This window comes from Nannobrachium achirus (assembly GCF_963921795.1).
Source record: "Nannobrachium achirus genome assembly, chromosome: 16".
Lineage (NCBI taxonomy): Eukaryota > Metazoa > Chordata > Actinopteri > Myctophiformes > Myctophidae > Nannobrachium > Nannobrachium achirus.
Genome location: NC_137823.1, coordinates 11,441,684 through 11,558,906, shown reverse-complemented (window position 1 = coordinate 11,558,906; position 117,223 = coordinate 11,441,684). Strand labels below are relative to the sequence as shown.

Genomic DNA, 117,223 nt, shown 5'->3' with positions numbered 1-117,223 from the left:
CTTCAACTGCGATGCTCTATAAATGACATGGTTAGAACAGTTTTAGTGGAAATGTAGTGATTCCGACCATTCATGATATGAATGTGATCAATTACAAGGAATTATTTCACTTTGTCACTTATCTTTTATGGGACCACTCACGTTAACATCCTGATAGCATCATTGTAATAGTTTCTTTAGAGTGTTTGTTCAGTAACAGGGGTCTTTCCAAATCTTTTATAAACAGAAAATACAGACATTTCAGGCCAGGATGCGAATTGTATCCAATCAGGAGAGAGAATTCAAACAGGATATTTAACAAGTGGAAATTGCAGAGATGAAACAAATCAATGAGGAGACAGACTTGGAACTAGAACACAAGCTTAATATGAATGATGAAATAAATTAGTGTCCAACCTGAATATGTATTGTATTGTTTAATAAAGAGCTGGAGGCCCTGTTACTTAAACAAGAGATGGTTCCCAGACAGACCACTACATATTGTGTACAACTTTATCAAGCAGTATTGCAAAAAAAAAAAAAAAAAAAAAAAAGTTATATAGCCTATAGGCTACATAATGGTTTAAAAATAGTTCTACTGTGAATAATAAATACTATGAACAGCGGTGTCAGACCGCCATTCCGAAACACCTCCATTCCGAAACAGGGTTAGGGTTAGGGTTGGGGTTAGGGTTAGGGGTAGGGTTAGGGTTAGGGTTAGGTTTCTTGAATCTTCCGGAACTAATAGTGTTGTGTCGCGTTTTTAGTGGGACATTTTTAGTGGCTGCACTACGAACGTTCTTCCTCCATTATTTGAACAACAGATGCGGGAGTCAGAGGTTTGTTTGTGTCTTAAGTTCATAAGAGAATATAGTGTTATTTGTTAATATGGACATTTGATTCACTAAGTAATTTCTTTACAGTCTGTACGCGGCTGTCTTTGTACATGGCCACGTTAGTAGATGGATTTAATCGAGTCTGACTTTTACTTTAGTTTCTATGATAGTCTTGGTCTCTTGACGTCAACAGTCACTGGACATCCTTGCGGAAAGCCCTAGCTAGGAAAGCCCTTACTTCTCCGTACAAATAAACCATATAAAGTGCTGAGCCTTTAGCTATGGATGTTACCTCTACATTAGGAACATGTGTGCACTGTATTAGCCCGTGTTTTTCAATAGATGTGTTTTAATCCCGTTCTGTGTGGGATACGTAGGAAGTTCCCTGTATTCCTCAATGGGCGGTGTGACGGGGCGCATCAGGTGAACGCCGGTATTACACTCAATGTAAACAGGGAAAACAATGGCGTCTAGGAACAGATGGGATTAAAACACAAATCTATTGAAACATACGGACTAACACACAGAACAAAGATCCCGAATGCTGAGTTAACATCCGGGGGATACCGAGTAAGCACCTTATGTTTAGCATGTATATATATTCGGAGAAATACGGACATAATAGGCGGATTTCCAGTGTCAATTGGGGTAAAACCCAAGACGACTATTGTTTCACGTTTTGAGAGTGAACCAAGAACAATTCCTATCAACTATGTTGACATGGCAATACAGTTATTGAATCTTGATCATTCTACGATATTGCTGTTCCCAAGTGTACATTTGGTTACCAACTCCATCATTTAGCTGGGGACCACCTGGAACCCATGCTAGCCCACTATGACTCTTGAGTGTACAAATGGAACCAAATGGACCCTTACAGGTCCAGTGTACAAATGGAACCACAAGGACCCTTGGGTCCATTTGGTTCCATTTGTACACTCAGTGTTACAGACATAGACATAAAAAGGTAGCCTCTGGAATTCTGAAGGACGCTTCCTTGTGCGTCACAGAATGAGGTGCTCGGTAGGCCAATCAGATGTGGGACTCCCTCTTTCCCACTGCAGGGGGCCTCTATGCAGGGGGCAGAGTGCCTTCCGCACTTCCGCCAGTCCTGTTTTAACAGTCCTGCCAATGAACTGCAGGGGCGGAGGAGGTATCTAGCTTTTTATATCTGTGGTTACAGACCAGACCAGTAAGGGTCTGTAAGGGAACCCCCGCCCTTAATTAACCCAGAGGTGTGCAATACTGTATGTATGATTATATTTGTTTATACATTTCTTTAATGAAGGCTTTTTTATTGATTTATTTTCAAATATAGGAGGCGTTAAGGAATCAGAGCGTTGAGAGGGAACAGTTAAAATCCTCCAGGATCACAACCCTACCTGAGACAACACAGTAAACACACAGGTTGGTATTTACACTCCTCACTTGACAAATACACCTTACCAGTGATGTTAATAGGTTTTTAATGTAATGAGTCCCGGGACCCAAGAAGGGTCTTTCGGATGAGTCCCAGGGATATTTTATGGGTCCCACAAAAATTCAACGCCGCGTAGGGATGGGTATCGTTCACCTCTGAATCGATACGATACCTTTTTCGATACCTGGGAATCGATACGATACCTTTTTCGATACGGTTTTCGATACTTTTTTATGTATTATTATTATTATTATTACCCCTATCGTTAAATCGGTCCACGAAGCCGAGGTCCTAGGGCTGGTGTACACGACAAATTTCCAAACCCCGCTGTGTGTTCCCTGGGGGCGTGAAAAATAAGGGGGTGGGCTCTACATGTCCTCTGGGACCCCATCTACGTATGGACACCACTTGTTCGCCCATCCGTCTTACGGATGCTTTTTTATTCCATTTTATTTGTTTTAGGGTCCTATCTTGCAGTTCAAGCCTATTTCCACAGGGTGGCAGGCTACTTTCCCAACCTACTGGAGGTGAACATGCAGGGGCGTCAATTGGGTATGGCAAGCTATGGCAGCTGCCATACCTTGGCTACAGGGGGGAAATAATTAAATATACTTTTCATCGTGCCTGTTGCTAAGGTATGGCAACATGATTGGTGTCTTGCAAGACACCAGTCATGTTGCCATACCTTAGCCTTTCCTGAACTGACGCCGCTGTGAACATGTGTACACAGCCAGCATATTACTCAATGCCAAACTTTGCACACACACTCCTTGCCTGCCAATCCACAACCTCCACCCCTCCAGGGACCCCCAGGGCTTATCTCCCGATTAGGACACTTTCCAGCATAGTGACATGCAGAACAAACTGTCCATATAGTATGGTTTACATAAAAGTCAGTTGTCTTTCACACACACACACACACACACACACACACACACACACACACATACATATATATATATATATATATATATATATATATATATATATATATATATATATATATATATATATATATATATATATATATTCATTTATTTATTTCATAAATATTTTTCATCACAATTGGGTTTGTGGGGAGCCATCCCTGCTTCAAGCTGTCACAGCACGGCACCAACACTTCAAACTAGTTAAAAAAACCAATACAGCAGATCTACAAGCACCTCACAGATCTACAAGCACCTCGCACATGCCAGGGACAGAGTAGGTTGGCCTGCATAAGCCTTGCTGTCAACACACTATACTACACCACTCAGGCCACCAAGCCAGGTGTGGTCAATTAGTGCCTTCTTTTGATCAGTGGCTTCTGCTTGATGAGTGGCACCAGTCTGTCTTTGTTCCCTGGTCAGTCAAGTTCACTGGGAGAGAATGTTTCAGATCAGTGCAAGTGTATTTGTTTTCCATTTGGACTTACTGTGTTTTGTTGGTACAGTATGCGTGCGACTAACTAATATTTCTGATAATTCCAATTTGTTTGTTGTTTAATTAGCCGGATTGTGAATGCCCTGCATTTTTCTTTCATCTTTAGAACCACACGTGTGTAACAAAACAGAGTGGTGATCATTTGGTGTGGGTGAAGAGAAGAAAAACATTTCATTAAAGGAGTAGTTCACCCCCAAAGTGACTTTTTTTCTATTGAACTCAAGTCTCCATGGCGTGAGTAATACATTGAAAAAATAAGTCATTTTGGGGGTGAACTACTCCTTGAATGTCAGTTTTGTGGTGTTTTGACTGGACACCCTGAGGATATTGCCAGATAGACAGACAGACAGACAGACAGACAGACAGACAGAGAATTGTAGGCCTTGCATTTATTTGACTTGGTTCCAACAGATGGCGAAAATAGCTAATCTTCAAGCTCACAATGCCTCACTGTTTGGACAAAGAGTTGAGGCGTTACATTTTGTAAAACACGGCCTTGTGAAAATAGCAGATCTACATGCTCACAACACCTCATAACGCAGGGCGGCGTGAGCATGTAGATCTGATATTTTCACAATTTCTGCCCCTAATATTTAATTTATCATTTTAAAAGTATTAAAAAGTCCTTAAATTGTCTCTTTAGAAATGTGCAGATAGCCTCTGTATACTGTTGAGTGGAAAAACAATGTTTCACATTAAGCTAAACATTTGGGACCACCCAAGATCATTTGGAGACCCCTCTAGGGGTCCCATAGTTGAACCACTGACTTATAAGGGGAGTATGGAGACCCCTCTAGGGGTCCCATAGTTGAACCACTGACTTATAAGGGGAGTATATGAGGCTGGATCCGTCTGGAACACTGCACTAGGCTCTCGCCAGCTCTGTAGCTCTCCACAATTGAACAGTTGTGTCCTTAAATTCAATTATAATAATTAACCCCTGTATATACGGGCAATAGTTTTACATGACTTTGTGTACACAGCCAATAGTTTTACATGAACATGTCTAGGCTTTAGTACTGTACTGCCTCGTATAGCCCAACAGAGCCCAGCACAGAACAGCACAGCCCACCAGAGCCCAATACAGCCCCCCAGAGCCCAACAGAGTCCAGCAAACCTAAGTCCAGCCCAGTCCTGCCGAGTAGGAGTATAGACCGGGGAAAGGGGGTAGTTAGATGACTCCACCAGGCCATTACTGTCCAGATCTGGCTTGAATAGGCCAGACCAGGGTAGACAGGACTGCACCAGACTCCACCAGGCTGCTCCAGCCAGCTCTGTAGATCCTTGCACATGCGATTAACCACTGTGTACACGGGCAATAGTTTTAAGTTTTACATGAACCCTCAGAGGGACACTGTGGGCTTATCAAGTGGTCCATGGCCGGTTCTCAAAGTGAGGTCGGGGGGCCCACAGTGTCCCTCTGAGGGGACACGGCACAGACCGTGTACACGAAGGGCAGGAGCAAGTGTTCAAGTCCCATAGAATCTATGGGAAATGTACACAGGCGTGTACAAAGTCACCAGTAGTTTTACATGAACCCTCAGAGGGACACTGTGGGCTTATCAAGTGGTCCATGGTCGGTTCTCAAAGTGAGGTCGGGGACCCTCAGAGGGACACTGTGGGTTTATCAAGTGGTCCATGGTCGGTCCTCAAAGTGAGGTCGGGGGACCCTCAGAGGGACACTGTGGGCTTATCAAGTGGTCCATGGTCGGTTCTCAAAGTGAGGTCAGGGGCCCACAGTGTCCCTCTGAGGGGACACGGCACAGACCGTGTACACGAAGGGCAGGAGCAAGTGTTCAAGTCCCATAGAATCTATGGGAAATGTACACAGGCGTGTACAAAGTCACCAGTAGTTTTACATGAACCCTCAGAGGGACACTGTGGGCTTATCAAGTGGTCCATGGTCGGTTCTCAAAGTGAGGTCGGGGGACCCTCAGAGGGACACTGTGGGCTTATCAAGTGGTCCATGGCCGGTTCTCAAAGTGAGGTCGGGGGGCCCACAATGTCCCTCTGAGGGGACACGGCACAGATTGTGTACACGAAGGGCAGGAGCAAGTGTTCAAGTCCCATAGAATCTATGGGAAATGTACACAGGCGTGTACAAAGTCACCAGTAGTTTTACATGAACCCTCGGAGGGACACTGTGGGCTTATCAAGTGGTCCATGGTCGGTTCTCAAAGTGAGGTCGGGGACCCTCAGAGGGACACTGTGGGCTTATCAAGTGGTCCATGGTCGGTTCTCAAAGTGAGGTCAGGGGACCCTCAGAGGGACACTGTCGGCTTATCAAGTGGTCCATGGTCGGTTCTCAAAGTGAGGTCGGGGGACCCTCAGAGGGACACTGTGGGCTTATCAAGTGGTCCATGGTCGGTTCTCAAAGTGAGGTCGAGGGACCCTCAGAGGGACACCGTGGGCTTATCAAGTGGTCCATGGTCGGTTCTCAAAGTGAGATCGGGGGACCCTCAGAGGGACACTGTGGGCTTATCAAGTGGTCCATGGTCGGTTCTCAAAGTGAGGTACATCCTCAAAGTCCCTCCTTCCCAAACAAAGACGAACCAACCAAGGGTGCACAAGGCAGCGGTGTGCGATGGACTAGAAATATCCATTTAAAACTATTGGTCATGTACACACAAACTAAGGCTCCTGTACACAGTGTTTGGTCTCAATTGTGTGAGCAGCTAAAGGGCAGACAACGGCCTAGAACAACCTAATGGTGCCTATTAAGACTCTAGTACACCCTTTGGCCTCGACAAGCCTGATCATCCTACTATAGCTAGTACCCCCCTCACCAACTTTGTGCTCCCACTTGATAAGCCCAGTGTCCCTCTGAGGGTCCCCCGACCTCACTTTGAGAACCGACCATGGACCACTTGATAAGCCCACGGTGTCCCTCTGAGGGTCCCTCGACCTCACTTTGAGAACCGACCATGGACCACTTGATAAGCCCACAGTGTCCCTCTGAGGGTTCATGTAAAACTACTGGTGACTTTGTACACGCCTGTGTACATTTCCCATAGATTCTATGGGACTTGAACACTTGCTCCTGCCCTTCGTGTACACGGTCTGTGCCGTGTCCCCTCAGAGGGACACTGTGGGCCCCCCGACCTCACTTTGAGAACCGGCCATGGACCACTTGATAAGCCCACAGTGTCCCTCTGAGGGTTCATGTAAAACTTAAAACTATTGCCCGTGTACACAGTGGTTAATCGCATGTGCAAGGATCTACAGAGCTGGCTGGAGCAGCCTGGTGGAGTCTGGTGCAGTCCTGTCTACCCTGGTCTGGCCTATTCAAGCCAGATCTGGACAGTAATGGCCTGGTGGAGTCATCTAACTACCCCCTTTCCCCGGTCTATACTCCTACTCGGCAGGACTGGGCTGGACTTAGGTTTGCTGGACTCTGTTGGGCTCTGGGGGGCTGTATTGGGCTCTGGTGGGCTGTGCTGTTCTGGGCTCTGTTGGGCTATACGATGCAGTACAGTACTAAAGCCTAGACATGTTCATGTAAAACTATTGGCCGTGTACACAAAGTCATGTAAAACCATTGCCTGTGTACACAGTGGCTTTTTCCTTGACCTTTCGAGTTAGGAGTGTCGTAGAGACACGAGACCGGGTTTGTTGGATTCAGCGTCAAAAAGTAAGTCAGAATAAGTGTCTTTTATCCGAATGAATGTGTAATCGTGTTGGTGGCGTGCAAATTTCGTGTCTTTTTCGCAATCATAAAGGGTTCAAAGTGTCGGAGAGACACGAAACCCATTCCATCGGATCAGGCATCCTTCAAATATGAAAAGTGTTTCCTGCGTAAAACAAACAGATTTTTTTAGATTTTTTTATTGATTTTAAGGACAAAAATCCGGGTTTTGGTGTCTTTTTCGCAATCGTAAAGGGTTCAAAGTGTCGGAGAGACACGAAACCCATTCCATCAGATCGGGCATGCTTCAAATATGAAACGTGTGTCCTGCCTGAAACAAAACATATTTTTTTGTTTTTTTTATTCATTTTAAGGACAAAGGGCCTGTTTTGACGCCTAAAACGACCCTTTTCCTTGACCTTTCGAGTTAGGAGTGCCGTGTACACAGGATCTACAGAGCTGGCTGGAGCATGGAGCAGCCTGGTGGAGTCTGGTGCAGTCATCTAACTACCCCCCTTCCCTGGTCTATACTCCTATTGGGCAGGACTGGGCTGGACTTAGGTTTGCTGGAGTCTATTGGGCTCTGGTAGGCTGTATTGGGCTCTGGTGGGCCGTGTTGTGCTGTGATGGGCTCTGTTGGGCTACACGAGACAGTACAGTACTAAAGCCTGAACATGTTCATGTAAAACTATTGGCTGTGTACACAAAGTCATGTAAAACTATTGCCCGTATATACAGGGGTTAATTATTATAATTGAATTTAAGGACACAACTGTTCAAGTGTGGAGAGCTACAGAGCTGGCGAGAGCCTAGTGCAGTGTTCCAGACGGATCCAGCCTCATATACTCCCCTTATAAGTCAGTGGTTCAACTATGGGACCCCTAGAGGGGTCTCCATACTCCCCTTATAAGTCAGTGGTTCAACTATGGGACCCCTAGAGGGGTCTCCAAATGATCTTGGGTGGTCCCAAATGTTTAGCTTAATGTGAAACATTGTTTTTCCACTCAACAGTATACAGAGGCTATCTGCACATTTCTAAAGAGACAATTTAAGGACTTTTTAATACTTTTAAAATGATAAATTAAATATTAGGGGCAGAAATTGTGAAAATATCAGATCTACATGCTCACGCCGCCCTGCGTTGTGAGGTGTTGTGAGCATGTAGATCTGCTATTTTCACAAGGCCGTGTTTTACAAAATGTAACGCCTCAACTCTTTGTCCAAACAGTGAGGCATTGTGAGCTTGAAGATTAGCTATTTTCGCCATCTGTTGGAACCAAGTCAAATAAATGCAAGGCCTACAATTCTCTGTCTGTCTGTCTGTCTGTCTGTCTGTCTGTCTGTCTGTCTGTCTGTCTATCTATCTGGCAATATCCTCAGGGTGTCCAGTCAAAACACCACAAAACTGACATTCAAGGAGTAGTTCACCCCCAAAATGACGTATTTTTTCAATGTATTACTCACGCCATGAATAGAAAAAAAGTAACTTTGGGGGTGAACTACTCCTTTAATGAAATGTTTTTCTTCTCTTCACCCACACCAAATGATCACCACTCTGTTTTGTTACACACGTGTGGTTCTAAAGATGAAAGAAAAATGCAGGGCATTCACAATCCGGCTAATTAAACAACAAACAAATTGGAATTATCAGAAATATTAGTTAGTCGCACGCATACTGTACCAACAAAACACAGTAAGTCCAAATGGAAAACAAATACACTTGCACTGATCTGAAACATTCTCTCCCAGTGAACTTGACTGACCAGGGAACAAAGACAGACTGGTGCCACTCATCAAGCAGAAGCCACTGATCAAAAGAAGGCACTAATTGACCACACCTGGCTTGGTGGCCTGAGTGGTGTAGTATAGTGTGTTGACAGCAAGGCTTATGCAGGCCAACCTACTCTGTCCCTGGCATGTGCGAGGTGCTTGTAGATCTGTGAGGTGCTTGTAGATCTGCTGTATTGGGTTTTTTAACTAGTTTGAAGTGTTGGTGCCGTGCTGTGACAGCTTGAAGCAGGGATGGCTCCCCACAAACCCAATTGTGATGAAAAATATTTATGAAATAAATAAATGAAATATATATATATATATATATATATATATATATATATATATATATATATATGTATATATATATATATATGTATATATATATATATATATATATATATATATATATATATATATGTATGTGTGTGTGTGTGTGTGTGTGTGTGTGTGTGTGTGTGTGTGTGTGTGTGTGTGTGTGTGTGTGTGTGTGTGTGTGTGTGTGAAAGACAACTGACTTTTATGTAAACCATACTATATGGACAGTTTGTTCTGCATGTCACTATGCTGGAAAGTGTCCTAATCGGGAGATAAGCCCTGGGGGTCCCTGGAGGGGTGGAGGTTGTGGATTGGCAGGCAAGGAGTGTGTGTGCAAAGTTTGGCATTGAGTAATATGCTGGCTGTGTACACATGTTCACAGCGGCGTCAGTTCAGGAAAGGCTAAGGTATGGCAACATGACTGGTGTCTTGCAAGACACCAATCATGTTGCCATACCTTAGCAACAGGCACGATGAAAAGTACATTTAATTATTTTCCCCCTGTAGCCAACGTATGGATAAGCCCACAGTGTCCCTCTGAGGGTCCCCCGACCTCACTTTGAGAACCACCACGGACCACTTGATAAGCCCACAGTGTCCCTCTGAGGGTTCATGTAAAACTACTGGTCGTGGACACCACCTAGGGCCTGTGTACATATGGCTCTCTGCTGCCCCCCATTAAGAAACTATAGACGGCACAGACCGTGTACACGAAGGGCAGGAGCAAGTGGTCAAGTCCCATAGAATCTATGGGAAATGTACGAAGTCGTGTACAAAGTCACCGGTTGGTCCACGAGCCATAGTTTTTTCCATTGTAGCTCCCTACAGTGTACACGACTTTGATTATTACTACCCTTATTATTACCATTATTATTATTACCCTTAACTTTTTTCTATAGGCTATTTTACACACCACAATAGGTTATTAAGGCCGTCTAAAGACAGTGGTTCAGCTATTGTCATGTCAAGTAGTAGGCTTACTGTAGTTGATACTATTACTGTTACTATGGCTGCTATTTTATATACATATATACATATGTCTGCAATAGAACACATTCTTTATACAGCTATTCTATGGCTATACTGTTGACGTTTCTATTTTATTTTATTATTATTGTTATTATTATTATCATCATCATCATCATCATCCCTTATCTTAGTTTTTCTTATTATTATTATCACCTCGATCACAACATTGCATTTTGCTTCTTGTCCCTGTAGAGTAGTGACAATAAGACCTTGCTTCTCTTTATTCTTAAACCTCACATCAACAATTTGCGCTGTTGAATGCAACTACAGTGAACGTGAATGCGCGTTCGCGTCTACTGCATACATGAACGCGCAGCATGGCGTTACAGACAGACACAGAGGCAGGGTGGCTGTGCTGGCGAAACAAACTCAAACACGCTTATAAAGTTTCTTTCAACCGATCAATTACCTTTTCTAAGCGGTCGGAACTAAAGACACATGTACCATACTACACATCTCTCCCGGGACTGTATTCTTTTTTTAATACGACACAGAAAAAGGCTTTCACGGAAAGGGTGACAGTCCTTTTGCTGCCTGCAGACAGAGCAGCGAGCGGAGCGGGGGAGAGGCTATGGGGAAGAGTAGCTCTGGTCCACAGCGTAGCGTGGGGACTGGGGTGGGGAGAGGAGAGGTGACGACGATCAATGCTCACGCTGTCACAAGTTCCAACCGGAGATCATAGCCGTTGGATCATCATAATAACATCATTGGCTATTGTCGGATGTTTTCAGTTGTGGGACATTTTCACAGTAACGCAACTACGCAAGTTTACTAAAGCAATTCTTTTCGGAGACCGCTCGCTGCCAATGCGCATGTCGCTCCAGTGTAGAGACGTCACGTTTCTGCGCCGTGCCTTGTTCTGTGGGGGAACCCTTTTTGGTGTATCACCTTAACACGCTGTGCCACTATGGTTAGACAGCGGCCCGGTGCTACGCTAAAACTCAGGCACCCATTGAATTCTGTGACCATGCATGGGCGCACAAAATGGCGTCGGTGGATTTAAAACACACTGTCGTTAGTTCTATCGTCTGTTTTAAGACTTTCTACGCGGATTTCATTTGTGTTAACATAGGGTAAAGTAGCATGCCTTCACCCATGAACAATGGTGGCGTCTGTGGACTTTTTAAAATATTTTTTTTTCGCGATGTGGTAAATTATTTTAACGTGGACTCCAATGGAGGCGATGCGTCAGTGGGACCCCAGGACAATGACGTGAATGCGTCTCTAGGCAACGTGAATGCGTCAGAGACGCGGGACGCGCACGTAATGACGTCACTGAGCCTTACCATGAAAATTAAATATTCTCCACTTAGAGTGACACCATCTGTGTCCATTCCTGATGCAGGACAGTGGATAGTTAGCGTGGTTAATGCAAGGTACATTTTTCCCCTTGGTGATCAATAAAACTAATCAATATCAGATAGTGGCTTTCTACTGTCCTCATTCACTTCATATCAAACCACTTTTTTTCTTTTCCTTTTTCCCTTTTTCCCTCAGAAATGGTGTCCTGAAGAACAATATACAGTATAATAATTATGTCTACAGACAAAACACGTGGAGTAAAGCTTTTCACTTATTACACTTAGGGCTGTCACAATTATTACATAATCGTCTAATCGTGATTATTTGACATTATCGCAATTATTTTGTCATAATCGTCATAATCGTGAATGTTGAAAAATGGCCGAAATAGTGGAAATAGCAGATCTACAAGTTCACAACGCATCGCATCGCGGCGCGTTGTGAGCTTGTAGATCGGCTATTTCCACTATCAAAGTTATTTTTAAGTAGTAAGTTGTCAAATATGTCAGTAATTTCTTTGTATATTTAGGTTATGCGTCACATCTACCATGTATAACTTCAAAGCCTAAAAGCCAAACAGAAACTTAATTATCAACGTCAAAAACACAATTAAATCGTCAATCGCCAATTATTTGAGTCACAATTAATCGTCATGTAAAATGTCATATCGTGACAGCCCTAATTACACTGACAACATGTTCAGGTTTCACTACTCTGGGTTTATGCATGGGTTAAGTAGCCTCTGTCTCCATGCTCTATTGTTGCCTTTCTATACAAATTATTTAGGAAATAAAAGACTGTCCTGACACATTTCATTACACTAATTCAATATGTTTGAGGCATACGTTATGTATACAAATACATTTTGTGTATGTGTGTACTTTGCAACAGGTGGTGTGTCAAAGCTCCGCCCCCTGCCAGACTCATCTGAGACGATAAGATTGACCTTCAGATCAAACACAACTTCCAGTGAGGAGGACAGACTGTCTTTCCACAGCTACAGGAGGGAATACTGACCCAGACCACTGGAACCTGCTGCTGAATGGACTGTAACAACAACCACCATTCACACTGAGAGTAAACTTCAGGGAACATTCTAGAGGAGGAAGTGTTACCACCACTGACTGACTTCCTGTATTGAGCAGAGTGTTTGTAGCTTCACTCAGAGACTAAATGGCTTCCACGTCGTCTCTTCCAGTAGAGGATTATTCTTGTCCTGTGTGTCATGACATCTTCAAAGATCCTGTTCTCCTGTCATGCAGCCACAGCTTCTGTAATGCTTGTCTGCAGCAATGGTGGAGACAGAAGGGAATAAAGCACCCGCTTCGACTGGTATCTTCGCATTCAACCGGACTTTATCACCCTTTTTCAGACGTTTGAACGCAGATAGTATCCACAGTGTATCCACGGAGGAGTATCTACTTTGAAGTACGCATGCGCCGATATCTCTCGCCTTGAATATTAGTCCCCTCAGGGGAATCGAACCCAAACCGTGGGTTTGTTGCATCCGTGCTCTACTGACTGAGCTAATGAACGGATGAAGTGACTCCTTTTTTGTGCATTTATCTATGACGTGGATATCTATGACGTGGATAGTGGGGTAGATGTTGATAGTGAGGGACTGAATATTTACTATTCTGTCCATAACGGCACATAACTCGGTAACGCGGCTGAGTGGGATTGGGCGCCGTTCGCACCGCTCGTCGCGGCAACTCGGCTCGCTAGCGCTCGCCTCGGTGGCGACTCACGGGGCTCATCGGCGCCCAATACCGCGCCGCTCCGTCAGGGTCAGTGGCGTGGAGCATTACACTGGGGAACAGAGCACACTTGGCATCTGGTTCGAGGCTGGGAGTCACCTCAGGTTTTATTTTTGCGCTCCTCTGAGGTTGACCACTAGATGTCGTCATTTTACTACTAATATCTCGGCCTTGGTGAGATACTTCTCTGCATTGGTGAGATACTAGTATGCTGTATCTATGGATACCTCTGCATTGAAGAGTCTGAAAGCACGTGAATATTTCGCATTAAGTGCGTTGATATCATTAGAAGCAGGTGAATAAAGCAATGTCCAGTTTGTATGGAAATACATCCAACAGATCATCTACCCCGTAACCTGGCTCTGAAGAACGTGTGTGAGGCCTTCATACAGGAGAGACGGAGAGCTTCAAAACGTAAGAGAACTTCATCAGGGTCTGAGGATCTCTGCAGTCTGCATGCTGAGAAACTCAAACTGTTCTGTCTGGAATGTCAACAGCCAGTGTGTGTTGTGTGTCGAGATTCTAAAAAACACACCAACCACAGTTTCAGACCCATCGATGAAGCTGCTCTGGATCACAAGGAGGAAGTCCAGAAATTACTGAAGCCTTTACAGGAGAAACTGAAGGTCTTTAATGAAGTTAAAAAGAAAAGTGGCTGCACACTGCGCACAGCGAAACACGTAAAAGTCCAGGCCCGCCACACAGAGACACAGATTAAGGAACAGTTTAGGAAGATGCATCAGTTTCTACAAGAGGAAGAGGAGGCCAGCATCACTGCACTGAGGGAGGAAGAGCAGCAGAAGAGTCAGATGATGAAGGGGAAGATTGAGGGTCTGAACAGAGATGTATTAACCCTTTCAAACAACATCAGAGCCATAGAGGAGGAGCTGAGAGCTGAACACATCTCATTCCTGCAGAACTACAAGACCACAATGGAAAGAGTCCAGCTCACACTGCAGGACCCACAGCCGGTCTCAGGACCACTGATAGACGTGACCAAACACCTGGGAAACCTGACCTTCAGAGTCTGGGACAAGATGAAGGACATTGTCTCCTACTCTCCTGTCATTCTGGACCCCAACACTGTCTGTCCAGTATACACCCTGTCTGATGATCTGACCACTGTGAGACGTGGAGAATGGCAGAAGCTTCCTGACAACCCAGAGAGGTTTGACCACTGGCCCTTTGTTCTGGCTTCTGAGGGCTTTAACTATGGGAGTCACAGCTGGGATGTTGAGGTTGGAGACAATGAAAACTGGGGATTGGGTGTGATGGAAGAGTCTTACCCGAGGAAGGGAAACAGAGGGGGTCAAGAGTGGAGCATGAGGTTAGATGACGTAGATTACTCAGTAACTGACTCATCAGAGTCACTGACTGATGTAGTCGGTCACTGGTCTCTCACTGAAGCAGAAACCTCAGAGGATCAGAGTCCAACTGGACTGGGATGAAGGAAAGCTGTCGTTCTCTGATCCTGATACTAACACACACATACACACCTTTACACACACTTTCACTGACACACTCTTTCCATACATTTACACTTGGTCTCATACTGTTCCTTTGAAGATGTTACCTGGGAAGATCAGTGTAACTGTGGAACAATGCAGTTAGACTTGAGGAGGAGGAGTCAGTTTTTAAAGGATGATATTACTCATTGAATCGTTGTGTTGTGGTCAATGACTGTTTCCTAAAGCAGTAGTTGTCAAACATTTTCACGTCAAGGACCCACAACTTAAAATATGTGGTGCCAGGGAGAGATCCCTGTCCTCTAGAAGAGAATATTTATGTTTAAAGATGTGTGAGCTTTTTCAATATCCAAAATATAAGTGGATGATGTGGTTTAAATGATTGTGTTGCTATATTAACTACTTTTGTTGGGGACCCCCTGGAACCCCCCAAGGACCCCTGGGGGTCCCCTGACCCCACCTTTAGAACACTATATGCACTTGGTGTTAAAGGGTCAGATGGGTGGGCTGTGAAAGAAAGAAGGTTGAGAACCACTGATCTGTGATGTCATCAAAAATGTCCATATTGTGATGTTGTTATGGATCACATCTATTGGTACTAGTGATGGTTATGATACTGTTTGGGGTTCAGGCTATGAATAAACAGAATATTATATTAATGCTGTACTTTTTACTTTCATTTCATCTATCATACAAGGAAAACAACGACACCAACATTTTGTTTTAAACTGACCATTCTTAACCAAATTATTGATTTACATACAGACAGATATTGATAAGGAGAAGGCAGGAAAACAATGATGGAAAACAATATAATCAGCTGAAAGTGTTAATAGATGACAGCGAGTCAAGTTGTTATTTTTGTTTTGTGTTTATAATTTTGAGCTGTGCTGACCTACTAGTATGTTTTGTGTTTTCCATGGGTTTTCCGATTGGATGGTGTAAGTTGGACGTATGTTTTCCAAAGTTTTTCCCATGGTGTTAAAACTACATGACATGATGTTACAGGACATCAGTAGTTGTCCATCAGCACCACTGAATTCACACATGGTGTGATTATTTTTTATTTTTTTACTGTACTATGTTCTTCATACTCTGTCCTGCTGTTTTTCTTTTAAATGATATGTAACTGAAAGAGACTGCATTCCTGATTAAAGTCTGATGATCTGAAGTCATGGTTGTTTTTATAGTGAGGTAGTGGATTGCATGTGTGATTCTAGTCTAGTCTTCTCTTACTGCAGGCAGGGTCTGTTGGCATGACATCTTTGACTGGAACTAGCATGTAGTTATTTTGTATTTGAAGAAATCATTTCATACATAATTATTTTGTTTAATTACAATCATTTCCAAGTGCATCATAATGATGAAAGCATAAAGGGAATAACGTTATGGGCTCTTTTCCGCCCTAAACTAGAACCTTTGTGTGATTTTCTGTGAATAATAGAAACTATTGGATGACAGTTAATTTATCAACTGTTTGCATGCAGTTTTATGGTCTTGCATCAGACTACAGACTACAGCAGATGTTTATTTGAGAGATACATTATGCAGACCTTCCTGATAAACTAAACCCACTTTATTGAAGGACAACACTGACATCTAGAGGGCAGATTCAGCAACTCCTTGGTATTCAAATAAATGTCATGGTTAGAACTATTATTTTAGAAATATATTGAATCCATTCATGATACGAATGTGATAAATTACAAGGAATTATTTCACTTTGTCACTTATCTTTTATGGGACCACTCACTTTGACATCCTGATAGCAATCATTGTAATAGTTTCTTTAGAGTGTTTGTTCAGTAACAGGGGTCTTTCCAACTCTTATAAACAGAAAATACAGACATTTCAGGTCAATATGCCAATTGTATCCAATCAGGAGAGAATTCAAACAGGATACATGAACAAGTGGAAATTAAGATGAAACAAATCAATGGGGAGACAGACTTGGAACTAGAACACAAGCTTAATATGAATGATGAAATAAATTAGTGTCCAACCTGAATATGTATATTGTTTAATAAAGAGCTGGAGACCCTGTTACTTAAACAAGAGATGACTCCCAGTCCCAGACAGGCCACCACATATTGTGTACAACTTTATCTGGCAGTAGGCCTATTGCAATAAAAGAAAAAAATTATATAGGCTACATTAAAAATAGTTTTACTGTGTATAATAAATAATATGAACAGCAGCACCTGGAGCTCATTATGGCCGAGTGAGAACTGGTGATTCCATTGAAAAAATACCATTGGAAAAGGAGAGAATCATTCTGTCCTTGACATAAAAGGCTTAGCAATCCCACTGTACGAATGCTGTACACATGCACACGTGGAGCATCTGAAGTTGGCACCCCATATGTTGAAAACATATATAAAAATGGTCTCATTATTTAGTGCTGGATTTGTGCTGAATTGTGCCGTAAATTTTATAATTTGTGCTGCTATCATTATTGAGATATTGATATTCTAAAGTTATAATCTTGCTGAGGCTTGCACCCCCCAATTTTTTTGCTCCAAATCGGGAAAAAATGGGCTCAATCTTTAGTGCTGGATGTGCTCTAATTTGTGCCGTAAATTGTATAATTTGTGCTGCTATCATTATTGAGATATTCTACAAAACACCACTGTTCTGCTCCTATCTTCTACCATGAAACACTGCTGCTCTACACCGCCCTCTGTAGGTCAATCAGTATACTGCTGCTAAATCTGCTAATTCAACCATATAAATATGTACATATATAAATATATATAAAAGCACCATTGATGATTTCAATGGCACAAATTAGAGCACATCCAGCACTAAAGATTGAGCCCATTTTTTCCCGATTTGGAGCCCAAAAATTGGGGTGCAAGCCTCAGCAAAATTATAACTTTAGAATATCAATATCTCAATAATGATAGCAGCACAAATTATAAAAATTACGGCACAATTCAGCACAAATCCAGCACTAAATAATGACACCATTTTTATATATGTTTTCAACATATGGGGTGCCAACTTCACGGAGGTCTTGGGGACTGTTTTTGTTACGTTTCTTGAATCTGCCCGGAACTAATAGTGTTGTGTCTCGTTTTTAGGACATTTTAGTGGCTGCACTAAACGTTCTTCCTCCATTTGAACAGCAGATGCGGGAGCCAGTCAGCCAGAGGTTTGTTTGTGTCTTAAATTCATACGTTTGAAAGGGATTATGGTGTTATTTATTAATACCAATAATATGGACATTTGATTAACTAAGTAATTTCTTTACCGTCTGTACGCGGCTGTCTTGTATATGGACACGGTAGTATAGAGATGGATTTAATCTAGTCTGATTTTTACTTTCGCTTCTCTTGCGGAAAGCCCTTACTTCTCCGTACATGTACAAATAAACCATATAAAGTGCTGAGCCTGTAGCTATGGATGTTAACTCTACATTAGGAACAGGTGTGCTGTGCGCACTGTATTAGCCCGTGTTTTTCGTGATGTGTTTTTCGTTTTAATCCCGTTCTGTTTGGGATTCTGTAGGTTCCCTGCTGTATTCCTCAATGGGCGGTAGTGGCGGGGCGGGGACCGTACCTATGTTCCCAAGGTTCTATGTTCCCAGGGTTCTATATTCCCCATTTACCACCTAATCCTAACCCTAACCTAAACCTAACCCTAACCCTAACCCTAACCCTTACCCTAACCCTAACCCTAACCCTACCCCTAACCCTAAACCTAACCTGGAAACATAGAACCTTGGGAACATAGGGAGGACCCCGCGGGGCGCGTCAGGTGAAAGCCGGTATTACACTCAATGTAAACAGGGGAAACAATGGCGTCCCAGAACAGACGGGATTCAAACACAAATCTATTGAAACATACGGAATAATAAACTGAACAAAGATTCCGAATGCGGAGTTAACATCCGGGGGATAGCGAGTAAGCACCTTATGTTTAGCATATCCATACTTTATTAACTTTTTAGTCTCAAGGCCCACTATGACTTTTGAGAGTGTCCAAATGGAACCAAAAGGACCCTTATGCTGCATTCTTACTGAGAGAGGCCAAGCTACTGGTTGGCTTGGTAATTCAATGTAATCTCTATGCAAACCAGCATTAAAATTTTCCATGCTTTTTTTCCAGCTTGGCAATTTTAAAAGCTGGTTTTCATAGAGATTACATTGAATTACCATGCCAACCATTAGCTTGGCTTTTCTGTATGTGAATGAGGCATTACAGGTCCAATTGGTTCCATTTGTACTCTCTCAAGAGTTACAGACCTGTAAGGGTCCATTTGGAACCCCCTTAAGTAACCCAGAGGTGTGCTATACCGTATGTGTGAGTGTATTTGTTATACATTTCTTTAATGAATGCTGTTTCTTTTATTTATTTTCAAATATAGGAGGCGTTAAGGAATCAGAGCATTGAGAGGGAACAGTTAAAATCCTCCAGGATCACAACCCTACCTGAGACAACACAGTAAACACACAGGTTGGTATTTAAGGCCTCTCCATACTTCGACCGAAATGTTCGGTGAGTTGTGTTTTCCGACGTGCAAATTTCCGAACTCTCGTTCGGTCCAATGCTTTTCAGAAGTCCAGAGGAATATAATTTTATGGTAGAAAATGACCTTTTGACCGAAAACGGCGGTTTCGGTCGAAGTATGGAAGGGCCTTTACACTCCTCACTTGACAAATACACCAGATGTACAAGCTGACACAACACCTTACCATGAAAATGAAATATTGTCCACTTAGAGTGATACCGTCTGTGTCCATTCCTGATGCAGGACAGTGGATAGTTAGTGTGGTTAATGCAAGAGACATTGTCCCCTTGGTGATCAATAAAACTAATCAATATCAAATAGTGGCTTTCTACGGTCCTCATTCCCTTCATATCAAACCACTTTTTTTCTTTTCCTTTTTCCCTTTTTACCTCAGAAATGGTGTTCTGAAGAACAATATACAGTATAATAATTTCTACAGGCAAAACACATGGACATGTTCAGGTTTCACTACTCTGGGTTTATGCATGGGTTAAGTAGCCTCTGTCTCCATGCTCTATTGTTTCCTGTTTATACTAATTATGTATATAGGAAATGATATACTCTCCTGATACATGTCATTAAACTAATTGTCTCCACCAGCCGAAGGCTGAGGGAGAGTATGTTTTCCCCTCCGTCCGTGTGTCCGTCCGTGCGTGCGTCCGTGCGTCCGTCCGTCCGTCCGTCCGTGCGTCCTCGCAGTTTGTGAGCGCCAAATCTCAGTCACCGTTGGCCCGGTCGCTGCCAAAGTGAGCACACACATTCCCTGGATGCCAATCTAGAACCTCTGCCCTAAATTTTTCAAATGGGCCTTTTCTAGCGCCAACTAGTGGCCAATGTTTGCTAAACACATTTCTGTGCACTACTCTTACAGATTTTGTCCAAAAATCCTACAAATCGGTAGGCAATATCTCGACAGTCATGTGATCGACACGGATCTGTCCGATTTTGCATATTCCATCCTGATTGGCTAAGATTGGCTTCCAAAGTTTGTGGGATTGAGCCGTTTTGAACAAAATGCCTCAAATCACAAACGCAAAGTGCAATTATCATGAAATCGCGCACACACGTTCCCACTAGGCCGAGGAAGAAATGCCACTTAATTTTTTTTTAATCAGCCTCATGGTGGCGCTATAACAGCCCGATTTGTGGTTTTACCTATAACTCCACCGATCAGTTTCAAACTTTGTAAGCGCACTCCCTAGAGGCTAAGGATAAACCTTTGCCCTGCATTTTTCACATCAGCCTTTTATAGCGCCACCTTTGGCCTGACTTATGTAAAACACATTTTTGGATATTACTCCTTGAGATTTTATCCAAAAATCATGCAAATCGGTACACAGTATCTCTATAGTCATGTGATCAAGTCCAATCCGTCTGATATTTCACATTCCATCCTGATTGGCTAATATTAGCTTCCAAAGTTTGCAGGATTGCTCCGTTTTTGAACAAAATGCCTCAAATCATCAACGCAGCTTGCGATTACCGTGACATTTGCCACACATATTCCCACTAGGTCAAGGAACAAATGCTACCTTTTTAACATTGTCCTGTTATAGCGCCACCAGCAGGTAGACTTTAGAAAAACACATTTTTGGAACACAATGCTTGAAATCATGCATGCAGCGTCCGACTGCCATGAAAGATCTAAGGTGAAGAACATATGCCACCCTTTTTACATTGGCCTATTATACAGTAGCACCACCAGGACGCACGGCCTGGTGGAGACCTGTGCTCGGAAGAGCACTGCTTCTAGTTCAATATGTTTCATAATGTTTGAGGAATATGTTATATGTGTATTAGATTAATGACAAATACATTTTGTGTATGTGTGTACTTTGCAACAGGTGGTGTGTCAAAGCTCCGCCCCCTGCCAGACTCATCTGAGATGATAAGATTGACCTTCTGATCAAACCCAACTTCCAGTGAGGAGGACAGACTGTCTTTCCACAGCTACAGGAGGGAATACTGACCCAGACCACTGGAACCTGCTGCTGAATGGACTGTAACAACAACCACCATTCACAGATTTCACACTGAGTAAACTTCAGGGAACATTCTAGAGGAGGAAGTGTTACCACCACTGACTGACTTCCTGTATTGAGCAGAGTGTTTTTAGCTTCACTCAGAGACTAAATGGCTTCCACGTCGTCTCTTCCAGTAGAGGATTATTCCTGTCCTGTGTGTCGTGACATCTTTAAAGATCCTGTTGTCCTGTCATGTAGCCACAGCTTCTGTAATGCTTGTCTGCAGCAATGGTGGAGACAGAAGGGAATAAAGCAATGTCCTGTTTGTAAAGAAATACATCCAACAGATCATCTACCCCGTAACCTGGCTCTGAAGAACGTGTGTGAGGCCTTCATACAGGAGAGACAGAGAGCTTCAAAACGTAAGAGAACTTCATCAGGGTCTGAGGATCTCTGCAGTCTGCATGCTGAGAAACTCAAACTGTTCTGTCTGGAATGTCAACAGCCAGTGTGTGTTGTGTGTCGAGATTCCAAAAAACACACCAACCACAGTTTCAGACCCATCGATGAAGCTGCTCTGGATCACAAGGAGGAAGTCCAGAAATTACTGAAGCCTTTACAGGAGAAACTGAAGGTCTTTAATGAAGTTAAAGAGAAAAGTGACCGAACAGCTAAACACGTTAAGGTCCAGGCCCGCCACACAGAGACACAGATTAAGGAAGAGTTTAAGAAGATGCATCAGTTTCTACAAAAGGAAGAGGAGGCCAGCATCACTGCACTGAGGGAGGAAGAGCAGCAGAAGAGTCAGGTGATGAAGGAGAAGATTGAGGCTCTGAACAGAGACATATTAACCCTTTCAAACAACATCAGAGCCATAGAGGAGGAGCTGAGAGCTGAACACATCTCATTCCTGCAGAACTACAAGACCACAATGGAAAGAGTCCAGTTCACACTGCAGGACCCACAGCCGGTCTCAGGACCACTGATAGACGTGGCCAAACACCTGGGAAACCTGACCTTCAGAGTCTGGAACAAGATGAAGGACATTGTCTCCTACACTCCTGTCATTCTGGACCCCAACACTGCCCATCCAGAATACACCCTATCTGATGATATGACCAGTGCGAGAGGTGGAGAAAGGCAGCAGCTTCCTTACAACCCAGAGAGGTTTGACCACTATGGCTTTGTCCTGGGTTCTGAGGGCTTTAACTCAGGGAGTCACAGCTGGGATGTTGAGGTTGGAGACAATGCATACTGGAGAGTAGGTGTGTTAGCAGAGTCTTTCCAGAGGAAGGGAAACAAAGGGGGTCAACGCTGGGCAATAGCGTTCCTTGAAGGTAAATACATAGCAGACGCCAGACCAGTGTCAGTTTCTTATTTCTCACTGAAGCAGAAACCTCAGAGGATCAGAGTCCAGCTGGACTGGAATGAAGGAAAGCTGTCATTCTCTGATCCTGATACTAACACACACATACACACCTTCACACACACTTTCACTGAAACACTCTTTCCAAACATTTGCACTATTTGCACTAGAGTAACATCTTCTCTGAAGATGTTACCTGGGAAGATCAGTGTAACTGTGGAACAATGCAGTTAAACATGAGGAGGAGGAGACATTGAGAGTCTTTAAAGGAGGATATTACTCAGAATCTCTATATGGTTGTGTTGTTTCTTAAAGCAGTGGTTGTCAAACATTTTCTTGTTAAGGACCCCCAACTGAAAATATGTGGCACCAGGGACCCCCGCCCTCTAGAAGAGAAGATTTATGTTTAAAAAAAAAAATCTAAATGATGTGTGAGCCTTTTCAATATCCAACATGGATAATGTGGTTTATATGATTGTGGTGCTGTATTAAATGATTTTGCTGGGGACCCCCTGGAACCCCCCAAGGACCCCTGGGGGTCCCCTGAACCCACTTTGAGAACCACTGTCCCAAAGCAGTGATTCTCAGCCTTTTTATTGTTTTGTTTTTTCAACCTTGAAATCTTTAGTTGTCTCCATAAACCGCAACGTTGTCATTGATCCTAGCAGGATCAATGGCATCCTAGCAGAACAACGGACTCACTCGCTAGCTTTCGCCGTGGACTGACCTTTTCAGACTCCACCAAAAGCCTTAGCACTACAGAAAATTCAATGACCATACACGAAGCTAGTTAGCATTTGTTTTTGTTTTTAGGTTTTTTAGAACTTTGATTATATTGTGTTTTTTCTAGATAGATATCCATATGCATTTGTTATATTGTTGATGATGTACTGACATATTATCTTGTTTATTATTGTGATGTTATCTGCTTATTGTAAGTCACTTTGGATTAAAAGCGTCTGCTAAATGCCTAAACTGTAAACTGAACACAATGGATTGTTTGAACATTCAAATAAACGGCCCACCCATATGAGCACTTGGTGTTAAAGGGTCAGATGGGTGGGCCGTGAAACAAAGAAGGTTGAGGACCACTGATCTGTGATGTCATCAAAATGTCCTCATTGTGATGTCATGTTGTTATGGTTGTGATGGAAGTATTGGTTCTAGTGACGGTTATGATACTGTTTGGGCTTCAGCCTATGAATAAACAATATACCGGTTATCAGCTGAAAGTGTTAATAGATGACAGTGAGTCAAGTTATTTTTCTTATGTTTATTCTTGACTTTTGAGCTGTGATGACTGCTCCAATACTTGTTTTGTGTTTACCAAGGGTTTTGGATGGTGTAAGTTGGACGTATGTTTTCCAAGGTTTTTTTTCCATGGGGTTTGTCCATCAGCACTGCTGACTTCACATGGGGTGTGAGGTTTTATTTACTGTACTATGTTCATACTCTCTGACTTGTCTTTTAATTGAGATGGGACACCAGCTGTAAAGAGACTGCATTCCTGATTAAAGTCTGACTACAGAAAAATTCATGGTTTTTATAGTGAGGAAGTGGATAGCATGTGTGCTTCTATTCTAGTCTTCTATTACTGCAGGGTCTGTTGGCATGACATCTTTGACTGAAACTTGTTTCATTTATTTGAAGTACCAAGGAGTTGCTGAATCCACCCTCTAGATGTCAGTGTTGCCCTTCAATAATAAATGCCAGAACAGTATTATTTAGTGCAGTGGTTCTCAACCTGTGGGTCCCCAAAAAAAGCTGATAAATGATCTCCTGATTGAAATATTTCAGTGTCCAACCTGAATAATGTATGTATTGTTTACTAAAGGCATGGAGAGCTGAGAGAGATAAATCAGGGACCCCCAGGCCACTGTGTGTGTGTGTGTGTGTGTGTGTGTGTGTGTGTGTGTGTGTGTGTGTGTGTGTGTGTGTGTGTGTGTGTGTGTGTGTACTGTAGCATGGCGGCATACATTTAAAAGTAGGCAACTACGCCACAAATGAATGTTTAGGGAGGCCGGCTATTCCTTCCTTTTTAGCCTGGGTATTGCATATAATACTGGGGCGGCAGTGGCTTAGGGGTAGAGAAACCGTCATTAGAACACAGAGGGCTCCCCAGTTTTATCCCAGGCTCCCCCATGAGTTAGTGTGGAAGAGTCCTTGAGCAAGACTCTGAACCCCTAGTTGCTCCCGGTGAGCAGGTTGGTGCCTTGCATGGATTCCTCTGCCATCGGTGTGTGAATAGGTGAATGTAATGAATGTGTGTGTGAATGGGTGAATGTGTGTGTGAATGGGTGAATGTAATGAATGTGTGTGTGAATGGGTGAATGTGTGTGTAAATGGGTGAATGTAATGAATGTGTGTGTGTGTGTGTGTGTGTGTGTGTGAATGGGTGAATGTGTGTGTAAATGGGTGAATGTAATGAATGTGTGTGTGAATGGGTGAATGTGTGTGTGAATGTAATGAATGTGTGTGTGAATGGGTGAATGTGTGTGTAAATGGGTGAATGTAATGCACAATCTATGTAAAGCGCCTTGGATAAAGGCGCTATATAAATGCACCATTTATCCTACGACCTATGGGGTGTCAGTGGGGAGTGTTTGGCAGGAGGAGTGGGACGAAGGCTCTACGTCCTCCCGGTGGGGGCTCCTCACTGGCAGCTGAGTCAGTAGGACACAACAGTACGTCCTCCCGGTGAGGTCTCCTCATTGGCAGGGGAGTCAGTAGGATACAACAGCAGTGACAATACAGAAATGTGTGAGGGGAGGGATCAACTGGCATAACGGCTAGGGGAGAAAAATGAATTATCTACTCTAAATTAAATACAAAAATAAATAAAAAATGAATGATTAAGCCCTTTGACAAAATAGCAAAGTTAATGACATTTCATGCAAAGGCCTATAAATCCACCCCTGGTACTGTAGGTCTAGAGGACATCTTTATCCTGAAATGGTGGCCAATGCACTGTACAGAAAAGCCATGGTCGAGAACAAGGCTTAGTTAAAATAATGACACTTTATTGGCAACTGTTATTATTACCCCTCTAGGTTTGGCATTGATGATAGATAGCCTTATTACTGCCACATGGTTGGACTGCACCCTTTGCTTTCAAACCATTTCACCAACATCATTATATATTGTGACTGTGAGATTCAATACAAAGGTGTGTTTTTTTTTGTGCGTTTTCTTTTTAACATAAATTCAACCCCAACCCCCTTCTTCAGACATGCGCTGTCCTGCAGTGTACAGTATGTGGTCAGTATATGGCACTGGACCAATCCTTGGTGATTAGGCGGGGGTACGGTACGGTAAGCTGATCCCAAATCTGTCTTGTGGGGTCATCACCACCACAAGCCCCTTCAAGCTACAGCCTTTCTCCTTTTTTTTTTGTTCAAAACCCTGAATGCTTTATTGAAAATATGCATACATAACACTTCTCCTATACACGATACAAAACAGTACAATCACTTTTTTTTGTTGTAAATAACACATTGAACGCAAACCCCCACACATTATCCCCATTACCCACCCACCCAACCCTACCCCGGCCCCTAACCCTCACACATTATCCCTATTAACCCCCCCACCCCTCAGCCCCAAGAAACTCTTTAGATGCTACGTAAAGCCCTTATTACTCCCCTCCCACCCCACCCACCACCACCTCTGAGAGAGAAATAAGACAAATCAGAAAGGACTTCATTAGTAAACGCAAAGACAAAAAGGAACACAGAGAGGACACAGAGTTGCATACAGACATTATCATAATATGCCACCAGTCAAGCGGGGATTCTTTGCTTTTGTGGTCTAGTCTCAAGTCTTCTGAAATGACAGAGAGGGATTTGGGGGAAGAGGAGGGGGTGGTGGGGAGGTATTGTCCATTCAACGGTCCAAGGCTATATGCACATCAGCCATTTTTGGGTGAAGTTGGGTCTCTTCTCACTTCCTTGGCAGGTGTTACTAATGATACTAATGAAGGCTCTGTTCCATTCTGGTCAAACAGAGTCAGGGTGCTGATATTGAGCATGTTGGCTCACTGGGAAACACTCTGCTACACCGGTGGGTCCCAAAGTGTGGTCCAGGGTAACTTGGGGGTTCCAAATGACTCCTTAAAAAGGTGTGTAACTCTGAGAGCATACAAATGGAACCAAATGGACCAAGGGTCCATTTGGTTCCATTTGTATGCTCTCAGAGTTAGGGGAGTCCTTGAAATGAAAGGTTTGATAACCACAGTGCTACATGAAATTCAACAGAGCCTTCATTAGAATCATTGGTAACACCTTTGAAGGAAGTGAGAAGAGACCCAACTTCTCTCCAATATGGCTGCTGCGCGCGCATATAGCCTTAGAGGAAGTTTCTGGAGTGTGAATATTGAGACTTGACGCCCGCAGAAAGCACTTGGATGTGTGCATCAGTCAAATGTTTTCTCTTTTGGTTTTGATAAATGGTTAAGATAGCGCTGGCGACTGTCAAAAAGCAAAACAGTGGCACATTTAAGAGAGAGAGAGAGAGAGAGAAAACTCGGTCAAATTACACAGACATGCGAGAAGCAGATTTTCACATGAAGGTATAACTCTGTTTAAAGGCGAGGGGTGGACAGTTCAGACCTGATTCGATTGGTGTATTAGGTAACACTCTTCCCAACGACTTCTATATCCCACTCATATTGGCATGGGTGTTACTGTGCATAATTCACTTGTTAAAAAGTTGTGGTTGAAAGAAAGAACGAACGAAAAAGAATTTTAAAAGTTTAAAATAATATAAAACAAAAGCGTAATCCAAAAGAGAGATAATAATAATATAAAATGTTAATAAATGAGGACTCCAGTTGACTGGTTATATTTTAATATGATAATACAGGGATAGGAGGTCAACCGAGAAAAAAAAGGGAAAGAAAAAAAAATGATGAGAACAAAAATTAAAGTAACAAAAAAGTTCAATAAAAACAAGACAGAAAAAAGCATTCATTTTTAAACATTTTTTTTTCTTTTCTTTTTGTTATCAGTCTGTAGCAAATAGTCATTACATAACCCTGAAAAAGGGGGGGAGGAAGAAAGCTTTGAACGGTGCACTGACCAGACTGACTGACCGCTGTCTGTACTCAACATGGCTGTGCAAGACTCATGTCTAAGCCCAGGGGGCTTAGTGTGTATGGCCAGTGTGCTTGTGTGGGGGGTGTCGCATGTCCTTGTGTTGTCCTGTAGTACCCAATTTATACTATATACTACACCCAAGTCTGACGCCACTTACCCATCCTACGTGGGTCGCGTCTTATTTTTTCTCCCCCATTCTGAAGCCTTTTTTTATCCAGCCGTTTCCGCGGGACTGTAGTGTTTCTCAACCTTTTTTCTGCATGGGCACACTTTTCATGTCCCAAGAATCCATTGGGCACGCGCACATAATACGGGGTTGTAAATATCGTCACTGTCGGGAAGAAACCTTGTATCTCCAAGTTTCAAATTTGTACGTTTCTTCGCAAAGTAAAGCCCTGCTTCGTCATACAAGGCTGTCGCACAACAGTAGTGAAAACAGCAGATATACAAGCACACAACACCGTTGTGTGCATGTATATCGGCTGTTTTCACTAGTTTAAATAAATTTTTAAAATGATAAATACAATACTGGCTTTTTCAAGGGGCACACCAAAGGTCCCCAGGCAAAGTGGTTGAGAAACACTGGTGTAGAGAACAGCTGAGAACGTGACGCAGATGCGACCGTTCTGAACTTGTAGATCAGGCTCGGCTCGGCTGCGACACCGGGAACTGCCGCCCACTTTCTGTGCAATGCACGATGGGAGTTATGGGACGCGGGAAACTTGTGGATAATATATCGCGTCATATAAGAACCGTGTTCCTAAACGAAACAAATGATGCCGGCGGTTTGACTCGTATGGGTAATAAACGTGATTCTCCACAGAGGAAAACTTTCGCGACCCAGGTGATGGAAGGAGTGACGTCAGTGACTTGGGTATACTCTATAGCCGGTTCTACCAGCTTTGTGGCTGGAGTTCGTAGACCGGCTATAGCGCCGGCGCACGGCCGAACCACCGGCGTCCGACGAGCGATTCAAAGTATAACTACGAACGACCCATAAAAAGATACTCAGTCAAGTGTTTAGGGTGAGATGCATTGTGGGGGCTGAAGTCCTTTAGGAATCTCCTCGTTGTTAGTTCTATGAGCCTTTGCCAAACAAGCCTTTTTATAAAGCGACATGAATCGGCAAGGAGGGATTGGAGTAGGGGGTGGGGGGGAAGGGGGTGCCAGGAGTGTGTTACATGGCCCGGATATGAGATCCTAGTGGAACGGAGCTGGTGCAAGACCGCAAAAGAAAGAGCAGTGAAAGTGCTAAAGGGTGTCTATATATATCATCTCTGTCTGTGGAAACCGCCTATGTCCATTAATCGTGATTTTTCGGGATTCAAATTCAAAGGTCGCAAAAGTAGTACGTTTGATGCTTTTGTGTGACGTTGTGATCAAGTAGGGCTTCGATTTAGGAAAAAGAAAAAACCTTCAAGAATACAGAGATGGTTTCTGCCCGACAGCAACGATATATAGGTTTGTGTGCAAGAAAGAAGGCAAGTTTCTTTGTGTGTGTATCTTAGGATTGAGGGAGCGCTCCTTCTCCAAAGCCCTGTTCGTTTATGCATACTTCAGACGATGTCGCTGGCAGAAAGTTAGACGATCCTACAAGCTCGCAGCGCGTGGCTGAACCCACCCACCTCCAAAAACACTACAATCATTAACTCGTGAAAGCTGTTTAGAATCCACGGTTTCAGATACACCTCATTCAAATTTTCTTTTTTTCCCCCGAAATTTTATTTCACCCCCTTCAAAAACGTATTAAATCCTAAAACCTCAGTGCCACCTGAATGCTATGTAAGGATATATATATATATATAAAAAGAAAAGAAAAAAAAAACTATGCCAATGTAAAATAAAAGCCCCAGATAAAAAAAGCTTTTTTCTTTAATGTTCTTTACAAAATGGCTCTCAAGTATTATTTGTTCCACAGATAGAGGGCGCTATGGGGCTTTGGATAACTTAGTACTGATTTAAAATCCTCTTTACAATTTCACTGGGAGGGGGGGGGGGGGGGGGGGGCATGGGGAGGAAGCAGATATACTTTGCGCCGCGCTGCGAGCTTATATATATATATATATATATATATATATATGCTATTTTTGAATAGCCAGCGCTAAAAATCTAAAATGACAGGGATGCTTTTCCTGGTTTCAACCGGTTAACCCTACGACTCCCGCGGTCCTTCCTCTCATAGGCAGATGAAATGGAATTGTGCGGTAGCTTAGCTTAGCTAGCTTTATCGGGGATGTGTGGGGGGGTGGGGGTATACTCTTTTCGGTTCGGGAAACAAAACAGCAAATGCGTTCCAGTTAGATCGTTTCTTAAATTAGGGATAAAAAAAAAAAAAAAAAAGAAGAAAAAAAAAAAAAAATATTGATTTTATTTCCTAATTCAGAGAAAAAGTATATTCTTCTTCTTCACACTTTAGCTTTCCATGGGCACAACAACTATCCTCGATGCTAAAGATTTGCCTGTTAAATGAGAATAAACGCTATATGGTGACTACAAAAGATCCAACTTTCTTTTTTTTAGCATAGCCATTTTTCGTGTGTGTTCATTGTCAGTCGGTGGGGTCAGTGTTTTCACGGTGGATTTTAAACCGGCCTTCGTTCCGACAACTAGAGCGCGAGGAATAACAACGGAGGAGAGGGAGTGAAGACGTGGCCTGACATCAGCCAGACTGACAGCGTGGATTCACTTTGATTCCGTCTAATGCTATTCAGAAGTCGCGAGTGATGTCATTTTGTAGTCCAACCAGACCTTTTGACAGAAAAAAGTTTGGTTTCGGTCAAAGTATGGACAGGCCTTTAAAGAATTGTATGGGTCCATTTAGACCCCCAGAAAACAAAGGAACCCACAGAGTCCCTGGAATCCACTTTGAGAACGACTGCCGCGGAGGAACGTGTGAGTGAATCCACATTAATTAGGCCTAGAGTTATTGAATGCTTTAACCAGTGAAAAACAGCAGATATACAAGCTCACAGTGCGGCACCGAGTGCCGTGCTGCAAGCTTGTAGATCTGCTATTTTTGAAAAAGTCGTGAAAATGTGTGCAAATCTTTGAATATATGTATTTTTAAAGCTTTTAACTCAAATTTTGCTTCTGGGTGGTCCCTGGAACTAAATATTTTGAGATGAGGGGTCCGTGGCCAAATAAATATCATTTTGGGGGTCCTTCACATGAAAAGGTTTGCGATCCACTGACATAGTAGTCTCTCAAGAACAGGCTAACTGAGCTCCAGTTAAGTGAAAAGGACCTTTTCTTTGACGATGGCTTGCCAGATTGCTGAGATAGAAACAGGGTTTTGTTTTTTTCCAAAAACCTTAGAAGGATTCAAAAGACACTTATAGAACCGGGTCAAAAGTCTAATTTTCACGATTTTTCAAAAATAGCAGATCTACAAGCTTGCAGCGCGGCACTCGGTGTCGCGCAGTGAGCTTGTTTATCTGCTATTTTTCAATAGTTAAAGCATAAAATAATGATACACAATAATGTGTACCCCTTGTATACACTCCTCCCCCTTCCCCAAAACGCCCCCCCCCCCCCCCCCCCCCCCCCCCCCATACCCTGCTCCATGGAAACACACGTCACAGGTATGTTTGGAATATAATAGGCAAGCACGTGGACTGGATCCAGTAGGCAAATCTTAAATGACAACTTTGATTTTGACTTTGAAGGGTTCATATTTTAGATTAATTAATTAGAGAAAAAAAAAGAAAATTTGTGTTAAAATGTTTTCATTTACTGCTTTCTATCGTTTTAGCCAGTTTAGCAAGTTTGATTTCAGTGGGTGGAGGCATGCGTGCAAGTGGCTAAATATGTATTATTAGACACAATAAGCCGACAAATTCTTCTATTACTATTTACAGTAACAGTACCAGCCCCCATAAGTCACACCTAGCCATGAAAGATTGTGGTGCATCTTGTGAATGGCTTTAATGTGTCTAAAAAGACATATTTAGCCACTTGTACACATGCCCCCATAACCACTGAAATAAAACTTGCTAAGATGGCTAAAACAATAGAAAGCAGTAAATGAAAACATTTTAACACTCATCTTTTCTTTTCTAAAATTACAACCTAAACTATGAACCCTCGTTGTAAAAAAGTTGTCCTTTAGGGACTTCTGCACTGGGTGGGACTGGTACTAGGGTGGATGTGAGCCTACGTGTGCCCAGTGGGAGGTGTTGGGTTTTCCTGGAGGGGGATTCTTTAGGGCAGGGGGTCCCTGTCATGGCTGTGGTGGTTGTAGGCCATGCAGAGGGTAGATTGGCGAGGGCAGAGGGGGCCGGGGGGGATGGATGGAGCTAGAACTCAATTGAAGGAGGCGAGGGGACCAAAGGGCAACTGCTGCCATCACGGCTCACAAGGTAAGACCGGGGAAGTGGGACGTTTTTTTTTAGGACCTGGATTTTTTTCCCCAGGGCGTTCATTGTCACCACCCACAGTTTTGTTATTGTTTTCCTTTTCTTATCTTTGTCTAGGTCAGTCACGAGACTCTCTCTCTCACACACACACACACACGCACGCACACTTCGTTTGTTTTCCTCTTTTGTCTCGGTGGCTGAATAAAAAAAGAAATAATTGAAATAATTTGTTGTTGTTATACGTCTTCTTATTCTTCTGTTCTCTTCTCGTCGCTTGGTTGTTGGATTCCTTTCTCCCGGGCTTTTGTTTGTTTGTTTGTTTGTTGGGGTTGTGGACGCGTGGCGCTCGTTGTTGTAGTCGTCATAGAGAGGAGGTTGAGAGGTCTTCTGCTCCGTCATTCACCATCAACTATCCATGTTACTGCAGTTCTCTGGAGTGAAACAAAACAAACGGCCATCAACTATCCATGTTACTGCAGTTCTCTGAGGAGAGACGAAACAAACACCCATCAACTATCCATGTTACTGCAGTTCTCTGGAGAAGAGCAAAACAAACAACCATCAACTATTGGGAGCGTGTCGATATTGCGACGTGACATGTGTTCGATGTCCCAGTAGTTTGACGCGGGTGAATGCTAACCTGGAGAATGCTACTACTAACCCAAACACTAACCTCAGTACAACTTTGCCTAAACCTAACCCCAACCCTTAAGGTCTTTACACACCGGCAAATTAGCGAAGTGTCGCGAAAAGGCGACCTGAAAATGTGAAGTATTCGCCTTACGCCTTTTCCCATACATACCAAGTGGGATGCAAATATGCGTATAAAATTCTGGCAAATTGAATAAAGTGATCTGTAGTGTCGTGTCGCACATTGTTCGGGGCTGGCTCACAAGTCCATCACATCACATCACAGCAGAGAGGACCCCACGGGTTAACCCAGACAGGCAGACCGCAGCAGCAGTAGTGGTGTAAAGTAACTAAAAGTAGGCTACATTTACTTGAGTACCGTCCTTGTAGGTATTTTTTCCAGTACTTTCCTTCTACTCCCCTACATTTCGGATCCTATTGTATTTAATACCCAACTATTTATTTTTTGCAGATATAAAATATCCTATAATAAAACATACACAAACCATACTTTTACCAGTAAAAAAATCTAGTACTTTTTCCACCACTGACGGCAATACGAGCAAGCAGCCCATGTCCTCTCTCTCTCTTTAAATAGGATAGAGTGAGCTTGCTTTGATACAGAGAGAGGAGTTCGCCTGCGAATGTTCGCTAAATTCGAAAAAAGAGCAAATAAATAACAGACTTTTTAAAAAAAAATTGCGGCTGGTGTGGAAGCTTGCATTGACTTTATACGTTTTTTTTTCTTTTTTAAAGCAAATTATTCGCAAATTCGCCCCCGGTGTGTAAAGACCTTAAGTCGACCTAATGGGCTGTTGAAATATGGAGACTTCACCAGTGAACCCACCGTTGAGTGCGTCCGCCTCCTGTGAGTGGAGGAAGGGCGCGGGCCCCCACACGCGCACCGTGCCGTCGTCCGAGGCGGAGGCCATGAGGCCGGGGATGGCCGGGTTCCAGCTCACACAGTTGACAGTGCGCGTGTGTCCCGTCAGCTCCGCGATGGGCAGCTCACTGCGCCGGTGCCAGATGTACACCTTGTGGTCTGTGAGGGGGAACAGGAGGGACATGGTCAAATGATTGATTGAACATTTTATTAGACAAAAAACAGAGAACAGTACAAGTATAGTCAATACTATAATAATAATAAAAAAATGTAGTACAGTTAAACACCCTGCCTAAAAGGACCATCCCAAATAAGTCCTTTTACGGTCTTTTTTACGTTGGAAGTCCTAGGTATTGAATTCATGGACATAAATAGCAAGCAAAGAAAACATTCAATAACGTCACAGTTATAAAAACACTATATGTACGGGATAGGGGAAACAAGGGGGGTGGGGCTAAGGTAAGGGTGTGTGCTCACTTCTCGCCTGTCTATGGGAGAAGTGATAACTACCTCCTTCTCTGGTCTCCTGAAAGGTGAGTTTTCAGGGCAGTTTTGAAGGATGCCAGCGAGCTACATGTTTTAAGGGAGGTAGTCAAGGAATTACACACCTGGGTGGCAGTGTTGTAGAAGGAGAATTTACCCATATTTGACTGGCATCACTGGTACAAGGTCGACTAAAAGGAGATCCTAGTAAGCTTTTCGGGCTTATTTACACAGGAACCACTTGATGTATCTCATATAACATTGAAAGACAGACGGATATAACTTTGCATAGGATAATATCAATCGCAAATGCAGGAAAAAAAAGTGAAAAGAAAAGGAAAATAAAATAAGAAGCAGATATTTACAGTGGAAAAGAGGAGGTGAGTATGGGCGTAGTCCATTTACAAGTCTCGAGTAGCAGCCACCTGAAGGTGACTTTTCAGACCTATTTTGAAGGAGGCTAGGGATTTGCACTCCTTCAAGGCTTGCGGTAGGGAGTTCCAAATGTTAGTGGTATAGCAGGAGAACAAATTAAAGCCTTTTTTAGAGCCAACTCTGGGTTGAACGTGATTAGTGGAGCTGCCTCTGGTGTTGTAGTTGTGGACATCCTTGACGTTTAGGAAGTAGTTAGTGAGGTACATGGGTTTCTTGGAGGTGTAGTGTATCTTGTACACCAGGCCCATTGCAAGATGCTGTACTCTGTCAGCAGTGGTGCTTTGGGATTTTCTTTTCCGGGCGGACGGTCATTTATTGACGTCACGTACACGCGCGTGCACGCGCCTCTAGAGGCTATTTAGATAGAAAGGATGTCAGCAGATCTAATGGTGGGAAAACAATAGTTTTCTAGTCTTAATTACATTTGCATTGTTACTTAAGATTTTATGTTCTACTTTCTTTAAATTCATTTAGAAAATACAGCGCTGCAGTAGGATAGAGAAACAAAGTTTGCCTTGAACGAATCTCAAACACTAAATACCACAGTAATGGATGAGGACACACACACATCGACACATGCACATGCAGACACAGCTGGAAACCTAAGTAGGCTATATATCCATATGAATAGAGGCTTGAGGACGCTCACACATTCACCACTAGAAACCTGTTATGCATAGTAGTAGCCACTGATTAAAGTATTGCTTGTAGTTATCGCGGATTCACGGGGTGGGGGGTTGTCGCGGCTCTCGCGGGGGGGTATGCACGCGTTTACGCGGTCGTGCACCGTTCGGTGCCGTCCGTGCGCTTGCATGTCGGGAAATATTTCCGGCCACACGGCGTCCGGTCGTGTCCGGCCCCCAAAGCACTACTGTCTGTCAGCTACTGTAAGCCACCCCACGCTTATGCAGTGATAAGCGTCAACTTTTGGACATATGACATTTCTACCCGAAAGAGACAAAACTGTGATATGCCCAGCTCGTGCGTGCCCAGTGCACGTGAAAGGCGTGACAAGCTTTTTCAGGGCGTGGAGTATGGATGGAGATTACTCTTGACAAGGTGCAAAGATTTCTAACATGGACGAAGATGGTTTCCATTTTAAAACTCTGTTCTGTACAACAACATGATCTGGTAGATGCTGCAGCCTAAAGGCACCGCCACCCTGAAGATTTGTTTGTTTACATCTTCCCAAAGTCTGAATACTGAGTGATGTTGGCGTTGGCTTTACATCACCGCGGTGGGTTAATAATTCATGGACGACTGGATTTTGTTTAGGAAATCAATAATTTCCTCAGAGACTACATTCGGGTGGACCCCCACATTTCAAATGCAATTAAAACGCAACTTTGACAGAAACGTACACCGCATTGATATTAAGTGTGCTGATGTGTACCTAACTGCACTGAAACGCCAGCGTGCTGCCGTTATACGGATACAGTATGCTTTGGAAAAGGGTCGGCAGTAATGTCAAGTACACCATGAGTCCTAGTCTAAGGGCCAGACCACCTGTATGGACCTTTAAAAACCCTATACGTAGTCGAACAGGGTCCCATGGGGCCTCTGGTCTTTGTCCCCCTCCTTTTCCCCCTCTGCAACAAATCTCTTTACGGAAAACAGCTGATCTATAATAAGCACACAACATAGCACATTGCTACACATTGTGAGCTTGTAGATCTGCTATAAACACAGGGTTCCCACACATTTTTACCAATTGATTTCCAAAACTTTTCTGGAATATTTAACCCAATTTCCAGGACTATATAACAATAATTCAGCTCAATAACAAGTCGCTTACCCCTATGCACAATGCCCAAAGACAGGTAGTGTATGCCAGTGGTTCTCAACCTTTTCAGGCTGTGACCCGGCACCTTGACGAGCACTAAGAGTAGAGGAATTTTGTATAACACGGTTCTATTGTGAAAATAGCTGATCTACATGCTCACAACGCCTCGCAATGCGAGGCGTTGTGAGCATGTAGATCGGCTATTTTCACAATTTCTGCCTCTAATATTTGACAATTTGGCCATGTTTAATTCGTCATTTCAGAGGTATTAACAAAATCAATAGCCAAAGACAATGCATAGCTATTTTTTCCAGGACCTTCCAGGACCCTTGATAAATTCCAAAACTTTTCCAGTACTGGCAAAATATTTTTCTAATTTCAAAATATTTCCAGGAATTTCATGACCGTGGGAACCCTGTATAATCATCAGAGACGACATGTGGCTCCAGCATAAAAGTCATCCTCAGGGACATTTATCACCATCCCAGCCATGATGCCCATGGTCTGTTCAAACCACTGCCAGGCAAACTATACAGGAGCACGGGGAGCGACAACACCAGATTCCTGAACACTTCTACAGAGCAGCAATTAGACTGCTGAATAGGAGCTAAGGCTGTTTGCCACAGCATAGACTCAACTGACCTGTTCAGTTCAAAATCATACATAAAAACTACTATACTCATGTAAAGGAAAATTACAGGTATTTGGCCACGGACCCCCCATCGCAAAATATGTTGTTCCAGGGACCCCCCAAGAAGCAGCCAGAGATTTGAGTTACAAAGGTTTGCTTTGAAAAATATATATTGAAAGATTTGCACACATTTTCACTATTTCTCAAAAAAAATTGCTGATCTACAAGCTCGCAGCGCGGCACTTGTGCCACGCTTTGAGCTTGTAGATCTGCTATTTTTCAATAGCTAAAGTATAAAATAATGGAAAGAGATACTGGGGAAACTGGGAGACTGGTTGGGACTGAGACTACCAGAATACATCTCCACTGATCTGTCTCTGGGGAGATACAGTAGCACACTTTGGCCACAAGGAGGCACTGCAGGACTTGTTACTGCAGCAAGACTCATTGAGAAACTGGAAGAGCTCTTCCACAGCGGGGCTTGGAGACTGGACTCAACTTATGACTGAGGCTGCATCTTATGAATATATGATTGCCAGGAGGAACAATATTTATTTTTGTATATTAAAGGTTTGTTGCACTAAATGTACACATGGCAATTAATCACCATTGGTATATAACGGGGTAGGCAACCTTAGGCACGGGTGCCAACATTTGGCACAGGGCAGGATGATCACTGGCACCCTGGCAGAAGTGTGAGAGAGAGGATTTATATTTTAAAATAAAGTATTGTTTTAAACGTGGTCAATTACATTAAGTCACCCAATTTGCAGCAAATTACTTCCTGCAGATAATTCTACGTTAAAAATTAAAATTCTGAACGTTGACTGGGGAGGGAGTCGGGGAGATCTAATGGTGGGTTATCGCTCTAATGATCGTTAGAACCATGTCCTGACAATCAAAATATGTCAGAATGTTGATGTCATGTCATTAACCCATTTAGAAAAAGTTGTGAAAATGTGTGCAAATCTTTGAATATATATATTTTCAAAGCGAACAATTGTAACTCAAATTTTGCTTCTGGGTGGTCCCTGGAACTAGATATTTTGAGAGCGGGTCCGTGGCCAAATAAATATAATTTTGGGGGTCCTTCACATGAAAAGGTTTGAGAACCACTGACATAGTAGTCTCTCAAGAACAGACTAACTGAGCTCCAGTTAAATGAATAGGACCTTTTCTTTGACGATGGCTGGCCAGATTGCTGACATAGAAACATAGGGTTTTCAAAAAACCTTAGAAGGATTCAAAAGACACTTATAGAATTCAAATTTTCACGATTTTTCAAAAATAGCAGATCTACAAGCTCGCAGCGCGGCACTTGGTGCCGCGCTGTGAGCTTGTATATCTGCTATTTTTCAATAGTTAAAGCATAAAATAATGATACACAATACTGTGTACCCGATACACAATACTGTGTACCCATTCTGAATGGGTTAAAATGTATGTTGACATGGCCCACTGACTATGTAGAAAACAAAAACATGGCACTTCATTTCAAAAAGGTTGCTGACGCCTGATGAAAGGGGTGTTGTCCGGCTAGCTTGGTCTGACTGCCTTTGAGTTTTTTCTCTTTCTTTTGGGGTATTTTTCGTATAGTTTGCCTTGGTTTTATAATAATTTTACAAAAATAATAATAATAATAATTAATTATATCTCCCCTTTATAATACCAAATTGTATTGTGTTTTATATAATTTTTATTGTTGATTTGTCACCTTTACAACGAGGTACAGCTTGTAAGCATCGGGCATTCGAGGCATGAGCTACACAGCCAAAGTGTGGGTAGCGCTGACCAGAATTTTGCCAAAATGGCTTTCAATGCAGAATTTGCCATCATTCGGTCCGTTATATCCCCCCTTTAATTATGCCAAATGGTATTGTGTTTGATATCATTGTTATCGTTGATTTGTCACCTTTACAACAAGGTACAGCTTGTAAGGATCTGGCATTCGTGGAATGAGCAACACAGCCAAACGTGTGGGTAGCGCCCCTCCAAAAATTGTCAAAATGGCCTGGCAGGCCTGCAATACTGTTCTTTTGGTGTTCACCTTTGTTACTTGGGGCATTGAATGATTGCACTCTCCCACAGTAATAAGGAAAAGAAAAAAACAACAAATATTGGCCATTTTTACTCTTTGTTAATGTTAAGCTCAGTGTCATGGAAGCCCAAAAATAGAGTCAATGCCAGCAGACAGCATTGCAAGCCATTTTGGCAAAATTCTGGTCCGCGCTACCCACACGTTTGGCTGTGTAGCTCATGCCTCGAATGCCCGATGCTTACAAGCTGTACCTCGTTGTAAAGGTAACAACACAACGATAAAAATGATATAAAACACAATACAATTTGGTATTATTAAAGGGGAGATATAATTAATTATTAACATGTTTCCTTTCTTTTTGTGCCGAGTTTACTTTAGCAAGATACAGTACCACTCAGCTTGCTCACTCTTCTTCCATTTATTTTATATTGAAATAAAAACGGTGGCAATTGCTATTTTCTGCACAATGTTTGTCGCTCCCGGAATAAGAGACTCTAGTGTTCCTGTGCTCTCAAATACTGTAGCTCCATTCAGGGTTCACACACATTTTTACCAACGAACTTCCAAAACTTTTCCAGAATATTTAACCCAATTTCCAGGACTATATAACAATCATTCAGCGCAATAATGAGTCTCTTACTCCTATGCCCAAAGACAGGCAGTGTAGCAAAAATAAAGGGTGCATGCCGCCAACGGACCGGACACGATGGACACACACATGCCCACGTCAAAAGGTAAGAAAATCGTGGCAGGGAACCTTCAAAGTCGATTTCAGTAAATGAGATAACAAAATCAATAAATGCCTAGCCATTTTTCCAGGACCTTCCAGGACCCTTGATCAATTCCAAAACTTTTCTAGCATTGGAAAAATATTCTTCTAATTTCAAAATATTTCCAGGAATTTCATGACCGTGGGAACCCTGTCCATTAATGAAAAGAGGCAATACGTTTGAGCACCACTCGCTTTAGAAGAAGATATAAACGTGAAACTGTTTGAAGCGTACCTTCGCTGCCGCTTGCGATGAAGTCTTCGTTGTGTCCTCCAAAGCAGGAGTGGATGGTGTAGAAGCCCTGGGTCACTCCCTGGTACTTCCTGACCAGCACTCTGTCCTGCAGGTCCCACAGGTGGACTCCCTGCCAGGGCGGGAGGGATAACAACGGTTAGTCCCAAAGCTTTCAACCTGTGCAGTGCTTGCTTACACATCAACTCTTTAACAGTGAAATCACGCTATTTCTACGTCCCATCATTTAGACCAGGGGTGGGCAACTTTGATGATGGATAGGGCCACTATATTTTAACACGCACTCCAGAGGGCCACATTGCATACTACAGTCAAAAATAGACGATCTACAAGCTCAAAACGTGTCGCAGTGCGACGCGTTTTGAGCCTGTAGATCGTCTATTTTTGCTATTTTTTTAATTGGAATCCTGAATTATTTTCATCTATTTTTTAATTGGAATCCTGGAAAATAACATTTCCATTTAATTTCAAATCCATTTATAAATTCTTATGTCAATTTCATGAACATAAAAAAAAAGAAAACACATTGGACATAAAAAGACTAGTACTAGTCATTAATCTACTAACAGTGAAGTAATTAAAGCGGGTTGTGTTTGCATGTTTAGAATTGTAACAGCTGAAATCAATAATATATCAGTATTCCGATATTAACCTGCGGGCCGCATTAAGCGAAGGTGGGGGCCGCATGTGGCCCCCGGGCGGCCAGTTGCCCATGTATGATTTAGACTAAGGGTTAGGGTTAGGTTTTAGGGTCAGGCATAGTTTTACTGAGGTGGTACCGGAAACGGCCGGAGCGAAACCGTTTTCCTATACTGTTTTTTACTGTTTGCTTACATTGTAAACACTACTGGGGAAAAGTGGAGAACCGCAGCCCGGATTCGCATGCGGTTTTCCGAACGGCGTGCACATGCGTTGTGCAAGATCCATCCGCGATTGTGCACGATGGACACGCATGCGCCCACGTTAAAAGGTAAGATCCTGGTTGTCTCAGGTACAGGCAAGGCCAGCAATGTGTCGATGTGTGTCCCTGAGCAAGACTCTGAACCCCTTATTTCTCCCTGAACGCCACATATGGCTGCTTACTGGTCCTAGAACAACTAGGAGCAGTGTAGAATGCAGAGGACACATTTTCACGTATGTGTGGCGTGGGGCCTATATTATATAAATATTTGTATTATTATTATATTATAGCAGTAAATGAGTTAAACCCAATGCCACACACCTTCGTAGTAGACCCAAAATGAAATGACTCACCTGAGTTGCTACATTTAACAAAGCTAATCTTCCGTTCTTTGAAACAGTGAAAGACATGATAGGGTGGTCCTCTTGAACTCTGTAACACAAAACACCAGCAGAGAACATGGGTCAGTCAGACAGGGATTTACACAACGTCCCCCTGAGATAAGGACAACTTGGTTTTTTACAACAAGGGTTCATATTTTAGATAGTCATTAGAAAAAAGAAAAGATGAGAGTTAAAATGTTTTCATTTACTGGTTTCTATCGTTTTAGTGATTTTATTTTTAATAAATAATAAGCCCATTCCCAAGATGCACCGCAATCATTCATGGGCAGATGTGACTTATGGGGGCTGGTGTAAATAGTAACAAAGAAATTGCCGGCTTATTGTGTCTAAAAAAGACATGTTTAGCCACTCGTACACATGCAAAACAATAGAAAGCAGTAAATGAAAACATTTTAACACTATTTTTTTCTTTAATTACAATCTAAAATATTAACCCTTGTAAAAAAAAAAAAAAAAAGTTGTCCTTTAACCTGGTCAACCACGTGGCGTGTTATTTTGGGGCGTCTTGCTGAAACTAAAAAAGTGAAAAGACCAATCAGGCGGGTCAGGGCCCTGTGATTGACAGTTCTGCAAAACGTCCAATCAGTGCTGGACCAGTCTGCAGAAGACACGTGATAATCAGCCCATTATAAACATGGAACGCATTATTACTTTAACCATTCTTTTATGCTTTAACTATTGAAAAATAGCAGATATACAAGCTCGTAATCGTGATATTTGAGCTAGTCTTTGAATATATTGATTCTATAAAATGTCTTCCAAGTCCTTCTTCTAAATCAATGGTTCTCAAATCTTTTAATGTCAAGGACCCCGAAAATTACATGTATTTGACCGAGGACCCCCATCTCAAAATGTGTTGTTCCAGGGACCCCCAGAAGCAGAGATTTGAGTTACAAAAATATGCTTTAAAAATATATATATTCAAAGATTAGCAAATATCTGTATGATTTTTCAAAAATAGCAGATCTACAAGCTCACAGCGCGACTGTGCGCTTATATCTAATTTTTCAATAGCTAAAGTATAACATAAGCACAGGTCTTAATGGGTTAGGGGCCGTAAATCGCTAGATACCCGATGATTCCATTCAATTCCTATTCAGAGGGTTACGATTCCATTATAAATCGATTACCCATGCATCACGATGTATCTTGATTCCAATACATGATACATTTCCCCACCACTGTGTGACTAACAAACAAGCTTTCTAATGATCCATAATGAAACAAAATAATGTACCTGCATATTTTATTGATAATAAAACAAATGGAATAAAGTCCTTTTAGTAAAGAAATACAGACCTATAACAAAGGCTTCTCAATACTTTTGCTAACCAACCAAAATATGGCTGCTGCTCTGTGCAATTAGCAATATGATAATGCAAGTGCAAAGAGCCTGTTCTAAACAACTACATCATAAGCCCATTTTCGACTGCAGCTTTAGCACCACACTACACCACACCACATAAAAATATCTACATTTTCCATTACACAAAAGTACCCCTATCAGTAAGAAACAAATGCACCCTTTTAACTGTGATTATAATACAATATAAATTTGTATTACAACTATCCCAATTATAATACACTATAATGGATTATAACTGTGATTATAATACACTTTTAAGTATTAAAGTTGTACTATGTAACTTTTTTTATAAAACAAATCTTAAAATTCTCCTAACTATTAAATCACAAAAGTTTTAGAAGATCCGCGCCGTGAATTTCAGCCTGTAAAGCCTTCTCTGTATGTAAACTGAGATCCTTGCCGTGGACCGGATCTCGCGCCAAAATTGCGTCATCACACTACCGGCCAATCACAGCGAGGGTTATACAACTGCCGGCCAATCACAGCGCATCTTGAAGTGGGGTCGCTATGGCAGCCATATTTGTTGTCGCCCGTTTGTACCATCCCTTCTCTAGGTAATTTCGCCTACCAGGCAGGGTGAAGGAGTCCGTATCTCTGGAATTACTGAACGCACAGGAACAAGGGACCCCTTAAAAGATAGATCTCAGCGAGGTGGAGGCAGACGCGGGGGTCTGAAGGTACGAAAAACGTCCGAAAGACGCGGACGCGACCGCGGTTTGCTATAGGGCTAATGACCACTAGTTGGGCATCTTACACAGTATGGCTTTAATGTATTACTATGATATATTATAAGATTATAATAGTGGTTATAACACAATAGAATCTATTATCATGTATTACAACTATATCCTGGTGGTCTAAATGAAAAGTCAGTGAGTTATCAGGCATCATGAAGTGTTTGGCCCCGTTTGGCCTATAGCTCAGACCTACTCTAGATTGGATACTTTTTAGTACCACGTTTAGTACCACTTTCACACCACTCAATCCTTGTAGTGTAAAACCTCACACAAGTGGGCGGTGTGGTGTGGTGTTGGACCATGTCAGTGGAAAAGGGGCTATAGTAGCACAACAAGAGAGGGTGTGTGTGTGTGTGTGATGGGACCACGCACATGTTTCTGTCCGTAAGGTCCTCGAAGTTGTAACCGCGGATGCGTTGGTGTGTGTCTGAGGCCAGCACCGTCCGCCCGTCGTTCAGACACCACAGGCACTGCACCCTGACGCCCTCCCAGGAGTCAAGGAGATTACCGTCTAGGTCCTAAAAGACAATACAACACATAGACATCATTTAACACATTTAGATCTGAGGACCTGACTCTGTAAATGTCTTCTAAATCCAAACAGCTTTCTGAAAAACCCATGTTTCTATGATCAGTGGTGCTCAAACCTTTTCAAGTCAAGGAACTCCAGAATTATATTTATTCGACAGCCAAATACATATAATTGCAAAAAAAAAAGGAAAGCTTGTAGATCTGCTAATTTAGCCAATTTTTTATTTGAATCCTGAAGAGTACCAGTTTTGGCCCCCAAAATAGCCAATCTACAAGCTCACACATGTGTCAAGATGTGAGCTTGTGTATCGGTTCCCCTCCCTGAATATGGATAGGGATGCTACTTTTAGCTTGATATACATTTTACATTACCTACTGCCCCGCTCTAATTCATGCTTTGATTGATTGAATACTTTATTAGTTTGAATGTAAAACAGCATGTGGTGTAAATGACAACCAACCAAAGATTATTGATACTTGTTATACAGTTATAGTTGTCCATCTTTATTGATTGATCGCTGCGTATCTACCATTTCTGTTGCCATGTTTTGAGAATGTTTTGTTTTGTGTATGTGGTTTAAAAAAAAGTTCGCTAGGTGGCAGAGTTTCCCCATTTGTTCTGAGCTTTCAGTCAATACAGAGTCATGTTCTCCTTCTCATGAGAGTTCTAAAAACCAAGATGGTGGTAGCCAGTACTAAACTGACTGTTGTCAGAGATAAATAAGTTATTTGTTAATGTTCTAACACTGCTTGGAAGGTTTGTAAGCTGAACATTTCATAGAGTGCCACGACTGTGTGTTTTTATTCATAGAGTGCTCTAATAACAGGGGTTAAAGCCAAAAAAAATCCCAAGACTGACATTTATTTTCAGACCATGTCCAAATATGTGTCCAATATTTGAGGTGTTTCCCTGAAGTTCTGAACTGCACTTCACTGAATGTGTGTGTGCCAATCCATGCTTCATTTTATAGAAGTATCTTCTGAAGTTCTGTTGTATTCTATTGCTAGTCTGGCCAATTCAAACACTCAGATGTTTAAATTATAACTGCTTTTTAGTTTGGAGATCAATTGACTAACGTTTTGACGAATTTGTCATTCACGCCGCGGCCATCGCTACGCCTCCCCCTTATTTATTATTTTGCGGATCTGCACTGATCTCAGAAATAACCCCAGCCCTACGGAATCCTCAAGACTGAAATCAGTCCCCAGGACTGAGAACTTTAACCCCCGAGATCAGATCATTACATAGCAACATCTAGAATTACAGATGCTTTCCCGGTTTTAAAAGGTACGACAACGTTTGGGCTTTCCCGGTCTTAATGGTTTAAAACTAAAGCACGTCGTTAGATGATTAAATAAATGATGATGATGATTATTAAATAAAGGAACCAGGAGTGTGGGAGTGTGGGAGAAAATAAAATAAGAAATAGATTTTCCCATCAACTGCAAGTTGGCACGAGTCAGACCTGCTACGTTAATCACAACAATTACGTTCTGAGGACATGGATGGCAGCATGCACGACCAAACTGAATGTAGCCGTTGGTTACAGTCAGATATGCTACAATAGAGACACTTGAAGGTTACAAATGTGTTTGAATCTAAAGAGGATAAATAGGATTAAATTCACTTTTTTTTTTATTATTCCTTTTTTAATGAACAGTGGCCCCAAACCTTTTTGCCCGAGACCCAAAAGAGAAATCAGACATTTGCCCGGGACCCAAACAAGTGAAAATAGCCCATCTACAAGCTCACAACACGGTGTGAATACATTTTATTTATGGAATTTCTTAGATGTGTTTGTTTGAAAATGTATATTTTTAAAAAAATCTAAAAATAAAGATTTTTCGAGGGGGAGGGGAAAATCTTTTGAATATATATATAATTTAATTTTAAAACACTGTAGGAAAATAAAATTGGATTTTTACTCAGGTCGCGACTCATAAAAATCGGTCCGTGACCCACAAATGGGTCTCGACCCAGTGATTGGTAAACAGTGTGTTAGACAAAACAATCTTGGTCAATAACACGCAAACGTGCACGCACGCGCACACGCACACGCACACACACACACACACACACACACACACAGTAAACAACATGTCCTTAAAGGTTCACTGGGTTCATTGCAGAGACGCATCAATAGGAGGGAGGAGTCTGGGTCTATTCTTCATCACAACACTGTGTGCGTGCGTGTGTGTGTGTGTGTGTGTGTGTGTGTGTGTGTGTGTGTGTGTGTGTGTGTGTGTGTGTGTGTGTGTGTGTGTGTGTGTGTGTGTGTGTGTGTGTGTGTGTGTGTGTGTGTGTGTGCGTGCACGTGGCGGTGTGCACACAGTCCGTCACATTCCTTGTCCTGAACCACAGCAACATACACAGTCACACACACACTCTCCCCTCCCCCAGCATCTCTCTGTCTCTCACTCTCTCTCTCTCACACACACACACTAGAAGGGACATGAGTCTTTCTTTATACACACCGGGAGGGTAAACAAGCGATGGTGAATATTTCACATCTGAATCTGAAGATATATACAGTAGTTGATGCCACATATACTGTATATACACATAGATTAACGTAAAGACGGAACCTCACAAAAAGGAACATTTCCTTATATGAACAAGTACGTCCTAAACAATTACCACAATATGTAAATTAAATGATAATGCTTTAGTAGCCTAGTGTTATTACCAGCTGTTCTACATGCTGGCAACCAGCTGAGGAAATCACTGACTGAAGGGTGGCCGTAGCTGAGTGGTTAGGGAGCCTGCCTGGGGAGCCAGAGCTCCTGGTTGTCGCAGGTACGATTCCCGGTCAGGCAGCTATGTGTCGATGTGTCCCTGAGCAAGACTCTGAACCCCAAATTACTCCCCGAGCGCCACATATGGCTGCTCACTGCTCCTAATCGTTATGGGTAAAATGCAGAGAATACATTTCACGTATGTGCAAATGTACTGTGACAAACAAGTCCCCAAGGCGTGAGGCCTATATATATTATATTATTACTGAAGCTTTAACCTTTGCTTGTGTTATGGAATATCCAAGACTATCAAGATGTCATGCTTCCATAGTGCTGGGTTTCTGGGTTCTGTAGAGCGCAAATGACTGAAATCTGTCATCAGGACTTTTAAAAAAAAATGTTTTAACTTTTTAGTCTCGGGACACCCCAGTAAATAACCTTGGCACCCCTGAATTAAGGCCCATTCCCACTGGGCCAGATAAACAGATAAAACAATTATCTTTCTCCATTCAAGTGGATGGTAAGATACAGATACAAAAATCGTCCGGGTTTCCCAAATCGATTTTAGCCCATCGTAGCTCACGCATGGTCGTAGAGACCAAGCCCTGGTCGTCATGTTCCCGTGTTACATGGGTTCGGGCAGAGCGACTTATTTAGTCCCCTACAACTACACCAACATTCAGATTTCACAAACAAAGTGCTTAATCAAGTCTCAAACCTGACTAAATATGGTACGGCTTTCTATAATTTTCTTTAATAAGAAGCCTTTTTATCGGATCACTGTTTATCTCAATGGGTTTGTTGCGCATGGGGAACGCCAGGAAATACATGGGAAAACAGAACGCGATTAGATAAAAAGGCTTCTTATTAAAGAACATGGAGGATACAGGTCATTATAGAATGCCGTACTGTATTTAGACAGGAGTTAAGGTGGTCGCACACTGCTGCGTTTTTCGGGCCGAATATCGGAGTGAATTTCGGAGCACGCAAATAAAAAATCAACCTCACGTTATGTCAGTCACGTTTGCACACTGCCGTCCGTTTCGCGCACCACTCGGTCTCTTGCTCTCTCTATCTCTCTCTCTCTCCTAGCCCTGAAAAACGCATTTCGCAACGAAAAACGCAGCAGTGTGCAACCAGCTTTAGACTTTATTAAGCACTTTGTGAAATCTGTAGTTGTAGGGAGCTAAATAAGTCGCTCTGCCCGAACCCATGTAAACACGGGAACATGCCGGTCAGGGCTTGGTCTCTACGACCAAGGTTATTGTAAAAGCTCACGCCCCTAATCACTGAGAGCTTTTGGCTGGTGGAGACAACGGACGTGCCGTCCGAGTAACTATGTCACGGTAGGGACAGAATAGTAAATCTTCATCCCCAACGACTTTCGGCACCTCCGCATGGTCCGAGGGGCTGTGTAGCCAAAAGCTCCCAAGCCGCGAGGGGCGTGAACTTTTACACTAACCTGCTCCGAATCCACTCCTCGTACACGCACTGCAAACACGTGGGTCTCCTATAGACACACCTCTCACACGTTGTGCACCGCTATACCTCCAAGGACAAGCATGGAACATTTTACGACCCTGATTTTATGAATGCCATTTTTCAACCTTATTTTTTAAACCTCAACCCTAACGTTGAAAATAGCAGATCTAAAAGCTCCAGCTGGGGAACGCCATAATGAAGAGGTGGGTTTGGAGAGTGATTTTGAAGGTTTGGAGAGTGGGGGGTTCTCCGAAAGATTTGGGGAGTGCATTCCACAGTATAGCAACAAATACAGACAAACACACACTCGTCCCCATCATCATCGCATTGTTTTTGTTCCCCACGTAATGCGAATCAATTCGTTTATTCCCAGTTCGATCCCGGGCTCCCCCAGAGTTACTGTGGAGTCCTTGAGCAAGACGCACACGCACTCAGCAAATTTCTCAGCAACTTCCTGGTGCTGACGTCAGTTTAGAAGGGTAAAATAACACAGAAATCGCTGGACTTAAAGCCAACAAATCATTATTTCGAGCGGTAAAGTAAATTATAATGCTTTGTGCCTTTTACTATCTTGTGTTCTTTATCATGCTAGCCGTATTTTATACTACTATTCGGAAATTGCATTACATTTGTGATTTCTGTGTTAACTCTATGGGCTTTTAGTAGGGTTTTCCCCTTCAACCATGACGTCAGTACCAGGAAGTTGCGTAACGTGAATTCGGTCAGTTGCTCCTGGTTAGCAGGTTGGTGTCTTGCATTGTTTCCTCCACCATCGGTTTATGAATGTGTGTGTGTGTGTGTGTGTGTGTGTGTGAATGTAATGCACAATCTATGTAAAGCGCCTTGGATAAAGGCGCTATATAAATGCACCATTTACCAAAGGATTATTATACCAAAAGAATCGAAACAAATGCAGTATACCAATTTAAACCAGTTTTAAACTAAGGGGTATCCTATACTTACACACTGGTACAACTGTCACCCCAGTCCCCCTAGTAGTGACAAAGCTACTTACACACTGCAGGCATTGACACTAAGGCTTGCCCACCTGCCCCCGGCAGGTAAATAAAACGTCAGGGCAGGTGAAGTTGGCTTTCAGGTTGCCCGACAGGGCAAGTGCTCATTTGAGAGGGGACACAAATGTCTATAAACATGAGATATCTGTCTAAACACCTGAACGTGGCCAGTGCGCTGTGTCTTCTGGTCTGTGGAATGTAAAATAAGAGCACTATTTACCTATAATGTGCTGTTTTTACTGTTGCTACATTTAAAAATAAAAAATAACAAGTGTGAACCCATAGACATATTCAATCATAGCTAAAGTATTTGGTATTTGGATTTGGAGGTATTGAGGTATGACATTTTATCGCACAGGCCCAGAAAGTAAAGAAATAAGTGTTAAATTGAGCGGTAATTAAAATCGTACCTATCATTTTATAAAGGACGATTTACTTTTCGGGCAAGTGGGCATTACCTTCGGGCAAGTAGAACATGACCTGTACTTGCCCGATGGGCAAGTGCCTCTGAGACCTTAGTGTCAACCCCTGCACTGGTAGAACTGTCCCCGCTGTCCCCCTAGTAGTGACAAAGCTACTTACACACTGGTAGAACTGTCCTCTCTGTCCCCCTAGTAGTGACAAAGCTACTTACACACTGGTAGAACTGTCCCCGCTGTCCCCCTAGTAGTGACAAAGCTACTTACACACTGGTAGAACTGTCCTCTCTGTCCCCCTAGTAGTGACAAAGCTACTTACACACTGGTAGAACTGTCCCCTCTGTCCCTATAGTAGTGACAAAGCTACTTACACACTGGTAGAACTGTACCCTCTGTCCCCCTAGTAGTGACAAAGCTACTTACACACTGGTAGAACTGTCCTCTCTGTCCCCCTAGTAGTGACAAAGCTACTTACACACTGGTAGAACTGTCCTCTCTGTCCCCCTAGTAGTGACAAAGCTACTTACACACTGGTAGAACTGTCCTCTCTGTCCCCCTAGTAGTGACAAAGCTACTTACACACTGGTAGAACTGTCCCCCCAGTCCCCCTAGTAGTGACAAAGCTACTTACACACTGGTAGAACTGTACCCTCTGTCCCTATAGTAGTGACAAAGCTACTTACACACTGGTAGAACTGTCCTCTCTGTCCCCCTAGTAGTGACAAAGCTACTTACACACTGGTAGAACTGTACCCTCTGTCCCCCTAGTAGTGACAAAGCTACTTACACACTGGTAGAACTGTCCTCTCTGTCCCCCTAGTAGTGACAAAGCTACTTACACACTGGTAGAACTGTCCCCCCAGTCCCCCTAGTAGTGACAAAGCTACTTACACACTGGTAGAACTGTCCCCTCTGTCCCTATAGTAGTGACAAAGCTACTTAAACACTGGTAGAACTGTCCCCTCTGTCCCCCTAGTAGTGACAAAGCTACTTACACACTGGTAGAACTGTCCCCTCTGTCCCTCTAGTAGTGACAAAGCTACTTACACACTGGTAGAACTGTCCTCTCTGTCCCCCTAGTAGTGACAAAGCTACTTACACACTGGTAGAACTGTCCCCTCTGTCCCTATAGTAGTGACAAAGCTACTTACACACTGGTAGAACTGTCCCCCCAGTCCCCCTAGTAGTGACAAAGCTACTTACACACTGGTAGAACTGTCCCCTCTGTCCCTATAGTAGTGACAAAGCTACTTACACACTGGTAGAACTGTCCTCTCTGTCCCCCTAGTAGTGACAAAGCTACTTACACACTGGTAGAACTGTCCCCTCTGTCCCCCTAGTAGTGACAAAGCTACTTACACACTGGTAGAACTGTCCTCTCTGTCCCCCTAGTAGTGACAAAGCTACTTACACACTGGTAGAACTGTCCCCCCAGTCCCCCTAGTAGTGACAAAGCTACTTACACACTGGTAGAACTGTCCCCCCAGTCCCCCTAGTAGTGACAAAGCTACTTACAGGTAGAACTGTCCTCTCTGTCCCCCTAGTAGTGACAAAGCTACTTACACACTGGTAGAACTGTCCCCCCAGTCCCCCTAGTAGTGACAAAGCTACTTACACACTGGTAGAACTGTCCTCTCTGTCCCCCTAGTAGTGACAAAGCTACTTACACACTGGTAGAACTGTCCTCTCTGTCCCCCTAGTAGTGACAAAGCTACTTACACACTGGTAGAACTGTCCCCCCAGTCCCCCTAGTAGTGACAAAGCTACTTACACACTGGTAGAACTGTCCCCCCAGTCCCCCTAGTAGTGACAAAGCTACTTACACACTGGTAGAACTGTCCTCTCTGTCCCCCTAGTAGTGACAAAGCTACTTACACACTGGTAGAACTGTCCCCCCAGTCCCCCTAGTAGTGACAAAGCTACTTACACACTGGTAGAACTGTCCCCTCTGTCCCCCTAGTAGTGACAAAGCTACTTACACACTGGTAGAACTGTCCTCTCTGTCCCCCTAGTAGTGACAAAGCTACTTACACACTGGTAGAACTGTCCCCTCTGTCCCCCTAGTAGTGACAAAGCTACTTACACACTGGTAGAACTGTCCCCCCAGTCCCCCTAGTAGTGACAAAGCTACTTACACACTGGTAGAACTGTCCCCTCTGTCCCCCTAGTAGTGACGAAGCTACTTACACACTGGTAGAACTGTCCCCCCAGTCCCCCTAGTAGTGACAAAGCTACTTACACACTGGTAGAACTGTCCCCTCTGTCCCCCTAGTAGTGACAAAGCTACTTACACACTGGTAGAACTGTCCTCTCTGTCCCCCTAGTAGTGACAAAGCTACTTACACACTGGTAGAACTGTCCTCTCTGTCCCCCTAGTAGTGACAAAGCTACTTACACACTGGTAGAACTGTCCCCCCAGTCCCCCTAGTAGTGACAAAGCTACTTACACACTGGTAGAACTGTCCCCTCTGTCCCCCTAGTAGTGACAAAGCTACTTACACACTGGTAGAACTGTCCCCCCAGTCCCCCTAGTAGTGACAAAGCTACTTACACACTGGTAGAACTGTCCTCTCTGTCCCCCTAGTAGTGACAAAGCTACTTACACACTGGTAGAACTGTCCCCCCAGTCCCCCTAGTAGTGACAAAGCTACTTACACACTGGTAGAACTGTCCCCCCAGTCCCCCTAGTAGTGACAAAGCTACTTACACACTGGTAGAACTGTCCTCTCTGTCCCCCTAGTAGTGACAAAGCTACTTACACACTGGTAGAACTGTCCCCCCAGTCCCCCTAGTAGTGACAAAGCTACTTACACACTGGTAGAACTGTCCCCCCAGTCCCCCTAGTAGTGACAAAGCTACTTACACACTGGTAGAACTGTCCTCTCTGTCCCTATAGTAGTGACAAAGCTACTTACACACTGGTAGAACTGTCCCCTCTGTCCCTATAGTAGTGACAAAGCTACTTACACACTGGTAGAACTGTCCCCCCAGTCCCCCTAGTAGTGACAAAGCTACTTACACACTGGTAGAACTGTTCTCTCTGTCCCTAGTAGTGACAAAGCTACTTACACACTGGTAGAACTGTCCTCTCTGTCCCTCTAGTAGTGACAAAGCTACTTACACACTGGTAGAACTGTCCCCTCTGTCCCTATAGTAGTGACAAAGCTACTTACACACTGGTAGAACTGTCCTCTCTGTCCCCCTAGTAGTGACAAAGCTACTTACACACTGGTAGAACTGTCCTCTCTGTCCCCCTAGTAGTGACAAAGCTACTTACACACTGGTAGAACTGTCCTCTCTGTCCCTATAGTAGTGACAAAGCTACTTACACACTGGTAGAACTGTCCCCCCAGTCCCCCTAGTAGTGACAAAGCTACTTACACACTGGTAGAACTGTCCTCTCTGTCCCCCTAGTAGTGACAAAGCTACTTACACACTGGTAGAACTGTCCCCTCTGTCCCTATAGTAGTGACAAAGCTACTTACACACTGGTAGAACTGTCCCCCCAGTCCCCCTAGTAGTGACAAAGCTACTTACACACTGGTAGAACTGTTCTCTCTGTCCCTAGTAGTGACAAAGCTACTTACACACTGGTAGAACTGTCCTCTCTGTCCCTCTAGTAGTGACAAAGCTACTTACACACTGGTAGAACTGTCCCCTCTGTCCCTATAGTAGTGACAAAGCTACTTACACACTGGTAGAACTGTCCTCTCTGTCCCCCTAGTAGTGACAAAGCTACTTACACACTGGTAGAACTGTCCTCTCTGTCCCCCTAGTAGTGACAAAGCTACTTACACACTGGTAGAACTGTCCTCTCTGTCCCTATAGTAGTGACAAAGCTACTTACACACTGGTAGAACTGTCCCCCCAGTCCCCCTAGTAGTGACAAAGCTACTTACACACTGGTAGAACTGTTCTCTCTGTCCCTAGTAGTGACAAAGCTACTTACACACTGGTAGAACTGTCCTCTCTGTCCCTATAGTAGTGACAAAGCTACTTACACACTGGTAGAACTGTCCCCTCTGTCCCTATAGTAGTGACAAAGCTACTTACACACTGGTAGAACTGTCCCCCCAGTCCCCCTAGTAGTGACAAAGCTACTTACACACTGGTAGAACTGTTCTCTCTGTCCCTAGTAGTGACAAAGCTACTTACACACTGGTAGAACTGTCCTCTCTGTCCCTCTAGTAGTGACAAAGCTACTTACACACTGGTAGAACTGTCCCCTCTGTCCCTATAGTAGTGACAAAGCTACTTACACACTGGTAGAACTGTCCCCACTGTCCCCCTAGTAGTGACAAAGCTACTTACACACTGGTAGAACTGTCCTCTCTGTCCCTATAGTAGTGACAAAGCTACTTACACACTGGTAGAACTGTCCTCTCTGTCCCTATAGTAGTGACAAAGCTACTTACACACTGGTAGAACTGTCCTCTCTGTCCCTCTAGTAGTGACAAAGCTACTTACACACTGGTAGAACTGTCCCCTCTGTCCCTATAGTAGTGACAAAGCTACTTACACACTGGTAGAACTGTCCCCACTGTCCCCCTAGTAGTGACAAAGCTACTTACACACTGGTAGAACTGTCCCCGCTGTCCCCCTAGTAGTGACAAAGCTACTTACACACTGGTAGAACTGTCCTCTCTGTCCCTATAGTAGTGACAAAGCTACTTACACACTGGTAGAACTGTCCTCTCTGTCCCTATAGTAGTGACAAAGCTACTTACACACTGGTAGAACTGTCCTCTCTGTCCCTATAGTAGTGACAAAGCTACTTACACACTGGTAGAACTGTCCCCTCTGTCCCTATAGTAGTGACAAAGCTACTTACACACTGGTAGAACTGTCCTCTCTGTCCCTATAGTAGTGACAAAGCTACTTACACACTGGTAGAACTGTCCCCTCTGTCCCTATAGTAGTGACAAAGCTACTTACACACTGGTAGAACTGTCCCCGTTGTCCCCCGGTGACGAATCGCTTGCCGTCTGGGTTCCAGGCCACACTGGTCAGGCTGTCCTCGTGCGACTGGGACATCTTGGTCCGCAGCTCACCCGTCTGGCCACCAGGGGGAGAGGTGGGGGGAAGGTAAGGGAGGGGGAGGGGAGGAGAGCAAAGAGGAGAGCAGTGGGTGTTGGGGGTGGGGGGGAGAGAGAGAGAGAGAGAGAGGAGGGGTCAGACAAGGAGAGGTCATCGAGTGCACTGTGTCTGTAGGCTGCTTTTATCTGTCAAGCAGGAGGAGGCAGGCGTTTGTTCCCTTCCCCCCTCCTCATATGAAATTCATAGCTAAATTGACCCTCCAGAAAAACACGGGCAAAAATCCTTGATTATGCAGATTATAATCATCCATTATGTGGGCAAAAAAACTTGATTTTGCGATGAAATATGCTGCTTTTTATGTGATTTTATGCTGCGAAATTGTGGAAAGTTTCGGAATATACAAAATACCGTATGTGGCATGCAAAATAGGCAGAAAGTTGCGAAATATGCGAAAACGTTGTGAATTACAGGATATATGCGAAAAGATGTGAAATATGCGGGGGTTTATGTGATTTTATGCTGTGAAATATGCAGGTAGAAATGTGCGATCCAGGTTTTTCTGGAGGGTCTAGCAGACTCTAGCTAAAGAAGCCCTACATGTATAAATGTGACTGATCCAGGAAGGAGATCTGTTTGTTTACAAACGGTCGCGAAAACTAAAATCCTAACCGGGGCCGACCATCACGGCATAGTGTCGCCGTGAAGACAAGCTGATCTCGGCCTCCTCGGCGTTATTTGCACCTTATTTCGAGATAAAGCCGTTTTTATGTTTCAGTATAGAATAGGAGTCAATGGATAATGGCCGCTCTCGGTTGCTTCTGGCTGCGTTGCGTCATGACGTATGCAGTTTTTTCTTTCACCAGCACCCGTAGCAAGCGTCTGAGATGCGGGTTACCATGGAAACCTTATCTCGTCTGTGAACGTGTTTGGCTACCAAGAGCAGCCAAACTGTTAAAGCACTTCCAAACCTGCCTTCCGTGTTATTTTGAGCATGTCGGTAATTATACAGGTGGGGGAAAAAGAAATGTCAAAACAGATCTACAAGCTCCCAGTGTTGTGAAATGTGAGCTAGTCATGGTACAATGAAGTATAGTAGTAGCTGAAGTGGTTGGACAGGAACTGGAATGCACCCCGCGCACTCGCACACACACGCACGCACGCACGCAAGCACACACACACACACACACGCACGCACGCACACTTGTTTACTAAAATGTTTAGAACTGGGGGTGTCAAACTTCCAGCCTGCAACCGGGTCCAAATGTTGCCCAAAACAAACATAAACAAATAAATATTTTTAAATATAAATTAAAATATTAATATCCGGTTATTATCTGCCTGTGTGGTGGCCAGACTCCCTCCCTTGGCCGCTGCGATGGAGGGAACAGTGTGTAAAACAAAGCACCACTTATACGTAAGCCTGTCACAATTATTACGTAATCGTCTAATCACAAATTCTTTGACATAATCGCAATTATTTTGTCATAATCGTTATAATCGTTTCCATTTTGAAAAATGTTCATATATTTTCAATCATTTCCAAAATAGTGTAAATAGCAGATCTACAAGCTCACAACGCGAAAATGTTCATATATTTTCAATCATTTCCAAAATAGATCTACAAGCTCACAATGCGACGCGTTGTGAGCTTGTAGATCAGCTATTTCCACTATCAATGTCTTTTTTTTTAAGTATAAAGTTGTCAAATACGTCAGTAATTTCTTTGTATATTTAGGTTGTGTCATATCTGCCATGGGCAACTTCAAAGCCCACAAGCCAAACAGAAATGCAATTGTCAACGGCAAAAACACAATTAAATCACTAATCGCAATTATTTGAGCGTCATTTAATCGTCATATAAAATGTCATAATCGTGACAGCCCTACTTATAAGTGGTCTCAACCCTTTGTACCAGTGCTGCACACTGAAGGGAGAGAGAATCATAGACCTTTCCTTTAGCAGGAGACTAAAGAGACAAAGTGAAGTAATTGATTTCCTTTGTCCACGACGAGCACTGACATGACTAATGATGCTCAACTGGGAGTATTTAATCGCTAACCTCGCGTCACCAGACTCTCCACCTCGGAAGAAAGCCTGGTATTCGTTCTAAAGTGAGTGGTGATCCGCTTTAGAAAAAGAAATAACTGCGGTTCCAGTTGGTGTGGCATTGTTTTTGGTCCCCCACATAATGTGAATCAAATCAAGTAGTTTATGCTTGCTAGTCGCTCTTTTATGAACACACCAAACAATTATTACACCAGTAGATACAAAAGGATTAAATACATTTAAACCTATTTTACACTGGGGGAATCATTGGAGGTGCACGGCACCACTGGTCCCGGCTTGTGGCCCTGATGATCAATGATATTGATCTCTGGCTTTTTACTCGTCACGAGGAGTTTGTGGAGCTTGGTACAAAAGGTGTTATTTAGCCTAAAACTATTCTCTCAAGACAGATTCTGCTGTTAGCAGAAGGTGTCTTGAGAGATTAGTCTCTGTCTAAATAACACAGCAACACTCACGGCCTTAACCCATTTAGATCGGAAACCCCTATACATAACTATACCTTTCAATCCAGGAACCTCTTTTGGGGATGGTGTTGCTATGTACAATATGTGCATAATTACTGTATGTACAATATAGCACACTTCTATTTGTAAGATAGAAAAGGGGATTTAGAAGGCGTTTTCCAAATCAGTCTCAGGTCTAAACAGGTTTTAGGCCTAGAATTATTGAATGCTTTAACCAGTGAAAAATAGCAGATATACAAGCTTGCAGCGCGGCACCGAGCTTGTAGATCTGCTATTTTTGAAAAAGTCGTGAAAATGTGTGCAATGTATTTTCAAAGCGAACGTTTGTAACTCAAATTTTGCTTCTGGGTGGTCCCTGGAACTAAATATCTTGAGATGGGGGTCCGTGGCCAAATAAATATCATTTTGGGGGTCCTTGACATGAAAAGGTTTGAGAACCACTGACATAGTAGTCTCTCAAGAACAGACTAACTGAGCTCCATTTAAGTGAAAAGAACATTTTCTTTGACGATGGCTGGCCAGATTGCTGACATAGAAACACAGGTTTTTCAAAAAACCTTAGGATTCAAGACACTTATTGAATCGGGTCAAAATTCTAATTTTCACGATAAAAATAAAATAAAAATAGCAGATCTACAAACTCGCACGCACTCGGTGCCACGCTGTGAGCTTGTATATCTGCTATTTCTCAATAGTTAAAGCATAAAATAATGATACACAATAATGTGTACCCGTTCTAAATGGGTTAACATCTAGTAGTGTTGTTGTTTGTAGGAATGAACCCAGATGACCCTGGGAGGAAGTGGACTAAGAAAGGGGAGGAGCCAAACCCAGTTCCCATGTATCTGCATGAAAAGGAATGGGTTCCCCTGATTGGCCAAGGGGCTGACAATGGACAACGCCAGGGTAGTAAATGTAAAACGGACATTTTTTATTACAGCCGAGGGACTCCACCATCTGCAGTGTGATGGCCTTTTGTCTGTGAAGATCTCATTATACACGAGGCTACCCTGACTGCTATACTGAAGTCCACTGGCTGAGCTAGAGGGCTGTGCTCAAACTAGTCTGTCTGGAAATACATGGACTATTTCTTAACCCATTTAGGCCTAGAATTATTGAATGCTTTAACCATTCAATAATTCTGCTATTTTTGGAAAAAGTCGTGAAAATGTGTGCAAATCTTTGAATATAATGTATTTTTAAAGCGAACGTTTGTAACTCAAATTTTGCTTCTGGGGGGTCCCTGCCTGGAACTAAATATTTTGAGATGGGGGTCCGTGGCCAAATAAATATCATTTTGGGGGTCCTTCACATGAAAAGGTTTGAGAACCACTGACATAGCAGTCTCTCAAGAACAGACTAACTGAGCTCCAGTTAAGTGAAAAGGACCTTTTCTTTGACGATGGCTAGCCAGATTGCTGACATTATAGAAACATGGGTTTTTCAAAAAAACCTTAGAAGGATTCAAAAGACACTCATAGAATTGGGTCAAAATTCGAATTTCCACGATTTTTCAAAAATAGCAGATCTACAAGCTTGCAGCGCGGCACTCGGTGCCGCGCTGTGAGCTTGTATATCTGCTATTTTTCAATAGTTAAAGCATAAAATAATGATACACAATAATGTGTACCCGTTCTAAATGGGATAAACAACAAAAGTTGTTCCAGACAGAAGCTGAATTAGGCCGGCCCGGCATACAGAGTACCAGACAGTTCTGCAGATTTTGGCCCACCTGTGCACCCGAATAACCTACTTATAATGACTTAATAGCACCATTTACTGGAGAATCTGGGTGCGATGTGTGCATGTTGGGAACAGTGTGCTATTGGGCACAGTTTTTCCCCCCAGGCCTTTCAAGGCTTCACAAAGCCAACTAGACAGAAGAAATCTGACAAATGAATGGAGTACCAAACGTGTCAGGTTTGCGTCTGTATGTTATACCCTCTGGGACACGGAGAGAACATGCAAACTCCACACAGAAAGGCCCTTTTCGCTGATGAGGCGGAGGAGAGAACACGCCCTCCAGCGGCTACAGCGTCCCCCAGCGGGAATCGAACCCGGGACCTTCTAGCTGTGAGGGGCGGCAGCGCTACCGACTGCGCCACCGTGCCCCCAGGCAGAGCTGCTTTTGACAAAAAACATTATCTGACCTGCAAACGGATGCATAATATTGACAGATCTGGTCTGCAACCTAAAAAAAAAAAGAATAGTTTGACACCCCTGGTTTAAGATGATGATAGATGGGAATCGTACAGTATCTAGATATTACCTGGAAATTCCATTCCATTCCTTTGTGTGTGTGTGTGTGTGTGTGTGTGTGTGTGTGTGTGTGTGTGTGTGTGTGTTACCTGGACATTCCAGAGCCAGAGCTCGGAGCAGTCGTCAGGTCCGCAGGCGATCAGGTAGGTGTCGTCTGGACTCCAGGCTAGGTAGGAGACCCCGTAGGCGTGGCCTTCCAGGGTCCGCAGCAGCTTCAGTTGGTGGCTCTCCTAAACACACACACATCCACACACATTAAAGTACATTTGTCATTGAGAAAAGTGAAATGGAACAAGCAGGTTCCCACACATTTTTACCAATGAATTTCCAAAACTTTTCCATAATATATGTACACTTTTCAGCCATCATAACAGTCCTTCAGAGCAATAATGAGTCTCTTACTCCTATGTACAGGGTGGCAGTGGCTCAGGGGTAGAGAAACCGCCATTAGAACACAGAGGGTTCCCGAAGGGCTCCCAGTTCGATCCCGGGCTCCCCCAGAGTTAGTGTTGAAGAGTCCTTGAGCAAGACTCTGAACCCCTAGTTGCTCCCGGTGAGCAGGTTGGTGCCTTGCATGGTTTCCTCTGTCATCGGTGTATGAATGTGTGTGTGTGTGAATGGGTGAATGTAATGAATGTGTGTGTGAATGGGAGAATGTAATGCACAATCTATGTGCATTACATCTATCTAATCACTTTGGATAAAGGCGCTATATAAATGCACCATTTACCATTTATGTGCAACAATGCCCAAAGACAGAGTAGCAACAATAAAGCATATAATCTAGAATGGTATAATTCCATTCCAAATTGTGCCAAATGTTTGCTACGCCACCTTATCCAAGGGCATAGGATCAGGCTGCAGGCAGCACATTGTGAGCTTGTAGATCTATTATTTTTGTCACACATTAGACTGCAATCACGCAGCCCGACTGGCTAAAAACTAAGCATAAGTTACATATTTTGTAAAATGTTATACATTTGGAAAATGTTTTACATTAACAAAATCAATAGCCAAAAACAATGAATAGCCAAGTATTTTTTCCAGGAGGACCCTTGATAAATTCCAAACCTTTTCCAGGACGGGAAAATGTTATTTCTAATATCAAAAGTACTTCCAGGAATGTCATGGCTGTAGGGCAGTGTTTCTCAACCACTGTGCCTGGGGACCTTTGGTGTGCCCCTGAAAAAGGGTCAAGTGTGCCCCTTGAAACTGCTTGAAAGCCAGTATTGTATTTATCATTTTAAAAATGATTTAAACAAGTGAAAACAGCCGATCTACAAGCACACAATGCCTTGCACCGCGAGGTGCTGTGCGCTTGTAGATCTGCCGTTTTCACTACTGTTGGCATCATACAAGGCGACATGCTTGTATGATGAAGCAGGGCTTTACTTTGCGAAGAAACGTGCACATTTGAAACTTGGAGATACAAGGTTTCTTCCCGACAGTGACTATAGGCCTATATACACCACATGCAGAAAAAAGGTTGAGAAACACTGCTGTAGGGAGCCTGAACGAGACAGTCCCCAGCCTAGTCTCGAGTAGGGATGGAGCTTGTTAATATTTATTGATAATGAGCACCTTATCGATCCTGCTTATTGAGCCAGGATTTTATCCGGCCCACTATTGAGCGTTTTCTAATGTTTTGTGGAAAGATATGAGACGACACATTCAGAACATAACTCTTATCTTTTTTTAATTGTCCAGTTGTTGCGACTGTGAGTTTGTGGCTGACCACATCTATGAAGATTATTGACAAAAGTTAAAAAAAAAACAATCATTCATTACTGTGTGCAATAAGTGTTACATCAAAATCACCTAAGCTTAATATAGCTTATGTAAAGATATTTAAAAAAAAATATTTTCGTGAACGGAAATGTCAGCTTTCGTTTTCAGGAGGTGTAGCTCCAGAATTTAAATAGCTTTCGGAGATTGTGTAAAAATTGTCCAGCTACGCGAGGCTAGTCCCAGCCTGAAATGCACAGGTACAACCCTGTTTTTATTTAAAAAAAAACTATTTTAGTGATTTACAGAAAGTGTCTGGGTTGTCTGCTAGCCAGAGCTATGCACGTCGTGGGTTGAGAGCACGCTGGAAGGGGAAATGGCACCTCTGGCATTTCTGGTACCTTCCACGGGCAGAAGTAAAAGTACTTACGGAGGCACGCTTTGTAAAGGCCATAACTTGTACGAACAAAATTAGCTTGTGTTCGAGGGAGGGAAGCCAGGTGGAGAGGGTGATATTTTGTCACTGTAACGTCCTTCTCCCTGTGAGGGCTCCTCACTGGCAGTTGAGAAAACAGCAGTATCAAGCAGGGGGAGGGATTCATTGGCACTAAGAGTCGAAAAATAATTGTCTTATTTAAATTTGGGGGGAAAAAAAGGAAAAATGTTTCCAGAGATGCTGGGAGATTACATCATATTGTTGCTGCATATTCTAATTTGTTGTGTTTGTCGTAAAATCAACGCCTCACACAAAAGCATCAAAAGTAGCAGATCTGCAAGCTCGAAACTTGGCACAAGTTTCGAGCTTGTAGATCAGCTACTTTTGCCATTTTGTCATTTGAATCCTGAGAAGTTTTGAACATATGAGGTTTCCACCCGACAGAGATGATATAGGAACCCCGATGATGTCTTATTTGCAAAGAGAGATGATATTAATTTCCTTTTAAAAACCATAAAGGGCTTGATGTACTTTGTTGGGTGTGGCGTCGCGCACCAAAAACAACAGATCTACAAGATCACAACATGCAGCAGGCAGCACATAACTCTAGTCCAAACAGGGCTTAAGAAGTAGAGCGTGCTTGCTTGCATCTCTCCCATCCCACTCACCCAGAGGTCATTGCCCTGCTGGCTTGTGCTCGACATTTTTGTAAAAAATCAATTTTTGCCACAGCAAATTAGTACATAAACACACAAAGCCCTAAATGACCATTACAGGTCTGTAACACTGAGAGTGTACAAATGGGACAGCTCAGCGTGTCATAGGAGGTGAGCTTCCCTCCCTCCAGGAACTACACGACAAGCGATGTGCAGCCAAAGCTGGAACCATCATCAAGGACAGACATCACCCCAGCCACAGCCTGTTCCATGCACACACTGCCACACTCTCGACCCGGCAAGAGATACTGGAGTATCATGAGCCATAACAACAGACTGTGGCAGTTTTTGGAGTGGAGTTTTTATGTAGCAAGGCTGCTGAACAAGTCTGTCGTCTGTGCTTAACTGATTTGCATTTTATTGACGCACTTTTAATGACTTTAAAACAACATGATTCTGACTTGCACTATACTGATTGCACTATTCTAAGACCTCTTTATTACAAGATACTGATTTTAACATGCTAGGCCTTTTCATTACTTACTGCTGCTTAATTTAATTTTGTCTTCCTATTCTGAGATGCAAATGTGGAAGCCTGCATAAACAAGAGTTTCACCTCACCGTTACCTGTAATTGTGTTGTGACAATAAAGTTGATTGATTGATTGATTGATAGATACAGATCCTTCTCATAAAATTAGAATATTGTGTAAAAGTTCATTTTCTTCTGTAATATAGTTATTATCTTTTAGGGGTTCATATATTTTAGGTACACTGTGCATGCAGTGAAATATTCAAAAGCTTAGTTTGTTAAGATTTTGATTTTTAAGGCAACTCATGAACATCAAAACATCAAAAAATCCATATCTCAAAATATTAGAATATTCCACACGACCACTCAAAAGAAGGATTTATAATACAATACTTGATTAAACACAGTGGACCAACACCAGCAATAAAATGTGATGCTGGTTTTGCCCACACTGTGTTTAATCAAGTTCAGAGTCAACATAGCCATCTACCTGAACGTTTTGGAGCACTTTGTGCTTCCGTAGGTTGACAACCTTTATGGAGATGATGATTTCCTTTAGCCAGAAGCACTTGGCACCTGCCCAAAACTACCAGTAACTGGTGTACAGACCATGTTATTACTGGGCTTAACTGACCAGCAAACTGGCTTGACCTGAACCCCACAGAGAATCTGTGTTGTGTTGTCAAGAGGAAGATGAGAGACAGCAGACTCAACCACACAGATGAGCTTAAGGCCTCTATCAAAGCAAACCTGGGCTTCCGTAACACCTCAGCAGTACCACAGGCTGACCGCCTTCATGCCACGCCCCATCGATGAAGACGTATGTTCAAATGTATTCCGTACCAAGTACTGAGTTCATACATTAACTCATTGAATGCCCTTTTCAAGATGGCCGCCAAGTACCAGGATGCCACGTTCCTAAATTTCTAGTGCACGGATACATTTTTAGTGCACGGATCGTGCACGCCCATGCACCATATATGCACCATATGTGTAGTGCTTTCAAACTAAAAAATCCGCTTGGAAATCCGTTCAGGCATTCATGAGATAGAAGCCTTCAAAGTCAGACAAAACAAACACTGCCACCTTCCTAAATTTCTAGTGCACGGATCAATTCTTAGTGCACGGATCGTGCACGCCCATGCCTAGATCATGCACCATATGTGTAGTACTTTTTAACAGCTTTCAAACAAAAAAGTCCGCTTGGAAATCCGTTCAGGCATTCATGAGATACATTTTTTCAGCCATTTTTGACATTTTGAAAGATGTGTTTGTTATGGGGCTAAACATGCAATTTCGCAATTGCGATCAAGCCTAATACATTTGAGGCATTTTTAGAATTTCTTTTATAAAAAAAAAAATGTTTTTTTTTTTGTTTTTTGTTTTTCAAAATGGCTTCCCAACTCGGGGAAACTCGGGCTGTGGCAGCCTGGGACTACTGTAATAACTCGGGAAACTCAGGCCATAAAAGTTGTATGCCATAAAAATCTAAATCTAAAACAAACAAAAAAAAAAACACTTTTGGATATTTCACTGCATGCACAGTGAACCTGAAACATATGAAAGTTTAAAAATAATTATTACATTACAGAAGAAAATTTACTTTTACACAATATTCTAATTTTATGAGAAGGATCTGTAGTGTCTAAGTAAATCACTGTCATACATATTCTGAAGAAAACCTGGAGACTGATCTTCAGTTTTTTGGGACTTGGGATCAAGTTAAGAACATAACGGAAGAGGCCAATTCTTTGCCATGGACGCATACGTCAGTGTCCGCGCGTACGGACATATGGATGGCGCCCGGCGTCACTCACCGGGTCCACCTGCCAGATGATGACGGTGGTGTCTTTGGAGCCGGTGGCCAGCTTGGTGCCGTCGTTGGAGAACTTGCAGAACCACACCTCGTTACAGTGCTCCGTCAGGATCTGCTGCGTGTAGCAGGGGAACTGCTTCCTGTACGGAGAGAGACGAGAGGAGAGTTTAAATTCATCTGGTTTTAAAAAGGTCAGAGCAAAAATGTTCTTATTAAAGGACAACTTTAGTTTTTTACAGCAAGGGTTCATATTTTAGATAGTCATTAGAGAAAAGAAAAGATTAGTGTTAAAAGGTTTTCATTTACTTCTTTCTATCATTTTAGTGATTTTAATTATTTTGATTGGCATACATGCCCCCAGGTTGGGGGCATGTATGCAAGTGGCTAAATATGTATTTTTAGACACAATAAGCCCATTCCCAAGATGCACCGCAATCTTTCAGGGTCAGATGTGACTTATGGGGGCTGGTATAAATAGTAACAAAGAAAGTGTCAGCTTATAGCCACTTGTACGCATGCCCCCAACCACTGAAATCAAAATACTAAAATGGCTAAAACTATAAAAAAGCAGTAAATGAAAACATTTTAACAATAATCTTTTATTTTCTCCAATTACAATCTAAAATATGAACCCTTGTTGTAAAAAACTAAAGTTGTCTTTTAACAACCTTGGTGCCAAAGACAAGTTTCCCGAGTCGGCAGTTTTTTGCTCTCCCTACTTCTGTTTTTGGCATGATCACGAAATGAAGGTTTACTCCCAGAACAGATCTATCTTTCAAACATGGCAGCCATGTTTGTTTACATTTGAAGAAAATCTTTTTAATGCCTGAACAGATTTCCAAGCGATTTCTTTAGTTTGAAAGCTGTGAATGGCGTGCACACACGTGGTGCATGATCTGTGCATTATCCGTGCATGACCTGTGCACTTTAAAAGGTAAAATGGTGGCAATTGAAGACATTAGTCGATTTTAACACCTTGCCGTCCGAAATAGAATGGTGGTTGGTAGATTAGCCGTGAAATTTCTATTATTGTATTGTGATCTGAGACATAATATTATGTTTATAAACATGACCCCGCATCCCCTCCATCTTGAACAGCGCCGCTGTTTTTTCTTTTTTCCCAGGTCAGTAACTCACCATGATTTTCTCAATTTCCGTTGGGATAGAATGGGGGTTTTGGTCGATCGTCGATGTCCCCGTGCGTTTCGCGTGCGCGATCCTTTCACGTAAATGTCCCCGCAAATAGTCCATGTGTGACTGAAGAACAGAACTGAAAAGTTTCGCTAGCATAGCCCCAAGCATGGCTGCTGTAGGAGCTCGAGTGTGCAGACAGCAAACGGATGGGCTGGGAGTAGCCTTGGAGAAGGAGAGGCGCTGACGTCACCTCTGCTTCATGCACGGTCTGCATGAGCTATCAATGCACGAGTGGTGACTAGGGAAGGTTAGACGATCGCCGATTTTCGGATCAAAGGCTTTTATTCCGGTTTTAAAGACAAAGTCCGGGAATGTACGGCGTGGCTGAGAGTCCCTGGGGGGATGTGCGATATAGTACGGTTTTAACATTAAGGGGCTCCCCGTGGCTTAGAAGGTGTTAATCCTCACAAGAAGTGTGTTAACAAACTGTGATTAAAGTCGTGGTGAAATGGTGAAGTCCCATCTATTCGTGCTATGAACGGTGGACAGTTGTGTGCAGCAAAGGGCTAGTGTTTGTGTAGCCTACAGGTTCAGGCTGCCCAAGGGAGAGAGAGAGAGAGACTGCTAGTGTGAAGGATGTTTGTTACTACGTTGCTTATTTTCAAATCTACAATGGCTGTGGTTACATGGGCAATATTTATTCACTCAGAACGAACTCATTCCGAACATAGATTCATACCCAAACGTTTACATGGAACCTGAATAAAGTATATTCCAATTCAAACGGTATACACCACAAGTCCAAACCCCAATGAAAACACAGCCAATGTTTTCAGATACATATTGTATTGTACTGATTAAGTTTAAAATGGGTAATGCACCGTCAAAGTCACCTTAATGAGGCTCAAAATGGAGTAGCTCTGTAATTAAAGTCAGGTGTGTTTGGAGGAACTTGAACTATGGGAATCTATTAGTTGAATGAAATCAAGATTAACTTTTACTCATAAGAACCTATCTATGTCTTCACCCAGTATGTTTGCGTTTACGGGAAGTAATTAACCAAGATTGATGTTTTAGGGACTTTTGATATAAAAATGTGCCATCTATTGTTGGCTATGTCCATATTATGAGACCACGGATATGCTCCAAAAGTGAGAAAAACATATTTTTTATTTTGCCACACCTAAATAGCTTCAAGGGACCTAAAAGATTAAATGTGACAATATAGCATAGGAAAGGCAGGCGGAGCAACGTGATAATGTACTGAACAAAGAATGACAGTGAAGCAATGTTTTTTTTTTTTTTCATGTCCAACCATGTTATATTGATGATAGCACATAATGACAATGTATAGTATAATCATATGAATAATAGAGTACAGTGCAGTTAGATTAGATTACCAGGCTAAGAGGTAGAGAATGCCTGCAGCCTCATACAGGTCATGGGATTAGACCAGCCAGGAGGAATCCCTTCCCAGTATGACTGTCTAACTCCTTGTTGGGAGTTTACCCATAGCACCTGCCATAGAACCATGCAAGTACTCCTTAAAAAACAGAGATATGAAAAGCTAGATCCGTCCTTCGCCGCACACCATTGCCCTCAGTTCCTATATTATTATCTGAACTCACCCTGTGTTATGAAAAGACCCGCCCCCCCACCTGCCTCTGTTTGGCCTTCTTAGATCAGGCCGGGCCTACCGAGCTTGTTTCTGTGACATACGCAGAAGCCTGCCCTCACGCCCGCAAACGCACGCCCCAAGAGCGGGAGGAGAAATGTCTACCTTTCTATGTCTGTTTTAAAAAACAGGTGTTTTCACCAGGGCACCGCCCCCTTATAGAGCGTTTACGGCATGCATGTTCCCATCGGCTAGCACTGGGTTGTCTTGTCAAGCTAAACAAAGCTAGTGAATCCAGAAGAGGAATGGAATTTATCTGAGACCCAAATTAACAACAGCTAAACTATATAAAAAAATCACACTCGTGTGAACTGAGCGGTGGTCTGTGTGTGTGTGTGTGTGTGTGTGTGTGTGTGTGTGTGTGTGCCCCCTGTGTGTGTGTGTGTGTGTGTGTGTGTGTGTGTGTGTGCCCCCTGTGTGTTTTTGTGTGTGAGTGTGCCTGGCCTATGCCTGGCCTATCCTGAACAACAGCGCCCCTCCCTTAACATGTGTGGTCAGAAAAGGTTACTGCAGTGCAGGCTACATACCCGGAGACAGACAGACAGACAGACAGACAGACAGACAGACAGACAGACAAACAGACAAACAGACAGACAGACAGACCCACACACACGGCCACGTATAGGAGCGTTGTGACCACCGCTCAAAAATCTGTGCATATACTCCAAAATGCCGCTCATGTCATCATTTAGATTCCCCTGAGATACCGAAATATCAGAAAAGAAGAACATTTACTTAAAAAAGAAAGAAAAGGTGCGGGAAGCTAAACCGGCACATGCACATTAAGCAAAGAATGTGTGTGGGCATGCTCGTTCACATGCACGCCACACTCATCAGAGAGTGAGGCATTTCCTCACCTAGAGGTCTTGTGAGGCGCGCCGCGCAACCAACCAACATGGTTGTTCCAGACTGATTTCATTCATCTTCGTTTTTTTTCCCTCACTTCTCAGCGTGGAAATCATGCCAGTTCCAAGTTTTCTGAAACCCTATTTTTTTTCCATGCTGTGACGCGCTGTAAGCTTGTACTTGTACTTCTATAGAATCCAAAGGACTGGAATCAGTCACGGCGACTGAGAAGATGAATCCATGGGTGCTAGGATAATGTATCTACTGTACATGTTGAGAATGAACACCTTATTCCCAACAGTTCCTTTCCCCTCCATCAGGCTGGCTGACCAGGGGGAGGCAGTATAGAGACCAGGATTACTGCACTTTTGTTTTTTGTGAGAGTACCTACCCTACCCTAGGACAGTGGTTCTCAACCTTTTGAGGCCGCGACCCCCAAAATAATCATATTTTAACTGGGGACCCCCCACCCCCCTGACGAGCACTAAGAGTTGAGGCATTACATTTTGTATATTGTGAAAATAACAGATCTACTGTACATTTCTGCTTCTAATATTTTACAATTTAGCCAATGTTTAATTTGGTAATAAAAGATGTATTAAAAAATCCTTTAAATTGTCACTTTAGAAATGTGAATATAGCCTCTATACACTTAAACGTTATGCTGGTTTGTTTACTAATGAGTGAGAAGACAATGTTGTACATTAAGTTATTCATCTGGGGAGCCCCCCGACCCACAGGCTGAGAACCACTGCCCTAGGAGACACGGGGACACTGGTGACGCAGAGGAGGGAACACGGCCACAGCATCCCCACCGGAAAACGTTCTGGCTGTGACGCGACAGTGCCACCGACTGTGCCACCGTGCCCTGAATAAAGTATTTACATTGTGGGAGAGGAGAGGAACTGACCGGCTGCAGACGTGGTCCAGCAGCAGAGACACAGAGTCCAGGCTGAATGGATGTATGTAGAACACTTTCTGGAGTTTGTTTCTTTTAAAATGACCACATCAACATGATCTACCCATTCTCCAAAATATTACCTGAGGGGCTTTGGAATAGCAGCTAGGGATGGGTATCGTTCACCTTTGAATCGATAGGATACCTTTTTCAATACCTGGGAATCGATACGATACCCTTTTCGATACCATTTTCGATACTTTTTATTTATTATTATATAGCTTAAAAAGTTTGTTTCAACCGATCAATTACTTTTTCCAGACGGTTGGAAGTACAGACACATGTATCTACGCATCCCGCGATTGCCAATCATGTTTATGACAGCCTACTAGGTTTTAGGTGTTTAACTTCAACACGGAAAGAGTGGGGACTTCACTCTCGCTGCTGCGGGAGAGATGGAGAGCAGAGGTGATGATGATGATCACACAGTGTGGCGGAGCGGAGAGTATAGACTTTGAATAATCATCATAATAATAAACATTATAGGCTATTGTCGGCTATTTTCACAGTAGGCTAACGAGTGTAGCTAGCAAGCCTACTAAAGCAGTCATTAAACTTTCAGTAGCCCAACTGTTACAGATGGGACCGGCCAGGGGTGTGTTCAAGAGTATCGAAACGAGGTATCGTTTGTTTTTTCGTGAACCGATACTCGATAGTAACGACGTCATGCTATCGATACCATTAAAAGTATCGCTGACGATACCCAACCCTAATAGCAGCACTGTTGTAACATATAAGACACTGAAATGGGAAATAGTGAGGGGGAAAAAAAGTCTTCATCCCATTATGTATGGAAGTGGTAGGTTTTTGGGTTCCTTGCAAGGCTACTGGCTCTTGAAAACAAAGCATTGCATTGGGGGGTTTGCCTAGAAGCCAGATGTCAAAAAGAGGGGTTTTGTGATTTTAATTATACATATAATGTACTGTATTTTAGGGGCATGTCATGTGGTCTACTTGCAGCGCCTTTGTGATCTACTGGTAGATCACCATCTACCTTTTTGCAGCCCTGATGTAGAATGTATGTATAGATCAAGGGTTTTCAAAGTGGGTGACGGGGCAACCTGGGGTGCCGTGACAGCAGTTCAGGGGTGCCGTGAGATAATTTGATAATATTTGGAATTTATTTGGACACTTGAAAACATATTTAGTATAATTTTAAACTTACAAAGTACAAAGTTATTTTGAGTCAGTTCTAACCAAAATGGCTATTATCTCAACGTTTTCCTCGCAACATAATCACTAAAATATCGTCACTGTCAGGCAGAAACCTCGTATCTCCAAGTTTCAAATGTGTAAGTCTTTTGGTAAAGCAAAGCCCTGCTTCATCATACAAGACTGTCGCACAAAACTAGTGAAAACAGCCGATTAACAAGCACACAACGTAGATGTAGATCTGCTGTTTTCACTAGTTTAGTACATTTTATAGATGATAAATACAAAACTGTTTTGGACATACAAGGTTTCCACCCGACAACGACGATATGCCACAAATATAAGGTGCTGGGAGTGAAAATTATAATGTAGGGGTGCCTCGGATTAAAATAATATTCATGGGGTGCCCTGAGACAAAAAAGTTTGGGAACCCCCTGGTATAGATAGATGGTGGGAGAGGAGCGGAGAGCAGAGGTACTGACCGGCTGCAGACGTGGTCCAGCAGCAGGGACACAGAGTCCAGGCTGCTGTCCAGCTTGGTGTTGTGGTAGAGGCAGCGGTCCCTCTGCAGCTCCACCGCCTGACGGAGCAGGTTCTGGAGGCGCCGCGGAGGCAGCATGACCGACGGAGGCAGGTAGGCTGTAGCACAGGGACACAGGGAGACAGGTTATAATGGAGGCAGACAGGTAGGCTGCAGACAGGGAGACAAGTTATAATGGAGGGAGACAGGTAGGCTGCAGACAGGGAGACAAGTTATAATGGAGGGAGACAGGTAGGCTGCAGACAGGGAGACAAGTTATAATGGAGGGAGACAGGTAGGCTGCAGACAGGGAGACAAGTTATAATGGAGGGAGACAGGTAGGCTGCAGACAGGGAGACAAGTTATAATGGAGGGAGACAGGTAGGCTGCAGACAGGGAGACAAGTTATAATGGAGGGAGACAGGTAGGCTGCAGACAGGGAGACAAGTTATAATGGAGGGAGACAGGTAGGCTGCAGACAGGGAGACAAGTTATAATGGAGGGAGACAGGTAGGCTGCAGACAGGGAGACAAGTTATAATGGAGGGAGACAGGTAGGCTGCAGACAGGGACACAGGGAGACAGGTTATAATCCATTTAGGCCTAGAATTATTGAATGCTTTAGCTATTGAAAAATAGCAGATATACAAGCTCACAGCGCTGTGAGCTTGTAGATCTGCTATTTTCTTTTTGAAAAATCTTGATTTCTTTTTGCAACTCTTTGAATATATCTTTTTAAAAGCGAACATTTGTAACTCAAATATTTGCTTCTGGGTGGTCCCTGGAACAACATATTTCGAGATGCGGGGGTCCACGGCCAAATACAAGTAATTTTGGGCGGTCCTTGACATGAAAAGGTTTGAGAACCACTGATTTAGAAGACATTTAAAGAATCGGGTCAAAAATATTCAAAGACTTGGCACAAATGTTCGTGATTTTTCAAAAATAGCAGATCTACAAGCTTGCAGTGCGGCTCTGAGCTTGTAGATCTGCTATTTTCAATATTTAAAGCATAAAATAATGTTTAAAGTAGTTCAAATCTAAAGTGTCACAGATTTGCGTTCGGGCCTAAATGGCTTTGTCTTCACAAGTCTGTTCAAACAAGAAAACAACACAAACATATAACACAAGCATATCACAAAGACAGATCATCCTCCACTATGCACAGAAAACCATTCTATCAACAGGGCAGTTTGTTTAGTGCAGCGATGGCTGAGGGGACAAAACTCCTGCTAAACCCAGCCTTGTGCCACTTCAGGGTTCTTTTATCTTTGCCCTGAAGGCATGAGGTGGAAGTAGCCACACAGAGTTATTGAGAATGCTAAGCGTGTGGTGGCCTTATTGTTCATATCTGCAAGTGTGGGTGTGGGAAGTCTGATGATCTTGGGAGCAATACGGGTAATACTGTAAAGTGTGCTTCTGTTTAGCATGGACAGTATAGTGAAGAAACATGCTGAGCAATACATCAGAACAGGTTGAATAATGCTTCAAGACTCGCCTATCTGAACTTACTGGTATACTGGAGAATGTGGAGCAAATGTGTTGCAACATGATGGACAATTCAAGCAATGTTTTATGACATCAACATGGCAGTTGATCATCTTGCTCAAATGTCACACTGACTAACCCTAGGTTGTATAGCCGTCCCCTTTCCACATACACTCCATTATGCAGCAGTGTAGCTCACTGTAATGACTATCGCTATCGCGAATCCGGATGCCACCTGTGGCATCCGGATTCAAAGGTACAACAACTTATGGGTGGCACCAGGTATAAATGGGTTATGGATGGAATAACATCAGATTACCATTAGAAATGCTCGTCCGAAATTCTCCTTTAATAAGTAAGAAAAAGAGAGAATTATGTCGCCTTATCCTGAGGAGCTAGAGTTTTCTTTTCTTTTTTTATATCATCAATTCAAATTTAAAAATAGCAAAAGCAGCAGATCAACAAGCTCAAAAGATCTCTATTTTTTTATGCTTTTGTGCGACGCTGTAGTATGATGATCAAGTAGGGCTTTAATTTATGAAAACAACACAAAAAGTTAGAATATGGAGCTAGTATGGAGTATTGTTAGAGTGGGATTGTCTGGTGTGGTGTCTGCTGCGTTGCATCTCCTCACTTTGTAGTTTGTCCAGGAGTCGGCATCGCGAGGCTGTGCCTTTGCCCTCCCACTCTGCCTTGGCTCGCAGGTCCTCCGCATGGCTGCACATCAGATATCTACAGGGAGAGACACAAGCACACATCACATATCTACAGGGAGAGACACAAGCACACATCACATATCTACAGGGAGAGACACAAGCACACATCACATATCTACAGGGAGAACTGAACCACACAATATTTAAGATGGTCAAAGGGACAGTGCCCATTGTGCTCATTGCCCCCATAACTGTATTAACTACTTGTCCAAAGTGAATGACACCTACAGCCACCCATATGCAGAACAAACATGGGGGGAATAGTCATTCTGCATGCTCTGCCACCAACATGTGGAATGCCCTGACACCATCCATTGATTAACTCTCAAATACCTGGAACGCGCCCGAGTCGCGTTAAATTTTAACCACTTTAACCATTAATTTATGCTTTAACTATTGAAAAATAGCAGATATACACAGCGCGGCACCGAGTGCCGCGCTGCGAGCTTGTAGATCTGCTATTTTTGAAAAATCGTGAAAATGTGTGCAAGTCTATGAATATCTTTGAACCGATCTTTGACCCGACTTCTAAATCCTTCCTCTAAATCAGTGGTTCTCAAACTTTTTCATGTCAAGGACCCCCAAAATTACAGGTATTTAGCCACGGACCCCCATCTCAAAATATGTTGTTCCAGGGACCCCCCAGAAGCAAATATTTGATTTACAAATGTTCGCTTTTAAATAGATATATTCAAAGACTTGCAAAAAAAATCATGATTTTTCAAAAATAGCAGATCTACAAGCTCGCAGCGCGGCACTCGGTGCCGCGCTGTGAGCTTGTATATCTGCTATTTTTCAATAGTTAAAGCAGTCAATAATCGTAGGCCTAAATGGGTTAAAAGGATGAGTAATAATTGAGTATAGAACACTGGTTTCTTTCACAAAAGGCCTGAAAAACACAGGGAGGTCAGAGGTAAATGTAATTTCCCCATCTCTTTTGTACATAGTGTTTTGCGTGTTTTGTATTTGTATTATTGCATTAAGTGTTTATGCTATGTTGATAGCACAATGGAAGTCCACAGGACCTTTTTTGTGTAACATTTTAGCCTTAATGTCTTACTGACTGCACCACGTGCACCATATTTACCACCGATTTATGTAATGATGCATTTGTAATTAATGATGTGCCATTATATGTATGCGAGGATACATTTGAAACTAATGCTGTACCATTAACAAATGTCACTGACACTAATATCACAAGTGTATCGTGAGGATGTGTTTGTGAATGAGGATGTATAATTTGACTTAGCAAAACATGTTGAGACAAACAGCTGTAAGGATAACAATGTTTTTGAGGAAGTTAAAGATGAGGGACAACAAAGGTGCGTCTATGGTCTGGAAGATGCTTCTCTCTCTTGGTACAACAAAGTGAAGAAAATGTTGCTGACAACAGGAGGAAAGATTTCCAAGGTTGAGCCTGCACTTTTCTACTGGCTAGATAAGGACTGTGCTGTGACTGGGGTTCTATCCTGCCATGTGGATGACTTCATATGGGGAGGCACGCAAGGTTTCTCCACCACTGTGATACCACAGCTCAGATCTGCATCCCAAAATGGATGTGAGGAATAAGCCCACAAAGCCACTAGTTGTGTTTCCGTCAACGTATTTGAAAATAGGAAGCAAATTATCAGAAATAAAGCGAATTTAGCCTGTGTGTCATTCGAATTATTGACGGTCGCATGAGCCGACTCAGCGCGGTTCAGCTGAACACAGCGAAGCCCTCCCTACCCTCCTTGCCCACCACTGGTTCTGTCGGAGGTTGTCTTTGCACAGCAGTCTGTAAAGAGCTACAGCTGGCAGCCTGGCACGTTGTGAAAACGGAATTTACACACGGTCCGTGTCACTCCGCATGTAACAACCGGTTTGTTTTGTGGGCTAACGCTATACGATAGACGTTAAGCGGCAGGGGAAAGTGTTAACTTGGAGGACAATGGACCAGAACTTCATAATTTATTTGCATTTATTGGCTGAACCGTTTCCATTCACTAATGCGCATTTAGTTTTTTCGATAAAGCCTCAAAATCCACCTCCTCCAAGCGCATAAATGTTTTTGCGGATGATGAAAGTTTATTCGAATTTTGAAGTGTTTCCATAAAAAGATGTATGCGCAAAAGCCTTAATGTGCATTAAGAGGCTTTATGGAAACGTCACACTGCTGACTCTGAAAAGAGACTCAGTCAAACTCCAAAGTGATGGACAATGACACTGAAAAGGCTGACTGTTACAAAGGACAATTGAATGGACAATGACACGGAAAGGACTTTGACTTGAAATATACAGCTATTAATATAGTCTTTTGTTCTTTAGCTGCAATTCACAGCCTGGAAGACTTATTCCTTTATTATTTTGTACCATGTTCACAAGCTGCTTTTGAAATGATTGCAATGCATTTCTTTTACGACAGTGAGTTTGTTATATTGAGATTATTAAACGTCTCCTGTCAACTATGACCGGTGTGTAATCTGGTACCCTGTGAGCTAATGGAGGGACGTTTATTAAGGTTTGACCGGAAGAGGCATGGCCTCGGTTGAATCTACTGGTTGAACATGGCGGTTGGAGCGGCAGAGAGCCAGGAATAACCTTGTGTAAAAGAACCTACAAAGTTGTATTATTTCGAGTAACAAGCATGGCTCAGCATGGCTACACATCAGCAATCGACAGTAGTGGTTCTCAAACTTTGTTGTGTCAAATTGATATGCATTTTTCCTGCTTTGAGCAAGCAAGGTGCACAGTCTGCACACTCCTTGTGGAGGTCCCTGCCAAAAGCAACTGTATTAACTCTCAAATACCTGGCTGGAACGCGCCCGGGTCGCGTTAGATTTTAACCACTTTAACCACTATTGTATGCTTTAACCTTAGAAAAATAGCAGATATACAAGCTCACAGCGCGGCACCGAGTGCCGCGCTGCGAGCTTGTAGATCTGCTATTTTTGAAAAATCATGAAAATGAGTGCAAGTCTTTGAATATCTTTGACCTGATCTTTGACCCGACTTCTAAATCCTTCCTCTAAATCATGCTGTTCTCAAACCTTTTCATGTCAAGGATCCCCAAAATTACAGGTATTTGGCCACGGACCCCCATCTCAAAATATGTTGTCCCAGGGACCACCCAGAAGCAAGTATTTGAGTTACAATGTTCGCTTTTAAGTAGATATATTCAAAGACTTGCAAAAAAAAATGATGATTTTTCAAAAATAGCAGATCTACAATCTGCGCTGTGAGCTTGTATATCTGCTATTTTTCAATCGTTAAAGCAGTCAATAATCCTAGGCCTAAATGGGTTAATGTGAATACATCCACATCAGAGGAACTCAACCCACTTGAAATGTATGCACAACAACAAAGAATCTGTACCAAAGACGGAGAAGTGATTATTTTTCCCCAACCTGAATATTTTACAACCTGGTCACGAATACAGAACTTGAAGGACTGCCTGAGCAGTGGGGTAAAGCAGTGCTTCTCAAAGGACCCCTAATTGACACTTATCAGCCTGCGGACCCCCATTTGAAAAGATATGCCAGGGACCCCCAGAAGAGAAGATCTTTGCAGGTCTAGCAGTGATTCTCAACCATTTTAATTTCTATCTCTGAGACCCCAATGTTAATTTACCCTAATGGTTCTATTTGTACACTCTCTGAGTAACATATCCACAAAGGTCCATTTCGTTCCTAACTATCATTTAGCTAGGGACCCCCTGGAACTCCCTCAAGGACCCCTGGGGGTCCCCGGACCCCACTTTTAGAATAACGCAAGTAACACCACTGCTCAAGTAAAATACATTTACTCAATTATTTGAAAACTTTAGTAACTTTGTAGATTTAGATTATAAACATGCATTAACCACATAAGCCCCATATAGGCTACTTTGGCTCTAATTGAAAATAGCGAATCTACAGGCTGACTTGTGAGCTATACAGCACAGGAGGAAGAAAGCGCACGTCTTTCCAAGGGAAAACAGCTGATTGACCAAACAACTACAGATCAATAACGCGTGCTGTCAATGTGACTGACAGACTGATCAGACCGTTAGGCTTGACAGGCGGCTACGCCACTGGATCGATCCCAGCTAATTGATTAGATAATAAAGTCTGGCGAGATGCTAGGCTTGTTTGCAGAGAAACACCGCTGCCATTGATTAGGCGGTTTTAATCGATCTGGAAATGGATTGGAGGGCCTGGCTAGTGTAAGATGGCTGTACACATGGAAAGCTACTCGCAGCAGCACAGTTATTAGGTGAAGCAAATTAATAACAGACCGCAGGTCACCCGTGTGTCTCGGAACATTCGATTATGAGAACGTTTTCGAAAAGGCAAATTAGCGGACAAATTGGCTGTAAACAAACCCGGGAGACAGCGGTCAGCCTTGGGAAAGCCTGGATGTTTACAGTCAAATGGAGGACAATCATTAGCCACTTTCAGCCTGTCCTGGCCCTCTCTATTTCAGGCATGTTAGGACAGGAGAAAACTACGAGCTACAAGCTCATGAAACAGACACGTCACACTTCATGAGCCTTTAGATCAGCTATTTTCACCATTCCTTGTACAACTATAGGGCGTTAAGTGGTTACCATGACGATAGTCTCGCATGGCCAGACTGTTCACTCCCACGATTTGCAAATGCTCCCGTCATACAGTCTAGGCCTCTAGGGCCTAGAATTATTGAATGCTTTAACCAGTGAAAAATAGCAGATATACAAGCTCACAGCGCGGCACCGAGTGCCGCGCTGCGAGCTTGTAGATCTGCTATTTTTGAAAAAGTCGTGAAAATGTGTGCAAATCTTTGAATAGGCTATATGTATTTTCAAAGCGAACGTTTGTAACTCAAATTCTGCTTCTGGGGGGCCTGGAACTAAATATTTTGAGATGCGGGTCCGTGGCCAAATACATAATTTTGCATTTTGTATATCATATATCATTTTGGGGGTCCTTCACATGAAAAGGTTTGAGAACCACTGACATAGTAGTCTCTCAAGAACAGACTAACTGAGCTCCAGTTAAGTGAAAAGGACCTTTTCTTTGACGATGGCTGGCCAGATTGCTGACATAGAAACATAGGTTTTTCGAAAAAGTCTAAGGATTCAAAAGACACTAGAATCGGGTCAAAATTCAAATTTTTACGATTTTTCTAAAATAGCAGATCTACAAGCTTGCAGCGCTGCACTCGGTGCCGCGCTGTGAGCTTGTATATCTGCTATTTTTAGCAGAGGTCTAGGGCAACGGAATTCTTATGATGAGTATGGGATAAAGCAGATGTGACGCACCCGCTCCCTTGGTGCAGTAGCGATAACAAGTCCTACAAGAAGCGTTATGTCTTCTTTCAATATTTTTGGGGGTGTTATTTCATCTTTCTCTGGTGTTGTTGGTGTTACTTCCAATTGTTTTCTTAAACTATACACGGCACGCATAACAAGAATAAGCCGCTCGAATGACTGTGCAAGTATGCTTCTGTTATGTTTCCAATGGGACTACAGTTCCGCTTAGCAGTGACTACTTCCGTTGCTCGGCGTTCGCGAGCTGTCGTTCCAGACTCTGTATAGCATTCGGAGATTGTGGAATAGTTGTCTGGCAACGCAAAACTAACATGACAAGAATGACAGCAGTAACTAGGGATAGAGCTCGAAACCTCAAACTCTTACAAACTCCTTTACAGATTTATTGAGTAGGCTACACGCTATCAATAAGCTTTGGGCCTGTAGAGCCCATTGTGGAGCATAGCAGCCCATGACGTCATGTTTAAACTCGAAAAGAGACAATCAAGAAAAAAAATATGACTCTGACTATGTGTCTAGGGGGGTCAGCTCCCCACTAAAGTACAACACTGCATTAACAGGTGTGTGTATAAGAGGTAAGGCATAGTCTCATGTAGCCAGACAACTATTCCACAATCTTCAAATGCTATATAAAGTCTGGAACTAGACCTCCTGAACGGCGAGTAACGGAAGCTGGCATTTCCGTTCATGAAAACATATTTTAAAATGTAATTTCTGCTAAGCAGCAAGCTAAACATGCTTAGATGTTTTTTATTCATATTAGGATAAATGTGCGCGATGTCAGACGGAAAGGGAAGTGAGGAGGATGCTTCACTTCCGCTTTAACCGGGTACTCATCGTTCTTCTTACGTTACCCCAGGCTGTATGACGGGAGCATTTGCAAATCGCAACAGTCTGGCCACGCGAGACTAGGTAAGGCAGACAGACAGACAGTGTGGTGGTGGTACTGCTGAGCACGTGGATGCGTGGATCCAAGTGCAGTAGCTACAGTACAGTATAGTTTACTGTACAACGCGTCAAACGCGTCGTGGGCCTCCAGCGACATCAAAGAAATTGACTTGTAGACACCACGTGGGCATCCGATGTGTTAAAAAATAACATAATTTATAAAGCATGGCTAAATAGGAAGTCATAATAATGAGTTGTCAATGCCCCTGGTGGATGAATTTGTTAATGCTCTATACCAGGGGTTCTCAAACCTTTTTAGGCCGTGACCCCCAAAATAAACATTATTTGAACTGGGGACCCCCACCCTGACAAGCACTTGGAATTGTAGGTATTACATTTAATGTGACTCGGTTCCACAGTTAAGAGGCGTTGTGAGCATGTAGATCGGCTATTTTCACAATGCTCGCCTCTTGCTTACTTAATATTTGACAGTTTGGCCAGTCCTGTCGAATATTCGACTATTCGAATACTTTGAGGTCGAATACTGAAAAATCACTATTCGTGAATGCCCTAGTGTGTATGAGAGGTAAGGTTGTCCTCGTACTTGAGGGGGGTTGGGGTTAGGTTATGGCAGTGTGTATGAGAGGTAAGGTGGTAGTGTTACCCGCTGAGCACGTGGATGCGGTCCGTGTTGTACTTGAGGGGCGTCAGCTCCCCTCGCAGCACCTGCAGAGCCTCCAGGACCTTTCCATCCTCCAGGAACTCCAGGTACTTCTGCTGCAGGAGAAGAAACTTCATCCTCTGAGAGAGAGAGACAGAGACAGAGATAGAGACCCAGTTTAGACCTATTTAGACCTGAGGCAGATTCTTTAAAGGAAAAACTAAATCCCAACAGTTTTCTGAAAAACATATATTATGTCTCGTCTCTGTCGGGTGGAAACGGTGCTGTGTTATAATTCCAGGGGGATTATATTTCTAACTCTATTAACTCACTTAGCGCCGAGCGAGCCAGATTTCAATATGAATCTGCGCTTATAACGCCAGGAAATAGCTATATTGAATCCCCAAAATCACATTACATAAACAGGTACACGTGCCTGCGAATGCCACAAGATGACCACTAGAGTGAGCCATAGCCCATTGACTTTCCATGGTCCCATGTTAAGTCAGAATAAAAAACAAGGTTCATGAGATAACAGGATGGTACAATGACATGCTCTCCATTGACATTCAATGGACAGGCCGCCGGCCGCCATTTGAGCTCAATACTGCTCAATTCGTGCTTGATCGTCTCAAACCACCATTGGTATGGGCATCGGAACGTATATAGATGCCACACAGAAAGTTTCCGAATCAAAATCCGACCTAGTGAAGCTACGTGAGGGTCGGATGGTTTGCATTGAGCCTAGCGGCTAACAGAGGCCTACGTAAACAGGAAGCTATGGCTTAAAGGTGACGTCATAATCGTATCCTTTTTTTTCACGGTTTTCATCTGTATGCTAGTCGAAGGTAAGCTAACCGTTCCGCTCCGTCTATCAACCCAAATTAAAAGCTTAAACAATGCTTTTATATAAAAGTCGCTCCGAGTCGCTCGGCACTAAACGCCATCATTAGTTAGTCGCCCCGAAAGTCGCTCGGCGCTAAGTGAGTTAAGATGTATCTTCTATTTATCAAAGAGCTGGAGAGACCCGTTCCTGAACAAACACTGTATAGCAATTATCAGAATATAGGAATATATATTATTTAGCTTCAACCTTTTCAAACCCCTTTTTTAAAATCGGTGGGTTAGATCAAGACCAAGATGGTTCATTAGCTGTGAAACTTCCCATTCACATCTCTCCCCCAACTCTAGATTGCATGTCTATAATTTCAACAGCCAAATGCAAATGTGAATCAAATCAACGTGAGAATGATCAGTTGTAAGCCTTGCCGAGTGCCAACCTGAAAAGGCATCAGGGTTGGCTGGCTGTATGATTATATGCATCAAACTAAAGTTAAAGTCCTACAGCAGGATTACTAGTCGACAAACAATGTCTTTAACGCAAGGCACAAAGATCAGGAAGAAAAGTGAAAGCAACAAAAAGAAAGTAGTCAGGAATCAAAAGGAAGGTTGGAATTAGAGCGATGGACGCGTGCATAACTTGAGTGACGACGGCGAGTGCACTCGACTTCACGTGCGATCAAAAACGTAAAACCACAGATTCAGCCAGACTCAGACAAACAAAGCACGGTGTTTGCTACAACCCGCAGATAAGAGGCCATTCCCAACCACAACAGCAGATGAGCTGTGTGTGGACGGGGAGCCTGCCAGGATTCCAATGAATCACAAAACCAACGGGCAGCCCCCGCAGTGGAGGGAGGGAGGGGGGAGGGGGACACACAAGATCTGGCACCATCACTTCTCTCTATACTGACCATTCATTGACAGAAATACTGTAAAGCAGGCATCATCTGCAGTATTAAATACCAATCTTGTAGCTGTACAATGTAGGCTAAGGCCGCAGCCCCGAAGACATGTCAATAATACATGGAAATAAAGAAACCAAACCACAACAGCCATGCCTGAAGAAAATCAGACAGAGAGGGAGGGATGGACGGACGGACGGAGCGTCACCGCACACGCACACACACACACACACACACACACACACACACACACACACACACACACACACACACACACACACACACACACACACACACACACACACACACACACACACCTAGGCCTTTGTGCCATTAATAACTGCCAACTCCAACTATAATGGATATAGAATTAAAAAGTATGTTTGTTTACAACAGCTAAACAAGTCCAAAGACTCAAAATGGCAACCTGGTGCTCTGAACTCCAGCAAGCAATACTTTCTATCTATCTATCTATCTCAGTAGTTCTCAACCTTTTCAGGCCGCGACCTACAAAATATTCATATTTCAACTGGGGACCCCCCCACCCTGACAAGCACTAAGAGTTGAGGCATTACAATTTGTATAACACGGTTTTATTGTGAAAATAGCAGATCTACATGCTCACAACGCCTCGCAACCTTACATTGACACTTTAGAAATGTGCAGATACCCTCAACTTTGTTCTTTTTTTTAACTGTTGAGTGAGAAAACAATGTTGCACATTAAGTTAATCATCTGGGGACCCCACAAAATAATTCATGTTGAGAACCACTGATCTATCTATCCACTTATCTTCCATCCATCTATCTTTCACAAACCTATTTTTGGCAGCTAGTCCGTGTCTACATTGTGGGGTTGTGTGTGTTTTTACTAGCCCATCATGAGTGCTAATGAAGACGCTAGCTGGGGCTAGGCAGTCAGTGTTCATGCGCACGCACGCACGCACGCACGCACGCATGCACGCACGCACGCGCGCATGCACGCACGCACGCACACACACACACACAGGGAGTGAGTCTCATCCTCCCTCCTCTCTAGACACTAATCTCAAGAGCAGCTGAAAGGCTGAAGTTGATGTTGCCTCCATCTTAGGACCATGAGAACACTGACATCCCACCATCACAACCCTCCACTAAGCAGCCACGCCGGTGCTCATGCACCGAGGGCCACACCTACGCTGTCGATGCACGTCAACGGAAGTGCTCAGATTTGGCAGGAGGAATCACTGCGTTTGACGGAAGTTACATCACGCGGTGCGTAGTCTCGCATAGCCAGACAACTATTCTACAATCTACGAAGGCTATATAGCAGGGGTGTCGAACTCATTTTGGGGTGAGGGCCGCATTGGATGAAAGGCGACTTGATGAGGGCCGAACCAGTCGCGGATCGGATGGCATGCACACTCGCGCACATGTTCGCTCTGGCTCTTCCTGTCGTCTCAGCCAGTGCTGTAGCTAGCAGTATAGCAGTATATCATTTTACAAATTGTGTTCATTATTAAGTAAAATAGCTACTTTAATTATTGGTTTTACAGTTGCAGTTAGGTACGAGAGATGCTATTTGTTTAAAGGAGTAGTCATCCCCAAAAGGATTTTTTTTTCTTTGATTACTCACGCCATGGAGACTTGATTTCAATAATATATTTTTATTTTATTTGTCGCATAACTTGCATTACTAAGACAAAAATTTGATAATAGTACTCTTCCCCCCATTGATTCCGGATGGGGACCCAATGCATTTGGGTCCCCATCCGGAATCAATAGGCATGCATTTATTGTTATCAAATTTCTGTTTTAGGAATGAGTCTCCATTGGCTCCATGGCATTTTGGGGGTGAACTACTCCTTTAAGAAGTGCCAATAAGAATAAACCATTTGATAATAGAATAATTCAATTCCTGATAGTCTCTGCTATAATTTGTAAATGGCTAAAAAAATATATTATTGATGCAGGACAATAATTATTTTTATTGTATTTATAATAAAAAGAATAAAAGTAATGAACAATAATGGCATATTCAGAAAATATCTGAATAATAAAACTTTTACATTTTATTATTATTATATTTTTTAAATAAGTTATTTTCTTAACAACATTAATTTCCATGTCTAATATGTGTAATCTTTGAGTACAGTTCGAATATTGTAGGTATGTTCAGGTATTAGCCAGACCCCCCACCCCATTCCTAGCAATGCTGTCATCTTCAAAGAGAGAGAGAGAGCTGGTCACTTAACGTTCCAATTAATCAACTCAATCACTGCCAGGTGGGAGAAACCTAGCCTGCAGTGAGGAGACATTAGTTAGGTTAATTCTTAAAACAATCGTAACTCTTGACAGGAATGGGCTAGAGACTTACTTTTTTCTAAATGCTCAGAAATGTATGCTCTACAAGCCTGGGGCCGGATTGAATGATCTCGCGGGCCGGATCCGGCCCGCGGGCCGTATGTTTGACATCCCTGCTATATAGAGTCTGGAACAGCTCCTGAAAGGCGAGTATCGGAAGTAGTCACTGCTGCACGGAACTGTGGTCCCATTGGAAACATAACAGAAACACACTCGCACAGACAGTCATTCGAGCGGCATATTCTTGTTATGGGTGCATAGTTTAAGAAAATATTTGAAAACATCATCGAAGTAACACCAAAAACACCAGAGAAAGACGAAATAACGCCCCAGAAAATACTGAAAGAAGACATTAATGCTTCCAGTAGGACTTGTTATTGCTACTGCACCAAGGGAGCGGGAGCGTCACATCCGCTTTATCTCGCACTCATTTTTATTTTAAATTTTTATGATCAGACTTCCGTTGCTCCAGACTGTATGACGGGAGCATTTGCAAATTGCGGGAGTCAACAGTCTGACCATGCAAGACTACGCTGTGCGGGTCCGTTTATACATCCCCCAGCCAAACAAACCAAAACAGTACCTCTTAACTGGCTCTTCAGAGGATACGAGAACAATTACAATAAAACAATTACAGAAGTTATAAAGTGCACACAATTCCCTCGTGTAAAACCACTGCCAAAGGCTTTGTCTCAAGAATGTACTTCTCGACCGGGACGTTCTAGCCTAGAACGCCGCACTGTGAATGGTCGAAAACGAAGAGACAACTTCCTGGGAAGTTCACACGGCTGAAGTCCCACCTTTCTAGGCACTCTCTGCCTCATGTGGTCAGCAGCAGGCTTTTCTCTTTGATGGCCGAGTAAGGCTGGGAACGAGGTTAGTGTTCATGGAATAAAGCTACTGTAATTATACAACAGCAATGACAGAGCAATCTGACTGGTTGAAATAGCTCTCTACCCGTGCATTGAGCACTACCACACAGTCTAATCAAACAAAGGTATCAGCTAGGCTGGTCGCAAAAGAGCTGAAGTGCTCCCCTCTCCCCACACTATGCTAGCGGGTAGGCTGGCAGTTTTCATGTGAATTTCAGGGACATAGTTGCTAAATGTGGCATTAACATTTTTCACTTTTCTATCGAAAGTCTTAATTACAATGAAATGAAGTTGACGTTTTTTTTAAGGACAACTGTTGCAATATTACACTCGAGGGTCGTGCCATATGGTGGTTATTCGCACGCCAGCCTTGCTGCAGGAACGAGCCGAAGGCAAGATCCGTAGGCAGAGCTGAATGCACACCCTCTCTTAATATTAATATTGCTAAGACTAATGACCAGTGTGTTCGCTGACGACGTTCAGAACATCAATGTCGCCGCTGTTCCACAACATACAGTTGAAGAAACCACAGATCGAGGCTTTGACCTTTGCTTTTATTAAATATCCGAGAACATTCACGTTTCATGAAGATGCTTATGAATATGTAATCCCATTGCTAGTCTGACCACTTCAAATGCTCTTAGTTTCAACTTAAATAACTAATAACCAAAAACATTAAGATCTACAAGCTCACAACACTGTGACGCATGACACACTGTGACGCATGACATGCCAATGATGATATTATCACGATAATCACAATATCCCCAACATCTATTCTCCTGGGGCGTAACATTTGCCCAAAAAATTGCAGATCTACAAGCTCACGTGTCGTGACGTGACGCGTTGTGAGCTTGTGGATCGGCTATTTGTGTGGGAATTGACTGTATCAAGTATGTATATTATAAGTACGTTTTACCACTGGAGGGTTTAAATGGTAACGGATATGCAGCTCGGGCAAATAAAAAGGTGAATTGATCCCAGTGCATGACAGAGGACAATGTCACGACAAATGTAAATCTCCACAATACGATTATCGTGAGTGGTTTTTTTATCACGATAACCGGTAATATGGCTTATCATCCCATCTTAAGTCCTAACTACCTAGAACCTACTACATCCATCTTAAGTCCTGACTAACTAGAACCTACTAAATCCATCCCTAGACCTAACCAACTAGAACCTACTACAGCTGTCCCAACTACGGTAGTTCTAGACCTAACTACCTAGAACCTACTACATCCATCTTAAGTCCTGACTAACTAGAACCTACTAAATCCATCCCTAGACCTAACCAACTAGAACCTACTACAGCTGTCCCAACTACGGTAGTTCTAGACCTAACTACCTAGAACCTACTACAGCTGCTGCTGCTGGGTACCATTCTAGAACCTCGTCTCCTCATTGGCTGGCTGTCACTGTCACAGGGGTCACTTGGGGGTCAAGAGGTCAGCTTTGGGCACACAGGGGGGGGGGGGGGGGCTTACCACAATAGCGTTGGGAGAATGCATCAGTGCTCGCAGCTCGTTGAGATCATTCTCAGCCTGGAAGCAAAACAAAGAGAGACAGAGATACAACTGGTTAGCTCAGCACTTTCCATGTATGCATGCTGCACACACAGAGTAGGGGAGTCAAAAATCACACAACACACGAGCAACACATGATGAGGCGCCGAGCGTTCTGTAACCTTCTCGCCGAGTCGCCGGAGATGATCCTTAGCCTACATCAGCGCTATTCAACCTGCGGCATGTCTTGGCCGTCCTGGTCATGCCAATGAATATATTTTGTCTACTTTCAATGTGGACAAATAATTGCTGTTGTCATTTTTCAGTTTCTCTCCAAAACCACCATAGGAATCTCATTTGTTTGTTCCAAAAGAAGAAACTTCATCATTAATCTTAATCATTCCATGACAATCTTTTTGTTCAATGAGGTTTGGCCTTATAGATGGAAATGTGTCCGTCTTCTGTGTGTTTCCTTAGACTACTCATGTAGCGTTACAAAATCATTGGCTAAACGTCCAAAATAGGGCCGTCATTTTTATCTTGCGGCCCTTGGACTTTTTGTATTTTGCCGAGTGGCCCCTGAGACATCTTAAAAAGGAGTAGTTAACCCTGACGGTCTCCCCATCCAGGGCCTTGGATTTGGGTCCCCATCCAGAATCAATGGGGGTAAATTGACTATAATCACATTTTTGTCTTAGGAAGGCGACAAATACAAAAAAGATATTATTAAACTCAAGTCTCTATGGCATGAGTAATCAATAGGAAAAGAAATGACATTTCAGGGATGAACTACTCCTTTAAGTTGAGTAGCCCTGGCCTACATTAACTGTACGGTGGGTGGGGGGGGTCATAATAATATGCCGCAGTTAGGTTTTTCCGACGCAAGCCCGTGATACAGCAGATTTACGAGGTCATTTTTTAAATACGAGTGCACTTTTTTACGAGCTCGAAAACGAGAGCCGTTTTATGGCCGTGGCAGAACAATGTCCTTCAGCGGGGGCAGTGTTCGTTTTATAAGCCAATTACACAAACAACTAGCTAAAAACATTACTGTGAAGCCCATGTTTTCAAGTTCCACTTTATGGAGCATAATGAGGCCTTCACATAGACCCTTTGATAATGATTCTGCTTGGGGGGGGGGGGGGGGGGGGGGACGACTCTTGTAGGCACAGGGCAAACATGAGAGCTGAATAATGCAGGGCAGGCGATAAGGACTGCGCCCTGCTCCGTCTAGAGAACTCAAAAGACACGACCTTGAACATTATTTACTATCCCTCTCTCTCTCTAGGGATAACAACATTTCTACGTTCTCACTTCGACGCCGGTCGCCGGCTAGAGGTGTATAACAGTTCAATCTTAGGGCAAGGGTCTTCAACGGGGGGTCCGGAACCCCTAGGGGGTCCTTAGAGTTACTACAGGGGGGCTGCCAAATCGTTGTGTCATACTGTAGAAACGTTTTATTTATTTATATGCATGCACTTGAAACCTAGTGTCCATATCCTGAGAACTTTGGTCAAAAATAGCCGATCTACAAGCTCACAACGCCTCGCAGTTGTGAGCTTGAAGATCAGCTATTTTCGGCAAGGAGCTTTGGTGTAAAGGGGGAAAAGAGCAGACTAAGTACAGAGTGAAAGGTCAAGTTTATTAATTGACGATTCAACTGGTTAAATGTCTGAAAACACAAATTGACATGAATCCAAATTACAATGATGGCTGTGCAGTCAAACGATGAAACTATATGGAATCTATGAAAAGGTTGTGGGTCCCTGCTTCATCTCTCTCTCAACTAAGGGGTCCTTGGCCTGAAAACGTTGAAGACCCCTGCTCTAGAGATAACAACATCTTTACGTTGGCTCTCACTTCAACGCTGGCTAGAGGTAGATAACAGGTAAATGTTAGTTTCACCATTCCTAACCGTCTGGTTAGATCAACACTGAGGGTTTGTACGGTTCTGTTGTTGCAAATCTTTGAATATATCTTTTTTAATACATAAATACATGTCATTCTGGGGGTCCTGGACATGAAAAAAAAACCCATAGAAGGATTTAGAAGACATTAATAGAATCGGGTCAATATATTAAAAGACTTTGACAAATCAGTCACATATAACGGTTAAAGTGCGCCTGCTGGCCTACTGGTCCAGGCGCATACCGCATTGCCATTTCGGCATTGATGCCAGTTGGCGTCGCCGGTTCGATTCCCGATCCAGACGATCACTCCCCGTCCCTCCCCCATTTCCTGTCAGTCTACTGTCCTATCAATAAAGGCATGAATCATAATCTTTAAAGAGAGATTCAAGGCGGTGGTGAGAATGGGCTGTAATGCCCCATCCATTCCCCACCATGGCTGTGTCTGGCTGTGTCTTGTAAAACACTACTGTGTCTGTAGGTCAACACATTTAACTTCCTTGCCTTTGTAGTAGGCTGACATGTGTGAGAAAACTGCTTAACCTAACTCTTTTGCCGTCGCACGAACGCTTGTTTCTTTTTTCACACGGCAGCGTCGCCATACCAGGCGCCATACGGGCCTTTTCCCCCGCCAGAGCCTGTCTGAGTAGATGAGGGGTGGCGCGGGTGTCTGCAGCAGAAGCCGCACCAGTTAACGCTAGTCTGTCATCTTCAGCGCACATAAACAATGATGGCGGCGGGATCACTTTTCTGGTAGTTTCTTTTTTCAGCCTGGATCTACTTATTCTATTTCTATGTCTGAAAACTTCTGCAACCGAGAGAGAGGGGCGAGCCTCTTGCTTCGTAATGGCAGCTCGCATAATGTTGTCTTGTTGTTTTTTCGCGACTCCGTGACAGCTATCTTTTACACAAGACCGCCATTGGAAATAATGGATGCTTATTTTTCTATGAAATGAATAAATGTCAAAACCTACATCAGAACTGTTCCCGTGTGTATGGGGGGGGCGGGGAGCATGTTTTGGCCTCTCACATACTGTAGCTGCGAAGCGATATTATACAATACATCTGACTGACCCTTAAACCACTTAAAGTTATACCATGTAACTTTTTTTATAAAACAAATCTTAAAATTGTCCTAACTGTTAAATCGCTAAAGTTTTAGAACCCCCACTCCGTTATGTTCAGCTTCTAAAGCCTTCTCTTTATATGTTTTCTATGATCCCTACCGGGGACCGGTTTTCGCGGCAAAATTGCGTCATCACACTACCGGCCAATCACAGCGAGGGTTATACCCTGCCGGCCAATCACAGCGCATCTTGGAGTGGGGTCGCTAGGGCGGCCATGTTTGTAGTCTCCCGTGTGTCTCTATACTCGGGTGCACGGTGAAGCATGGGTGAAGTTGTGTATCTCCGGAATGGCTGAACGCACAGCAACCAGGGACCCCTCAAAAGATAGATCTCGGCGAGGTGGAGGCAGACGCGGGGGTGTGAGAACCGAAAAACGGCCGAAAGACGCGGACGCGACCGAGGTTTGCTATAGAGCTACTGACCACAAGTTGAGCAACTTACACAGTATAGCTTTAAAACATTGGATGCCATTATTAAATCCATGTAACTTACCGGCACGCGTACGTGTCTGTTGTGCGTGCGAACGGTGCCGTGCATGACGGGCAGACATATGTTAGAGTGAAGAAGAAATAAACTGACCGGGAGTACGGAGGCACCGCTGACTAACATGGCTGCTGTTTACAATGGAGAGTGGACGGAGGAGGGAGAAGAAAGCAGTGCATCGAGCCCAGATCAATCGATCTCAATGAGGAAATGCACTCTGCCGCTAGGCATCATGGGATATGTCGCGTTAACGCTCACATACCGCGAAAACGTCATCCATTTACCTGGTAACCACGTCTCTCAACGTCTTAAGGAGAAAATGGCAGCCATTGTGTTAAACTGGTGAAGCTCAGTCATAAAAGATTGGTTTCTCCGGATCGAGTGAATTTGCCGATTAGCGATCGATCAGAGCACCTCTATCAATATCTAAGGAGTGCCACGAATACATGTGTGTAGATTGCCTGGACCGGTTGTGCAATGGAGGAAGAGAGAGAGAGAGACCACTACGGAAAGCATGCTTGGACACAACCATATGATATGGGGTATTTTTAACACATTTTCTTGCTTTATTTAGATCCGACGGTGGAGAGAAGGGGAACTGGGGGCAGAGATGATGAAGGACGACATGCAGCAACCTGGGACTAAAGCAAGGGGTCTTTAACAGGGGGTCCTCAGAGTTACCACAGGGGGGTCCTCCAAATCTTTGTGTGATAGAAACCTTTTTATATTAACCACCCTAGTGTCCATATTCTGAGAACTTTAGACAGAAATAGCAGATCAAGCTCACAACGCCTCGGCAAAGAGGTTTGGTGTAGAGGGGAAAAAGGACAGACTAAGTACAGAGTGAAAGGTCAACTGTGTTAAGCGTTGACGGTTCAAGTGGTTAAATGTCTGGAAACACTAATTGACATGAATCCAAAATACACGGATATGGAAAACTAAACTCAGCACAAAACAAAGGAAACTTGACTTCGGTCCATTATATCTCCCCTTTAATAATACCAAATTGTATTGTGTTTTATATCATTTTTATTTTTGATTTGTCACCTTTACAACGAGGTACAGCTTGTAAGCATAGGGCATTCGAGGCATGAGCTACACAGTTAAACGTGTGGGTAGCGCCAAAATGGCTTGCAATATTGTTCTGCTGGCATTTACTCTCGTTTTGGGCTTCCCTGACACTGAGCTTAACATTAACAAAGTGTAAAAATGGCCAATATGTGTTGTTTTTTTTCTTTTCCTTATTACAGTGGGAGAGTACAATAATCCAATGCTCCAAGCAAACAAAGGTGAAAACCAAAAGAACAGTACTGCAGGCCTGCCAGGCCATTCCACGAATGTCCGATGCTTACAAACTGTACCTCGTTGTAAAGGTGACGAATCAACAATATAAAATTATTAAAGGGCCTAGGGGAGATATAATGGACCAAAGTCAAGTTTCCTTTCTTTTTGTGCTGTGTTTATATGGAATCTATGAACAGGTTGTGGGGTCCCTGCTTCATCTATTTCTCAGCAAATGGTCCCTGCTTCATCTGTCTCTCAGCTAAGGGGTCCCTGATTCATCTCTCTCTCAGCTAAGGGGTCCTTGCTTCATCTCTCTCTCAGCTAAGGGGTCCCTGCTTCATCTCTCTCAGCTAAGGGGTCCTTGGGCTGAAAACGTTGAAGACGCCTTGTCTAAAGCAAGAATCCAACCTGGGAACGGTCGCGATTTAAAAGATTTAGACCTGGAACGCATTATTACTTCAACCATTATTTTATGCATTAACTATTAAAAAAATCACACTCGTGTGAACTGAGCGGTGGTGTGTGTGTGTGTGTGTGTGTGTGTGTGTGTGTGTGTGTGTGTGTGCAACAGCGCCCCTCCCTTAACATGTGTGGTCAGAAAAGGTTACTGCAGGCTACAGACAGACAGACAGACACGGAGACAGACAGACCCACACACACGGCCACGTATAGGAGCGTTGTGACCACCGCTCAAAAATAGCAGATATACAAGCTCACAGCGCACAAGCTTGTAGATCTGCTATTCTTGAACAATCGTGGAAATGTGTGCAAGTCTTTGAATATTTTTGACCCGATTCTATAAATGTCTTCTAAATCCTTCTTCTAAAATCAGTGGTTCTCGATTCTTTTCAGGTCAAGGACCCCCAAAATTCAAGGACCCCCAAAATTACATGTATTTGGCCGTTCATGTGGTTAATATATATATATTTTTTTTTTTAATAAGATTTGTTTCTGAGAAGTTCTGAGAAGAACAGTATATGGAACAGATTCATACTTTACACACGGTGAGTTTCGCTTAAAGGGCCAGTTCACCTCTGGGACAACTAGATCTTATTTTATTGTTGTTTGGGACAAGATCAACAATCAACAATATTTTGGTATTTCAGCATGAATGATGATGCATTTTGCATCATATGATGCAAAATGCATCATCATTCATGCTGAAATACTAAAATATCTCAAAACTCAGATTGAACACAAAAAATAACTCTGGATTGTGTTGATCGTGTCCCAAACAACAATAAAATGAGATCTGGTTGTCCCAGAGGTGAACTGGCCCTTTAAGATCTTGTAGTCGAAAAAGAGAGATTATTTTGGGGGGTCCCCAGATGATTAACTTTGTGTGCAACATTGGTTTCTCACTCAACAGAAAACAAACCAACTTCAGAGAGAGTATATGCACATTTCTAAAGTGTCAATTTAACTTAAGGACAAATTGACAAATTAAACATTGGCCAAATTGTCAGATATTAGAGGCAGAAATTGTGAAAATATCAGATCTACATGCTCACAACGCCTCACGGAGCATGTAGATCTGCTATTTTCACAATAGAACCGTGTTGTACAAAATGTAATGCCTCAACACGCTCGTCAGGGTGGGGGGGTCCCCAGTTAAAATATGATCATTTTGGGGGTTGCGGCCTGAAAAGGTTGAGAACCACTGGTCTAATGCATAGGGGGGTCCTTCGAGTTGAAATGTTAGTTTGAGAACCACTGGTCTAGTGTATGAGCAAGCTTATTGTTGTGTAACCACGGTAACCTTAAGGACACAGACCTTGTCCCACTCCCCCTCCATGACATGGTTGCGGAACTTGGTGGCGGAGGGGTGCTCCAGTCTGCAGCCCGACTCCTGCATCAGCAGGTCCACTGTCTGACTGCAGAGACAGAGAGAGGAGAGACAGAGAGAGAGAGAGAGAGAGAGAGAGAGAGAAAAGGGGGAGGGGGGAGACAGAGAGATGGTTTGAAAACATGACCAATGATGAAAAACTCCCATACCTGCTGGATGAAGTAAAACAATGTGCAAAGACAGCAGCAAGATCCGTGGGCTGCTGTCATAGGAGAAAGATATCAAATGGAACACAACCACCTTAAAAACCACTGTATACAACTCTGCTCTGCCTGCATGTAACCTTGATGCATGAGAACTGTTACACTCTTTTCACCTGTAAATATTTTGGCACTTTGGCAATGTAAACGTATGCTTTCTCTTTGCCAATAAAGCCCTTTGAATTGAATTGAGGAGAGAGAGAGAGAGAGAGAGAGAGAGCGCGAGAGCGAGATCATTGAGTGGCATCTAGACCATACATGGGCAACTAGCGGCCCCCACCTTCACTTAACTCATATGCTGCCCCCTCCTTAGTTTCTTGAGTTATTCCCATAAAATTCGCAATTTTGTCTTCCTACTATCTACTAGGCATGATCGTGATCGCGAAATTACATGTTTGACCCACATACCAACCCCATCTTTCAAACATGGCAGCCATGTTTGTTTACATTTGAAGAAAACATGATGGCTGCCATCTCATGAATGCCTGAACGGATTTCCAAGCGGATTTCTTTTGTTTGAAAGCTGTGAACGGCGTGCACACACGTGGTGCATGATCTGTGCATGGGCGTGCATGATCCGTGCACTATGGATTACATGGCAGTATATAAAGAATTTGGCAGTTCAGCCTGAAAGTGGCCATTTTTAAAGGGCAGCAAATGAGTTATTGCAGCCCTCATCTGGTTAACTCATTGAGTGCCTATCCCGAACTAGTTCGGGATTATTATCGCATCCCAGAGTGCCTATCCCGAACTAGTTCGGGATATAAAAAAAAAAAAAAAAAAAAATGAAAAAAATGTTTTTGAAAAAAATTTTTTGGACCCCATCAAATCTAGTGAACATGATTTCAATCGCGATTTTGCATGTTCCACCCCCATACAACCCCCTCTAACATACAGGGCAGCCATTTTTGTTTACATAACATGTAAAACATAATGGCTATAATCTCAAGAATGCCTGAACGGATTTCCAATCGGATTTTTTTGTTTGAAAGCTGTGAACAAACTGCACAAATCCACTCCAATGCAATCCAGGATTGCATTGGATTTTTTAGAGCTCATTCTTCTCTGTTTTTTTCCCATGCCATGCATGAGGTGTGCAAGGTTTAATCGTGGCTAAATTGCCGAAAATAGATCTTCTAAAATGCTTGGTAGCCAATAGCTAACTTCAAGCTAACTTCATTCTCTTCCTGTACATGCACAAAGGAAAGTGTTCTGGCAAGTCATGGCTCCAGGGCTTGGGCATGCATTACCAGCATATCTCTATTATTCTATGGCCACTGGGCGCCCTCTAGTGGTGATAGGGTGGCACTAAATGAGTTAATATAAAAACAATCATATATTATATATTATTTCTGTTACAATTCCAAACATACAAACATGACTAGCTAGGTTGAATTTACTCAAGTCTCTATATTAGTAGCTTAACTATAGTAGTATTAAAATGTTGGTCTTTTTTATGTCCAACGTATTTATATTTACGTTGATAAAGTTAACATGAGTATAACTAAATGCATTTGAAATTAATGTTAGTTTTCAGGATTCCAATTAAAAAAAAATTATAATAATCTGGATTCCAATTCAAAAGAAGATCTACAAGCTCAAAATGCATCGCAGTGTGGCGCATTTTGATCTTGTAGAACGGCTATTTTTGCTTCTTTTGTATGACATACTAGAATGACAAAGTAGGACGTTGCAATATGCAATGTGGCCCTCTGGAGTGAGTGTGGAAATATAGTGGCCCTCGCCATCATCAAAGTTGCCCACCCCTGATCAAGACCTACTGCACATACAGTATAAACAGAGGACACTAACTTTAAAGAAATTTTAAATTTGAGCCTTTTTTCTTTTCTTTGTATAGCTTTGAAATCGTATGTGACATAGCTCCGTTTACACAATGCTGTACCTCCTCCAACTGTATATATGTTTCCCATTTCCAAATGTTTTTACTACATTTTGACACTTGCTTTGGCAACGTAAACAAAAATGCTAAATGGTACATTTATATAGCGCTTTTATCCAAGGCGCTTTTTAGATTGTGCATTACATTCACCCATTCACACACATTCATACACCGATGGCGGAGGAAAGCATGCAAGGCACCAACCTGCTCACCGGGAGCAAATATGGGTTCAGAGTCTTGCTCAAGGACTCTTCCACACTAACTCTGGGGGAGCCCGGGATCAAACTGGGAACCCTTCAGGAAACCTTTGTGCTCTAATTACGGTTTCTCTACCCCTGAGCTATGCCGCCCCTGAAAACGTATGTTTTCTCGTGCCAATAAAGCTCCTTTGAATTGAATTGAGATAGAAGACAGAGGGGGGAAGATAGAGCGGTGTGGTGCAGAGAGAGACAGAAGGAAGACACAGATAAAGGACAGGGCAAGAAGAGAGAAGATTACTGAGGAGTTTAACAGTGACCACAGAGCTCAATAACCCCTGATGACATCATCACGGTTCTAAAGAAAGTACCCACTGGTGTGTCCAAACAATCAATACACACACAGTAAACCAGGGGTCTTCAACAGGGGGTCCGGGACCCCGTGGGGGTCCTCAGAGTTACTACAGGGGCTCCTCCAAATCTTTGAGTGATAGAAAGTTGGTTTCTAGCATCTATATTCTGAGAACTTTAGCCAAAAATAGCAGATCTACAAGCTCACAACGCCTCGCAGCTTTGAGCTTGTAGAGCGGCTATTTTTGGCAAAAGGGTTTGGTGTACAGGGGAAAAGAGCAGAATAAGCACTGAGCGATAGGTGAAGTTTATTAAGTATTGACGGTTTAAGTGGTTAAATATCTGAAAACACAAATTGACATGAATCCAAAATACACTGATGATTGTGCTGTCAAACAATGAAACTATATGGAATCTATGAACAGATTGTGGGGGTCCCTGCTTCATCTCTCTCTCAACTAATGGGTCCTTGGCCTGAAAACGTTGAAGACCCCTGCAGTAAACTGTTCTTCGGTGGTGTCGTTGGGTTTATTTGACTCGGAACAGTGTGCAAATGTAACTAAATTGACCAGTATGGTTGGTTATATGTTGTACATACACTCTCGAGAGTTGCGAATGCATAACTTGATTATAAGACTGACATATTTTTTACTGTGTACCAAATAGCAATCATGTCTGTTCAAGGCCGTTTACATTATGACAATATAGGATTTGGTCATGCATGTAGGGCTGTCACAATTATTACATAATCGACTAATCGTGATTATTTGACATTATCGCAACTATTTTGTCATAATCGTGAATGTTCAAAAATGTCCGAAATAGTGGAAATAGCAGATCTACAAGCTCACAACGCGTCGCATCGCGACGCGTTGTGAGCTTGTAGATCGGTTATTTCCACTATCAAAGTTATTTTTTAAGTAGTAAGTTGTCAAATGTCAGTAATTTCTTTGTATATTTAGGTTACCTGTATGTGTCATATCTGCCATGTGCAACTTCAAAGCCTAAAAGCCAAACAGAAATGTAATTATCAACGACAAAAACACAATTAAATCGTTAATCGCCAATTATTTGAGTGACAATTAATCGTCGTGTAAAATGTCATATCGTGACAGCCCTACATGCATGGAGCTCGAAACACGAGCCTGTTACATACTCGATAGCGGGCTCGATAAAAAATGTATTGAGTACGTGGTATCAATAAGCTTTGGGCTTATCAAGCCTGTTATCGAACATATATCCCATGACATCATGTTTAAACAATCAAGACAAGAGGCGATCAAGATATTATTACAGTACGGACATGATGGAATTATGTAATTGTTGATGTTAGTTGTTGATTTATCAGTGAACATTTTCTCCAATCTGCCTACAATATTTGCTGGTTGTGCTAAGATATCTGCACTGTAAATTCCTGACACTGCTTTGTTCCACCTACATTACATTGTACATAATATAAACCCATTTAACACTTAATGTGCAACACTGCAATGCACATTAATGAATGCCCCTATCCATCCTTGGCTGACAAACCACAACCTCCGCCCCTGATTTCTCACATGCCCCTCTTCTAGCGCCACCACGAGGTTGCTTTTTGCAGACAACAGGCATCTCCCAATTAGGGAGTCTTACTGGTAATGGTAAGGTATTTCTTTTTACTTTTGTTAATTGTCATCCTCATAGATGGTGGTCAGCCACAAACTCAGTCACAACAACTGGCCAATAATAAAAGATACCCGTTCTGTTCAGAGTTTGTCTTCTCACTTCTTTCCACAAAATATCAGAAAACGCTCAATAGTGCGCTCGATTAAAAGCCCGGCTCAATAAGCAGGATCGATAAGGTGCTCATTATCAATAAGAAATAATGAGTTACAACTCTACTTATACTAGGGCTGGCCAATGTGGACAATATAGAATATCACAATATTTTTTAACAAATATCTCGATACATGTTTTTTTTTTTCTTTTTAACCGCTCCAACAGTACATCTGGTTTTGTCTGTTTGTCCCGTGACTGTCTGGACTGTCATTGGTCAGTTGATGTCTGTTTGTATGTACTGTACGTCCAGGGTCACATTGGCCAAGCTTCTCAGGACGCTTATAATGAAATTAACTCATAAATAGCACCGCTCACTGCACACTGGGTGTGATTTTTTACTAGAGAAATAGCAAATCTACAAGCTCACAATGCATTGCATCGCGATATGTGGGTGAGCTTGTGAACACGTCTTAAAGCAGGGAGGAGTCTTTAAACTTTTTCAGGCCAAGTACCCCTTAGTGGAGACTGGAGAGAGAGATGAAGCAGGGACACTACATATTGTATGATATGATGTAGCAGATTACACTTTTTCATAGATAGCTTCATAGACTTGTTTGACAGCACTGTCATCACTCATCAGTGTATGTTGGATTCATGTGCATTTTCAAACATTTAACCACTTAAACCAGTCAATACTTAGTAAACTTGACCTTTCACTCTGTACTTTTTTTCCATTTACACCCGACCTCTTTACTGTAAATAGCTGATCTACAAGCTCACATAGATCTGCTATTCTTTGGCCAAAGTTCTCCTCAGAATAGGGATGCTAGGGTTCAAGTTTAATGTAAAACATATACATCCTATCACACCCCCTGTCCCCTGTAGTAACTCTGAGGACCAGCTAGGGGTCCCGGACCCCCTGTTGAGGATCCCTGGTTTAAAGTATCGCAGACGATATCTACTCTCATATCTCGATATCAATATAATAACAATATACTGCCCGGCCCTAGCTTATATACCCATCTTATGAGTTCTTATTCATCAGTCTATGGCATGGGTCTTCAACAGGGGGTCCGGGAACCCCTAGGGGGTCCTCAGAGGTACTACAGCCTACAGGGGATCCTCAAAATCTTTGAGTGATAGAAAAAAATGTTCTCCTTTTTTTATATTAACCACTTGAACCCTAGTGTCCATATTCTGAGAACTTTAGCCAAAAATAGCAGACCTACAAGCGCACACCGCCATTGTGAGCTTGTAGATCCAAGGGGCCAAGGGGTCCTTGGCCCGAAAACGTTGAGAACCCCTGGTCTATGGGCATTTGGTCAAGTAACGCCATGAGGAGTCTGCCGTCTGGGTTTAGCCAGCAGAAACCTTTTAGCAGGTTGACGTTCATAAACAATGGACAATTGGTACACTTCTATTAATGACATTGTTAATGTTTGGGGGGAACGACAGGCGAGAGAGCAGATGTGTCTTCCAAGGCATTTCTCCCAACGGCGAGAGACCAGTGACAAAGACACGCCAACGCAAAAACAAACAAAACAAACATTAAGATCTGATCAGACGAAGACAACAGGGAGGGGGGGTGCTGACACCTCAGCATAATGACATCATCTTCAGGTATCAATTGAGTGGCGCAGCAGTGTTTTTCAGCATTCTCCTGTCATCAGCTACCTTCACTTGCATGTCCACATGCCAAACGTAGGGGCGTCTCTTCTGTCCCACACAATGCCATGTATCCTCTCCCTATGTAAACACAGCAATCTAGGCCTTCTCTCTCTCTCTCTCCCCCTCCCACCCTACAGTACTGTGCAATGGCAGCTGCCTTTGGACAAAGCCGAACAGAAGAGGAGAGGAGCGGAGAGGAACGGCCCTGGCTATTGACCACAGTGCATTATCATCAGTCCATTAGGGAGGGAGGAAGGGAGAGAGAGAGAGAGAGAGAGAGAGAGCAACAGTGGCAGCTTCAGAAGTGCAACGCTAGAAATATAATTCATGCGGAGCGTCGATGCGTTCAAGGCAGGCGCTGAGCTATAATTAGATTCAAACCCCACCACCACCATTTCTAATCTATAACAGCTGGTTTAGAGACGTGCATTAATAGTCACGGTGAAACCGTATCATATCCCAAGCTTGTTTTCTGAACCATAATGTCGAGTTATGGAGGGGCTGAATAATATCATACAGCAGTTATATATACAGTGACATTATTTATGTGTGACTGACAATGCTGACATTGCCCTGACACACACTTGACACTTGACAACAGAGGACACAAAATGTGTCTCCTGTTTTCTGACATTTAATATAAATATTTCAACACACAAGTTGCCAGGTTGGTGGTGGGATAAAAGCCTCCTGCTGGTGCATGAAATGTTATCATATGGATACATTAATATATTATCTTATTCTTTCGTGTATCGTCCTTGATGATTGGTTGACGATTAAAAGTAGTTCTGGTAAGTGACAGCTCAAAGCTTCAAAGGGCTGCACTCCTAAATGCTAAAATAACCCATGACAGCTCTCATAATAGGCACGATTATAGTTCTAATGATGTAGACCAATTATTTATGTCCATATAATGTTGACTAGCAGATTAAAACGGGGTATAATCATCATCGATCATGATTAGGGCAAATAAGGAAAAACAAAGGTGACCACCAGGACAAGAAAAAAACTCGACGCTGTCAAAACGCGTTGTGCCTTTTTCTTTGCGCAACGTTCCCTATATAACATCAAATCCGTTATTTTATAGCAGTATTATGCTTGGTGTGTGCCAATGACAGATTGATCTATAGCGCTTTGTATGCACGCATGCATGTATGCATATACAAACGTCATGATGGATTGTGTACATGGCAATCTTCCTCTCGATCCCAAGATGATGCAATGTAATGCATCCATAATTCCCTATTAAAATAACCTATAATTAACACGCACACACACAGACACGGTCCGGCCGTTGTTGATATTAATAGGGGTCCTGTGTGAATGATACTTAAACCACTCAAATGGTGGACTGGACTGACTATACTGTCTTGTTCTCGTTATACGAAGGGGGGACTGGTTGTTGTTTGGACACAAAACACTCCAAAGCCATCGGTGTTAAATGTTAAACTATTTGTAACTCTGTAAAAAGGGGTCGTACATATGTGTGGTCATGTGTGGTCGTGTCTCGCACCCTCGGACATAGATTAAGGGCAGATTAGCACAGCAGCAGCTAATGATCATCAGGCTAACTGTGTTATTGTGCAAGATGGACCCCTTCTTCTTCATCTCACAACTAGCAGAGAGCTTATACACACAGACTGTAACACCCCATCCCCCCATCATGTTTGTGTCTGTCAAAACGCACACATCAACTCAACTGACAACACGATTATAAAATCAAAAACAGGCTGCCACAGGGCCACGATGGATATTGTTTTGATAAGAATTCAGTATTGGTTTGTTGTGTACCATTTCGTGTGTCAAATTAATGTTGAGATTTTGGTTTCCGGGGCCATAAGAAAACTTGTTTTGTCGTCACTTTGTTATTAAAACCATCTAACATCTTATCCGTTAAGATTTGAGTTTGTTATTAGTTCAAATATATCCAAAATTGGCCACTTTTTTGTGAAGTTTTCTCCCCCACTCAACGACAACAACGCTTGACACTGAAACACCATTAAACAACACTTTTTTAAGCGTGTTTCTGTGAAGCTTTGCGGTTAGTTAGTTCTCCACCAGCACCAACCAACCACCAGTCAGTCAGGATCAGAACTTACTTGAGGCCCAGTCCGTGCAGATGCTGTCCTATCAACCTGATCACGTCCTCCTCGGACTGGGACAGGCGCTTGATCTTCTTCTTCAGGAGGGCCTCCGGATGGGGGGCCGTGGTGGAGGAGCCCGGGCCCGGCGGACCCCCCGGAGGAGGAGACGTGGTGGTGGCGGCGGCGGTGGAGGCTGTCGAGGAGGAGGAAGAAGAGGAGGCAGCAACGGCTCCGTTGCTGGTGGTGCTACCGACTATAGTCCCGTTGTTTGTGCTGGTCGTGAGGAGTCCGTTTGAGGAGTGAGTCCCACCTCCACCTCCAGCCGCAGCGGAGGACGACGAGGAGCTCTCCCCGTTCTGTGCGCTGCTGTTCGGGCAGGCCGAGGAGGAGGGCTCCTCCGCCGCCGCCGCCGCGGCCACCACCACCGCCGCCGGGTCCTGCTGGTCCTGCTGCCCCGCCGCCGCCGCCGCTGATGCCGCCGCCGCCGCTGCCCCGTTCGACTGCATGTCTCTGGTGTTGTTGTTCACCACGCTCCGGCTGAAGAAGTGGATGGAGGTGGAGGAGGTGGAGGCCGGGGGAGAATGTAAAGAAGTCGACGACGGTGGAGGCGAGGAGAGGGGAGACGAGGTGGAGGTGGAAGCGGCGACAGCGGCGGCGGCGGCGGCGAGTCCCAGAACAGAGGAGGAGGTCGAGGAATTGGGGCCCTGCTCCGTCGCGAGGCCCGGCGTCGAAGCCCCGGGCTCTCCTGCTCCCTCCGCCGCCGAGGCTCGGTGTTTCTTCCGCGGGGGCGGCGACGCTCCGCCGGTGTCCGAGTCGGAGGAGGAGGAGGCGGCGGAGGCCAGAGTTTCCTCGCCGAGAGCGGCCGTGGTTTAGAGGCCTCCCCGTCGGAGGCGAAGCTCCGGGCGGGGGTTTTGGGGAGGGAGAGGAAGGGGGGGAGAGGACCGCAGGAGGGTCACCACGGCTCCCCGGGTTGAGAGACGGTGTGTGGGGGTCCGCAGAGAGACAGACAGAGAGAGAAGCAGGGTTAAGGTTGTTGTTGTTTCCTCCAGAACAGCTGCAGCCCTAATGGAGTCCCCGCACCGCGACGTCACCGGAAATTCCTGCACTGGGGCTGGGACGTTCGCGAACGAATCGGGTCTTTTTTTGTTGAACGGCTCTTTGAAAAAAAAAATTGAGTATTGATTGAGTATTTGATTGAGTATTTTATTAGACAAAAGTGGAGAACAGAACAAGTAGTATAGTCAATACGTTAAAAGAATGTAGTTGTATGTACAGTACAAGTACAGCTAAACAACCTGCCTAGTAAATGGGGACCTGATGATCTGTCTTGTGATGTTTTGTGTTATATGGTTTTGTGTATCGGAAATAAAAATGTAAGCCTACTTGAAAGTACACAAGTCAAAATTAATGTACCTAAAGCATGCTTACCAAATAGTAGAAAGTACTCATTATGCCGAATGTCCCATTTCCATTTCACACGTTTTCCAATGAATAAAAATCTGGAAAACATTTTTTGGAAACAAGCACAAATAATGCTTCGCAACAGGCCTGTAGATCGTCTATTTTCAAATGCCGGAAATGTATATATGGCCGAAATGTATATATAGGGTTGAAGTGATTTGTAGGTATAATTATAATCAAAATCTACAAAGTAACTAGTAACTAAGATGAGCCAGTCTTTTGAACGGCTCTTTGAAAGGAACGGATCCCAGAGATCCGGCTCACTTCAAAGAGCCATAAATCCCATCTCTATCCTACACTAACCGTGCTTCCGGGTGCTGCTAGAATGTCTTGTTATTATTAAAGCAGCCATCAGCTTGTTTCCCCCCTCCCTTCTAGCTTCTACAGTCCGCGCGACACTGAAGTACGCTGGTGCTGAAAAAAAATAATAATAATAAAAAACAACTATGAGAAAAGCATAGGCCTACATGCATTGCAAATTAATACTATATTGTGCATTTGAAAATAGCAGATATATAACACCTCACAAACTATAGCCCAAATTAACCAATTAGTTAAGTTGAATTAATTAAGCAATTCTTTATGAATTATAAATGTAATATTGTGTAATCATGTTATACATTGCTTTAATTCATCAATTATAAATGTATGTAATAAAGATAATAATACATGAATAATTTAAATTGACTAAATTAACCATTGGCCATTTAGCCAATGGACTAGATTTAGTATAATATCCAATATGTTTGTATTGTATAGCCTACTGGCAGCCTGAATCCAGTTTGACGCAACCTAAACAAAGCTAAAGAAGTAGGCCTAAGTAGATTTACTAAATCCAATTTTGAGGTATTTGCACTTTTCTTGAGTATTTCCAATTCCCCAATACTTTTATTCAGAGGCAGCTCCACACATCATGTGATGTCCAACCCAGATTGATTTTTTTTCTCATAGTTCTGCATATGTCTGTCATTGAATGTATCTATTGTGTGCAAAAGCACCCCAATGTAAACAAGCCATATAGTGCTTTCTTAAGAAACCCTGAGTTTCCGTCTTAGAACACGGAGGGTTCCTGAAGGGTTCCCAGTTTGATCCCGGGCTCCCCCAGAGTTAGTGTGGAAGAGTCCTTGAGCAAGACTCTGTCTGAACCCCCAGGGGTCTCAAACTGGCGGCCCGGGGGCCATTTGCGGCCCGCGAGACGATATTTTGTGGCCCCCACCTTAACCCTTAAGTTCTGTTCAGATTCACTACACCTTCGTTCTGTTCGGGTCATTTTGACCCGGGGCAGGGCCGGATCTAGCCTTTAGCACTAGGTGGGGCAGGAAGAAATGATAGGGGGGGTCACCTCCCTCCGAAAACAAAAATGGGGGTACAAACCCCCTAAAACACCCGAAATGCATAGAAAACTAAGCATTTTGGCAGGTCTTACACCTATCTATCTCTCTCTCTCTAATATCTTATCAGTTTATATATCCATCTACCTAGTTGTAGCATAACATTAAAAATAGTTTAATATGTTTTTGACATTTTAGATTTTCGCATACCATCATGTTTGGTGGGGCAGACGGGGCATTTAGGGGGGCATTGCCCCCCCTTGCCTATGCCTACATCCGGCCCTGACCCGGGGGATAAAAAAACAACACTAATATAAATTTTAACTTAACAAATCATCATGATACATTGACTTTGACTCAATACCAAACAATTCATATGATATATATGGTAAATGTTTGCATTTTTGCTTTGCTATATCACATTAAACACTGAACGAGCTAGGCGTTTTTACTGATTTAGCTGGAATTCATGTAAAAAACTACTTTATTTAATACTGGGCAATATTGCTCATGCTTATAGGAAAAAATGAAAATCAGACAGGGGGGCTTCGGAAGGGGGGTGTTAGAAGGGGGGGGGGGCTGTGTGTCTGTGTTTTGGCACAATACTGTGTATTTCTGTGCATAATTATGTGCTTCCGGGTCAAAATGACCCGAACAGCACTTAAGGTTCAAAAAATATGAGAGGGGTGTAGCATGGGGTGTAGCATGGGGTGTAATATTTTTTTTACACGTTCATCTCAGAAGAATCTTTAAGGCCAGTGAGTTTCAGGTGGAAAAAATGTAAACTTCTACCTTTTTTTTCAAATGAAAATGTAAAACGGGTCAAAATGACCCGAACAGAACTTAAGGGTTATGAAAGTTTAATGTTAGTGCGGCCCGCGAGTTTTATATGAACAGTTAATAATAGTTTTATATGAACAGTTAATAATACAGTACAGTTAACAGTACAGTACATGTTCCATAAGTTAAACACAACTTGTTTACACCAGGGTCCTTGTTCATCTTATTTTGTGTTAAAAAATAAAAAAGACATTTGAGAAGACTGATGGGGAGATAGATACAGTAGTAGACTGGTATGCAACTACAGTATAATAATCAAACAAATTAGTGCACATGCACTAATTTGTTTTATTAGTGCATGTGCGCAGAGGCTGCGGCCCAGCCTCAGCCAGACTCTGCCTCCAGCGGCCCCACGGTAAATTGAGTTTGAGACCCCTAACTGCTCCTGATGAGCAGGTTGGTGCCTTGCATGGTTTCCTCTGCCATCGGTGTATGAATGTGTGAGTGAATGGGTGAATGTAATGAATGCATGTGTGAATGGGTGAATGTAATTCACAATCTATGTAAGTGCCTTGGATAATGGCCATGTACCATTTATTAGTAGACCTTCTATTTGAACTGTCCTGTGCCGTGCTGTCCTGTGTCCTGTTTCCTATGTGAACTTATAATAAAGTATTCAATCAATCAATTACTTCTATATACTCCACTACATCACAGAGGCAAATATTGTACTTTTACTCCACTATATTTATTTGAACACTCTAGTTATGCTTACTTTGTAGATTTTTATTAAACCACTTCAGCCATAGACATTTTGGGCCATTTGAAAATAGCACATCTACAAGCTCACAATGGGTCACGATGTGAGCTTGGTACGTTAGGTACATTTAGATGCCAATATTTTCACGCTTTTACTCAATTTTTTATTTCGGACTTTTACTTGTAAGGGCAGGGTCACACCGGAATAATATTCTACCTGTGAGAGCGGATTCCAATGCATTTCAATGCTACCAGTTGCGGTTGCGGCATTGAAATGCATTGGCACAGTAGAATATTATTCCGGTGTGACCTTGCTCTAACACAGTATCTAGCCTATTGCAGTATTGATACTTTTACTTTACTAGAGTGAGAGTACTTTTTCCGCCTCTGGTTTCCATGTGGTTCTCTGTTGTTCAGACGTGATCCAAACAACTTGACTCCAATATGAATTGGCCAAAAATCTGCTTTGGGCTTCCAGAGGGAATTAATGGCTGTGGACTGATGAGTCAACACGTTTTAGCGTAGCCTATTATTTGAACGCTTTTCTTTATCAATTTTTTCTCCACTTGCCTTTTTGCCTGATAATGTTTGTTATTTGGGTACAACTGACCACTTGGAACTCCATATATGGAACTAACTGACGTATCTAAATCTGACATTGTGGACTCCATATTTGGGCATTACTGATACCGACATAAGCAATGGACCTGACTGACATTGTGACATCACCGGGATGACAGACAGTAATACTGTAGCCAATGAAAGACACTGTAGTCTCAGAGATAATCTCTTCTTTTTGTTTAGGGCAGGCTGTACACTGGTATGTAAAGATAATCTCAACAAACGATCTCCCGATTTATTCCCCCCCTCGCCCCTCCCCTCACTGGCATATGAGGCACACAAGCTTAGACAAGATCATTGCACTGCAGAAACACCCCGCCAACATACGGAACCTCTGCATTCTGGCACACGTCGACCATGGCAAAACCACTCTGGCCGACTGCCTGGTGGCGAGCAACGGCATCATACCGAGTCACCTGGCTGGACAGCTGCGCTATCTGGACAGCAGGAAGGACGAGGAGATCCGTGGAATCACCATGAAGTCCAGCGCCATCTCTCTGCACTACGCTCTCGGAGAGGAGGAGTACCTGTTGAATCTGATCGACTCCCCGGGCCACGTCGACTTCTCCTCCGAGGTGTCCGCCGCCGTCCGGCTGTGTGACGGAGCCGTGGTGGTGGTGGACGCCGCCGAGGGCGTCTGTCCCCAGACCCGGGCGGTGCTGCGCCAGGCCTGGCTGGAGAACATCACGCCCGTTCTGGTCGTCAACAAGATCGACAGGCTGATCCTGGAGCTGAAGCTCACCTCCCAGGAGGCCTACGTACACCTGCGGAGGATTCTGGAAACGGTGAACGCAGAGACGGGGTCGCTGTTCAGATCCAAGGTGGTGGAGGAGCGAGCAGAGAGGGAGGAGAGTGAAGGAGGTCCAGCGGCGGCGGAGGAGGAGGAGCCTTCAGGAGCGGCGCGGCAGGTGTGTGACCGGAGCACGTCAGGGCTGGAGGAGGCAGACGACTCCCACCTCTACTTCTCTCCTGACCAGGGCAACGTGGTGTTCTGCAGCGCCACAGACGGATGGGGATTCGGCTTGCAGCACTTTGCCCGCATCTACAGCCGGAGGATGGGCATCAAAGAGGAGCTTCTCCTCAAGACCCTGTGGGGAGACTTCTACCTCGACGCTAAAGCCAAGAAGATCATGAAGGGAGCCCGGGCCAAGGGGAAGACGCCGCTGTTTGTGCAGCTGGTTCTGGACAACATCTGGAGTTTATACGACGCCGTTGTCGTCAGGAGAGACAAGGAGAAGGTGGCAAAGGTCGTGACGTCGCTAGGGGTGACGGTGAAGGTCCGTGACTCTCAACACTCCAACCCCAAAGTCCTCCTCGCCGCCATCTGCCGGCAGTGGCTGCCCATCTCACAGGCCGTACTCTCCATGGTCTGCGAGAAGCTGCCCAGCGCTCTGGACATGGCAGAGGGGAGGGTGGAGAAGCTGATGAGCGTCGGAGCGCGGCGGTTCGACTCGCTCCCCGAGCAGACGCAGGGACTCAAGGCGGCCTTCCTCCGGTGCTCCAGCGAGGACGGCTCGCCCGCGATCGTCTTTGTGTCCAAGATGTTTGCCGTGGACGCCCAGGCTTTGCCTCGGAACAGAAACAGGCCACTCACCCAGGAGGAGATCGCCCAGCGCGGGGAGCTGGCCAGACAGAGGCACGTCCACAGGATGACGGCCAATCAGCAAAGAGATAGTCAAGGAGGAGGACACGCCCAGTCAGAAAGCAGAGCCAGTGTCTCAGCTCAGATGGAGAATCTGACGGTCGAAGGGGAGCAGCCAAAGCCAGGGGATGAGGACGAGGGGAAGGAGACGTTTGTGGCCTTCGCCAGAGTCTACAGCGGAGTGGTGAAGAGGGGACAGAAAGTGTTTGTCCTGGGTCCCAAATATGATCCCGCCCAGGGTCTGAACATGCTGCCAAAGGGCTGCGACGCTTCAGATGCTCTGCCCGCGGTGCCTCACCTCACCTGCTGCACCCTGGACCGCCTCTACCTGCTGATGGGCAGGGAGCTGGAGGAACTAGAGGGGGTGCCAGCGGGAAACATCTTGGGCATCGGAGGCCTAGAGGGGTGCGTGCTGAAGTCGGCCACCCTCTCCACCTCGCCCGCCTGTCCGCCCTTCACGCCGCTCAACTTCGGCAGCCCCATCATACGCGTCGCCCTCGAACCCAAGCACCCGAGTGAGATGCCCGAGCTGGTGCGGGGGATGCGTCTGCTGAACCAGGCCGACCCGTGTGCCGAGGTTCTCCTCCAGGAGACCGGGGAATACATCCTGGTCACCGCCGGAGAGGTCCACCTGCAGCGCTGCCTGGACGACCTCAGGGAGAGGTTCGCCAAGGTTCAGATCAGCGCGTCAGAACCCATCGTTCCCTTCAGGGAGACAGTGGTGCGTCCTCCGAAGGTGGACATGGTCAACGAGGACCTGGGCAAACAGCAGAAGGTGGCCGTGATTCACCAGGCGAAAGCGGAGGCTTCGCTAGACACCCTCGATGTGGACCGCAGTGGTCTTGTGACCCTCACTACCCCCAACAGACTGGCCACGGTGGGGGTCCGCGCCGCCCCCCTGCCCGAGGAGGTGACCCGTCTGTTGGAAGGCAGTTCGGAATTGCTACGGAGCCTGGAGCACATTAATCTGTCCCTTAGGGAGGGGAGGACCCTGGACGTGAGCCCCAGGACCCTCAAGGCCATCGCGACGCTCAAAGCCCGGCTGCAGAGCCTGTTGCGGGGATGGAAGTGGAGGGATGCGGTGGAGCACATATGGGCCTTTGGACCGCGCGGCTGCGGACCTAACGTGCTGCTGAACAGCGTTGAGGGCTACCAGAGGCCGTCTGTCTGGCAGTGTCTGGACAGAGGAGAGAGAGCAGGGGATCTCGCCACCTCGCTCAAAGACTTTGACAACAGCATTGTCAGCGGCTTCCAGCTGGCCACCCGGTCGGGCCCCATGTGTGAGGAGCCCCTCATGGGAGTCTGCTTCTCGGTGGAGAGGTGGGACACGAGGTTCTCACGCCACCCTCAGCACCAGCGCTCAACGGAGGAAGACCACAGCATGTCCCACGAGGCCTCCACAGGCGGTGAGGCCCAGGCCGAGCCGAAGGCCGAAGGAGAAGCAGGGGGAGCGGGTGAGTCTTCTCCCCGGGCAGAAGAGGGCACGGCGACGGCAGTGGGGAATCGGGCTAAGCACGGGACGGAGTCCGGGACGGCGGACTGCTTCGGGCCCATGTCAGGCCAGCTGATTGCCGCTATGAAGGAGGCATGTCACCGGGCCTTCCAGGCCAGGCCCCAGAGACTCATGGCTGCCATGTACTCCTGCGAGATCGTGGCCGCCGCCGAGGCGCTGGGCCGCGTGTACGGCGTCCTGGCAAAGAGGGAGGCTCGCATCCACCGCGAGGAGATGAAGGAAGGGACCGACATGTTCCTCGTCATGGCCCTGCTCCCCGTGGCCGAGAGCTTTGGGTTCGCCGACGAGATCCGCAAGAGGACCGGCGGGCTGGCCAGCCCGCAGCTGACGTTCAGCCACTGGGAGGTGGTCGGCGGCGATCCCTACTGGGTCCCCACCACCGAGGAGGAGTACCGGCGCTTCGGGGAGAAGGCAGACTCCGCCAACCGGGCCCTCGGGTACGTGAACGCCGTGCGCAGGCGCAAGGGCCTCTACGTGGAAGGCAAGATAGTGGAGCGCGCGGAGAAACAGAGGACGCTGAGCAGGAACAAATAGAGACCGGGACGCGGGTCTTAACAAAGCCTCCTGGCTGTATTCACATCCACTACACCCGGCAAGGGTTCTCAAACCTTTATAGGCCGTGACCCCCAAAATAAACATAATTGAACTGGGAATCCCCCACCCTGACAAGCAATTGGAATTGTAAGTATTACAATATGTGAATCGGTGCCCTCCACAGATAAATATTGTGAAAATAGCCGAACTACATGCTCACAGCGCCTCACACTGCGAGGCGTTGTGAGCATGTAGATCGGCTATTTTCAAAATGTTTGCCTCTTGCTTACTTAATATTTGACAGTTGGACCAGTTTGGTATTAAAACGGTCTTGAAAGTCCTTAAAGGGGAAGACCACCCATTCTCAATATTGAACTATGTCATTAATACAACTTAGATGAGTTGTGTGGAAATAGAAAAAAGTCCCCCCCCCCTTCTGTGTTGCCTAGAACTGGAGGATTGATTTTGGGGTTTGTTTTGTAAAGTACAACTAGCCCTTACCCGTTCAAAGATATGAGCTCCGAAATGATGTGCAGTGTGTGGATTATGGGATGTGCACTGTGCACACAGTATATGAGGGATGGAAAGTAACTTTAACTGGTGCTTGCATGCTAATATGTAGGAGCATCAATGTAAGAAATACCCGTTCCATTTAACGGCTACAGAGATACTGTGTACCGATCTGCATGATTTTGGACATCTGTAACAGGGCCAGAACCCAACTAGACCAGGTCACCTGGTTCTGCCAGACCCGCAATGAAAACTTGTAGATCGGCTGTTTTGACTAGTATGGCACTGAACTAACACATGAACACACAGGATTGTATAGGCTGAGCAGCTGGAAATGTTTGTGAGCTTGTAGATGGGCTGAGGAATTTATAGTGTCAGCAGCTCGTCAGCCAACTCAACTCAGCTGGTCCTGTACAGGTGACGGCACTCAAGGCAATCAGCCGAGCAAGGGAAGGGAGGGGCAGATGAGCAGTCAGAGGCAAACACAGGCACACTGAGGAAAAGAGGGACCGACCGACCGACCGACCGACAGACCGACAAAGCCTTTTGTAGGCCGACCCCCTGGGTCTGGCAAAAAGATCATTTTGACTGAAATGTCCACCACAAGCCAGCATGGCGATGACCCCCCCTGGCCTGCACATACGTGAAGTGCACAATGTCCCATCCACATGGTCCTTAAAACTAATTGGAAGAGTGGGCTCCCACAAAAAACGTCAACGTTTAGGCTAACTAACAGATATTTCTTAACAATTTCACCCAAAATGTTCGTAGATATTTATGACTATTAATATAATAATAACACTGTCAGTTATGTAACATACCGGTAAGTGGATTACATAGAATTAAATATGATTGAAGGCCCTTTCCCACTGGGCCAGATAAACAGATAAAACATATGTCTCCATTCAGGTGGATGGTAAGATACAGATAAAAAATATCTGTGACAGATACTTTTTATCTGTATCTCACCATCCACTTGAATGGAGAAAGACATTTTTTATCTGTTTATCTGGAACCAGCGGGAAAAGGGCCTTAAATAAAGGACAACTTTGTGTTTTTACAACAAGGGTTCATATTTTAGATTGTAATCAGAGAAAAGAAAAGATGAGTGTTAAAAGGTTTTCATTTACTGCTTTCTATCATTTTAGCCATTTTAGCGAGTCTGATTTCAGTGGTTGGGGGCATGCATACTGGCTAAATATGTCTTTTTAGACACAATAAGCTCATTCCCAACATGCACCGCAATCTTTCATGGTTAGGTGTGACAAACTCCCTAAAATGTATAAAACGATAGAAATAAGTAGCCTAAATGAAAACATTTTACCACTAATTTTGTCATTTCTCTAATTGCAATCTAAAATATGAACCCTTGTTGTAAAAAAACAAAACAAAGTTGTCCTTTAAGCCTGATTTAGGTGTTTGTTGGCCTAAAAAAGGACTACTTTGATTGATTGTTTGACTTTATTAGAAGTTATAGAAGAAGGTACAGGACAGTACAGTTCACTGAGTGATACAAGGTCAACTGAAAGGATAAAGACCACAAGAAAGCGTTTGGGCTTTTTGGAGCTGTGTGAAACACAGGCTCCCTATACGTGGCTGTGTGGGTCTGTCTGTGTGTGTGTGTGTGTGTGTGTGTATGTAGCCTGAACTTCCTAAACTTCGGCACGCTACTAGTCCCACAGTTTTGCCACCACACACTCGCGCCATATGTCAAATCGACCGGCTTACTCGGGAATCGTGGGCTAGTAACTTGCTAAGAGAAAGGTTCAATAGTTTAATTGATATTAATTTATTAGTGAATTAATTTTCCCCATTGACTTATAATGGGAATCGCAAAAACTCACATTCAATTATTTGTCTCTCGCAAACCATAGGGGCTAGAGTTTCAAGACTTGGAGAGGAGGTTCATAATGATTTCAAGGATTAAATAAAAAATAATTGTGTCATTTGGCCGCATGGTGGCGCCATAACACCCCACTTTACGTTTTGGCCTGTAACTCTTGAACCGTAGGTCGGAAAATTAAAAATATTTTTTCCCTGGATTCCTTGGGTCATGACGCATCTCCCCATATAGGCCACGCCCATTTGCGCCATGATAGATTTTCCGCCATCTTGAATTTTCTCCAAAACACACTTTTTGCTCCTTTTCCTACATATTTTCTTCAAATGTCACAAAAATCGGTACACATGATCCACACACACACACACACACACACACACACACACACACACACACACACACACACACACACACACACACACACAGCTCCACTTCACACGGGTGTGATTTTTTAGATTGGGGTCCCTTTATACTCGATCCATAAAACATTAAATGACAAATAAAACACTGTACAATGGAAAAGAATATCATCATAAGACAGTCAGTCTGGCCTACATCAGTAAATAATTTGGCCTATGTGAAAAAAATAGCCTATTTTGGTCTAAGTCAATTATACTGAAAAGACAGGTCTTTATTGATAGGACAGTAGACTGACAGGAAATGGGGAGAGAGATGGGGAGTGACATGCATCAAACGTAGTCAGAATCATTCAGGAATCGAACCGGCGACATGCTGACAGACATCTATGTGGTATGCACCTGGACCAGTAGGCCAGCAGGTGCCCCAAGCATGATTCTTTTCAATTAGGAGATATTATTATGCAATTTTACCAGAGGTGCATGGTCACAGACAGTGTAGGGCATTAACGACTTGTGATTTGTGCAAGACTCGACTCAGTAAAAAGTTGAGTTGAAGTCGACTTTATCGTTTGATGACGTCATCACATCACACACGACCCCCCAATTATTTTGGGGGTCCCCAGATGATTAACTCAACTGTAAACAAACCAACATAAAGTTTAAGTGAATAGATGGTATCTTCACATTTCTAAAGTGCCAATTTAGGGACTTTTTAACACCTTTAAAATGGCATATTAAACATTGTCCAAATTGTCCAATATATAGAGAAAAAATATAGTGAAAATAGCCGATCTACATGTTCACAACGCCTCGCGGTAGATCTGCTATTTTCACAAAATAACTTTTTTTTTCAACTTCGACTTTTGAGTTTCTCTGGTGGGAGTCGACTTGTGTAATGAAGTCGACTTGTCGACTTTGTCGTTAATGCCCTATCACACTGTCAAGTGGAGCTAGCAAAAATATAATTTCCCTCCAAAAATGACTTAAGCCATTGTGCAGATTTGGAAAATGGTCTTAAGTGGGCTATTGTCCTAGCCTGACACTCAGCCTGAATTGACATTTCGTTTCAATTTAAAGGGGTGTGGCTAGCGATTCAGGGTCTGGAACTAGGCTACTAATGTCCACGATTTCAACATGCTTGAACATTTACTCGACAGTTGAGGCCTAATATTTCTACAATTGCTACAGAACCTGCATAGCTATTTGTGTGGCATAAAACAATAAGTCGATTAATACATTTCCAAGTGCATTTTATAGAAGTATTTTTCCCTGAAAGTTTGTTGGACGGATGATCTTTTGTAGTTATGTTAGGTTGTAGTCTGTTGCTTGTTTGCTAGTCTGCTTGTGTGAAAATAAGTCATGGGAGAAGTAAGTCTTCTTTGTCAAGCTTTTGTCGTCTTCCCTTTTTGGATCCTAGGCCTACTTTGAATATCCCTGACATGTTGTACAGTGCATGTACATGGCTAAAGACCATCACAATGACAACATCAGCCACGGTGGAAGACCCCTGGTGGTGACTCCTGGGTCTGCAGGTGAAGAAAAGTGTCTCTTTTGGTAGGCCTGGGCACCGAGGCAAGTAGGAATTTGAGATGGAATGTATGGTTCTTTGACATCAGCTGGATCTCTGGGATCCGTTCCTGATGATTAATAATTAACTTTATCATTTAACTTCTTGTTTATGCCCCAAATGACTGCATAGGCCTCTACACTGTAGATTAATAGCCTATCTACAATTAATAGCCTATCTACAATTACGTAGTAATTGTAGATCGGCTATTAATTGTCACACTCTGGCTTTGAGTGAGGGTATGTTTGCCGAAAGGCAATTAATTTGAAACGCCAAAAATAGCAAAATGTCTAGATATTAAAAAAATAGTAAGACAGAGACCTTTGTAGAAAATAACCAAGTGATTTATTCACCTCAAGAGTCCAATGGTGTTCAATAAATACAGCACAACTCAAATAGACCTACTAGGCTACTTACAAAAAACTGGTTAAACAACTAAATGTACATTAACCAACAGTTGATAATGGTTCAGCACATATGGCTTTGATTGAGCCCAGGTGTGCTTAACAGGCCATTAGTCATTATTATCAATGAAACAATTAAACCAATAACAATCATCAAACAAATAATTATTTGCAACAAACAATAAATACAGTGCAATTCAAACTTGTGACGCAGTATTGTGAAATAATGTCAGTTAAAAAGATGGGGGAAAACAACAGGAATATACTTAAGTCTGTTATCAGTGGCTCGGGTGAACTGCCACTTTCATTGTCGAATGTTCAAATCAGGTAGCCTTTTGCTTTGCTTAAATACATTGTCCAAGTATTGATTTATTTTTACATTTTGGGAAAGAAAATGTCCAATTTAACACTAGGTGCCCACTCTTCCTTGGTTGGTGAGTCATGATGTCATGATGTCCCCTTTCACGCAGTCTTGGTGAATGAGACTGCAGTGTCCAGAGTTGAAACGTGTTCTATTTTGCTGAAGAAATGCTAATAAACAGACAGTGGCTGCTAAGAAAAGAGACTGTTCATTCACCATTGCAATGGGACAATACGTTGCCTAATAAAGGATAGTAGACTTTGAAACCCTGTTGGTTTATAGGCAGAGTGGCAGACCAATTAACCAAAGTATTAATTTGACCAATTCCCCTTTGTTGTCTACTGGTTTTGAAGTCCGGGGACGTTTATTGACACTGGTCTTAGATGCCTCAATGAATAGCCATAGGTGTGTGCACACTCACAATACCTCATACAAGAGATCAGGAAAGAAATGTGACATGTCTATTAGCCTACTTTCCTGCCCTGTCTGAACCGATTATGTGTTAATGAATGAAGGTGGCAATCATTACAAATAAATAGGATAGACCTATAGTGTTTATTCATAAGCTTGTCCAGTAGGGATGCGAAGATATACCGGTACGGATCGTAATCGCGATACAAACGTCCGCGATACGAGTGAATCGGTTCATTCAGTGTGTACCGGTACAATAGACGGCTGAAATCGTGATGGATCGTACCGTGAGTGACTGGATCGGTAAATTCCGCGATTGTATCGGTTCTTCCATATAGTATTTCATTCTATCCTGTGTTTCCGAGGCGCCTTGAATGCACCATCATCAGCCCAGCGTTCAGCCCCCTCCCCAAAAGCCAGTCTTTAACGCGAGCTGCGACTTGGACAACATCTGCGCTCTGCATGCAGGCAACCAGGGAGACAGACAGTGCAGCGAAATGCGAGTGAATCAACACAGACGAACTAGCAGCCCCACGGGTTAAAAAGATGCAAGATTAGTAGTACAGTAGCCTACTTAGCTTTATAACATCCAAGTCCGCTGCGCTGATTGTTGTCACAGAGTGGCACAGGCTGAGTGATATGTAATCAACAGCCGTTTCTTAGCGAATCTCCGACGGACAATTGATTGATATTAACTGCACGCACACACACACAACAACAATGTTGCTGGGTGTTGTAGGACTACTGCTTGCGTTTAACAAAGTATTTGTCACTGTTCTGCAACTTTCCTGTTTGATACAAGCAACTCTCTCACTTTCTCTGCTGCTAGTTCTGCTCTGGGAAAGAAGCCTAATTTATACATCGCAGTACAAGGGTGTCGCACCTAAAATAGCAGACCCTCAAGCTCACAATGCGTCGTGGATGCGACGCGCAGTGAGCTTGTAGGTCTGTTTTAAAACATTTTGGCTATAAAAAATGCATAATCCTGGATAAAATATAATATAATATATATTATATTATATAATATTATATAATATAATTATATAATATAATAATACAAACCAGGGAGGGACTTTATTGTTTTTCAGGTCAAGGACCCCTTAGCTCAGACAGAGATCAAGCAGGGACCCTCGCTGTAGGCTAGGCATTATAGCCTACTGTATCATACAAATATTTGGCAGGCCCCCTGTAATAACCCTGGATTGGGGTCCCTGACCCCCAGTTGAAGACATATACTAATAATGACATAGGCCTTCTATATGATTAGTTATCAAACAATTCTACAATAGCCAGCAGCTTTGTGTTCTCCCAGAATACTATATGTTGGGTTGTTAGTACTACAGTGAAACAATAAATTGCCTTGAATTTAAATTTCATACATTTTTAGTCGCTATGTTTTGTACATTTTGGGATTTGGGCTTGAATCGTGGTGAATCGTGAATCGTATCGCATCGTGTCGGGAACAGGGGTAAATCGTGATGTATCGTATCGGCAGGATTTTAATGTATCGCAATTATATCGTATCGCTGGCAGTGTATCGAGGTGCGTATCGTATCGCGTCAGTGGTCGAGATTCACATCCCTATTGTCCAGTGTCCACCTGGCTTCGACTGCACAGGGAACTGCAGGCTGGTCCAAGACGGAAATAGGAAGATATCCTCTCTCCTGTTGTCTGTTTACTTCTCTATTACAGTAGGCGGACACCTTTTTTGGAGACAGGAAGTAGTCTGAACTCTATTCATTACCAATGGCAGAGTGAACGTGAACACAGCACCAGCCCCACGCCCCCACCCACGCCCACGGTCACTAAATATTGGACCGGCTGTTGTCACAAAGCCACACAATATTCC

At 43.5% G+C, this 117,223-nt stretch overlaps 3 protein-coding genes and 1 pseudogene across 5 annotated transcripts; 3 read left to right on the top strand and 1 right to left on the bottom strand.

Moving 5' to 3' along the window:
* The first annotated feature begins 13,778 nt into the window (after positions 1 to 13,778).
* Positions 13,779 to 15,069, top strand: LOC308300790 (E3 ubiquitin-protein ligase TRIM35-like; annotated as a pseudogene). The gene has a single exon. The product of its transcript is annotated as an E3 ubiquitin-protein ligase TRIM35-like (transcript).
* Positions 15,070 to 21,570: 6,501 nt separating this feature from the next.
* Positions 21,571 to 23,001, top strand: LOC308300789 (nuclear factor 7, ovary-like; the record flags this gene model as incomplete). Its single annotated transcript, XM_080744689.1, has 1 exon — positions 21,571 to 23,001. One exon carries the CDS (start codon positions 21,571 to 21,573, stop codon positions 22,999 to 23,001), a length of 1,431 nt encoding a protein of 476 aa, XP_080600815.1.
* Positions 23,002 to 31,411: 8,410 nt separating this feature from the next.
* On the bottom strand, positions 31,412 to 101,928 carry LOC308301244 (WD repeat-containing protein 26-like; the record flags this gene model as incomplete). 2 transcript variants are annotated; one of them, XM_080745158.1, is made up of 14 exons in its annotated part: positions 101,297 to 101,928; positions 93,052 to 93,151; positions 86,459 to 86,515; positions 80,016 to 80,152; positions 73,110 to 73,207; positions 70,951 to 71,107; positions 64,705 to 64,843; positions 59,629 to 59,769; positions 54,648 to 54,767; positions 43,901 to 44,046; positions 41,375 to 41,453; positions 40,103 to 40,232; positions 33,693 to 33,887; positions 31,412 to 32,646 (listed from the first exon to the last, which is right to left on the bottom strand). In XM_080745158.1, exons 1-14 carry the CDS (start codon positions 101,785 to 101,787, stop codon positions 32,621 to 32,623), a joined length of 2,016 nt encoding a protein of 671 aa, XP_080601284.1. In that variant the 5' UTR covers positions 101,788 to 101,928. The 2 variants fall into 2 exon arrangements, with proteins under 2 accessions (XP_080601284.1, XP_080601283.1); XM_080745157.1 differs by lacking the exon at positions 31,412 to 32,646 and adding an exon at positions 32,725 to 32,750.
* Positions 101,929 to 106,502: 4,574 nt separating this feature from the next.
* On the top strand, positions 106,503 to 109,922 carry LOC308300729 (elongation factor-like GTPase 1; the record flags this gene model as incomplete). The annotated part of the gene is made up of 1 exon (XM_080744622.1): positions 106,503 to 109,922. One exon carries the CDS (start codon positions 106,503 to 106,505, stop codon positions 109,920 to 109,922), a length of 3,420 nt encoding a protein of 1,139 aa, XP_080600748.1.
* Between the last annotated feature and the right edge of the window lie 7,301 nt (positions 109,923 to 117,223).